Source organism: Salmo trutta, chromosome 18 (genome assembly GCF_901001165.1).
Source record: "Salmo trutta chromosome 18, fSalTru1.1, whole genome shotgun sequence".
In the NCBI taxonomy this organism is placed as follows: Eukaryota; Metazoa; Chordata; class Actinopteri; order Salmoniformes; family Salmonidae; genus Salmo; species Salmo trutta.
Window position 1 is genome coordinate 38,260,556 of NC_042974.1, and position 121,896 is coordinate 38,382,451.

Genomic DNA, 121,896 nt, shown 5'->3' on the forward strand with positions numbered 1-121,896 from the left:
TTTTACTTATGAGACCGGGATGGTGTTTTCTGATTTTCAGCTTTGTTTCAGGCTCTGCTAGGGTATAAATGGGCTCTCCAATCTGCCTGGTTATGCATCGGATAGATATTTTTAAAATATTTTATTAGGATCCCCATTTCCTGATGCAAAAGCAGCAGCTACTCTTCCTGGGGTCCACACAAAACATGAAACATGACATAATACAAGATATTAATAGACAAGAACAGAACCACATGCTTTTTTTAAGGCACACGTTGCCTACATATCAATACATACATACACACTATCTAGGTCACATAAGGGGGAGGTGTTGCTTAGTCTGTTTTTTGAAACCAGGTTTGCTGTTTATTTGAGCAATATGAGATGGAACAGAGTTCCATGCAATAATGGCTGTACGTTATACTGTACGCTATCTTGAATTTGTTCTGGATTTGGGGGCTGTGAAAAGACCCCTGGTGGCATGTCTGGTAAGTGTGTGTGTCAGAGCTGGGTGTAAGTTGACTATGCAAACAATTTGGGATTTTCGACACATTAATGTTTCTTATCAAAAGAAGTGATGCAGTCAGTCTTTCTTCAACTCTTAGCCCAGAGATACTGGTATGCATAGTATTTATATCAGTCCTCTGATTAAAATGAAGAGCAAGATGTGCCACTATGTTCTGGGCCAGCTGCAACTTAACTAGGTCTTTCCTTGCTGCACTGGACAACACGACTAGGCAATAATAGAGATTAGACAAAACTAGAGCCTGCAGAACTTGTTTTTTGGAGTGTGTTGTCAAAAAGCATCTCTTTATTCCAGACAGACCTCTCCCCATCGTTGCAACCATTGAATCTATAGTACCAGTCAAAGGTTTGGACACACCTACTCATTCAAGGATTTTTCTTTATTTGTACTATTTTCTACATTGTAGAATAATAGAGAAGACATCAAAACTATAAAATGACACATACGGAATCATGTAGTAAACAAAAAAGTGTTAACCTGTTGGGGCTAGGGGGCAGTATTTGCACGGCCGGATAAAAAACGTACCCGAGAATATGCATATAATTAGTAGATTTGGATAGAAAACACTCAACAGTTTCTAAAACTGTTTGAATGGTGTCTGTAACATAACTCATATAGCAGGCCAAAACCTGAGAAGATTCCATACAGGAAGTGCCCTGTCTGACAATTTGTTCTCCTTCTGTGGCATCTCTATCAAAAATACAGCATCTCTGCTGTAACGTGACATTTTCTAAGGCTTCCATTGGCTCTCAGAAGGCGCCAGAAAGTGGAATGACGTCTCTGCAATCTCTGGGTGAAAAACAGCAGGAGTTTTTGTGAGTGGTCAGGCAGGGAACAATGACACTGGAGATGCGCGTTCATGTGAATTCTCCATGTTTTTCTTTCTCTCTTTGAATGAATACAACGTCGCCTGGTTGGAATATTATCGCTATTTTACGAGAAAAATCGCATACAAATTTATTTTAAACAGCGTTTGACATGCTTCGAAGTACGGTAATGGAATATTTAGAATTTTTTTGGGCACGAAACGCGCTTGCGCGTCACCCTTCGGATACTGACCTGAACGCACGAACAAAACGGAGCTATTTCAATATAACTATGGATTATTTGGAACCAAAACAACATTTGTTGTTGAAGTAGAAGTCCTGGGAGTGCATTCTGACGAAGAACAGCAAAGGTAATCCAATTTTTCTAATAGTAATTCTGAGTTTAGGTTGTCCCAAACTTGGTGGGTGTCAAATTAGCTAGCCGTGATGGCCGGGCTATCTACTCAGAATATTGCAAAATGTGCTTTCGCCGAAAAGCTATTTTAAAATCTGACACCGCGATTGCATAAAGGAGTTCTGTATCTATAATTCTTAAAATAATTGTAATGTATATTGTCAACGTTAATCGTGAGTAATTTAGTAAATTCACCGGAAGTTTGCGGTGGGTATGCTAGTTCTGAACATCACATGCTAATGTAAAAAGCTGGTTTTTGATATAAATATGAACTTGATTGAACAAAACATGCATGTATTGTATAACATAATGTCCTAGGAATGTCATCTGATGAAGATCATCAAAGGTTAGTGCTGCATTTAGCTGTGGTTTTGGTTTTTGTGACATATATGCTTGCATTGAAAATGGCTGTGTGATTATTTTTGGGAGGTTACTCTCCTGACATAATCTAATGTTTTGCTTTCGTTGTAAAGCCGTTTTGAAATCAGACAATGTGGTTAGATAAAGGAGAGTCTTGTCTTTAAAATGGTGTAAAATAGTCATATGTTTGAAAAATTTAAGTTTTTGCATTTTTGAGGTATTTGTAATTCGCGCCACTCTATACCATTGGATATTGGTGAGCCATTCCGCTAGCGGAACGTCTGTCCCTGTTGGGGATAGGGGGCAGTAGTTGCACGGCCGGATAAAAAACGTACCCGATTTAATCTGGTTACTACTCCTGCCCAGTAACTAGAATATGCATATAATTCTTTGATTTGGATAGAAAACACCCTAAATTTTCTAAAACTGTTTGAATAGTGTCTGTGAGTATAACAGAACTCATTTGGCAGACCAAAGCCTGAGAAGATTCCAAACAGGAAGCGCTCTCTCTGACCATTTCATGGCCTTCTTGATCATCTCTAACCAAAACAGGGGATCTCTGGCATGACGTGACATTTTCTAACGCTCCCATAGGCTCTCAGAAGGCGCCAGAAAGATGAATGGTGGCTTTGCAGGCCCTGGCTGAAAAACAGTAGCGCATTATGTAAGTGGTCGATCTGAGGACAATGAGACTGGAGGCGCGTGCACGAGCCGACACCATGTTTACTTTCTCTCTCTTTGAACGAAAACAACGACTCCCGGTCGGAATATTATCGCTTTTTTACGAGAAAAATAGCATAAAAATTGATTTTAAACAGCGGTTGACATGCTTCGAAGTACGGTAATGGAATATTTTGAATTTTTTTGTCACGAAACGCGTCGGGCGCGTCACCCTTCTTTACCCATCGGATAGTGTCTTGAACGCACAAACAAAACGCCGCTATTTGGATATAACTATGGATTCATTGAAACCAAACCAACATTTGTTATTGAAGTAGAAGTCCTGGGAGTGCATTCTGACGAAGACAGCAAAGGTAATCAAACTTTTCTAATAGTAAATCGGAGTTTGGTGAATACCACACTTGGTGGGTGTCAAAATAGCTAGCCTGTGATGGCCGGGCTATCTACTCAGAATATTGCAAAATGTGCTTTCACCGAAAAGCTATTTTAAAATCGGACATAGCGAGTGCATAAAGGAGTTCTGTATCTATAATTCTTAAAATAATTGTTATGTTTTTTGTGAACGTTTATCGTGAGTAATTTAGTAAATTCACCGGAAGTGTTCGGTGGGAATGCTAGTCACATGCTAGTCACATGCTAATCACATGCTAATGTAAAAAGCTGTTTTTTGATATAAAGATGAACTTGATTGAACAAAACATGCATGTATTGTATAACATAATGTCCTAGGATTGTCATGCTGCATTTAGCTGTGGTTTGGGTTTATGTGACATTATATGCTAGCTTGAAAAATGGGTGTCTGGCTGGGTACTCTGCTGACATAATCTAATGTTTTGCTTTCATTGTAAAGCCTTTTTGAAATCAGACAGTGTGGTTAGATTAACGAGAGTCTTGTCTTTAAAATGGTGTAAAATAGTCATATGTTTGAGAAATTGAAGTAATAGCATTTCTAAGGTATTTGAATATCGCGCCACGGGATTACACTGGCTGTTGAGTAGGCGTCCCACTGGCCCAGAGAGGTTAAAGGTCTTACTCACATCGGCTGTGGAGACCGTGATCACTGGAAATGGCAGATTTTTTTATGGAATATCTACATAGGCGTACAGAGACCCATTATCAGCAACCATCACTCCTGTGTTCCAATGGCACGTTGTGTTAGCTAATCCAAGTTTATCATTTTAAAAGGCTAACTGATCATTAGAAAACCCTTTTTCAATGATGTTAGCACAGCTGAAAACTGTTATGCTGATTTTAAAGAAGCAATACATCTGGCCTTTAGACTAGTTGAGTATCTGAAGCATCAGCAGTTGTGTGTTTGATTACAGTATTTTTAACATAAAATTGCAATAATATTCCAACCGGATAATAGCGTATTCATTCATGGAGAAAATGAAGGAACGGCGTGCTCGCGTGACTGCGCATATCCAATCCCTTTGTCCACAGGCAGTCCACTCAGAAACTGAGCTCCTATTATCTACCCAGTAACAGGAGAAGGCTGAAACAACTTTCTGAAGGCTTTTGACAGCCAATGGAAGCCTTAGGAAGTGCAACGTAACCCCACAGATACTGTAGTTTCGAAAGGGACTAGAAAGAACAACTACAATTCTCAGATCCTCCACTTCCTGGTTGACTTTTTCTCAGGTTTTTGCCTGCCATATGAGTTCTGTTATACTCAGACACCATTCAACAGTTTTAGAAACTTTAGAGTGTTTTCTATCCAAATCTACTAATAATATGCATATTCTAGTTTCTGGGCCAGAGTACTAACCTGTTTAAATTGGGGACGTTTTTCATCCGGCCATGAAAATACTGCCCCCTAGCCCAGACAGGTTAAGAACAAACTTTTTTTAACCTCTTACATCTAGATGTTCCGCTAGCGGAACACCGCTCCAATATCCAATGATAGGGCGTGGCGCGAATTAGAAACACGTCAGAAATCCAAAAACTTCAATTTTTCAAACATTTTACACCATTTCAAAGACAAAACTCTCCTTTATCTAACCACATTGTCCGATTTCAAAAAGGCTTTACAACGAAAGCAAAACATTAGATTATGTCAGGAGAGTACCCAGCCAGAAATAATCACACACCCATTTTTCAAGCTAACATATAATGTCACAAAAACCAAAACCACAGCTAAATGCAACACTAACCTTTGATGATCTTCACCAGATGACTCTCCTATGACATTGTTATACAATACATGCATGTTTTGTTCAATCAAGTTCATATTTATATCAAAAAACAGCTCTTTACATTAGCATGTGACGTTCAGAAATAGCATACCCACCGAACACTTCCGGTGAATTTACTAAATTACTCACGATAAACGTTCACAAAAAACATAACAATTAGTTTAAGAATTATAGATACAGAACTCCTTTATGCAATCGCGGTGTCAGATTTTCAAATAGCTTTTCGGTGAAAGCACATTTTGCAATTTTCTGAGTAGATAGCCCGGCCATCATGGCTAGCTATTTTGACACCCACCAAGTTTGGCACTCACCAAACTCAGATTTACTATAAGAAAAATTGGATTACCTTTGCTGTTCTTCGTCAGAATGCACTCCTAGTATTTCTAGTTTACACCTAATGTTGTTTTGGTTCCAAATAATCCATAGTTATATCCAAATAGCGGCGTTTTGTTCTTGCGTTCAAGACACTATCCGAAGGGTGACGCGCCGGCGCATATCGTGACAAAATATTTCAAAATATTCCATTACCGTACTTCGAAGCATGTCAAACGCTGTTTAAAATCAATTTTTATGCGATTTTTCTCGTTAAATAGCGATAATATTCCGACCGGGAGATGTCGTTTTCGTTCAAAGACTGAAAATGTAAAATGGACTCTTCATGTGCACGCGCACGCCCGTTTCATTGTTCTCAGATGGACCACTATCCAAATGCGCTACTGTTTTTCAGCCAGGGACTGCAGAGTCATCATTCCCCGTTCTGGCGCCTTCTGAGAGCCTATGGGAGCCTTAGAAAATGTCACGTTACAGCAGAGATCCTCTATTTTCCATAAAGAGGCTATAGAAGTCCAAGAAATGGTCAGAGAGGGCACTTCCTGTATGCAATCTTCTCAGGTTTTGGCCTGCCATATGAGTTCTGTTTTACTCACAGACACCATTCAAACAGTTTTAGAAACTTTAGGGCGTTTCTATCAATTATATGCATATTCTAGTTTCTGGGCAGGAGTAATAACCAGATTAAATCGGGTACGTTTTTTTATCCGGCCCTGAAAATACTGCCCCCTATCCTAAACAGGTTAACAATGACAGCCTAGGAACAGTGGGTTAACTGCCTGGTTTGGGGGAAGAACGACAGATTTTTACCTTCTCAGCGCAGAGATTTGAACTATCAACCTTTCGATTACTGGCCCAATGCCCTAACCACTAGGCTACCTGAAACGGTGGTAGCAAGATTCACCAAGTGATGTTAAACTTTTTATGTAATTTTATTTTGGTGATTGTCCAGAATAATGCCTGGGGTCCACTCAGTGTTTGGATCTCAAGTGTCTCCCATTAACGGCTCTTGGGAAAGATTGCGTATACAGTATCTTGTATTTGTTAAGGCTGTTTTATACCATCTTTTTTCATAGAAACAGAATAAACCATGTTTATTATATAACTGTTGTGTTCTTTGCTGGGTTGTTGGTCACTTTTCTCTAAGTCTGTGCTTTTAGTATTGAGATGCAGGATTCAAAAGCATTAATTTGCAACTCTTGAATATTTATTATGCTGCCTAAAGTAGATTTTGTTTGAATTAAGCTTTCCATTTTTTTACACCAATAAGTATGCAATGATGTGTGACAGGGAGCATTATTTCGAAACAACATCACACCCCTGGTGGTGTGGAAAGCCACAAGCCTGTAGAAAGATTTTTTTGTAATGTTTTATGTACTGCATTATAAGTCACTGTTAAAATTGCAGGAAATGTCTGTTTATATCTTTAAAAACATCACCTCCTTTTCAAACGAACACTTAGTCATCCATCCTGCTGTGATAGCTAACACCACCTACAGTACTGTCAGCTATTTACCATTTGAATGTTCTATGCTTAAAAGTATTAGGTCATTAGCCATTTTGAGAAATATTTTAATTAGGATTTTGTTATTGATATAATATTGACTCTGCATAACATGAAGTTCTGACTCAGTGTCTGGGGTCCTACAGATCTGAGATCAGTTTGTCTCATGTAAGGAATATTCAGATGGAGCTGTGGGAGAGAGATATTCAGACCCCTTGACTTTTTCCACATTTTCTTATGTTACAGCCTATTCAAAAACGTATACAATTATTTTTTCTCATAAATATACACACAATACCCCAATGACAAAGCAAAAACAGGTTTTCAGAAATATTTACAAATTGATTAAAAATACAAAGCTAAAATATCACATTGACATACACTACCGGTCAAACGTTTTAGAACACCTAACTCCTTCAAGGATTTTTCTTTATTTTGACTATATTCTACTTTGTAGAATAATAGTGAAGACATCAAAACTATGAAATAACACATGGAATCATGTAGTAACCAAAAAAGTGTTAAACAAATAAAAATATATTTTATATTTGAGATTCTTCAAATAGCCACCCTTTGCCTTGATGACAGCTTTGCACATGCTTGGCATTCTCTCAACCAGCTTCATGAGGTAGTCACCTGGAATGCATTTAAATTAACAGGTGTGCCTTGTTAAATGTTCATTTGTGGAATTTCTTTCCTTCTTAACCCCTGTGCGGCCATCCAGCGAAAAATCCTATCGCTATTAGCATAACAAAATGTAATAATTATTTTTTTTTCATATTTTTTTTCAAATTATGTCGTTTTATAGATACACCTCTCCTGAATCGAACCATGTCGTCCGATTTCAAAAAGGCTTTACAGCAAAAGCAAAACATTAGATTATGTTAGAGGAGTATATCGTAAAAGTAGCCACATAGCCATTTTCCGACCAACCACATGCATCACAAATAACCAAAAAACAGCTAAATGCAGCACTAACCTTTTACAAACTTCATCAGATGACACACCTAGGACATCATGTTACACAATGCATGCATTCTTTTGTTCGATAAAGTTCATATTTATATATAAAAACAGCATTTTACATCGGCACGTAACGTTGACTAACTATTTTCCCTCAAATGCATCCGGTGAAACAGTGCTACAATTTACTAAATTACTATTCAAAAACATTTTTAAAATGTAATATTGTCATTCTAAGATTTATAGATGAATATCTCTTGAAAGCACCTGTAATGCCAGATTTAAAAATAACTTTACTGGGTAATCACACTTTGCGATAAAAGGGGATGCGATACTCAGAAAATTACCTAGTAAATATAGGTCTGCGCCATCTTGGAACAATCGCATATCACATCTAGTCTTGTATACTATTGTCAATAATCCCTTACCTTTGGTTGACTTCATCAGAAAGCACTTCCAGGTATCCCAGGTCCACAACAAATGTATTTTCGTTCGAAAAAATTACTCCTTTATGTTCCAACAGCTTGTTCTTGTTAGAGCGTCTGAAGGCTGATCCAAATGCTCCGTCGGCCGCGGGACAGCTATTTCGAGAAAATGCATTTTTTTTCCATTTAGGTTCGTTCAAACGTTGTATAACATAAATCTTCAGGGCCTTTTTCAACAAGAGAGCCAATAAGATTTGAGGGGGACGATTGCATTGTGTTTCAAAACGTTTCGAAAGGGGAGGGAAGCCAGGGCCGCCGGCGTCATAATGGTGATGGCCCTCCTCATGTGACCAATTTCAACAGCGTCTCATTCATTCAGTTTTAACAGTAGGAGACTCAAACCACTTTGTAAAGACTGGGGACATCTATTGGAAGCAATAGGAAGTGCTCAATGAACCATTGCTCACTGTGTGAATTACAGGCAAAGATGTGAAGTTGAGTCCACAATTCAGAATTCCACATCCTGTTACGATCGGTCTCGGGGTTTTGACTGCCATATGAGTTCTGTTATACTCACAGACACCATTCAAACAGTTTTAGAAACTTTAGGGTGTTTTCTATCCACAGGTATTAATTATATGCATATCCTAGCTTCTGAGTTTGAGTAGGAGGCCGTTTAAAATGGGCACGAATTTTTTTCAAAAATCGCTGTAGCGCCCCCTATCCTAGGGGAACGCCAAGAGGTTAATGCATTTGAGTTGTGTTGTGACAAGGTAGGGGGGGGGTATACAGAAGATAGCCCTATTTGGTAAAAGACCAAGTCCATATTATGGCAAGAACAGCTCAAATAAGCAAAGAGAAATGACAGTCCATCATCACTTTAAGACATGAAGGTCAGTCAAACTGGAAAATTTCAAGAATTTCAAGAACTTTGAACGTTTCCTCAAAATCCGTAAAGCGCTATGATGAAACTGGCTCTAAGGACCGCCACAGGAATGGAAGACCCAGAGTTACTTCTGCTTCAGTGGATAAGTTCATTAGAGTTAACTGCACATCAGAAATTGCAGCCCAAATGAATGCTTCACAAAGTTCAAGTAACAGATACGTCTCAACATCAACTGTTCAGAGGAGACTGTGTGAATCAGGCCTTCATAGTCAAATTGCTGCAAAGAAACCACTACTAAAGGACACCAATAATAAGAAGAGACTAACTTGGGCCAAGAAACACAAGCAATGGACATTAGACCAGTGAAAATGTGTCCTTTGGTCTGGAGTCCAAATCTGAGATTTTTGGTTCCAACCGCCGTGTCTTTGTGAGACGCAGTGTGGGTGAACGGATGATCTCCGCATGTGTATTTCCGACAATCAACCATGGAGGAGGAGGTGTTATGGTGTGGGGGTGCTTTTCTGGTGACACTGTCTGTGATTTATTTAGAATTCAAGGCACACTTAACCAGCATGGCTACCACAGAATTCTGCAGTGATATGCCATCCCATCTGGTTTGGGCTTAGTGGGACTGTAATTTGTTTTTCAAGAGGATAATGACCCAAACCACACCTCCAGGCTGTGTAATGGCTATTTTACCAAGAAGGAGAGTGATTGAGTGCTGCATCAAATGACCTACAATCCCCCGACCTCAACCAAATTGAGATGGTTTGGGATGAGTCGAACCACAGAGTGAAGGAAAAGCAGCCAACAAGTGCTCAGCATATGTGGGAACTCCTTCAAGACTTTTTGAAATGATAAAAAAACTTGGCCAGGTAGGCTAGTTGAGAACAAGTTCTCATTTGCAACTGCGACCTGGCCAAGATAAAGCATAGCAATTCGACACATTCAACAACACAGAGTTACACATGGAATAAAAAAACATACAGTCAATAATACAGTAGAAAAAAGAAAACAAAAAGTATATATACAGTGAGTGAAAATGAGGTAAGATAAGGGAGTTAAGGCAATAAATAGGCCATGGTGGCGAAGTAATTACAATATAGCAATTGAACACTGGAATGTTAGATGTGCAGAAGATGAATGTGCAAGTAGAGATCATTTGACATGAAGCTGGTTGAGAGAATGCCAAGAGGGTGCAAAGCTGTCAAGGCAAAGGTTGGCTATTTGAGGGATCTCAAAAACAAAAAATATATTTTGATTTGTTTACCACTTTTTTTGGTTACTACATGATCCCATCTGTGTTATTTCATAGTTTTGATGTCTTCACTGTAATTCTACAATGTAGAAAAGTGTAAAAATAAAGAAAAACCATTGGGTAGGTGTTCTAAAACTTTTGATTGGTAATGTAAGTATTCAGACCCTTTACTCAGTACTTTGTTGAAGGACCTTTTGCAGTGATTACAGTCTTGAGGTTTCTTGGGTATGACACTTCACCTTTTTGCACACCTGAATTTGGGAGTTTCTCAAATTCTTTTCTGCAGATCCTTTCAAGCTCTCAGTTCGGATGGGGAGTGTCGCTGCACATGTACTTTCAGGTATTTCCAGATGTGTTTGATCGGGTTCAATTCTGGGCTCTGGCTGGGCCATTCAAGGACATTTAGAGACTAGTCCCGAAGCCTCTCCTGTGTTGTCTTGGCTGTCTGCTTTGGGTCATCGTCCTGTTGGAAGGTGAACCTTCACCCCAGTCTGAAGTCATATGATGTCTGGAGCAGGTTTTCATCAAGGATCTCTCTGTACTTTGCTTCGTTCATATTTCCTTCGATCCTGATTAGTCTCCCAATCCCTGCCGCTGAAAACACAGCATGATTCTGCCACCACTATGCTTCACCTTAGGGATAGTGCCAGGTTTCCTCCAGATGTGACGCTTGGCATTCAGGCCAAAGAGTTCAATATTGGTTTCATCAGACCAGATAATCTGGTTTCTCATATTCTGACAGTCTTAATGTGCCTTTTGGCAAACTCCGAGCGGGCTGTCGTGCCTTTTACTGAGGAGTGCTTCTGTCTGGCCACTCTACCATAAAGGCCTGATTGGTAGAGTGCTGCAGAGATGGTTGGGCTTCTGGAAGGTTCTCCCATCTCCACAGAGGAACTCTGGAGCTCTGTCAGAGTGACCATTGGTTTTTGGTAACCAAAAAGGCCCTTTTCCCTTGATTTCTCAGTGGCCAGGCGACTAGCTCTAGGAAGAGTCTTGGTGGTTCCAAACTTCTTCCATTTAAGAATGATGGCCACTGTGTTCTTGGGGACCTTCAATGCTACAGAAATGTTTTGGTACCCTTCTCCAGTTATGTGCCTCAACACACTCCTGTCTCGGAGCTTTACGGACAATTTCTTTGACCTTATGGCTTGGTTTTTGCTCTGACATGCACTGTCAACTGTGGGACCTTATATAGATAGATGTGTACCTTTCCAAATCATATCCAGTCAATTGAATTTACCAGAGGTGGACTCCAATCAAGTTGTTGAAACATCTCAAGGATGATCAATGGAAACAGGAAGCACCTGAGCTGAATTGTGAGTCTCATAGCAAAGGGTCTGAATACTTATGTAAATCAGCTTTTTCTGTTTTATTTTATATATACATTTGCAAAAATGTCTAAACTTTTATAGGGTATTGTGTGTAGATTGATGAAAAAAATGTAGTTCAATAAATTTTTGAATAAGGATGTAACATAACAAAAAGGTGGAACAGTTAAAGGGGTCTGAATACTTTCTGAAGGCTCTTTATGAAACAGCTTTTGTCCTCGCAAGCCAGAGGGTTTATTATTCCATGGGTATGACAATACTGCAAAAGTACTCAAGTTGAAGACTATTGCCACCCTCTTGGTAAAATCTTAAGGTGGCTATAGTTCTTATTGAGGCACCAATGGAAACGTAGCATTAATGTTCACAATTAAACCATGTTTTCTATTCCAAGCTTCCTGGTCTCTCTTCCCTTCCGGGAATCTATGGACTCTGTGTAATGACTGCTTTTAATAATTAACACCCGTGGGAAGAGGATGGCAGCACATTACTGTACAATGAGAAAAATGGTATAGAGGAGAATGGTGCCGCAGTAAGGGAGCCAGAAACCAGCCAGAAACTCAATCTGGGACCTTTTAACAAGTCAGATAGTGGAGCTATAATTTCCACTCAGCTGTTCAGTGCATCTTCCTAATCAAATGTGGAAGACGAAAATACTATATTAGCCTTACTGCCATGACTTATGTTCCTCAGGAATGAAAACCTTTCATTGGACTTGGTTGGACATTTCGATATAGATACTGGATATCGCCCAGCCCAGAGTGAAAGACAATAACATGTACGGTATCCTTATTAGGACAGCCTTTTGTAACCTAAACATTAACAGCACTAAAGTTTTATTTGCCTGGCTTTGTGCACAGTTGACCAAAACTTATCCAAAGTCATTGTGATGTATACTCATAGTAATCTTGACTAGAAATGTGTCCGCTAATAGAGCATGCTTTAATTTCTCTGGATTGTCTCTACTTGTTCTACCCAATATTCAAAAATGGTAACATTTGCATATAAATCCCAGGCACAACAGTTTCGAGATGTAACTTTTTTAATATTCAGGGCAGCCACTTTCTGTTTTCTGTGTTCCATTTCAGTAGTTGCATATCTTTTTTTCTTATACTGCATCTGCAAGAACGCACACTTCCTTTCCTGCTTGAGACAGTGTCCAAAGTTATGTGTCTACTGTAACGTTTCTCTATTAATGTTTTTTTTTTGTTAGGTCCTTTTATATTCACAAACCACATCCAGCAAAAGTACCACCAAGGAATGCCTCACTGGATATTGCATCATAGTGAGACCACTTCATGCCTGAAATATGAACTTTTCTAGCACATCTTTCAGGACTACTCCTAGTATTTTAATGGAAGCCCATGTCACGTCCTGACCCTAGTAAGATGTCATTTTCTATAGTAGAGTAGGGCAGGGCGTGACAACCCAAAACACCCCCTGTCACGTCCTGACCCTAGTAAGATGTCATTTTCTATGGTAGAGTAGGGCAGGGCGTGACAAGGGGTGTTTTGGGTTGTTCTATATTTTCTATTTCTATGTTTAAGTTCTAGTTTGTCTATTTCTATGTTGGGACTGTTTGGGGTTGATCTCTAATTGGAGGCAGCTGATCCTCATTGCCTCTGATTAGAGATCATATTTAAGTAGGGGTTTTTCTCATTGTTTGTGGGTTATTATCTTTTGAGTAGTGTGTTTTCCTCTGCGTCATGGTTTGTTGTTTTTGTGTTTTCAAGTATTTAAGTGTATTGCATTCAGTTTCACGTTTAATAAATATGTGGAACTATGAACACGCCGCATTTTGGTCCGATCCTTCGAACAGCCGTGACAGCCCACATTAACCTTTTCTGGCATTATGCATTTGCTGACCAGAACTTTAAAATATGTTATCTTATTTTCCCAATTCACATGAAGAAGTTTTGAATTTACTGCTTATCTTTATTTACCTGTTCTAAATCAGTGAGTAAAGCCTACTAGAACTTGGTCCACCAGTGGTGTGTGTGTGTGCATGCGTGTGCATATGCGTACATTGATGAGGATTATTGTAAAGCCTCCTGTGATCTAATATTTATGGCATGTGCATTATGCATCTGCAAGGCGACTGATCCGACACAATTCCATGACTGACATGGTAAGGTCATTCCCAGAGGATCAACAGACTACTTTGACTAAAACACAACCACATTGTGGTAGCTTACAAGAAATTGGGTCTACAGTCATCACGTGTCACAAATGTAGTCCTACCTGCTCGATGTCTTACTTTGAAGAACATGATATTGCAAACAATTGAGAGAAAGCGTCATTCTCTGTGACAGGTCATCAATTTACGGTCTCATGCGTTTCAAAGGAAAACAAAAAGAGCTAACGTGTCACACATAATGGAAATCTTGATTGGCCCTCAAACTTAAATAATCCCCCAGTGTTCTTTGAAGAATTACTTGAAAGGACTGAATCTATTTCAGAAGATCAGCTTCCTATACTATCTTCTCTGTGTCATCTTGAGTGTCCTTTTAGGGCAGTCATTTTCTTAAGTGATAATGCCCAAGAAGCTGATGTTTGAAGCATATATTGGCATGGGTGTTGTTAGGTCCGAGATGAAGTCGAGTGCCTGCAAATCATGCGGGCATTATTATTTTAATACAATGGGTTACCGACATAATCAAATAATTACATATTTTTATAAAAATCATTTTTATGAATTTATTATTGACTCGGTTTTCTGTTTACATTTCTATATCCATAAAAATAATGCTGAATCATGATTTCAACTGGCTGAGAAAAGATGTCTGTCTAATCTTCACACGTTAATCCTCAATGGGTCAGTGGAGATCGAATTTTAATATTGAAACAATGTTGCAAAGGTCAGAGAGACAGACAGCAAAGTTTATACAAATCTCCGCTGTTAGCTGTTGAAAACCAAATGCTAGTCTAAAAAAAGGGGAGATAATGTCTAAATGCTTTTTTACAGTGGAGATCAAGTTTAATATATTGCCTGGTTGGGCTGGTGAGATGGAACAGTAAATAGGCATGTCGACGTCATAGCCTTAGCCAGTGGTAATTTGTGGAATAGACAGTCTGGAACGCGGCTTTAACCAATGAGCATCCAGGATTAGACCCACCCGTTGTATAAAGCCCAAATGAGTATCCATAGGAAAACCTTCCAGTAGATTGATCTTGATGTATGATGAAAGATTCCATTTATAAGCCCATGGACTGTAAATGGATTTATGATCAAATCAAAAGGGTTTTCTCGAGTGCCATAAACTATTTAGGCTTGATTCTTTTAAAGCATGTTTTATTCCAAAAGCCACACGGTCAGACATGCTGAACAATTTTGAAGCACTATGAAAATGTTGAGTCATATCCCTTTGTTAGTTAATACTTTAAACCTTGTGGTTTCATATCAGAGCTGTATGATTTCTCCTGGTTCATTTGTCTGGTTCTGTTGCGTGTTTGGCAGTGTGAATAATATAGGGAACTTTATGTTTCTGCTCTTGGCTTCAGTTGGGCAGCATTCTCGTAAATTGTACTACTCCTCTCCTGAGGCCGTTCTTAATTCCATCTCTTTGGTCATATCTTTCTCTCTCTCTGTCTCTCTCTCTCCCTTTCAATCAATCTCTCCCCCCTTGTGTAGTATGTCATTGAGGAGACAAAGGCTGCAGCTGGTATGTGATACATTCTGTGTGGTATAATTCACTTATGTTGCAGTAAGATGAAGACTGTTTAAGGAGTGGACAGAAACAGAACAGGACATTTTCTCCTCCTGACTACTGAGTCTATACTGTACTCAGCTGAACAGTATGTCTCAGTCATTTGCTATGGAGAAAATTATGATTAAGATACAAAAGCAAGATACAGGAAGTTCCATGGTGAATATGAATATTATTTATCCAACTGTATCATACTCTAGATAGGCGTGTGGACTTACTATACTATCAGCAGATAACCTGTCCTCTGATCTTGTAGTTTAACGTCAGTCATCTATTAACATCCAACCATCCTATGATAACTGATGCCACATTTTTAATTTTGCAGTCTCTGTCCAAGTGGAAGTTCTTCCATTTAGGGCTGAAATCTGAAGATCTGAATTGATGATTCTGGCTTTAATTAGTATAGCCTGTTTAAGTGATCTCAATAATTCTTTACAGGCTATGCTAATCTGGGCCAGAATTAGCAATGCTTTGGGATGGACAAATTCACCTGACTCTTTACGATGTACCTGCAATGTTTTCATTTCATAAATGCTGTGATGCCTGAATGCTCAATTATGAATGACAGTATAGATAAAGGACACCTTCATACCTTTTACTATTGGTTTTGTACGGTAAAGATATCACCTAGACATCCATTGTATCCAGTGTTGTAGTGGTAAAGAAAAGGGGTTTAAGTTTTATTATGTGCATGTATGGGATCCACATGCTATAACTGTCCTACAAAATGCTTACTTGCAGGTTCCTTCTCGACAATGCAACAACAATAAGACATAATAAAATAAGAATACAAACAAAGTAAATGGCTCAGTAGAATAGAATAAACATTTTAGCATAAGTATAATACAAGAAGGCAAAATGTTATAGTCCAATATTTGACATGTGTTTTGGGGAAGGGGAAATTGGGGGGCAAGTGTTTAAATTGGGCACATGGGTAAACTCTGATCGTCGCGGTGAACAAAGTAATTCTCCCTATATTTTTTTATGCATTTGCCGCGATACGTGTGTAATAGCTTGCACAAAGTAAAAGGAAGTTTGTTAATGGCATCTCCGTGTGTTTACCCTCGTTATTGATTTGTTACAGATGGCACCATGTTATTTGTACCTATCAGTGTGTTCACATGGTCAGTGTATATGTCAGTATCCTCATCACTATCTTCCTTGCCTAGCAGTTGAGGCAGCAGTAATTTTTTCCCCTAGCTTTCTTATTTCACTTCTGTCTTTGTGAGGGCAACAATGGTGAGTAAAAGTATTGATGACTCAATCTAGGCTCACCACTATAGTGCATTCTTAACCTAACATGTCAAAGGTCACAGAGCTGTGTGGAACCTTTGGGCAGGTCATTTCAAAGTATGCACCCCCTTTAATTAACAAAGTCTTTATCTCCCATAGAACTAGAATACTAGAATGGACATGAACCTTCTTATGGTGGGATAGAGGTCAGCCATTTTGATCAGGGAGTTGGTGAACTATGGTTTGCCTGTGCTGTGATAAGCTATTGTGTAAAATAATGAATTTGAAGAATATATCTGCACTGTATGTTTGTTAGCTAGCCAGCCAGCCAGTTTTATATGAATGATTCCATTTAATTGTTTTAATTAACTGCCAATATGCCAACATTCCATTCAAACAGTGCAGTCAATCCACAGCCATAGACTATTGGTCGGAGTCGAAGGAGTCGACCTGACTCTTTATGCATTCTGCACCAGGATCAGGGAACTCCTGTTGTATACAGGACACCACACAGGAAGGTATGACCACTCTGACATGTTTGCCAAGGCAGGCCCATTACCACCAGACAAAATGCCAAGAGGCACAGTACTGTATGTGTATCGGCTGGGAATTATAATGAAAGGTGCACATTGTTATTTATATTAGCAGATCACTGCTCCTATGGTATTATGTAAAGGCTTGTTTATTCTACATGGACCTGTTACTACATTTGAAAGTTATCAAAAACTCTTAGTTTAGAATACCTACATAGATTCAGCAATTGCATTCTCATATTACTCTGTAGGCTACTGACCTATTCTTCTGGCATTACACCATCATCTGCTTGTAGGTTTGCTTGTTTGTTTTGATTGAGTGGAGAAACGGCTGCGGGCAAGGTTCTGACAGGTGGGTGTGTCTTCGTGGTGGCAAGGACAGACCCAAGAAACAGCCACGTTAAACCACACCCCCAAACCAACTCACTTTTGGCTTCTGTCATGGCCGCCAGCATTTCTTGAGGAGCAAGCCAAAAAACAGAGAAGGGTGTAATTGCAGCATTTCTTGATGTCAAGTTACACCAACTGATACTCGCCATTGGTCCATGGAAATGTCTTTCTTGTCAGGGACAACAGTTGTTGACAACTGTAGCATTGTAGCTAACCCTAACCCTTTTCCTAACCTTAACCTCATTCACCTAACCTGCCACGCTAATTAAACTAACCTCCCACGTTAATTATCCTAACCTGCAATGTAAACAAATTATCTCTTTGAGAAACCATCGGTCTCATAACACCGGAACTGACCAACGGCAGGGACAAATGGGCATTTCCTGATATCAAGGAATGACCACATGGAGAAACGCAATTACACCATATTGAAAAAATGAGGCCAAATCAGCAGGTGCCATTCCCCTTTAAATAGCCTAAAACCAGAGAGGAAGAGGCAAATAAAAAAAATGTTATTTTTATAATTAACATTGTACATTTTTCACAAAAAACAAAGAAAACATAAACCTGTTAACAAGAATAAATACATTTGCCTAATTCAATCCCTGCGACAAGCCTGTGACAAAATTAACGGTAGACTTACAAAAACTGTGCAGCAATTAAATGCAATTAAACAGAAGCACCAATTAAACATTTACAACAATTGCAGGGTTAAGTCATGTCTGTTCACAGGCACGGCGGAACAGTGTTTTCACGGGTGTGTGGATAAAAATATAAGCCCAATTGAGATGAATAGCTGTAGGAAAATTTCCGAAATTTGGTAGGATGTTTGTTTGTCAACTTGTCAAATAAAATAAAAAAAACTTTCAAAAGGCACTGAATTGGTGGAACGACCCACATACTGTTTGTTGCATCTTTAACAGTATCCTTTATTGTGTGAACTTTAGCCAAGGTGTGTTTTTGTCAATCCATGATCCTATTGCTATATCCATGCACGCTACTATCCATGCAGTGCGGGTCCTCTGATAATCCTGAACTTCAAACTTTAAAGTTAACTGATAATGAGTTAATGTAGCAGTGTAGCTCCTGTGGTGTTGCAGCTGTATCGCCTTATCTGTATTCATGATGCACAGTGTATTCAGTCACCTGGGGACCACCATTCTGGCATGGCCCTTGAGTGGCAGGGGAGTAAATGGCAGGGGTGTCTGCAGGCATTTTGCTCTCAACCCCACGCCCCTCCCCCCTGCATGGTTCCTTCGGCTAGATTTAACCGATGAATAAAGGAAGGGGGCTATTTACATAATCGCTACTGCCGGTCAAATACTGTAATGATAGTGCTATTATAAAACGCGTTGTTTGGATCCTGGATGCTGAATGGTGGGACAACAACACCTGCAAAATACCATTACTTGTTAATGTCATAATTCCACTGACCTACAGCCCAGACAGGAAATTCATAAACTTTATCTCCCTTGGGGAAAAAAGCGTCTATACATTATTTTTCCATGTTACTATTTGGTTTGCAACAGTTGGGGGTTGTATAAACCTACCTGTCTGCTTCTACGACCTGACCCAGGTAGCACAAACATCTGGCCCACATCTAGTCTTATTCTGGCATGCCAGATCTAAAACTGCTGGCCCGGGTCAAGCAGCCAGATCCGGCCCGAGTGAATGTCGGTACAGACTAGGCCCGAGTCATTCGGCCAAGATCTGGCAGCCCAAACTGAGCCAAAGTTGCCATTTTAGGGCCAGAATCAGCCCAACAATGGTCCAAATCCACTCGATTCTAGTCCCCCGCCCCCCCACTAAAAAAATATTTATATTAAATGTAGGTAGTAATATTATATTGCAGCTATCAACAACATGAACATAAAAAATACATGACATTTTCTAATTTTAAAACTTTTATTTAAGTAGATGAAATGTACTTTGTGTTGGTGTCATCTGTATGCACAGTAGCATGGATGCATTCAAATGAATGTCACTAGAAAACAGCTTAAACAAACACAAATTCAGCTACTTTGATGTTATTCTATCTGCAGAGTTGGCGTGACTGTGTTAGCCATAGTTGGCTAGCTAGCAAGCAAGGAATAAGAACATTGCCAGTATGCATAGCAATCAAACAAATAGAATGAACAACAAGTCCGCTTCTCTAGCAACCTAACTGATAGAACTAACAACCAGGTTTAGTGGAGGGATGAAATAGTATAAATGCACTTATCAAAATGTTAATCTCAATGAAAATCAGTAAATGGGTGCTTGTTTTCTTTGGCAAACGGGATAAATGCCTCTGCTCTATACATTATCTGGAACTAATAAACTTGGGCAGACCAAGTCATCCATTATTTCCAGATAATGAACAAAGCATCAGTGTTTATATCTGACGATGGTTCTTCCTTTAAAAGTTGTGTCGTACTGCAACACAACTTGCGGGCTGCAGCAGAATTCTATGGCACGTTAGTGTCAGCCATTGTTGCCATTAATGCTAGTTAGTGCTAGTTTGACCACCACAGTTTTTAATATTGGCTGTACTAGAGAATTTAAAACCTTTTTTTGTAAGAACATAATATATGGGATTGATTTTAAGAAATTTAGCTTAATTAATTTGATTTAATATTATGGTGTTTCTATTCCAAGAAAAACGAAACCCTCAGGGTTTCCATTAGGAAAATATGGGTGACATAAACCTAAATAGAAACTGATAATTGTGCACGACTTCAGTATTACTTACTAAAACTGTTGTTACACTAAGGTTTTTATTCTAAGAGAAACTTAGACTACAATTAGGGTGTGGAAATGTTAGGATTATTTTGCTCTTACTGTAGTCCTGTAGCTTACTCCCGACCTGTCATGTTATACAGCGCCTGAGTGGCACAGCGGTCTAAGACATTGCATCGCAGTGCAAGCTGTGTTGCTACTTATGCTGGTTCAATACCTGTGCCGGCCTCGACTGGGAGACCCATGAGATGACTGTAGGTTTTTGGTTTCTCTTCCTCTAAAAACAGAAATAAATCATTCTAAATAACAAACTGGCTTTATTTACAAATTAGTAACAATGTGTCACCCCATGTTCAAGAATGGCCTTTTTCTCGCTCATTTTGCGTTATTTGAATAACAAAATAATCTCCAAAATATTGTTATTTTTTTAAGCAAAGTGATTATTATTCATTTAGAATTATATAAAAGCCTGTTGGATATTCTCCCAGGTATATTATTAACTTCTATGGGCTAGGGGGCAGTATTTTCACGACCGGATGAAAAACATACCCAATTTAAACAGGTTAGTACTCTGGCCCAGAAACTAGAATATGCATATTATTAGTCGATTTAGATAGAACACTCTCTGAAGTTTCTAAAACTGTTTGAATGGTGTCTGTGAGTATAACAGAACTCATATGGCAGGCAAAAACCTGAGAAAAAGTCAACCAGGAAGTGGAGGATCTGAGAATTGTAGTTCTTCTTACTCGTCCCTTTCGAAACTACAGTATCTGTGGGGTTACGTTGCACTTCCTAAGCCTTCCATTGGCTGTCTAAAGCCTTCAGAAAGTGGTTTGAGCATTCTCCTGTCACTGGGCAGATAATAGGAGCTCAGTTTCTGAGTGGACTGCCTGGCAACAAAGGGATTGGATATGCGCTGTCACACGAGCACGCTGTTCAGGCTTCCATTGGCTGTCTAAAGCCTTCAGAAAGTGGTTTGAGCATTCTCCTGTCACTGGGCAGATATTAGGAGCTCAGTTTCTGAGTGGACTGCCTGGCAACAAAGGGATTGGATATGCGCTGTCACGCGAGCACGCTGTTCCTTCTTTTTCTCCTTGAATGAATACGCTATTGTCCGGTTGGAATATTATTGCAATTTTACGTTAAAAATACCATAAAGATTGATTTTAAACAGCGTTTTACATGCTTCTTAGTATGGTAATGGAACATTTTGACTTTTTGTCTCTGGTGCCACGCTCGCGCGTTATGCCTTTGGATAAGTGATCTGTACGCACGAACAAAACGGAGGTATTTGGACATAAATATGGATTATTTGGAACAAAAACAACATTTCTTGTGGAAGTAGCAGTCCTGGGAGTGCATTCTGACGAAGATTAGCAAAGGTAAGAGAATATTTCTAATACTAATTCTGAGTTTAGGTTGCCCCAAACGTGATGGCTGAGCTATGTACTCAGAATATTGAAAAATGTGCTTTCTCCGTAAAGCTATTTTAAAATCTGACACAGCGGTTGCATCCAGGGGTAGTCTATCTATAATTCTTTAAATAATTGTTATATATTTTGTCAACGTTTATGATGCGTATTTTTGTAAATTGATGTGCACATTCACCGGCATTTTGGTGGGAATACATTTTCTGAACATCACGCGCCAATGTAAAATGCTGTTTTTGGATATAAATATGAACTTTATCGAACAAAACATACATGTATTGAGGTATTGTGTAATGTCCTAGGAGTGTCATCTGATGAAGATCGTCAAAGGTTAGTGCTTCATTTAGCTGGGTTTTGGGTTTTATTGACACATGTCCTTGCTTGGAAAATGGCTGTGTGATTAGTTTTGTCTGTGTGCTCTCCTAACATAATCTAATGTTTTGCTTTCGCTGTAAAGACTTTTTGAAATCAGACAATGTGGTTACATCAAGGAGAAGTGTATGTTTGAGAAAGTTGAATTATGACATTTTGTTGTTTTTGAATTTGCCGCCCTGATTTTTCACTGGCTGTGTCCCGCTAGCGTCCCACCTAGCCCATAGAAGTTAAAAAGGCCCTAAAGATTGATGCTATACATCGTTTGACATGTTTCTACAAACATAAATATAACTTTTTTTGACTTTTTGACGTGAAGTTTTTGGCGTGCTTCCTACATTTTGAGTATCTGACTTTTTGAAATTGAACAATGTGGTTGGATTAAGGTGAAGTGTATCTTTAAAATTGTGTAAAATAGTTGTATGTTTGAGAAATTTGAATTATGAGATTTTGTTGTTTTGAAGTTGCCGCCCTGATATGTCACTGGCTGTTAACCTCTCTGGGCTATGTGGGACGATTTCGTCCCACCTACGTAACAGCTATTATAATTCCAGTGGCGCGATTTTTGAATCGTTAGAAATACTATTACTTCAATTTCTCAAACATATGACTATTTCACAGCTATTTAAAGACAAGAATCTCGTTAATCTAACCCCACTGTCCGATTTCAAAAAGGCTTTACAACGAAAGCAAAACATTAGATTATGTCAGCAGAGTGCCCAGCCAGAAAAAATCTGACACCCATTTTTCAAGCTAGCATATGTCACATAAACCCAAACCACAGCTAAATGCAGCACTAACCTTTGATGATCTTCATCAGATGACACACCTAGGACATTGTGTTATACAATACATGCATGTCTGTTCAATCAAGTTCATATTTATATCAAAAACCAGCTTTTTACATTAGCATGTGACGTTCAGAAAAAAACCACCGCAAACTTCCGGTGAATTTACTAACAGTTTGCTAAATTACTCACGATAAACGTTCACAAAAAGCATAACAATTATTTTAAGAATTATAGATACATTACTCCTCTATGCACTCGATATGTCCGATTTTAAAATAGCTTTTCGGATGAAGCACATTTTGCAATAATCTAAGTACATAGCCCGGCATTACAGGGCTAGCTATTTAGATACCCACCCAGTTCAGCCTCCACCAAAATCACATTTCCTATAAGAAAAATGTTCTTACCTTGCTTGTTCTTCATCAGAATACACTGCCAGGACTTCTACTTCAATAACAAATGTTGGTTTGGTCCCAAATAATCCATCGTTATGTTCCAAAAGCGACGTTTTGTTCGTGAGTTCTAGACAGTATCAGAATGCTTTTTCACGGTCCCACGCATGGCGCGTTGGCTTGTCAAAAATGTCTAAATATTCCATTACCGTACTTCGAAGCATGTCAACCGCTGTTTAAAACCAATTTTTATGCCATTTATGTCGTAGAGAAGTGATAATATTCCGACCGGGAGTATGCATTGAGCCTAAACAGCCGAATAAAATTTCTCCTCAGAAGCGACTCATGCACGCGCATCATTCAAAGGTCCTCTCAGCATCCACTTACAAAAGGTGATAATATGTTTCAACCTGAGGCTCCCTCGTAAACCTTCAGGGTTTTCGCGGGCTCTGAGAGCCTATTGGAGCCCTGGGAATTGTCACGTTACAGCTAAGATCCTTACTTTTCAATAAAAAGAGGTAAGACGCACGACTCCTTGTCAGACAGGGTACTTCCTGCTTGAAACCTTGTCAGGTTTTTGCCTGCCATAGGAGTTCTGTTATACTCACAGACACCATTCAAACAGTTTTAGAAAATTCAGAGTGTTTTCTATCAAAACCTGAACAATAATATGCATATTCTAGCTTCTGAGTTGGTGTAGGAGGCAGTTAAAAATGGGAACATATTTTTCCAAAATTCTCAATACTGCCCCCTATACCAAACAGGTTAATAGTGTGTACCGCGGGTGGGACGCTAGCGTCCCACGTAGCCCAGAGAAGTTAAATGACTAAATAATACACATTGGTTATCAAATGCTATATGGAAACATAATTGTCATACAAGGATTACCCTGTCTGGGAACGTGGGACGCAAGCGTCCCACCCCTGGTACACCCTATCAACAGCAGGTGAAATATAAAGGGCGCCAAATTTGAAAACAATTAAATGTCATAATTAAAATTTCTCAAACATACAACTAATCCAAAACGTATTGGAACGAGAGTACCCAAACATGCACTCGCGCGCCAGAGTTGTATCGGCCATCCGCTTATGACCAACGTTCCAAGTCTCTTGTTCGGTCAGTTTTCACAGTAGAAGACTCAAACCACTTTGTAAAGACTGGTGTGTTTCAATGATTAATACGTCCCTGTGTGTTTCAATGGCATAGGCTTAATTAAAAGTAATTCAACACATTAGATACACACTTCCTGTTAGAAATTGTCTCAGGGTTTTGACTGCCATATGAGTTCTGTTATACTTAGACACCATTCAAACAGTTTTTGAAAATTCAGAGTGTTTTCTATCCAAATCTGTTAATAATATTCATATCCTAGCTTCTGAGTTGGTGTAGGAGGCAGTTAAAAATGGGCACATTTTTTTCAAATTTTCAATACTGCCCCCTATACCCAACAGGATAGGGGGCAGTTATGGCTAGGAGTTCCGCTAGCGGAACGCTTCGACAACAATGCAGAACGTGAAACACAAATTGAATTATTTTAACTATTCTAACTTTCATAAAATCACAAGTTCAATACACCAAATTAAAGCTAAACCTCTTGGTAATCTAGCCACAGTGTCATATTTAAAAAATGCTTTACTGCGAAAGCAAACCATTCGATTATCGCTCAGTAGACAAAACATTACGTACAGTTACTAACGAAGTATATTAGTCACAAAAGTCACAAGTACCAATGAAATTCATGAATTACCTTTGAAAATCTTCTTCTTTGGCAATACAGAAGGTCATGACGAAACAATAAATGGTTGTTTTGTTCGATAACATCTATTTTTATAGCCTAACATGAAACATTTTGTAAACGGATTCTGTCGTGAATTCAGTGTCCTTCAACTTTTTGACGTAATTACTCACTCTAAACGTAGGTTTATCGAGTCATGGTTGGTGTCATTGCAATCCTCTGTGTGTTTGTAGCACAGCCAAACATGATTGTTCTTTTCCCGGGACATATTGACCGAAAGGAACTGATTTGAACACACCAACCTCTGACCTCATTGCGCACCAATGATATGGCCAGTGCTTCGTTGATTGACTATATTTCGGCCCAATGACCACTGATCGTCTTGAAATCTAGCTTGGTAGATAGCCAATGAGCTGACGTAAACGACAATGTGTGATGATTCTAACCAGGAAGATGATCCTATGTCTAAAACTCACGCGTAAAAACAACCATTCGCCATTGAAATTTCAACCAGAGCGGACACGTTTATTACGCGCAGCAGTTTTGTTTGTGAGTATTGTTTTTACCTGAATTATGGCACCCATATCAGGAAAATCAAAGGCTAAGTTGAATTATAGAGATGTTAGTGAGATTCTAGAAGAAATTGATAGGGATAGTGATAGCGAGTTACTTGTATTTGATTCAGATTGCGACCATTCTTTTGATTCTAAGACGGAGGACATGTTCATTCACGGAGAAGACGCTGTTTTGTACTGGTAAGCACCGTTGTTTGAAATTAATAATAGGAAATATTATTCATTTGAGTTGAATATGTTTTTATTAGATACTTTTTACATTGTATTTTATCTAAACATGGAATGGAACAGCATCTGACCATAGTGAAATGGTTCCCTACCCCTATATGGAATCTGTGTCTGTGTGTCTGTAATTGTTAGATACTTTTTATTTACATTGTATTTTATCTAAACATGGAATGGAACAGCATCTGACCATAGGGAAATGGTTCCCTACTCCTATATAGAATCTGTCTGTGTGTCTGTAATTGTTAGATACTTTTTATTTACATTGTATTTTATCTAAACATGGAATGGAACAGCATCTGACCATAGGGAAATGGTTCCCTACTCCTATATAGAATCTGTCTGTGTGTCTGTAATTGTTAGATACTTTTTATTTACATTGTATTTTATCTAAACATGGAATGGAACAGCATCTGACCTTAGTGAAATGGTTCCCTACCCCTATATAGAATCTGTGTCTGTGTGTCTGTAATTGTTAGATACTTTTTATTTACATTGTATTTTATCTAAACATGGAATGGAACTGCATCTGAACATAGTGAATGGTTCTGTGTGTGTCATTATTTCACAGTGATAGCGACTCCGACTGGGAGCCCCCAGTGCCAAGGTGCCCATCCCCCACTGAAGCTGGTTCTTCCAGGAGGACCCCTGCTGTCTCTGGCACCACACCTACCCCCGCCCGGCCATCTGGAGGTGTGAAGTCCGGGACAAAGAAGCGGAGGAAGAGAGATGTGGAACCTGCTGGCAGAGAGGAGGAGGGGCGATGGCACTCTGTGCTGGAGGAGAATGTGGCCCCACCTCCTCCATTGTTCAGACCAAAAAGGCTACCAGGACCTCAGCTGGACATGACCTCAAAGTACAGCCCCATGCAACTTTTCCAGCTTTTTTTCACCACCGCAGTTGTTGATTCCCTGATCTTGAACACAAATCGGTATGGTGCAAAGAAGTAGGACGGCAAGAAAGAGCCATGGAAGCCCATTTCCGTGGCAGATATTTTCAGCTACCTTTCTATGGTAATTTACATGGGTATTGTAAAGCTGAAAACCCTCAAAGACTACTGGAAAACTGCACCCCTCTATAACCTGCCTTTCCCCACCATGGTAATGTCATGCAAAAGGTTTCTGACCATCTCACGGGCGCTTCACATCAGTGACCCTAAAGTTGATGAGGAGAACGAGAAGAAGCGAGGCACAGCAGGGTTTGATAGGCTCTGCAAAATAAAACCTCTCTACCACAGTATGGTTGAGGTCTGCAAGACCTATTTTCAGCCCGCCCAGAACCTGTCCATCGATGAGAGGATGGTAGCCTCAAAGGCCAGAATTGGACTAAAGCAATACATGCGTAACAAGCCGACAAAATGGGGTTACAAACTGTTTGTTTTAGCCGATTCTGCGTGCGCATACACGTGCAATTTTTTGGTCTATGAGGGGAAGGGCAGTTGTGCGACCGGTAAGGGGCTTAGCTATGACTCTGTCATGGAGTTGTTAGATTTTCAGCTCCTGGGGAAGGGCTACAAATTGTTTGTGGACAATTTTTATACAAGCCCTACCCTATTTGCAGACCTTAGGAAGCTGGAGGTGTGGGCCTGTGGCACCATCCGGTCCAATCCAGTGGGATTCCCCAAGACAAAGTTCAATGACATGCCTAAGCGGGCTGATCGGGGTACCATGAGATGGATTCGCCAGGATGGACTACTATTTGTGAACTGGATGGACACCAGGGAGGTGGTCATGTGCTCCAATATCCACAAGTCCTTCAGCGGTGATCACGTCGTCCGGCGTGTGAAGGGCGCTACTGGGGCATGGACCACCAAGAATTTCCCCATTCCTGCAGCAATAAAGGACGATAATAAGAGCATGGGGGGTGTAGACCTATCAGACGTACTGATAGGGTACTACAATGTTCTCCATAAGACCATGAAATGGTATAAGACATTGTTTTACCATTTCATAGACATTGCTGTAGTGAATGCATTCATCCTCCACAAGGAAATGGCCAAGAGCTGTGGACAGCCCCCCATCTCACAGCTGGCTTTCAGAGAGCTGCTCATCAGCGAGCTTGCTAGCTACAGGAAGTCCACTGTAGCAGCTTCTGTCCCCTCTACCTCTTTACCTTCTGCTCCTTCAACCAGTGGTGTTCACATGCCAAAGTTCATAATTGAAGGCAGGGATGTGCCTCAGGGCAAGAAGGGCTCAGTAGGGAGGCTTCGTTGTGCTCTTTGCCACAAGAAGTCCCCTGTGAACTGTGCAACTTGCTCGGTGACACTGTTTCACACCAGAAAGAGACTGCTATGGGCTTTGGCATCAGCAGCAGGATATTGTGTAGAGGACTGAGGGTCTGCACAACATTGTATATTGAAACTGTAAATAGTTCCCATGTTATTTGAAATGTTTAGAAATGTTCAACAACAAAAAAAGAATTATAAAAAATATATTTTTTTGGGGGGGGGGTGTTAGAATTGATTTTTTGTATTTTGTATGTAGTTATTTGCATCAATGCATCACTGTACCAATTCGGCCACTCTTTAACCTCTATGGGCTAGGTGGGACGCTTGCTATTACTTCAATTTCTCAAACATATGACTATTTTACACCATTTTAAAGACAAGACTCTCGTTAACTTGTTAGGGCTAGGGGGCAGTATTGACACGGCCGGATAAAAAAACGTACCCGATTTAATCTGGTTACTACTCCTGCCCAGTAACTAGAATATGCATATAATTATGGGCTTTGGATAGAAAACACCCTAAAGTTTCTAAAACTGTTTGAATGGTGTCTGTGAGTATAACAGAACTCATTTGGCAGGCAAAAACCTGAGAAGGTTTCATGCAGGAAGTGGCCTGTCTGACAAGGTGTTGTTGTTCTTGCTTCTGTTTATTGAAGAGTCAGGATCTTAGCTGTAACGTGACACTTCCTACGGCTCCAATAGGCTCTCAGAGCCCGGGAAAAACCTGAACGATGACGAGGCAGCCTCTGGCTGAAACACATTATCGTCTTTTCCAAGTGGCCCATCAGAGGACAAAGGGCTTAGAAGCGTGCCCGATTCGACCCTGTGCAGTATTTTCCTTCTTCTGTTTACCTAATTGTAGATTCCCGGTTGGAATATTATCGCTTTTTTACGAGAAAAATGGCATAAAAATTGATTTTAAACAGCGGTTGACATGCTTCGAAGTACGGTAATGAAATATTTAGAAATCTTTTGTCACGAAATGTGCCGTGCCCGCGACCGTTATTTACCATTGGGATAGTGTCTAGAACGCACGAACAAAACGTCGCTGTTGGAACATAACTATGGATTATTTTGGACCAAACCTACATTTGTTATTGAAGTAGAAGTCCTGGGAGTGCATTCTGACGAAGAACAGGAAAGGTAATCAAACTTTTCTAATAGTAAATGTGATTTTGGTGAAGGCTAAACTTGGTGGGTGTCTAAATAGCTAGCCCTGTGATGCCGGGCTATCTACTCAGAATATTGCAAAATGTGCTTCATCCGAAAAGCTATTTTAAAATCGGACATATCGAGTGGATAGAGGAGTAATGTATCTATAATTCTTAAAATAATTGTTATGCTTTTTGTGAACGTTTATTCTTGTTCTGAGAAATGAAGGCTATTCCATGTGAGAAATTTCCAAGAAACTGAAGATCTCGTACAATGCTGTGTACTACTCCCTTCACAGAACAGCGCAAACTGGCTCTAACCAGAATAGAAAGAGGAGTGGGAGGGCCCGGTGCACAACTGAGCAAAAGGACAAGTACATTAGAGTGTCTAGTTTGAGAAACAGATGCCTCACAAGTCCTCAACTGGCAGCTTCATTAAATAGTACCCACAAAACACCAGCCTTAATGTCAACAGTGAAGAGGCGACTCTGGGATGCTGGGCTTCTAGGCAGAGTTGCAAAGAAAAAGCCATACCTCAGACAGGCCAATAAAAAGAAAGGATTAAGATGGGCAAAAGAACACAGACACTGGACAGAGATATTGCTTTTTCTTTGCAACTCTGCCTAGAAGGCCAGCATCCCGAAGTTGTCTCTTCACTGTTGATGTTGAAACTGGTGTTTTGCAGGTACTATTTAATGAAGCCATTTCATTTTGTATTTTTTTCTCCAAAATATTTACCATGTGTGGTCGCTTGTTTTGTGCTGTTCTGTAGTTTTGACCCAATGATTCGTCTGACAAACAAAGAACAGGCCCAGGCATGGATGAAAGCTGGTGAGACATTCAATGACATCATCAAGAGATATGCTGTTGTTAGGACCACATCGTGTCTATTATCCTGCTAATAGCCCTTGTGAAAAACAAGTGTTTGAAAACATGTTATCTAATATCTAAGGGGCTTTTATATAATTATAATGCAGGGTTAATAATAATAATTGTTGGATAACAGATCGGCTCTCGGAACTCATTAATAGGCGGCTTCTATCTTCAATATTATCCAGCCTGCAGTAGGTTATATTAAACATAAAATTGCGTGTCAATTCATAAACCATGTGCCATGGAATCGGTACATCGAAAATCTCTTCCCAACTATTTTGCAATCTATATGGCTCAGCTGTCAATTTTGTTTGTCCTTAAATGAAACTGGTATATATTTTTTTTAATCACAATTTATCACAAGTTCCTTACTTTTTCCCCCTTCCACTTGATAAAGGTTCCAATTGATAAAGTTTTTTAATCAATTAGTATATTTGAGTTTTACCAAATATTTGTTGTAATATTTGTTCTGTCTTTTCTGGTGGATTAAACTGAAATTCCAACAAACTTTCTGTGGCTTGTTAAAAGAATAATGATATTTGGTGATTATTTCATTTTCAAATTACCAAAAGTGAGCGGTTGTAATCTGAATAAAGGTGAAAAGGCCATTCTTGAACATGGGGTGAGACATTCTTAGTAATTTGTAACTAAAGTCAGTTTGTTATTTAGAATAATTGATGAATGTTTTTTGAAAATCGTCAGTCCACATCTCAAATGTAATTCCCCCATTCTATTTACCCAAGTTCTCTCTTAACTCCAGGACCACTGACAGTTTTTTGTTGTTGTTGCCTGATGCAGGACTCTAGTGCCAGAGAAGAGAGACTCTCAGACTGAAAATGCCTCCATTCATTTACGGAAAGGGAGTCAATTTGTGCCACAATTTAGATGACCGATAGATCAGCATTTTAACTCCCCCATGTGATTGTGTGGTGCAATGACAGAATGCCACCATCTACCACTAACGGTCGCAGCATAAGCTCATAACTTTTAAAGGAAGAACCACTGTACCTGTGTGTGTATGTAAATGTATCTACTGTATGTCTCTCTCCATCTGCCCATTCCTTGCTTTGTTCTGTCCTCTCCCTTTTGCCTCTGTCTCTGTCTGTTGCAAACTGTAGCCAATTTATGACAACTTCTGTCTCTCCGTCTGTAGTCTTGGATGGGAAAGGGTTTCTCCTGACAGCACCTTTGAATAGAAGAAAAAAGAGCAAAAGAAGTAGTTACAACAGTTAGTCAGATTTTGACACCACACAAAAATCCAGACCTCAAATGGTAAGCGCATCAACACAACACAATAACCACAAAGGTTTTCAATTTCAACACGGACCACCGTATGGTCAATCTGAATGTGCATGCATATGTTGAGTCTTGACAGGGTTTGGAACATGTGTAACAAGTTTGGTTACAATACAAATATCTGTGTCTGATTTATATGCATTTATGTGCCAGACCATGCCCACTTGAATGTCTATTGGTCAGTTGTTTGACATACTAGTCTGGAAAATATTGAGTTGAAAGGCCTTGGTCCATAGATGCCATATCAAGTTTCATCCAGATCAGCCCTGTGATTCCAGAGGAGATGTTATTTAAGTGTTAGTCAAAAAATTCAAAATGGCAGACCTTGTGGGTCCTTGAGGAAAATGTGTTTCTTGTGAGAAGAAGGAACTATGCACAGAATTTCAGGACTAGGTCAGGGCTGGGCAACTGGCGGCCCGCGGGCCAAAAAAGCCTTGGATCAATTTTCCTCTGAAAATAAAGAATTTCTGTTAGCTATTGTCAGGCTATGTCATAATAGTATTCTAGGTCAGGCCACTGTCTGTCTCTCACACCAGTCTCTTATCTTATTCCTTTGGACGTCCCTACCCCATTGAAGTTGACATTTAAAATGGTTAAAGTTAGGTAAGGGATTTGGTTATGTGTAAGGTAAGGTTTAAGGTTAGGGTAGGGATGCCCCAGGGTTCCCAGTTAGCACTGACCATAAACATATAGGAGCTATGAATGCAAGGACTGGCTATCCATTAACTAAAAATGATAGTTTTCAAAATCAAACAAATACAATAGGGGTAGTGTCACAATCGTCAAAAGGAGTGGACCAAATCGCAGCGTGGTAAGTGTTCATCGTATTTTATTACCTCAGAACACTACAAACAAAAAGGAATAAACAATGAATACGACCGTAACGTCTTGTATGCTAAACAAGCAGTACAAAATTAAGAACCCACAACTACAGGTGGGGAAAGGCTGGCTAAGTATGATTCCTAATCAGAGACAATGATAGACAGCTGCCTCTGATTAGGAACCATACTCGGCTCAAAACAAAGAAATAGACATCATAGAATGCCCAACCCATACCCTGACCTAACCACATATAGAAACAAACCCTCTCTCTCAGGTCAGGGCTTGACAGTACCCCCCCCCAAAGGTGTGGACTCCCGGCCGCAAACCTGAACCTATAGGGGAGGGTCCGGGTGGGCATCTATACTTGGCGGCGGCTCTGGTTTGGGGCGTAGCCCCCACACCGCCCGCTGATCCCCCCGCTTCTGTGTCGCCGGAGGAACCAGACCGTGGATCATCGCCGGAGGCTCTGAACTGCCGACCGCCTCTGAAAACTCTGGGCTGCAGGCCGCCGCTGAGGACTCGGGGCTGCAGACCGCCGCTGAGGACTCGGGGCTGCAGACCGCCGCTGAGGACTCGGGGCTGCAGACCGCCGCTGAGGACTCGGGGCTGCAGACTGCCGCTGAGGACTCGGGGCTGCAGACCGCCGCTGAGGACTCGGGGCTGCAGACCGCCGCTGAGGACTCGGGGCTGCAGACCGCCGCTGAGGACTCGGGGCTGCAGACCGCCGCTGAGGACTCGGGCCTGCAGTCCGCCGCTGAGGACTCGGGGCTGCAGTCCGCCGCTGAGGACACGGGGCTGCAGTCCGCCGCTGAAGACTCGGGGCTGCAGACCGTCGCTGAAGACTCGGGGCTGCAGACCGTCGCTGAAGACTCGGGGCTGCAGACCGTCGCTGAAGACTCGGGGCTGCAGACCGTCGCTGAAGACTCGGGGCTGCAGACCGTCGCTGAAGACTCGGGGCTGCAGACCGTGGCTGAAGACTCGGGGCTGCAGACTCGGGGCTGCGGACCGTTGCTGGAGGCTCCGGACTGGGGAGCGTCGCTGGAAGCTCCGGACTGGGGAGCGTCGCTGGAGCCTCCGGGACTGGGGAGCGTCGCTGGAGGCTCCGGGACTGGGGAGCGTCGCTGGAGGCTCCGGGACTGAGGAGCGTCGCTGGAGGCTCCGGGACTGAGGAGCGTCGCTGGAGGCTCCGGGACTGAGGAGCGTCGCTGGAGGCTCCGGGACTGAGGAGCGTCGCTGGAGGCTCCGGGACTGAGGAGCGTCGCTGGAGGCTCCGGGACTGAGGAGCGTCGCTGGAGGATCCGGACTGAGGAGCGCCGCTGGAGGCTCCGGACTGAGGAGTTTCCCTTTTGGAGTACGTAATAGTTTGTAAGCCCTGTCACATCCGACGAGCATCAGAGCCGGTGTAGTAGGAGCCGGAGCCGGTGTAGTAGGATTCAATCTTAGTTCTGTATTGAAGCTTTGCCTGTTTGATGGTTCGTCTGAGGGCATAGCAGGATTTCTTTTAATCCAGCCACTTTGTCAGATTTCTGAAGTCAAACATCGGTTTCTGGTGGTAAATAGACGGCTACGAAAAATATAGATAAACTCTCTTGGTAGATAGTGTGGTCTCCAGCTTTACATGAGGTACTCTATCTCAGGCGAGCAATACCTTGAGACTTCCTTAATATTAGACATTGTGCACCAGCTGTTATAGACAAATAGACACACACCACCACCCCTCGTCTTACCGGACGTAGCTGTTGTGTCCTAGCCAACTGTATATTATCCTTGTTGTCATTCAGCCACAACTCGGTGAAACATAATATGATAGTTTTTAATGTCCCGTTAGTAGGATAGTCTCGAACGGCACTCATCCAGTTTATTCTCCAGTGATTGCATGTTGGCCAATAGAATGGATGGTAGAGGTGGGTTACCCACTGCACCCCCTGTATCTCTGTCTTTTCTACATGCGAATGATGGGGATTTGGGCCTAGTCCGGGAGAAACAGTTTATCCTTTGTGTCAGGAAAATCTTTGTCCATTTCGAGGTGATTAATGACTGTTCTGATATCCAGAAACTATTTTCGGTAGCAGCAACATTATTGTTGTTTAAAGGCACAGTCAACTTAGTGTATGTAAACTTCTGACACACTGGAATTGTGATACAGTGAATTATAAATGAAATAACCAAATTATTTGTGTCATGCACAAAGTAGATGTCCTAACCGAATTGCCAAAACTATAATTTGTTGACAAGACATTTGTGGAGTGGTTGAAAAATGAGTTTTTATGACTCCAACCTAAGTGTATGTAAACTTCCGACTTTAACTGTATAACGTATCTTCTTAAATAATCAATGAGTGCCTAGTGAACGTCTACACACCCTTGAACAATTCAAACATTTGAGATTGACTCCTTTACTGTCCAGCCACACCAGCTCAGGCTCAGGGTGCCAGCCTTCAGATTCACATTTTGAGTATTTGACACACGGTGGTGGAAGGTGGAGACAGTCCATCAGAGAGGCTGAGGGTGGAGTGACAACGCCTGCTGGTAGGGACATAAACAAGAATACATGTATTGTAGAGCACTTTACATGGGGTTCAAGTGGGGAATGGGGTCAGCTGAAAACACTAATCATTCAACCTATAGAATGTTGTTTTATATTAAACTTAGTTTTTTATAGCTTGCTTTTCATTTAAAGAAGACACCAGCTGATTGACCCGTTGACTGTATAGGGTCAACCATGAATAGTTTCTTAAAATGATTTGTTTTGTGGTCGAGTACCAACTAGATCCAAGTAAATCGGGTAGCTAATGTTACGCAGAACCACCAGGACCATATATAAAGAATATATCTTGTATGTGTTACTGTGTTTCAGCGTTTAACTTCCATAGTACACATGAAACAAAATAAACCATTATCACCATAGAATTTTGGAGCGCTTTTTGCCATCTCCGTTCGAGACCAGTTGGGGTCACGCGTGTCCTTTGTGACTCACTGGACATAGCAAACTAGCTAAAAATAAAAACGGAAATATCACAATTACATAAGCATTCAGACTCTTTGCAATGAGACTCTAAATTTAGCTCAGGTGCATTCTGTTTCCATTGATCATCCTTGAGATGTTTCTACATTTTTTCCTACTGATCTGTCGATAGCGTCTGCTATTTCAGGGCATCAATCTAGTTAAGAAAAGTAGGAAAACCTTTGTCATTCTCGATGGCTAATGTTATATCTTTCAAAAACAGTGCGGTAAAAAGGACAAATACTGAACAGCTCACATTAAATACAGAAGTGTGCTACATGGTAGACCAATCCAAACTCATCTCCCGGCATGTCTAGCACATACATTATCTCAGCCAATCATGGCTAGTGGGTAGGTTCCTGCCCTTTTCCCTGGCTTAACCAACTAGGCTCATCGTCTAACAATGTCATTCGTATTTATGGATGGAATACAACTTTGTTAATAAGGCACATGAAGGTTCACATGTTCCAGAAGACATTCCTGCCCCAAAAAAAACACATTATGATAAAAAGTAAATGTGTACGTTCAAATGCTGCTCCTGTGAAGTAGTGAAGTGCAACATATGCCTAGTTTCCTGAAACAAGTCACATACATATTTTATTTGTTATTTAACTAGGCAAGTCAGTTAAGAACAAATTCTTATTTACAATGATAGGCTAGGAACGGTGGCTTTAACTGCCTTGTTCAGGGGCAGAACGACGATTTTTACCTTGTCAGCTAGGGTATTCAATCTAGCAACCTTTCGGTTGCTAGATTGCTAGGTTACCACTAGGTTACCTGCCACCGCAAGGTCCCATAGTTGACAGTGCATGTCAGAGAAAAAAATCAAGCCATGAGTTTGAAGGATTTGTCCGTAGAGCTTCGAGACAGGATTGTGTCGAGGCACAGATCTGGGGAATGGCACCAAAAAATGTCTGCAGCGTTGAAGGTCCCCAAGAACACAGTGGCCTCCATCATTCTCAAATGGAAGACATTTGGAACCACCAAGACTCTTCCTAGAGCTGGCTTCTTGGCCAAACTGAGCAATCGGGGGAGAAGGGCCATGGTCAGGGAGGTGACCAAGAACCCCATGGCTCTGACAGAGCTCCAGAGTTCCTCTGTGGAGATGCCAGAACCTTCCAGAAGGAGAACAATCTCTGAGTGGCCAGACGGAAGCCACTCAGTAAAAGGCACCTAAAGGACTCTCAGACCATGACGAACAAGATTCTCTGGTCTGATAAAAACAAGATTGAACTACCCAATAAGACTCAAGGCTATAATCGCTGCCAAAGGTGCTTCAACAAAGTACTTAGTAAAGGGTCTGAATACTTATGTAAATGTAATATTTCATTTTTTTTATTTTTAATACATTTGACAGAAATTTCAAAAAAACTGTTTTTGCTTTGTCATTATGAGGTATTGTGTGAAGATTGATGTGGGGTGGAAAAAAACAATTTAATCAATTTCAGAATAAGGCTGTAATGTAACAAAATGTGGAAAAAGTTAAGGGTTCTGAATACTTTCCAAATGCACTGTATCATCCAGAAACATGCATGTCTTTTCCAGAAAATATATGTTAGAATTTTAAAACGACTTTTCATTGGGAAGGCAGATAAAGTGCCTTCATTAAAAGCAATCACTTTTTCATGTGAAAATACAGAATCCTACTTATTACTCCACATGCTTAATAATTACGTCACTTTTGTTTTGAGCCGACTTCGCCGTCGGCCAGAACAGGGTATCTGGCTCATGCCCGGGAGGCAGCCGGTTCCAAAACAAATGTAATCATTTTTCACCATTGGGCTAACCCAGGCCAGATAAACGAACCCCCTCAGTGTCTCAATGAAGAGTTCGGTGTTCGACTTCCCATGTGTGACAGTTACAAGCCTGCTAGAGTTAGCAGCAGGCGGATGAGCAATATCCACTGTCATAGAATGGATGAAGCCGGAGCTGGAATGTGAAGCTAACTGAAGCTGTAAACCCTGAGTAGATTTAGTTTGCTTCGTAGGATACCGCTCTGCTAAACTAACCGTTGGTGTGATTTGTGAGGTGCAATAACACTTAAGGCCCTTTCCTCTATGAACTATTGAAGGCAAGAATACTACCCTGTGCTGTAATTAATGACAGTCCATTGATTTGGCTCTTTTTTTGTTTGGAGAAATAAATTATTCAGTGTTTTTTCCCCCATGGGATCGTTGTTTCAATTGAATGCCATTTGTTGCTGCACACTTTTAAAAATGTGTGTCTCTGAGGCTTAGACCTAAACCTCCCAGACACTAGTCAAGACCAGCTCCCCAGTGACAATACCATTCCTTTAGATATGTACATACTGCACCCTGATGGCCTTCCTTGCTGCATTTAATGATGTGCTAAACAGTGATTATGTGCATCGTCAAACATGTCTCCTATTTAACATAGAAGAGATATTTATCAAATCTAAGCAATGTCATTGGGACTAAATATAACCATACTTTTTACCCTTGAATTTTAGCTCACACAGTCAAAGAATGCATAGATTTAGAAAATGCTATTTACATAGTTGGATTATTTCTTATCACATCGGATTTCATGAGGGTGGCTGAAAACTGTCTTTCAGACATCTTTAATGGAGCGTCTATAGTGAGCTGTTTTTTCTCTTTCCATTTCCTTGAGGGAGTTAAGAAAAGGAAGGATCATTATCACACACACCTCTCCCTCTCCTTCACCCTCTCCCTCTCCCCCTCGCTCTCTCCTATCATGGTATGTTTAATAGGGGGAAAAATAACCCCTCCACACAGTTGGCAGACGTAATAGAAAGCCTATCCCTCAGCATTATGGTGGAGGTGTTTTGCTATTGGTCAGCATATAATCATGTGGAGTCCAGTGTCCTGCTGTATGTCATTGGTCTTTTGAGAGTAACAGTTAACTTTTATAGATTTTCACTTTAATAAAATGGCTTTCAAGGCAAAGGGTTTTGTATTAGATCCTAGACAACATTAATCTAATTATTTAAGTCTGGTGCCCAGAAATGGTGTGTTGTCTAGAATTTAAAAAGAGACTATTGAGAATTATCTACATTTTTTAAATGGTCTCGCATTGCTAGAATAATGTGTGTTGAAGGTGTCATACAGTAGCATCACGATGAGAGCCACTGAACTTGGAATCTTTTCACAATAGGTGTCGACATTGTGAAACTCCCTTCGATAGATTCGTAGTTTCTCAGAATACCTAGAATCGATTGAGATCTGAGATTGTTACTACCGCGCTGTTACATTGATCTGATTACAGCATTGCATGTTGAAAGGCATGAACACTGGGGTGTTAATGAGTTCAACATTGCACCCAAGTTGATCTACAAAACATGGTGGTGTGCTTGTCCTTTGAAGATAAACAATGTGATATGCATGACTAACATATTTGCATTAATTTGATTGAAATCTACAATATTCACAGTTGGTACTCATTCTAATGGTTGGAACAACTTCTGAAATACTTTTCCTCTAACCAGCTTCAGGTTACCCATGCAGTAAATTATTACTATAGTAAATGCAAAATTATGTTGACGTAAGTGTGAAATTAACAGGCCAGAACCTATTCCTTTGTTCCATGGACTACCAAAACGATGCAGGCGTGAAATTGAGGCAAAGAGAAAACCGAACGGTGCTTCCCTCCGTTTTATTGGCAAATGTCCAATCATAAGATGGATATGCTTCGTTCGAGAGTCTCCTATCAGAGAGACTTGAAAAGTTGCATTATTATATGTCTTACTGAAACTTGGCTGGATGATGACACCATGCATGTAGTACTCAGTGGATTCTCCATGCAGTGGCAGGATCAGACGGCGGCTTCGGGAAGTCGAGGAGTGTGTTTCTTTCAAGAATAACAACTGATCTGCTGCTTCCAGTGTGAATGAAATCTCTAGCTTTTTTTCACCACATATAGAATACCTCATGGTACCCTCCAGACCCTTTTATCTACCAAGAGATTTCTCATCCATAATTATCATGGCTGTTTACATCCCTCCACATTCCAAGAGCACTCTGGCACATAACTAACTGTATGGGGCTATTAACAAACATGAAACCGCTCATCCAGAGGTAGTGTTTGTGGTGGGTGGAGACTTTAACGCGAGGAGACATAAATCCATCCTACCTCACTTCTACCAACATGTATGCTGTGCCACTAGGGGCGCTAAAATTCTAGATCACTTTTATTCTATCCACAGAAATGCATACAAGGCCCTCCGTCGTCCTCCCTTTGGTCAATTTGACAATGACTCCATTCGCCTGCATCCTGTTTACAATCAAAAGCTCAAACAAGAAGAACTAGTGATGCGCTCAATACAGAAGTGGACGGATGAAGCAGATGCGAGGCTACAAAACTGTTTTGCTATTACAGACTGGGATATGTTCCGGGATTCATCCGATAGCATTGAGGAATTTACCACAATAGTCACAGGCTTCATCAATAAGTGCATAGACTATCTTGCCCCCACAGTGACTATAAGAACCAATCCAATCCAAAAACCATGGATTACAGGCAATATTCACGGTGGGCTAAAGGATAGAGCTACTGCTTTCAAGGAACGGACAATGAAGCATATAAGAATGCCCGCTACGACCTCTGACGAGACATCAAACGTGCAAAAGGACAATATAGGAGCAAGGTGGAATCCTATTACACCGGTTCCGGCGCTCGTCGAATATGGTAAGGCTTGCAGACAATAACGGATTACAAAGGGAAACCCAGCCGTGACTTTCCCAGCAATGCAGGACTCCCAATCGAGCTAAATGCCTTTTTTCCTCACTTCGAGGAATATAACACTGTGCCTTGCGTGAAAGCCAGTGTTTTTCCCGAATGACTGTGTAATCTTACTCTTCATGGCCGATGTTAGCAAAACTTTTAAACAGGTTAACAACAGGTTTCTCAAAGCATGCGCAGACCAGCTGGCAAATGTCTTCAAGGATATTTTCACAACATGTTTCAAACTGACCATCATTGCCCCTGTTCCCAAGAGCTCCAAGGTGACCTGCCGAAATGATCTGTAATTATGAAGTGCTTTGAAAGGCTGGTTATGACACACATCAACACCATCATCCAAGACACCCTAGACCCAGTCTAATTTGCACACCGCCCCAATAGATCCACAGAGGAGGCAATCTCAATTGCACTTCACACTGCCCTCTCCCACCTGGACAAGAGGGGAAATAACTATGTGAGAATGCTGTTCATTATAGCTCAGCATTCAACACCATAGTCCCCTCCAAGCTCATCACCAAGCTAGGGACCCTGGGACTGAACCCCTCCCTCTGCAACTGGATCCTGGATCCTGACGGGCCAGCCACATGTGGTTAGGGTAGGCAACAACACCTCTGCAACGCTGATCCTCAACACTGGGGCTCCTCGGCGGTGGTAGGACTGATCACTGACAGCGAAAATATAGCCTATAGGGAGGAGATCAGAGATTTAGCAGTGTGGTGCCAGGACAACAACCTCTCCCTCAACATCAGTAAAACCAAGAAGCTGATTGTGGACTATAGGAGAAAGAGGGGAGAGCACACCCCCATCAACATCGACAGGGTTGTTGTGGAGCGGGTCAAGAACTTAAAGTTCCTTGGCGTCCACATCACTAAGGACTTAACATGGTCCACACACACCTGTTCAGACATGAAGAGGGCACGGCATCACCTCTTGCCCCTCAGGGGGCTGAATAGATTTTGCATAGGCCCTCGGATCCTCAAAAAATTCTACAGCTGCACTATCGAGAGCATCTTGACTGGCTGCATCAATCCATTCTTCAAGCTCTGTTAAGTTGGTTGTTGATCATTGCTAGACAGACAAGCTGATTTAAGTCAACTGTAACTAAGCCACTCAGTAACATTACATTTTGTCTTGGTAAGCAACTCCAGTGTATATTTGGGCTTGTGTTTTAGGTAATTGTCCTGCTGCATTTGTCTCCCAGTGTCTGTTGGAAAGAAGAATGAACCAAGTTTTCCTCTAGGATTTTGCCTGTGTTTTGCTCTATTCTGTTTCTTTTTGTCCTAAAAAACTCACTAGTCCTTGCCGGTGACAAGCATACCCTTAACATGATCCAGTCACCACCATGCTTGAAAATATGAAGAGTTGTCACGTCCTGACCATAGAAAGATGTTATTTTCTATGGTAAAGTAGATCAGGGCATGATAGGGGGGGTTTCTATGTTTTCTATTTCTATGTTGTCAGGGTCTAGTTTTGTATTTCTATGTTGGGGTTTTGTTTGGGATGATCTCCAATTAGAGGCAGCTGGTCCTCGTTGTCTCTAATTGGAGATCATACTTAAGTAGACTTTTTTCCACCTGGGTTTGTGGGAGATTGCTTTTGAGTAGTGTATGTTTCACCTCTGCGTCACAGTTTGTTGTTTTGTCCTTTAGTTTATGTTTTGCATAGTTTCACAGTGTAAATAAAATGTAGAACGACACACATGCTTTGGTCCGCTTCTCCTTACGATAACCGTGACAGAATCTCCCACCACCAAAGGACCAAGCAGCGTGGTATGGACCAGTGGACTATTGAGGAGATAAGGAGGAGTATATCCAGGGCTTTGGAGGATTTAGGGGCAGGAGAAAAGTGCCTCCCATGGGAACAGGTGGAGGCAACGAGAACGCGGCAACAAGGGAAGCACGAGAGGCAGCCCACCCAAAAATCTGGGGGGGGGGGCACACGGGGAGATTGGCAGAGTCAGGTTGGAGACCTGAGCCAACTCCTCATGCTTACCGTGAGGTGCGTGTCACCAGTCTGGTGCCACCTGTGCCAGCCCCATGCATCAGGTCTCTAGTGCGCCTGCCCAGTCCGGTGTGTCCTGTTCCTGCTCCTCGCCCTCGCCCTCGCCCTGAGGGCATGTTACCAGTCTGGCGCCACCTGTGCCAGCTCCACGCATCAGGCCTCCAGCGTGTCTTCCCAGTCCAGAGCTTCCGGCGACGTCCCCCCAGTCCGGAGCCTCCAGCTACGTTCCACAGTCCGGTGAGACCTGTTCCGGCTCCACGTAAGAAGCCTCTAGTAATGATCCATGGTCCGAAGCCTCCAGTGATGATCTATGGCACGAAGCCTGTCGGGAAGATCCATGGCCCAGAGCCTGTAGGGATAATCCATGGCAAGAAGCCTGTAGGAATGATCCATGGCCCGGAGCCTGTGGGGATGATCCATGGCACAAAGCCTCCAGTGGTGATCCATGGCACAGAGCCTGCAGTGATGATCCATGGCATGGAGTCTGCAGCAACGGTCCCCAGTCCGGAACCTCCTGAGACGGCCCGCAGTCCGGAACCTCCTGACACGGTCCGCAGTCCGGAACCACCTGAGACGTTCCCCAGTCCAGAGTCTTCAGCGGCGGTCCGCAGTACAGAGTCTTCAGCGGCGGCCCGCAGTCCAGAGTCTTCAGCGACGGTTCCTCCGACGACGATCCACGGTCTGGCAATACAAAGCAGAGGGATCAGCGGGCGGAGTGGGGGCTACGCCCCGAACCGGAGCCGCCACCAAGGGTAGATTCCCATCTGAACCCTCCCTTATAGGTTCAGGTTTGCGGCCGGGAGTCCGCACCTTTGGGGGGGCTACTGTCATGCCCTGACCTGAGAAAGTCGTTTCTCTGTTTAGTTAGGTCAGGGTGTGATATGGGGTGGGCATTCTATGTATTGTATTTCTTTGTTTTGGCCGAGTATCGTTCCTAATCAAAGGCAGCTGTCTATCGTTGTCTCTGATTGTGAATCATACTTAGGCAGCAATTTTCCAACCTGTGTTTGTGGGTAGTTGTTTTGTTTTCAGTGACCTGACAGAACTGTTGGCTTTCGTTGTGTTTCTTTGTTTAAGTGTTTCGTTATATACACTGCTCAAAAAAATAAAGGGAACACTTAAACAACACAATGCAACTCCAAGTCAATCACACTTCTGTGAAATCGAACTGACCACTTAGGAAGCAACACTGATTGACAATAAATTTCACATGCTGTTGTGCAAATGGAATAGACAACAGGTGGAAATTATAGGCAATTAGCAAGACACCCCCAATAAAGGAGTGGTTCTGCAGGTGGTGACCACAGACCACTTCTCAGTTCCTATGCTTCCTGGCTGATGTTTTGGTCACTTTTGAATGCTGGCGGTGCTTTCACTCTAGTGGTAGCATGAGACGGAGTCTACAACCCACACAAGTGGCTCAGGTAGTGCAGCTCATCCAGGATGGCACATCAATGCGAGCTGTGGCAAGAAGGTTTGCTGTGTCTGTCAGCGTAGTGTCCAGAGCATGGAGGCGCTACCAGGAGACAGGCCAGTCCATCAGGAGACGTGGAGGAGGCCGTAGGAGGGCAACAACCCAGCAGCAGGACCGCTAACTCCGCCTTTGTGCAAGGAGAAGCAGGAGAAGCACTGCCAGAGCCCTACAAAATGACCTCCAGCAGGCCACAAATGTGCATGTGTCTGCTCAAACTGTCAGAAAAAGACTCCACGAGGGTGGTATGAGGGCCCGACGTCCACAGGTGGGGGTTGTGCTTACAGCCCAACACCGTGCAGGACGTTTGGCATTTGCCAGAGAACACCAAGATTGGCAAATTTGCCACTGGCGCCCTGTGCTCTTCACAGATGAAAGCAGGTTCACACTGAGCACATGTGACAGACGTGACAGAGTCTGGAGACGCCATGGAGAACGTTCTGCTGCCTGCAACATCCTCCAGCATGACCGGTTTGGCGGTGGGTCAGTCATGGTGTGGGGTGGCATTTCTTTGGGGGGCCGCACAGCCCTCCATGTGCTCGCCAGAGGTAGCCTGACTGCCATTAGGTACCGAGATGAGATCCTCAGACCCCTTGTGAGACCATATGCTGGTGCGGTTGGCCCTGGGTTCCTCCTAATGCAAGACAATGCTAGACCTCATGTGGCTGGAGTGTGTCAGCAGTTCCTGCAAGAGGAAGGCATTGATGCTATGGACTGGCCCGCCAGTTCCCCAGACCTGAATCCAATTGAGCACATCTGGGACATCATGTCTCGCTCCATCCACCAACGTCACGTTGCACCACAGACTGTCCAGGAGTTGGCGGATGCTTTAGTCCAGGTCTTGGAGGAGATCCCTCAGGAGACCATCCCCCACCTCATCAGGAGCATGCCCAGGCATTGTAGGGAGGTCATACAGGCACGTGGAGGCCACACACACTACTGAGCCTCATTTTGACTTGTTTTAAAGACATTACATCAAAGTTGGATCAGCCTGTAGTGTGGTTTTCCACTTTAATTTTCAGTTTGACTCCAAATCCAGACCTCCATGGGTTGATAAATTGGATTTCCATTGATTTTTTTAGTGATTTTCTTGTCAGCACATTCAACTATGTCAAGAAAAAAGTATTTAATAAGATTATTTCATTCATTCAGATCTAGGATGTGTTATTTTAGTGTTCCCTTTATTTTTTTGAGCAGTGTGTAAAAAATATATATATGAAATATCACATTTACATAAGTTTTCAGACCTTTTACTCAGTACTTTGTTGAAGCACCTTTGGCAGGGATTACAGCCTTGTTTCCGCTTGGGTATGACGCTACACGCCTGGGACACCTGTTTTTGGGGAGATTCTCCCATTTTTCTCTGCAGATCCTCTCAAGCTATGTCAGGTTGGGTGGGGAGCGTTGCTGCAAAACTATTTTCAGGTCTCTCCAAAGATGTTTGATCACGTTCAAGTTCGGGCTCTGGCTGGGCCGCTCAAGAACATTCAGAGACTTGTCCCGAAGCCAATCTTGCATTGTCTTGGCTGGTCATTGTCATGTTGGAAGGTGAACCGTAGCACTCTGGAGCAGGTTTTCATCAAGGATCTTTCTGTACTTTGCTTCATTCATCTTTCCCTCGATCCTGACTAGTTTAGAATGTAACAAAATGTGGAAAAAGGGAAGTGGTCTGAAATCTTTCCCAATGCACTGTCAATGGTAGTAGGAGAGTCTGTCAACAGACTGTGGGATGGGACGACTAACGAGGAACTTTGGTCCGGTACGCATATTTTTTTGTCAGTGATCATCTGGACAAATACTGATTTCACAGGTGCTCGAATCTTTAGAATTTCAGAAGGGGAGGGGACATTTGGCCCTTAGACTTGCTTGAAACTTGCAGAGAGTTTCAGTTTAGAGTGGGTGGAGACTTCGCAAGTCGTGTTAGTAGCTTTCTCTTATCATCTCGCCCCAGAACTGAATTGAGCATCTGACACAATTACGCACAATTTTACTTCTGGATTTATGAGAAACTATGAATCTGTCAATGGGAGTTTCACAAAGTTGACAACTATTGTGAATGATCCTTTATTCAGCTGCTGTCATTGTGTCACTATGACACCTTCAACACACATATTATTCTAGAAATGTGAGACCATGCATAAGAATGTAGATAAAACTCAATAGTCTCATTTAAATTCTAGACAACACACCCTTTCTGGGCACCAGTTCTAATACAAAAAGCTCTAATACAGAACTCACATTACCTTTGAAAGCTATTTTATTGAAGCGAAAATCTATAAAAAGGTAGCTATTACTCTCAAAACAGATCAGCCATATCTCTATTGATGAAAAACAAATTAAACAACAACGTACTAACTACTTTATGTTACTGTATACCATGACTCTTCTCCATGTGTTGCGTGAATCACGGTGAACTGAACATGCATTTAGGCTGTTGATGAGAGCTTCAGATAGTGTTTCATGTCAGGGTGAAATACGGCTCAAATGTGGGAGGTGAGGCAACAGAATCAAGTAAGTGTTTTATCACACCGCTCCTAATGAAATATGGTCGTGTTAGACATTTACTGCTGCGGAAAAAAATGTAATCAATTTTAGAATAAGGCTGTAACCTAACAAAATGTGGAAAAAGTCAAGTGGTCTGAATTCTTTCCAAAGGCACTGTACATCCAAGAATGGGTAAAGTGTAACTCTGATTACCACAAATACATTAGATGTCTGGTGATGTCGGCCTGAGCTGTATTTCTCTTACATTCTAGTTTGACTTGTCTTCCACAGCCATGCCTGGTATAGCAGATTTATGTGCAGTATCAAATCCTCTGTAACATCAAATTCTCTCGTAATTCTACATTTCACAAAGAGGAAGTGAACATGTCATAAGTTAAAGTCAGAGGGAGAATCTCAATTGCATACTCCTCGAGTCCTCTGTCCTCTTTCCTCGCCTGCTTCTCAAAACCAATTGGAGGAGAAGGCCAGAGGGGAGGGACCTCTGGCTTTTTCATCCAATGGGTTTTGAGAAGGAGGCAAGGAGAGAGGATGCAAGGAGTATGCAATTGAGATTCTCCCAGATTGTTTTCCTGGTCAGGAAAAAACCCTTACCCTAGGTATGAGGCTTCATTACTTTCTAACATAGATCATGGTAAACTTTCATCTCTCAAAGCTATAAATTCTAGTATGTTTGCATTGTCTGAATCTGTCTGATTTACATATTCGCTCCACTGGGTCCAGGTGTTAAGTGTTCTCCCTGCTGTCTGTGAAGTGAGGAGCTGCCGTAGCCCTGTGATGGAGTGTCGGCCTGGCTACCCGCTGTGCTACAGAACCCTACAACGAAGTATGTATATTCATCAGTCTACTTTAAAACCAGGAAGTCTGAGAAACAGCAGCTGCATTTAATTTGCCTATGTCTTATCCTTCACTCGTTGGTGTTAAAAACGTACTATTGCAGCACGTTGTTGTTTCTTCTTCACAGATGCTGAGACAGGAGTTTTTCTGTCTCCTCATTCAACCAGATAAATATGAACGATAATCAAATTGTATTTGTCAGATGCACCGAATACAACTGGCATAGACTTTACCGTGAAATACTTCCTTAGGAGCCCTTTCCAACGATGCAGAGTATAACAATAGTAACACGAGAAATAAAATAAAATACACAAGAATGGAGCTGTATATAGGGAGTACCAGTATTAGATCAATGTGCAGAGGTACAAGATATTTGAGGTAGATATGTACATGAAGGCAGAGTAAAGTGACTAGGCATCAGGGCAGATAATAATAAGAGCAAAATAAAGAACAGAGTAACATCAGCAAATGATGAATGTAAAAGTGTGTGAGTGTGTAACGTGTGTGTGAGTGTGTAATGTGTATATATGTGTGTTTGTGTGTGTGCGTTATGTGTGTGTGTGCGAATGTAGTGTATGTGAATGTGTCTGGGTTTTGTGTGGGAAGGTCAATGTAGTGTGTGTGAGTGTGTATAGGGTGTGCGTATATAGTCTAGTGAGTGTGTGTAGGGTCAGTCCAAGAGAGTGGTTAGAGCGTTGAGACAGTAACCGAAAGGTTGCTAGATCGAATCCCTGAGCTGACAAGGTAAAAAAATCAAGGTACAAAATCTGTCGTTCTGCCCCTGAGCAAGCCAGTTAACTCGTTGTGTCATTTCTTTCATCACATTCCCAGTGAGTCAGAAGTTTACATACACTCAATTAGTATTTGGTAGCATTGCTTTTAAATTGTTTAACTTGGGACAAACGTTTCGGGTAGACTTCCAGAAGCATCCCACAATAAGTTGGGTGAATTTTGGCCCATTCCCCCTGAGAGAGCTGGTGTAACTGAGTCAGGTTTGTAGGCCTCCTTGCTCGCACTCTCTTTTTCTGTTCTGCCCAAAATAATTCTATAGGACTGAGGTCAGGGCTTTGTGATGGCCACTCCAATACGTTGACTTTGTTGTCCTTAAGCCATTTTGCCATTTGGAAGACCCATTTGCGACCAAGCTTTAACTTCCTGACTGATGTCTTGAGATGTTGCTTCAATATATCAACATACTTTTCATTCCTCATGATGCCATCTATTTTGTGAAGTGCACCAGTCCCTCCTGCAGCAAAGCACCCCCACAACATGATGCTGCCACCCCCGTGCTTCACGGTTGGGATGAGGTTCTTCGGCTTGCAAGCCTCCCCCTTTTTCCTCCAATCATAACGATAGTCATTATGGCCAAACAGTTCTATTTTTTGTTTCATCAGACCAGGGGACATTTCTCCAAAAAGTATGATCTTTGTCCCCATGTGCAGTTGCAAACCGTAGGCTGCCTTTTCTATGGTGGTTTTGGAGCAGTGGCTTCTTCCTTGCTGAGCGGCCTTTCAGGTTATGTCAATACAGGGCTCATTTTACTATGGAAATAGATACTTTTGTACCTGTTTCCTCCAGCATGTTCACAAGGTCCTTTGCTGTTGTTCTGGGATTGATTTGCACTTTTCATCTTTAGGAGACAGAAAGTGTCTCCTTCCTGAGAGGTTTGATGGCTGTGTGATCCCATGGTGTTTATACTTGCGTACTATTGTTTGTTCAGATGAACATGGTACCATCAAGCATTTGTAAATTCCTCCCAAGGACCAACCAGACTTGTGAAGGTCTACAATTTTGTTTCTGGGGTCTTGGCTGATTTCTTTTGATTTTCCCATGATGGCAAGCAAAGAGGCACTGAGTTTGAAGGTAGGCCTTGAAATACAACCACAGGTACACCTCCAATTGACTCAAATTATGTCAATTAGCCTATCAGAAGCTTCTAAAGCCATGACATAATTTTCTGAAATGTTCCAAGCTGTTTAAAGGCACAGTCAAGTTAGTGTATGTAAACTTCTGACCAACTGGAATTGTGATAAGTTAAATAATCTGTCCGTAAACAATTGTTGGAAAAATGACAATGTTGCGTTCTATATTCAAAAACACATTCCTGTAAAGCTTAGAGACGATCTCATGTTAAATACTTTGAAGCAATATGGCTACAGGTTCATCTGCCTCACCTTAATCCCATTATTGTGGGAAGCTGCTAACAGTCATTATCTGGATAATGTGCGGGAAATGCTTGATAATATATGTGATATCAACAGAGTTATTTTCTGGGTGATTTAAATATTTACTGGCTCTAATCAAGCTGCCCACTCAAGAAAGAAGTTCAAACTGTAACCAGTGCCTGCAACCTGGTTCAGGTTGTCAGTCAACCTACCAGGGTATTTACAAACAGCACAGGAATGATATTGCCACATCTTCAATTTAAGCCCGCTAGAAAGTGTGTGCCCTCAGGCCTGGAGGGAAGCTAAAGTCATTCCGCTACCCAAGAATAGTAAAACCCCCTTTACTGGCTCAAATAGCCAACAAATCAGCCTGTTACCAACCTTCAGTAAACTTCTGGAAAAAATTGTGTTTGACCACATACAATGATATTTTACAGTCAACAAATTGACAACAGACTTTCAGCTCACTTATAGGGGAAGGATACTCAACAAGCACAACAACACAAATGACTGATGATTGGCTGAGAGAAATTGATGATACAATTATAGTGTGGGCTGTCTTGTTAGACATCAGTGCAGCTTTTGACATTATCGTTCATAGTTTGCTGCTGGAAAAACATATGAGATATGACTTTAAACCCCCTGCTATAATGTGGATAAAGAGTTACTTGTCAAACAGAACACAGAGGGTGTTATTTAATGGAAGCCTTTCAAACATAATCCAGGTAGAATCAGGAATTCCCCAGGGTAGCTGATTAGGCCCCTTACTTTTTTTAATCTTTACTAATGCCATGCCACTGGCTTTGAGTAAGGCCAGTGTGTTACGGCAGTCATCAGAAGGAGTGGACCAAAGCGCAGCGTGGTAAGTGTTAATAATTTTTTATACACTGCTCAAAAAAATAAAGGGAACACTAAAATAACACATCCTAGATCTGAATGAATGAAATAATCTCATTAAATACTTTTTTCTTGACATAGTTCAATGTGCTGACAACAAAATCACACAAAAGTAATCAATGGAAATTCAATTTATCAACCCATAGAGGTCTGGATTTGGAGTCACACTCAAAATTAAAGTGGAAAACCACACTACAGGCGGATCCAACTTTGATGTAATGTCCTTTAAACAAGTCAAAAATGAGGCTCAGTAGTGTGTGTGGCCTCCACGTGCCTGTATGACCTCCCTACAACGCCTGGGCATGCTCCTGATGAGGTGGCGGATGGTCTCCTGAGGGATCTCCTCCCAGACCTGGACTAAAGCATCCACCAACTCCTGGACAGTCTGTGGTGCAATGTGGCGTTGGTGGATGGAGAGAGACATGATGTCCCAGATGTGCTCAATTGGATTCAGGTCTGGGGAACTGGCGGGCCAGTCCATAGCATCAATGCCTTCCTCTTGCAGGAACTGCTGACACACTCCAGCCACATGAGGTCTAGCATTGTCTTGCATTAGGAGGAACCCAGGGCCAACCGCACCAGCATATGGTCTCACAAGGGGTCTGAGGATCTCATCTCGGTACCTAATGGCAGTCAGGCTACCTCTGGCGAGCACATGGAGGGCTGTGCGGCCCCCCAAAGAAATGCCACCCCACACCATGACTGACCCACCGCCAAACCGGTCATGCTGGAGGATGTTGCAGGCAGCAGAACGTTCTCCACGGCGTCTCCAGACTCTGTCACGTCTGTCACATGTGCTCAGTGTGAACCTGCTTTCATACGTGAAGAGCACAGGGTGCCAGTGGCGAATTTGCCAATCTTGGTGTTCTCTGGCAAATGCCAAACGTCCTGCACGGTTTTGGGCTGTAAGCACAACCCCCACCTGTGGACGTCAGGCCCTCATACCACCCTCATGGAGTCTTTTTCTGACCATTTGAGCAGACACATGCACATTTGTGGCCTGCTGGAGGTCATTTTGCAGGGCTCTGGCAGTGCTTCTCCTTCTCCTCCTTGCACAAAGGCGGAGGTAGCGGTCCTGCTGCTGGGTTGTTGCCCTCCTACGGCCTCCTCCACGTCTCCTGATGGACTGGCCTGTCTCCTGGTAGCGCCTCCATGCTCTGGACACTACGCTGACAGACACAGCAAACCTTCATGCCACAGCTCGCATTGATGTGCCATCCTGGATGAGCTGCACTACCTGAGCCACTTGTGTGGGTTGTAGACTCAGTCTCATGCTACCACTAGAGTGAAAGCACCGCCAGCATTCAAAAGTGACCAAAACATCAGCCAGGAAGCATAGGAACTGAGAAGTGGTCTGTGGTCACCACCTGCAGAACCACTCCTTTATTGGGGGTGTCTTGCTAATTGCCTATAATTTCCACCTGTTGTCTATTCCATTTGCACAACAGCATGTGACATTTATTGTCAATCAGTGTTGCTTCCTAAGTGGACAGTTTGATTTCACAGAAATGTGATTGACTTGGAGTTACATTGTGTTGTTTAAGTGTTCCCTTTATTTTTTTGAGCAGTGTATATTCATTTGCAAAAAAATTCTAAACCTGTTTTTGCTTTGTCATTATGGGGTATTGATGTGGGGAAAAACATTTTATAGTAAGGCTGTAATGTAACTAAATGTGGAAAAAGTCTAGAGAGATTTTATTTTCATATTGTCAAAGGGGTGTGACTACTGCCGGCAATGGCTGTTACTCAGTTCTAAGACAGTCATACTGCTTAATCATAAGGGAAGCCATGTGCAACCCCAGCATGACTAGAACAGTAGTGTTGTTATTGGCATGAATCTTCTCATAGATTGCTGTAGTAATTACAACTGAAAGGCTTCGGTCCCACTGATGTCACACCGGTCACCCTGCATTTATATCCTCTCTTACCCACCCCATCAGATATCCCTTAAAGTAGATCAATATTTATCTTATTTGTAACTTCTGATGATAATCTGATTTCTAAAATAATGGTGTTAAGTACACACTCTTATCGTGCTGTCAGCTCCCTCATTTAATTGCATGTCATGCTTGTCGTTGCTCCAAAATAAGTTGATTATCATTTTTAAGGGTAAATGTACAAGGTCTCATATCTTTTCCAACAGCGAACCATCGTCTGGCATTTTTATAACCAACGTCAGTCTGTAGCGCCAATGAGATGACCAAGGCTTCAACACCATCATCTAATCAGACCACAGGTCACCACCACGGGTCAACATCACAGACGTGGTCAGCTCCTAACAGTTTGGCTGGTTGTTTGGTCATTTGCCTTCTTGCATTATCTGGCTGAAAGTCCAAAACAATGATCTAACTGGATATTTTTTACACAATGGGTTGCACAGTTTGGCTATTATTTACACAAATGAGTCACTGGACTGTGTTCTCTTCTTTTGAGGAATTCAAGTATCAGTGATGGTCTACCTATGTCTACCTATGCATGCTGCTTTATCTACCTCATTGCTGATTTAAAAAAATAACACAAAGTTGTCAAAAACAGTTGTACATTAGAATGGACTAATGTATTGCAATGGTATTGATTAATAGACATGGCGGTGTAGGGGGTTCAATCAATGATATAAAGTAGTTGTATGATGACCAAGTATCACTGTTGTATAATTCAAACCATGTTCATTCAATTGTATTAGGCCATGTAGAGAAAAGGCACAATTGTTTTCATTATGTTGTGAAGGGAAGGTTTTTACATTAATCTCCAGGGTTTTTACATTAATCTCTCAAAGTTTTGATGGGTCCCTGTGTTTGCATAAGGTTATGCATATCCAGCCACCTCCACACAGCTACACCAAAAGCACCAAAAACTCAAAAGTGTAATAAAAGAGAAGTGCAGAAAAATTATGGAGGAAATTAGAATTTACTTTTATTTTATTCAAGAGATTCAAGTCACTGACTTTAATCAAAACACTTGTTTTACAATAATATAAAATAGGATTGAGGAAAGAACCATAGATTGTGTTGTTTATGGTTGAGTGGTTTTCTTTACCCTGACATAGAAAACATTAGGAAGCCTTCCTAATATTGAATTGCAGCCCCCCCCCCCCCTCATAACAGCCTCAGTTTGTTGGAGCATGGACTCTACAAGGTGTCAAACAGACACAAACATAAGGGATCATATCTTTCACCTGGTCAGTCTGTTTCATGGAAAGAGCAGATGTCCTGAATGTTTTGTAGACTTAGTGTATATGTACAGTTGAAGTAGGAAGTTTACATACACCTTAGCCAAATACATTTAAACTCAGTTATTCACAATTCCCGACAATTAATCCAAGTAAAAATTCCCTGTCTTAGGTCAGTTAGGACCACCACTTTATTTTAAGAATGTGAAATGTCAGAATAATAGTAGAGAGAATGATTTACTTCAGCTTTTATTTCTTTCATCACATTCCCAGTGGGTCAGAAGTTTACATACACTCAATTAGTATTTGGTAGCATTGCCTTTATATTGTTTAACTTGGTCAAATGTTTCGAGTAGCCTTCCACAAGCTTCCCACAATAAGTTGGGTGAATTTTGGCCCATTCCTCCTTACAGAGCTGGTGTAACTGAGTCAGGTTTGTGGGCTTTCTTGTTCACATGTACTTTTTCAGTCCTGCTCAAAAAATGTCTAAAAGATTGAGGTCAGGGATTCGTGATTTCCACTCCAATACCTTGAATGTGTTGTCCTTAAGCCATTTTGCCACAACTTTGTAAGTATTCTTGGGGTCATTGTCCATTTGGAAGACCCATTTGCGACCAAGCTTTAACTTCCTGACTGATGTCTTGAAATGTTGCTTCAATATATCACATAATTGTCATGCCTCATGATGCCATCTATTCTGTGAAGTGCACCAGTCCCTCCGAAGCAAAGCACCCCCACAACATGATGCTGCCACCCCCGTGCTTCACGGTTGGGATGGTGTTCTTTGGCTTGCAAGCCTCCCCTTTTTTCCTCCAAACATAATGATGGTCATTATTGCCAAACAGTTCTATATTTGTTTCATCAGACCAGAGGACATTTCTCCAAAAAGTACGATCTTTGTCCCCATGTGCAGTTGCAAACCGTAGTCTGCCTTTTTTATGGTGGTTTTGGAGCAGTGGCTTCTTCCTTGCTGAGCGGCCTTTCAGGTTTTGTCAATATAGGACTCGTTTTTACTGTGGATATAGATACTTTTGTACCTGTTTCCTCCAGCATCTTCACAAGGTCATTCGCAGTTGTTCTGGGATTGATTTTCACTTTTCGCACAAAAGTACGTTCATCTCTAGGAGACAGAATGCGTCTCCTTCCTGAGAGGTATGATGGCTGTGTGGTCCCATGGTGTTTATACTTGCATACTATTGTTTGTACAGATGAACGTGGTACCTTCAGGCGTTTGGAAATTTCTCCCAAGGATGAACAGGATTTGTGGAGGTCTACAATTTTGTTTCTGAGGTCTTGGCGGATTTCTTTTGATTTTCCCATGATGTCAAGCAATGAGGCACTGAGTTTGAAGGTAGGCCTTGAAATACATCCACAGGTACACCTCCAATTGACTCAAATGATGTCAATTCGCCTATCAGAAGCTTCTAAAGCCATGACATCATTTTCTGGAATTTTCCAAGTTGTTGAAAGGCACAGTCAACTTAGTGTATGTAAACTTCTGACCCACTGGAATTGTGATACAGTGAATTATAAGTGAAATAATCTGTCTGTAAACAATTGTTGGAAAAATTATTTGTGTCATGCACAAAGTAGATGTCCTGACCGACTTGCCAAAACTATAGTTTGTTAACAAGAAATTTGTGGAGTGGTTGAAAAACGAGTTTTAATGACTCCGACCTATGTGTATGTATCCTTCCGACTTCAACTGTATATACTGTACATAGACCGAGAGAGAGAGTAACAACACCAACAAAAGCCATTATTGAACTTATCAGCATGTACACTTAATTTTGTGTAATAGAGAGATGGATTATGGTAGAAAACACTTCCTGGTATGTGTGTTTTTTTTAGAGGGAGGTGATTTAAATCACAAGCAATCTTCATAGATATGAAACATTATAGACACATGGCACATCCTTTGGAAACTTCCCATGAATTCTGTAAGTTGCATAGGCAGTACAGTCCACCTCTTTATACATACCACCTCATACAGTACACTGCTCTTAAAACATACCAGCCATTCCTTACTTTAAAAGTCACTTACAATGGAGAAAGGAAAAATAGACACTGAAAATATTAATTAACTCAAACACTTTAACTTATCATTTGTTGCTCACTGGAATCATATGTTAGCATCATTTTAGACTGTGGGGAACCGTGGATTCATTCAGGTGGAACTTCCTGTAATTAGATCATTGAGAGAAATGATAGACAAGCACAACAGGCGGCCAGGCAGTCCCAGCCAATTAAACAAGGATTTAACCAGAACCCAGGCTGCATTTTCCGGGTTCCTCTTCCTCACTATCCTACACCACTCCCTTACTCTATATTCTGTACTTTTAATTTCTGCACTTTGACTATGACTTCACCCCTTATCTCCCTCTTTTTCTACAACTTGCCTCTAAATACCGACTCTACTTTCTACTCCTTCCTTCTGCCTCTCTCCCTCTCGCATGCCTTACTTGATGTGTTTGTACTCATTTCCTATTTCCCTCTCAACCTCACCTATCCAGCTGTAGAACACAAGGGAAGTCACATTCTTTCTATATGTTTTGCTACAGTACGTCTCTTCCTAAAATAGTATCAGCCTACAGTACGAACAATGTTGCTCAGGGCCTCCAAATTCCTTTTACAAAGTCTGTTTGGAGAATATGGAAGTTTGGTCCTGTGGGAGGTTTAGAGAACACAGGACTGAATGGAAGTGATGATCTGGGCTGTGTAACTGTCATTTGGTATGCCTCCACAGATTGTCAATGACAGATACTTCTGTTTGCCCATTGAGATTCACAAAACTGACTCAGTTTGGAGTGCCAGGGTGAGACTCATAGTAGAGTTATGTAGGTCGGCTGTGTATGATACCTCTCTAAGTAACAGCACATGGAACATAAGTGCAATGTCAAGCTGTTGAAGATGTTGTAGCAATGGTTTTGTGTCACAGTAATGTACCGTCCATGTCATAATTTATGTGACGCGTGATGATCAACTTTAGCTTCATAACTGCAATGAGGTCTTTGGCGTTTATCTGCATTGCATCATTGCATTTCTCCAAAATACTATTTTTCATATTTTAACTAACTGCCTCGCTATCCATCACACGTGGTTCCAAGGTAGAAATTATTATCACTCTCTGGAAATTACCTTACTGATTTTGTAGTTGTTTGATTGAAAAATCCTACCTCCAACTCTGAAAATCTGTGCACATAAAGGAACAGGAAGCCATCATTTTATACGACAGTCTAGCCGAATTAGGAGTCCGAGTTAATTAATGAGGCCTGCGTAATTGAGATCGGCCTCCTGAATGTTAAAAGGAGATACTCTGCCACAGACAATTTTGGCTAATTTCATATTTTTACCATTTGTTAGTTTTTGTCTACTGTGCACTGTTCAGGATATTGCATCATGTTTCATCATTTGAGAGCATAATGTTGCTTCTGATCAGTATAGAGACTCTTTTGATCGGTCATCATTACAATAAACAAATCTGAAGCACTGGCATTTCTGTACGATCTATCTGAGATCCGTCTCCGCCCTAAACCCTAACCTTAACCATAACCCTTACCTGGCCCTAACCTTAGCACGGACCCATACTGAAATGTCAAGATTTTTTCAAAGCCCGTGTGAAATCTAATCAAGCCGCATGAGCACTCTTTTTCACAGACCTAAAATCAGTCAGAAACTCACAAAAGAGAGACATGGGGAGAAAGACTTATTGGATTGCAAAGAGAAGTCAATTTCACAATATACTGGGGTAGCTTTTAATGAGCATTGAGCGGGCAGCTATACAAAAGTTATTAAATTGAGTCCAGAGTTGAGTAGAATTGAGATCCAACTCCTTAAGGATGCTTATGGTTCAATTTCAGATTGTACTGGAGCTTTAGATATGAAGCGGATATGGATTGTTCTGCTTTATTTCAGCCAAGTGTTCAGCAACGCTATTGATTGTTTTATAAAACATAATTTTAATGGGCTGACTGATGGTTGAGGTTTTCTTTCTCTCTGGATACTTATGTGATTTAAGCATAAAATGAAAACTTTGCACCGCTTCTCTGACAGATCATCATTTGAAATTGATTGAAGGTGAACATACACAGACTAATGGGTGTTATGCAATGTCCAAGGCTGTAATAGCACGAGGGACAATTAGGGAAAATACAGGACAAGTCCTAAATAAGAAAACTTGTCAGCTCAGTAAATTGCTTTTATTGCATGCGAAGGACTGTTCACAGGATGACAGTTATATAAGATCAATGAAAGGGAATCTTTTAACTGGTACTTCCAGCTCTCTCTTTACAGCACTAATTTTCTGAATGGATGAAAGCACAAATTGTATCTATTACAGAGTTCTCATTCATTGTGTAACCAGCTTGGTCAGAGCTAGGATTGCAAAGGCAGGGTATATTATCTTTAACTTTCGAAGTTTACCTGTAAACTACCAGAGTTTTGGTAACTTTCAAGGATTTTATGGAATGTTATCACATGACATCTAGTGGCCATTTTGGGTACTTCAGATTATCATAGGTGACTAATTATATCTGGCCCTCTTTGTGGACTTATCACATGCAATGTAGTGTAATATATACAGTACAGTACCAGTCAAAGGTTTGGACACACCTACTCATTACAGGGTTTTCCTTTATTTTAGCTATTTTCTACATTGTAGAATAATAGTGAAGACACCAACACTGTGAAATAACACATATGGAATCATGTAGTAACCAAAAAAGTGTTAAACAAATCAAAATATATTTAATTTTTGAGATTCTTCAAAGTAGCCACCCTTTGCCTTGATGACAGCTTTGCACACTCTTGGCATTCTCTCAACCAGCTACATGAGGTAGTTACCTGGAATGCATTTCAATTAACAGGTGTGCCATTCAGAAAGTATTCAGACACCTTCCCTTTTTCTACATTTTGTTACATTACAGCCTTATTCTAAAATGTATTAAATTAATTGTTTTCCTCATCAATCTACACACAATGCCCCATAATGATAAAGCAAAAACTGTTTTTTAGAAATGTTGGCAAATTTATTAAAAATAAAGAACATTTATGCAGCATTGAAGGTCCTTAACCAGTTAGGGCTAGGGGGCAGTATTTACACGGCCGGATAAAAAACGTACCCGATTTAATCTGGTTACTACTCCTGCCCAGTAACTAGAATATGCACCCTAAAGAAAACACCCTAAAGTTTCTAAAACTGTTTGAATGGTGTCTGTGAGTATAACAGAACTCATATGGCAGGCAAAAACCTGAGATTATTCTGAACAGGAAGTGACCTGTCTGACAAGTTCTTGTTCATCTTGGCTCTTTTTATTGAAGACTGAGGATCTTTGCTGTAACGTGACACTTCCTACGGCTCCCATAGGCTCTCAGAACCCGGGAAAAAGCTAAATGATATCGAGGCAGCCCCAGGCTGAAACACATTATCGCGTTTGGATATTGGCCGATCAGAGGGCCGTCAGACTAAGGCTCGTGCACGAGGGGATCCCATGCTTTTACTTTCTCTCTCGTTGAATGTAAACAGGCTTTGCCGGTCGGAATATTATCGCTTTTTTACGAGAAAAGTGGCATAAAAATAGATTTTAAACAGCAGGTTGACATGCTTCGAAGTACGGTAATGGAATATTTAGAATTTTTTTGTCGCGAAATGCGCCGTGCTCGTAACCCTTATTTACCCTTTCGGATAGTGTCTTGAACGCACGAACAAAACGGCGCTATTTGGAGATAACAATGGATTATTTGGGACCAAACCAACATTTGTTATTGAAGTAGAAGTCCTGGGAGTGCATTCTGACGAAGACAGCAAAGGTAAGAACATTTTTCTTATAGTAAATCTGACTTTGGTGAATGCTAAACTTGCTGGGTGTCTAAATAGCTAGCCCTGTGATGCCGGGCTATCTACTTAGAATATTGCAAAATGTGCTTTCACCGAAAAGCTATTTTAAAATCGGACATAGCGAATGCTTAGAGGAGTTCTGTATCTATAATTCTTAAAATAGTTGTTATGCTTTTTGTGAACGTTTATCGTGAGTAATTTAGTAAATTCACCGGAAGTGTTCGGTGGGAATGCTAGTCACATGCTAGTCACCTGCTAATGTAAAAAGCTGTTTTTTGATATAAATATGAACTTGATTGAACAGACATGCATGTATTGTATAACACAATGTCCTAGGTGTGTCATCTGATGAAGATCATAAAAGGTTAGTGCTGCATTTAGCTGTGGTTTGGGTTTATGTGACATGATATGCTAGCTTGAAAAATGGGTGTCTGATTATTTCTGGCTGGGCACTCTGCTGACATAATCTAATGTTTTGCTTTCGTTGTAAAGCCTTTTTGAAATCGGACAGTGGGGTTAGATTAACGAGATTCTTGTCTTTAAATAGCTGTAAAATAGTCATATGTTTGAGAAATTGAAGTAATAGTATTTCTAACGATTCAAAAATCGCGCCACTGGATTTCAGTGGCTGTTACGTAGGTGGGACGAGTTCGTCCCAAATGCGCCAGAGAGGTTAAGTCCTTTCAGATGACTCGTTTGTCGTGTCTTTGGCATCATTAAAACGGAAGACATGTTTGTCAAATAACTCTCTGTAATTATTATTACGAGATTAAACTGAATAATCGTGTAACTGTAATTAACTAGGAGGTCGGGGCACCAAGGGAAATATTCAGATTACAAAGTTATAATTTTCCTAATATAACATTCAGATATCATAATATCTGATCTATGAGTCTTCTGATTTAATGATGTATTCTTTACCTCGTCAGTCTCATTCCAAACGTCGTAAATTGTTGGTTATCTGCACGAACCCAGTCTTCACTATGAGTCATCCATACATCAATTGTCTTAAAATAATTTATTTACTAACTAAATAATTCACAGAAATGCATAACACAGATATGGTTACAAGGAAATGATAGAAGAATGTGCCCTAGTGGGCTAAACCGGCATGGTGGCTTGTTAGACAAAAGGGGGGTGGGGGCAGCGGAGAAGACACTACAGAGTTGATAAATATTAACAATTGAAATGCTAATCCTTTGCACATGAACACTCACTCATTCGGGAACAATTGCAATCAATATATATATTTACGCTCAGTGTGTCGTCGGGATCTTTGTTGAAAAGGTAGTTTCTGTTGGAGAGTTTTCCGCGCTCTCTCTCTCTCTCGTGGTTAGGATGGATAGTTCAGAGTGACATTCATTCATTCATGTCGTTATAGAATGGATATTTTGTCGGTCTTCGTGTTCAATGATACCGAATTCCTAGCTGCAGACTAGTAATTAATATCAAAGACTTGTTATTATTCTGTTGGTATCAGTAGTCTAAGAGTTTAACCATGTGGTATGGTTAAAGTTCAGAATAAGGAATGAATGGTCAAACCTTGGCCCTCTCGTTCTCGAGGTAAGCTGGTCTGGTGATAGAAACCCTGGGTGGGGTTTATATTCGGAATACAGAAAAAGGCTGTCTCATGACGCCAGGTCCTGTCTGTGTCCCTGGGGGCATGCCGATGACTTGGTAAAACTTTAAACAGAAAATACAATTCTCTCACATTAACATCTTACAAGCATACCAACATATTCCAAATAGCTTTATCCTTATTCATTAATTTTATACAACCATTAGATGTAAGTCTCACACTTGAGACTATTATAGAAAAGGAGCCATGGTAATGTGGCCATATTGTCTCTCATGAGTTTCACAAAATTGTACCAAACGGACCAGTTCGTTGCTGGATTCTTCACCGATCTTTTATACCTTCTGCAGAACATAAATGTTGTTCGGTTCCCCAGTCCTGTGAGGTGGAAGAATTCCTTTGTCTCACTATGAAAACACTTTGTCTCTTTATACTGTGGCTATGAGGCGGGACATTTTCTTAGGAATTTACAACCACTCAAACAGGGCCTGAGTAGGGGGAGGTAGGAGGATGGTACATAGAAAACCCAAAGAGGGCAACATCATGACACATTGTTAACCACAATGAATATTGTGTACAGTAGCAGGAAGTCAAATCAAAGGCTTGAGCAACTTTTCTAAAGACATTTTTGCTCTATTTTTCCTCATGAGATTCTTTCCCATCTTAATCTAGTTATCACTGCTTAGGGTCGAATGATACAGGAAGTTAAGGCTGAATTATACATGTTATGCCATGAATCAACAATAACACTGCCATTGAAAAAGACAGCAGCAAACTATTTTTACTTGCTAAGTAGTCTTCTCGCCATCTCTGTCTCATCATCTCACCCGCTCTCAAGGTCTCACTTTCTACCTCGCCCCCTTGGCGTTTTTCTCTTCATCACTTTCCATTTTCCTTTGACATTACCAAAAAGACTGAATATAGGTTTCAAACCTCTCTGATATTACCGTAGTGATTCGGCCAGCATGCTGTCTGCTGGAGGAAAGAAGAGCTGGCTGTGTAAAGTAGCATTGATCAGATGTGACTGACCAGTAATTGCTTTGATCAGGCCTCTGATCCAGCTGTAGGCTATGCCCAGTTCAATCCGTCCCCTCGTTGTACCACATTCTTTATTTGTTTACGATACCGCCTATTGCCTCCTCAGTACAATATTGTTATGACTGTCCTCCGTACCCCTCCCTTTAGTCGGTGGGGCAGGTTCCATCTGAGGGATGAGCAATGAGTCTGAATGCTATTGAGTGTAAATTACAGGGAGGGTAAGGTCACCTTCATTATGCTACCCTCAGCAGACACACTTTATCTGCCTAGCTAGGTGATAGGATGATAAAACATATGGATTCTTGAGTCAACTCGACCCTATGCTGTTGATATTGTGCAGCTGCAGAGTATAAGAGAAGCTTGATACATATCTAATCTATGGTGTGCTTTCAGTATTTCTAAGCACAAAATATGCAGTCCTAATTATGACCTTAGAGATTTGATGATCACCTAGCTGATGCTGTCAGCAGGAGGTGATGTCTCTGAGCAGCCAAACTAGCATCATATTTCTCAAGAGGACAAAGATCAACTATGCTCATAATGCTATGAAAAAATCCTTGTTTTACCTAGCCATTTTCATCATTTAGGGTGGGTATTGGACAGCCCTGATATAATAGGGGATTGGGTATGGGAGATGGGAATCTGAAATATGGAATATGACTGGTAAATGGGGAAGAAATGTCCATGCTAACTGTGAAATGGAAAACCACTTGAATCTAGGCCTAACATTTCCTTCCACCAACCATTATGGTGGAAATGGTGTCGATTGGAGTTGATTGTGGACATTACATAAAAAACACAATGACTGAGTGCATTCGGAAAGTATTCAGATCCCTTGACTTATTTCACATTTTGTTACGTTACAGCCTTATTCTAAAATTTATTAAATAGCTTTTTCCCTCATCAATCTACACGCAATACCCCATAATGACAAATCCAAAACAGTTTTTTTTTTTTGCACATAAAAGAAAAAATTCAATATTACATTTACATAAGTATTCAGACCCTTTACTCAGTACTTTGTTGAAGCACCTTTGGCAGCGATTACAGCCTCAAGTCTTCTTGGGTATGACGCTACAAGCTTGGCACACCTATATTTGGGGAGTTTCTCCCATTCTTCTCTGCAGATCTTCTCAAGCTCTGTCAGGTTGGATCAGGAGCATCGCTGCACAGCTATTTTCAGGTCTTAGAGATGTTCAAGTCCGAGCTCTGGCTGGGACACTCAAGTACATTCAGAGACTTGTCCCGAAGCCACTAGTGCGTTGACTTGGCTGTGTGCTTAGGGTAGTTGTCCTGTTGGAAGGTGAACCTTCTCCCCAGTCTGAGGTCCTGATCACTCTGGAGCAGGTTTTTATCAAGGATCTCTCTGTACTTTGCTCCGTTCATCTTTCCCTCAACCCTGGCTAGTCTCCCAGTCCCTGCCGCTGAAAAACATCCCCACAGGATGATGCTGCCACCACCATTCTTCACCGTAGAGATGGTGCCAGGTTTCCTCCAGACGTGACGCTTGGCATTCAGGCCAAATAGTTCAATCTTGGTTTCATCAGACCAGAGAATCTTGTTTCTGTCAACTGTGGGACCTTATATAGACAGGTGTGTGCCTTTCCAAATCATGTCCATTCAATTGAATTTACCACATGTGAACTCCAAGTTGTGGAAACATCTAATGGATGATCAATGGAAACAGGATGCACATAAGCTCAATTTTGAGTCTCATAGCAAAGGGTTTGAATACTTATGTAAATAAGGTATTTCTGTTTTTGATTTGTCATTATGGGGTATTGTGTCTTGATTGATGAGAAAAAATGATTTAATTGATTTTAGAATAAGGATGTAATGTAACAAAATGTGGAAAAATGGAAGGAGTCTGAATTCTTTCCGAATGCACTGTATTTATAGTCTTATTTCTCAAGGGATTCATTGGCAATTCCATCTAGTCCCTCCCAGGAAATTAAAAGAGAAAGTTGGAGAAAATGATTCAGAGAAGCACATGTCCAATGTTTGCTCTGTGTTCACTCACTAGTCTTAGCGCTGGCTTGTTTATTTGACAGATTGATACAGACTCCTGGTTTTTACGGAGGACCCTGTCATGGTCGACAGGACCTTTTCAAATGACCTGCCCCTCATCCACTAATAGAGGAGCCACAGGTTCCTCCCAATTAATTCTGGGGACAGCTGCAATGGAAGTGTGTCAGATTCTCTCTGAAATGTCAAGGTTTGATTTTGACATAAGGTAAAATATATATCCCAAATACTTAAAACACAGAAGGTCTAGTGAATAGCCATGTCTTCTCTAAGAGACTAAGAGTGTTAAGTGTTTCAATGAGGTTACTGATCAGTTTGCAAACCAGTAGTTTGCAAACCACTAAACCCTGATCTATGTTTAGAATAATGTAACAACACTAGCGTTGTGCAAATCAAGCTAAACATATGCTGGCTGCTCATTTAGTATATATGTCAGTTCCATGGTAATACTGTGAATGTTATTTGTCAAGTTTGTTTCCCGTACTGACAGTGCTGGATTAAATGTGACTTCTACCTCTGTCTACCTGGATGTTTAGTTTCAGCACTTTGATGTCAGTTGTGTAAGAAACAGAAGGTAGTAGACATGACAAATGACATTGAAATAAGGGCAGTATTGATGAAGGTGAGTGGTGACATTATGTGAAAGCACTGATGTCACTTAATTAACCTAGTAATGATAATGTGCTACTTAGAAATTAAAAAATGACTGAAATGTTGAATTATACAAAATGTACAACCTCATTACTGAAGCAATCTCGGGAACAAGTTTGCACATAAAAATACCTAGGATCTTTGAATTGAACTGCCATCTAAGAAAAGGTACTCTGTGTTCAGGAAGAAACTAATGATGTTTGCCCATGTATTCGGCTTCGTGCTCCGTGATTCAGATTGGTTACTTGCATGTCTTGGTGGTATTGATCAGATCTCTACAAAATTGGTTTCTCGCCACCCCAGCTTTTTGGTCCAAACTAGGGCAAACTAACTGACTTGTTAAGACTCAGATGTTAAATGTTTTTCAGTCTGTGTACCCTTAGGATAGACCTCAGGAGAGAAGTAGAATTTTTGATGAAATTTTCAGTGACTTTGAAAGCAGCATTTTAAGCAACAGTGTGTGGGTGGTGATGAACATCAAAACACATTAAAGGGTCAGTGTGGTCAAATATGTGATTTTTCGTTTTTGTTTAATTATCTTTCCACACTATGAGGTCATAATAATACTCTGAAATTGTGAAAATTATATAATTCCCTTTTAGTGTAAGAGCTTTTTGAAATAAAACTCGTGGAATTTCAGCCTGTTCAGGTGGGATGGAGTTTTTGGCCCACAGCATTACATCAGAATCTGATCTGATTATTCTGACCAATGACCAGTCATTTTTTATTTGCATATGTATCCTCCTACTTTGAAGGGGTAAGCAGGGTAGGCTCTAGAGTCTAGATCAGGGGTGGGTAATTCCAGTCCTCGGAGGCCTGATTGGTGTCACAGTTTTTCCCCAGCCTCAGCTAACACACCTGACTCCAATAATCACCAAATCATGATCTTCAGTTTAGAATGCAATTTGATTAATCAGCTGTGTTTGCTCGGGATGGAGAAAAAGTGTGACACCAATCAGGCCCCCGAGGACTGGAGTAGATGATCCTATCAGCCAATCAGGGCTGTGTATGTAAATATATTCAAAGTTATATTAACACGCCCACGCAATTAGACTGAGCATTTCAATGGCAAAAGGAGGCTCTGGGTTTTAGTTGATTTTAGTTGCTGTGTTTACACTTCAGCAATTGCAACCTCAACGCAACACTTGATATGCCCTAATCATTTCATGTCCTACTGTTGTGTGAGAAATTATTCATCACGTGATTCACTGAAATCTTGGAGTTTTAGACACCACTGTTGACATTGGAACCACACTGAACAAAAATATAAACGCAAAATGCAACAATTTCAAAGATTTTACTGAGTTACAGTTCATATAAGGAAATCAGTCAATTGAAATAATTGAATTAGGCCCTAGTCTATGGATTTCACATTACTGGGTATACAGATATGAATCTGTTGGTCAAAGATACCTTAAAAAAAGGTAGGGGCGTGGATTAGAAAACCAGTCAGTATCAGGTGTGACCACCATTTGCCTCATGCAGAGCGACACATCTCCTTCGCATAGAGTTGATCAGGCTGTTGATTGTGGCCTGTGGAATGTTCTCCCACTCCTCTTCAATGTCTGTGCGAAGTTGCTGGATATTGGTGGGAACTGGAACACACTGTCGTACACATCGAATCAGAGCATCCCAAATATGTTCAATGGGTGACATGTCTGGTGAGTATGCAGGCCATTGAAGAACTGTGACATTTTCAGCTTCCAGGAATTGTGTGAAGATCCTTGCAACATGGGGCTGTGCATTATCAAGCTGAAACATGAGGTAATGGCGGCGGATGAATGGCACAACAATTGGACTTAGGATCTCGTCACGGTATCTCTGTGTATTCAAATTGCCATCGATAAAATGCAATTGTGTTCATTGTCTGTAGCTTATGCCTGCCCATACCATAAGCATTGACATCATCAAACCACTCGCCCACACGACTCCATACAGATGGTCTGCCATCTGCCTGGTGCAATTGAAACAGGGATTCATCCGTAAAGAGCACATGTCTCCAGCATGCCAGTGGTCATCGAAAGTGACCATTTTCCCACTGAAGTCTGTTACGACACCAAACTGCAGTCAGGTCAAGAACCTGGTGAGGACGATGATCACGCAGATGAGCTTCCCTGAGACAGTTTCTGACAGTTTGTGCAGAAGTTCTTCGGTTGTGCAAACCTACAGTTTCATCAGCTGTCCAGATGGCTGGTCTCAGACGATCCTGCAGGTGTAGAAGCTGGATGTGGAGGTCCTGTGCTGGCGTGGTTATACAGAGTCTGCAGTTGTGAGGCAGGTTGGACATACTGCCAAATTCAAAATAAAGAAAAGTTGAAGGCGGCTTATGGTAGAGAAATTAACATGCAATTATTTGGCAACAGCTCTAGTGAACATTCCTGCAGTCGGCATGCCAATTGTACGCTCCCTCAAAACTTTAGACATCTGTAGCATTGTGTGTGTCAAATCTGCATATTAGAGTGCCATTTTATTGTCCTAATCACAAGGTGCTCCTGTGTAATGATCATGCTGTTTATTCAGCTTCTTGATATGCCACACGTGTCAGGTAATTATCTTGGCAATGGATAAATGCTCACTAACAGGGATGTAAACAATTTTGTGCACGACATTTAAGAACTTTTTGTGCGTATGTAACATTTCTGGCATCTTTTATTTCAGCTCATGAAACATAGGACTAACACTTTACATGTTGCGTTTATATTTTTGTTAAGTGTAGATTAGAAGATATACAATGAACTGTTGATTCCTTGACGTATCTGTCTATACCTGTTTCAATTACAAAAGGAGGCCCAGGGAAATAAATGACACAAAATATATTAGTTATTTTAATGAAATAAACACACAAAGAAATACAAATAAAAATACCTCATGGGGGCATTCATTTTCTACAAAATTATCACAATTAAATCTTGAACACTGTTACTATTTTTTTTTCCCTAGATAACCTTATTTTATCTGAAAATATCCCAAATAACTGGAAGCAATCTACTGTCTTGGTTGTCTGACCAAAGATCCTGGCGGTTGAATCAATTTTGCACAACACCAATTTATTCGATTATTTTTGTCTTGAAACACTTCTGTTTGATTTGGTATGATGATTTTCATCAAAGCTAAATCATAGGGACTTTGAGTAATTGTTGGAGTTATTACCAAAATGCTGTTTGTTTGTTGCTGATTTTAGTTGCTGGGTTTATACTACAGCAATTACGACCTCCAAGCAAGACATGATATGCCCTCATCATGTTTCATGTCCTCCTGTTTGAGTGAGAAATTATTCATTGCATTTAATTCACTGAAATCTTGGAGCTTTAGACACCACTGTTGACATTGGAACTAGATTAGAAAATATACAATGAACTGTTGCCCTCAGTACATCATAGTGCTGGATCTTGGGCATGTCCAATATCTGTATAAACACATCACAAGACAAGCATTTGGAATAAATGAATCCAATACAAATACTCTGGAGTAGAGCTCATCTTAAGCACTCATATTTCAGTCAGCAAATCCGCTAGGAGATGATATACGTGTGGTCATGGATGACAAATTTGTGCACTTTCATTCCAGGTGGAGAACACTCTGGGACATGGGGAAGTAGAGTATAACTCTATATATAATAGTAGTATATAGTATATAATGGCTTTGGTCTCCCCGCCAGGGGATTTAGCGTTTCTCATACATACTCCAGACACTTATCAGTACATAATGCACGAGATGAAGGCATTAGCCTGTAGCTATAACTGTGACATAGGCAGAGGGACAGAGATAAAACATAGAGAAGTAAAAGAGAAGCCATATTCAGACTCAGGCTTTTTTGTACATTTTCACAGTACACAATGACTACTGTCTCATCTCCTTGGGACTACCAAACTGCCTGAGCACATACAGTCTACCATGTGTATCTACTGACCTCATCAAAATCAAATAAATTGTTATTGGTCACATACACATGGTTAACAGATGTTAATGCGAGTGTAGCGAAATGCTTGTGCTTCTTGTTCCGACAGTGCAGTAATATGTAACAAGTAATCAAACTATTTCCCAACAACTACCTAATACACACAAATCTAAAAGGGTGAATGAGAATATGTACATATAAATATATGGATGAGCGATGGCAAAGCGGCATAGGCAAGGTGCAATAGATGGTATAAAATACAGTATATACATACTATGAGTAATGTAAGATATGTTAACATTATTAAAGTGACATTATTTAAAGTGGCATTGTTTAAAGTGACTAGTGATCCATTTATTAAAGTGGCCAGTGATTGGGTCTCAATGTAGGCAGCAGCCTCTCTGAGTTAGTGATAGCTGTTTAGCCGTCTGATGGCCTTGAGATAGAAGCTGTTTTTCAGTTTCTCGGTCCCAGCTTTGATGCAGCTGTACTGACCTCGCCTTCTGGATGGTAGCGGTGTGAACAGGCAGTGGCTCGGGTGGTTGTTGTCCTTGGTGATCTTTTGGCCTTCCTGTGACATCGGGTGCTGTAGGGGTCATAGAGGGCAGGTAGTTTGCCCCCGGTGATGCGTTGTGCAGACCGCAACACCCTCTGGAAAGCCTTGCGGTTGAGGGCGGTGCAGTTGCCGTACCAGGCTGTGATAGAGCCCGACAGGATTCTCTCGATTGTGCATCTGTAAAAGTTTGTCAGGGTTTTGGGTGACAAGCCAAATTTCTTCAGCCTCCTGAGGTTGAAGAGGCGCTGTTGCACCTTCTTCACCACACTGTCTGTGTGGTGGACCATTTCAGTTTGTCCGTGATGTGTACGCCGAGGAACTTACCTTTCCACCTTCTCCACTGCTGTCCCATCGATGTGGATAGGGGGGTGATACCTTTGCTGTTTCCTGAAGTCCACGATCATCTCCTTTGTTTTGTTGACATTGAGTGAGAGGTTGTTTTCCTGACACCACACTCCGAGTGCCCTCCCCTCTTCCCTGTAGGCTGTCTCGTCGTTATTGGTAATCAAGCCCAATACTGTTGTGTCGTCTGCAAACTTGATGATTGAGTTGGAGGCGTGCATGGCCACGCAGTCGTGGGTGAACAAGGAGTACAGGAGGGGGCTGAGCATGCACCCTTGTGGGGCCCCAGTATTGAGGGTCAGCGAAGTGGAGATGATGTTTCTTACCTTAACCACCTGGGGGCTGCCCGTCAGAAAGTCCAGGACCCAATTGCACAGGGCGGGGTTGAGACCCAGGGCCTCCAGCTTGATGATGAGCTTGGGGTGTATTATGGTGTTGAATGCTGAGCTGTAGTTAATGAACAGCATTCTTACATAGGTATTCCTCTTGTCCAGATGGGATAGGGCAGTGTGAATGCGCCTGCATCGTCCTGTTGGGGCGGTATGCAAACTGAAGGGGGTCTAGGGTGGCCGGTAAGGTGGAGGTTATATGATCCTTGACTAGTCTGTCAAAGCACTTCGTGATGACAGAAGTGAGTTCTACGGGTGGTAGTCATTTAGTTCACTTATCTTTGCCTTCTTGGGTACAGGAACAATGGTGGCCATCTTGAAGCATGTGGGAGCAGACTGGGATAGGAGGCGATTTAATATGTCGTCTAGGCCAGCAGCATTGCGCGGGTTATCACGTTTAAATGTTTTTCTCACTTCGGCCACGGAGAAGGGCATTGTATTCTCCTCAAAGCGGGCAAAGAAGGTGTTTAGTTTGTCAGGAAGCGTGACATCGGTGTCCGTGACATGGCTGGTTTTCTTTTTGTAGTCCGTGATTTCCTGTAGACCCTACCACACACGTTTTGTGTCTGAGCCATTGAATTGCGACTCCACTTTTTCCCTGTACCGACATTTCGCTAGTTTGATTGATTTGCAGAGGGAATAACTACACTGTTTATATTCAGTCATATTCCCAGACCTCTTTCCATGGTTGTGGTGGTTCACACTTTCAGTTTTACACGAATACTGCCATACATCCATGGTTTCTGGTTAAGGTAGGTTGTAATAGTCATAGTGGGTACAACATCTCCAATGCACTTCTTTATAAACTCACTCACAGAGTCAGCGTATAGGTCAATGTTATCTGTGGCTGCCCGGAACATTTCTCAGTCTGCGTGATCAAAACAATCTTGAAGCGTCGATTCTGATTGGTCAGACCAGCGTTGAATGTTTCTAGTCACTGGTACGTCCTGTCTGAGTTTCTGCCTATAAGACGGTAGGAGCAAGATGGAGTCGTGGTCGGATTTGCCAAAGGGAGGGCGGGGGAGGGCTATGAATGCATCGCGTAAGTTAGAGCAGCAGTTACACCCACGCATAGTGCAATAATTATGCTTATAGAATTTAGGTAGCCTTGTTCCCAAATTTGCTTTGTTAAAATCCACAGCTACAATAAATGCAGCCTCAAGATATATATATGGTTTCCAGTTTACATAGAGTCCAGTGAAGTTCCTTGAGGGCCATCTTGGTGTCTGCTTGATGGGGAATGTACACAGCTGTGATGAGAATTCTCTTGGGAGGTAATATGGCCGGCATTTGATTGTAAGGAATTCTAGGTCGGATGAGCAGAAGGACTTGAGTTCCTGTATGTTGTTATGATTACACCATGAGTCGTTAATCATGAAGCATACACCTCTCTGTCGGCGCGATGCGTGCAGAAACCCGGAGGCTGATCCAATTCCGACAACATATCCCAAGAGAGCCATGTTTCCATGAAACAGAGAATGTTTCAATCTCTGATGTCTCTCTGGAAGGCAACATTTGCTTGAATTTCAGCTACCTTTTTGTCAATAGACTGGACATTGGCGAGTAGTATACTTGGGAGCGTTGGGCAATGTGCACGTCTACGGAGCCTGACCAGGAGGCTGCTCTGTCTGCCCCTTCTGCGGCGCCATTGTTTTGGGTCGGCTTCTGGGAATAGGTCCATTTGTCCTGGGTGGTGGTCCAAACAGAGTATTTGCTTTGGGAAAGCCGTATTCTTGGTCGTAATGTTGGCAAGTTGAAGTCTGTCACGTCCTGACCAGCAGAGGGAGTAAGTGTATAAGTTTTGGTCAGGGCGTGGCAGAGGGAGTTGTGTTTTGTATGTTCTGTCTAGGTTGGGTTGTTCTATGTATAGTTAATTGGGGGGGGACTCCCAATTGAAGGCAGGTGTGTTGTGTTGCCTTTGATTGGGAGTCCTATATTAGTAGGGTGTGTTTGTCTGTGTGTTTGTGGGTAATTGTTTGTGAGCACTGCTTGTTTAGCCTGCCACACTGTTTGGTCGTGAGTATCATTTATTGTTTGTTTTTTCCTGTGGATGCTTGCCGTTTTTTCCATTAAAAGAATGAGTATCCACATACCCGCTGCATTTTGGTCTTCTCTCCACTACGACAATCGTGACAGAATTACCCACCAAACTTGGACCAAGCAGCGGAAGAATTCTGGCGAGGACTGGGGAACACGACTGGTAAGGGAGCCCGAGAGGCAGCCCCAAGAATGTTTTTGGGGGGGCACAAAGGCTGTTTGACGGGGCGAGACTGGAGACCCAGGCCAGCTCCCCGTACCCTTTTTAGAGGTAAACAGACTGGACAGGTCCCGTGCTTTGGGGTAGGTGCTATGGTAATGCCTGGTATTTTCAGGCCAGTATGCTCAGTACCAGTACCCCGCATGTGCCAGGGGAAAGTGGGCATCGAGCCAGCAGGGGTGATGCCAACCCTGCGCTCGAGACCGCCAGTACGCCTCTACGGTCCAGTGTTTCCCATTACACGCACTAGCCTTGATGTGCGTGTCTCCGGGCTGGCACGTCCAGTACCAGCCCCACGCACAAGGCTTCTAGTGCGTCAGTCCAGCCCCGCCAGTCAAGAGTCGTCAGTCCAGCCCCGCCAGTCAAGAGTCGCCAGAGCCGCCCGTCAGTCAAGAGTCGCCAGAGCCGCCCGTCAGTCAGGAGCCGCCAGAGCCGCCCGCCAGTCAGGAGCCGCCAGAGCTGCCCGCCAGTCAGGACCCGCCAGTGCCGCCCGCCAGTCAGGAGCCGCCAGAGCCGCCCGCCAGTCAGGAGCCGCCAGAGCCGCCCGCCAGTCAGGAGCCGCCAGAGCCGCCCGCCAGTCAGGAGCCGCCAGAGCCGCCCGCCAGTGAGGAGCCGCCAGAGCCGCCCGCCAGTCAGGAGCCGCCAGAGCCGCCCGCCAGTCAGGAGCCGCCAGAGCCGCCCGCCAGTCAGGAGCCGCCAGAGCGGCCCGACTGCCCGGAGATGCCAGAGCGGCCCGACTGCCCGGAGATGCCAGAGCGGCCCGACTGCCCGGAGATGCCAGAGCGGCCCGACTGCCCGGAGATGCCAGAGCGGCCCGACTGCCCGGAGATGCCAGAGCGGCCCGACTGCCCGGAGATGCCAGAGCGGCCCGACTGCCCGGAGATGCCAGAGCGGCCCGACTGCCCGGATCAGCCAGAGCGGCCCGCCGGCCCGGATCAGCCAGAGCGGCCCGCCGGCCCGGATCAGCCAGAGCGGCCCGCCGGCCCGGATCAGCCAGAGCGGCCCGCCGGTCCGGATCAGCCAGAGCGGCCCGCCGGCAGGATCAGCCAGAGCGGCCCGCCGGCCGGCCGCGGCCAGAGACACCCGCCGGCCGGTCACGGCCAGAGTCGCCTGCCAGTCGGGCGAAGTCACGTGCGCCTACTAGTCTTTCGGAGCAGCCAGGGGCGCTACCGAAGTGGGCGACGACGAGGGTGGAGCGGGGTCCAAGTCCCGCACCTGAGCTGCCTCCAACATAGGTGGGTTGGGGAGGGGGGGTGTAGCACAGTGCCGTCATTGACGGCAGCCACCCTCCCTTCCCTCCCTGTAGTTAGGGGGATTTTTCGGTTTGTTTTGGGTTTTTCTGTGTTTTTCTTTTGAAGGTGCATTCAGGGTCTGCACCTTTAGGGGGGGGTAATGTCACGTCCTGACCAGCAGAGGGAGTAAGTGTATAAGTTTTGGTCAGGGCGTGGCAGAGGGAGTTGTGTTTTGTATGTGTGTCTATGTCCTGTCTAGGTTGGGTTGTTCTATGTATAGTTGATTGGCTCCCAATTGAAGGCAGGTGTGTTGTGTTGCCTTTGATTGGGAGTCCTATATTAGTAGGGTGTGTTTGTCTGTGTGTTTGTGGGTAATTGTTTGTGAGCACTGCTTGTTTAGCCTGCCACACTGTTTGGTCGTGAGTATCATTTATTGTTTGTTTTTTCCTGTGGATGCTTGCCGTTTTTTCCATTAAAAGAATGAGTATCCACATACCCGCTGCATTTTGGTCTTCTCTCCACTACGACAATCGTGACAACGTCGCTCTTATATCCAATAGTTCTTCCCGGCTGTATGTAATAAGACTTAAGATTTCCTTGGCTAACAATGTAAGAAATACATTTAAAAAATGGTATGTTTCCTAAGGGCTCGAAGCGAGGCAACCATCTGTCGGCGCCATCTTGAATTGAGTATAACACCAACCCTGAAGGCTGTAAGTTAAGTTTAAGGGCCACCGAGTCTTCCTTTGATCAGTTTTGACGTGTAAAAAGAGTGACTCAAGAGGGCCTCAAGTAGAAAATGTTTCTGTGATAAAGAGGGAAGAAGTACAGGGCAGACTTCCAGAGAACCATCAACCCGAGCGAGACTGCTGGGGGCATACAAGTAATTTATTTTGCTTGGGTTGGATACTCAAACTTTTACACTTTTCGATCAGCTACCGTGAAGGGAAAAAACATATTGGGTATCATCAGTCTGGTGGGCCACTGGCTATCTGGTTGTGGTGTTGTAGCCTACAGCAATTCTGAAATGTGTTTAACCATTATCAAAATTGTCACAGAGATGAGATGAGTGTGGCATACCTGACACAGTGTCATATAAATCAGGAGTGTTAAAAAGTAGGTATGAATACAAGCTCAACCTGCTGGCTTCCTGGCTATAAGGTATGTTTTACGGATGGTGTGTAGAGCCGCCTCCTTTTACATACTGTACCTCTGACTATATAGCACTTACTGTAAACACTGAGAAGAAATGACAGATTTTACTCTTTGAATACAGAACATGTATCTGGAGCCTGGTCTGCTTTGTGGTTCTCCTCACAGTATTTGGGTATATAATAGGCTACGGCTCATATATTAGCAGTGCCCCAATGTCCAATGCCAATAAAGTTGAAGACTATTTCTCCTTATCATGGCGCCATGCTTTGACAAAAGTCAAGAGGAGTCATTACTCTCATCCTCATAATGTGCTTATAGCAGGACTGTACCTGCTCTACGCCACCACTTATACAACCAGCATGCCAAGGCACCAATCAACCCTGATTGTTCTGTGTGTAAGTGAAAAGAGAGTTGCTAAATGGAAAATGAGCTCAGGGCTTGTTTCTGATACTAACTGGCTATTCCCCTATCAATGTTGGGAACACTGACAGACAGACCAAGCAACACTGGTCCTGGCAGCTCGGGCCAGGTAGGAATCGGTGTAAGCATGTTTAATCTATCACTCGCCTATTCCATTAGCATTCAAGGTCCATTAGCTTATGAGCACCCAGTGAAATATACAGTTGTAGGCTATAAAACAACTTGCTGTGCTGCTGGAATGCCAAGCAATTGGACGTGTATCAATTTCACCGCTTTTGTTCGGTTTTCAACTACAGGTTTGGAGAAAGGCATGAAATTGAAACAGGGATTTGGGAATAAGTCTTTTACCTGGGTGGTAATCAATCTGACATGTGCTCTCTCACCCACATACATTTCTCTCTGGTTTCTTTTGTGCTGTTTCTTTCAAATAGCCTCTTAGAAATCTGGGACCTCAGTGTGAACTCATGGTATCTCTGCATGCATTCATAAATCATTTGTTTTGAACATTAAACAGATACAATGAATAAAATCACACCCATATCAAAACATCTAAAGAGCAGATATTGTTGTAAGAGGTAAACAAACAAATAACACTCTGCAAAAGTGCAAGCAGCAGTATTGACTATGAACATTTAATCAAAGTAAGAGAGATACAGATATTTCAAGGACACTAAGCCATCTCGCCTGTGATTCACAGTACACTTGCAAGCCAAGGCTCTGTCAATACAGAGACGACTTTCTCCTGGGGGGTTGTTCTACGATGAGGCCTTACTGAGTGTATGTGGCCAGAGAGCTCGGCTTTCATGTTATCTGACCATAGCACAGGTTCCAATGCTGTATGTGTGCCAATGCTGTTTAGCAAACTCCAGGCGTTTACATTTGTTGGATGACATGAAAATAGAGCTCTTTGGCCACGCACACCAGTGGTGGGTTTGGCATTGAGATAAAGATGCATAAGCAGAAAAGAACCCATACTGTAAAATATGTTTGATCTTTAATGTTATGGGTCTATTTTGCTTTCACTGGTCCTGGGGCCCTTGCTACATAGTAACAGGTTCATCCCATTGTCTTATGTCAGACCACATCACTCCTACACGACACGCTATCTGCCAAAATACAATGGGTTTAACCTGCCCAAAAGCTCCACAGAGCGGTTCAGATGGTCATTTTTACAGAGTGTAAATGACTCATTTATGAAGCCTTATTAATGAGTGTTGTTGAAAAATTGCAACAAAATTGCAAAATCTTGTTGGAAAATTGCAAGATGGCGCCGACAGAGATGGTCGCCTCGCTTCTAGTCCTTAGGAAACTATGCAGTATTTGTTTTTTTACATGGTTAGCCCAGAAAATCTTAAGTGTTATTACATACAACCGGGAAGAACTATTGGATATCAGAGTGACGTCAACTTAAAAACATTACGACCAGGAATATGACTTTCCTGAGCGGATCCTTTGTTCGCACCACCATCCAGGACATTGGATCTGATTCCAGAGGCCGACCCAAAACAACATCGCCGCAGAAGAGGTAGACGGTGCTGCCTCCTGGTCAGACTTCGAAGGCGTGCACACCACCCACCACTTCCGAGTATGTTACTCGCCAATGTCCAGTCTCTAGATAACAAGCTGGACGAAATTAGGGAAAAGGGTTGCATTCCAGAGAGACATCCGGGATTGTAATATTGTCTGTTTCATAATCAAATGCCAATCTTATTATCTCCCAAGATAATTATTATCGCCTGAGTCAGTTATTACACAGCCGTGTATATCCCTCCTCAAGCCGATGCCACGACGGCCCTCAAGGAAATTCACTGGACTCTATGCAAAATGGAAACCATATGTCCTGAATCTGCATTGATTGTAGCTGGGGATTTTAACTAAGTAATTTTGAGAACAAATTCTATCAGCATAGCACTCATGCAGTAGCTGTAGCACTCATGCAGGCAATACACTGGATCACTGCTACTCTAATTTCCGTGATGCATACAAGGCCCTCCCCCGCCCTCCCTTTTGCAAATCCAACCACGACTCCATTTTGCTCCTACCACCCTATAGGCACAAACTCAAACACGATGTACCCATTACTAGAACTATTCAATACTGGTCTGACCAATCGGAATCCACGCTTCAACATTGTGTTGATCACGCGCATTGGGAAATGTTCCAGGCAGCCTCAGAGAATACCATCGATTTATACGCTGATTCCGTGAGTGAGTTTATAAGGAAGTGCATTGCAGATGTTGTACCCACTGTCGTGTCTTTGGCTATGCCGGATTAAGTGATATGACATGCTAACGTATAAAATTCTTTCTCTGTAATTGATATTACCTGATTAAGCTAATCATGTAAATGTAATTAACTAGAAAGTCGGGGCACCACGGAAGAACGTTTATAGAGCCGTTATCTTCTGAATAAACTCTTAAAATACTTAGTAATATTTTACATCGATAGCAGTCAATATTAACCCTTATCTTATTTTCAGTCTCATAATGAAAGTTGTAAATTCTTGGCTATCTTCACGAACCCTGGCTAACAAGTTGAATCAGCAATACAAAATTGGGTTTAATTATTTATTTACTAAATACCTAAACTAATCACACAGAATTACAAATACACAGAATACAAATGATGTCATACAGAAAACGTCCCGGTGGACGGAACAGATATGACGGCTGGTTACACAAAGGAAAGGGGGTTGGGCTTGAATGAAAGAGCGGGAAGACTTAGGAACAGAGAAACAGCAGCTATGCTATCGTAAATACAGTATCTTATGCATTCTAAATTACCGCCCATTTGGAAAAGGAAAATGCAATAAATATTTACTCTGAGCTGCGCTTCGGTAGATTGGTCATAGATGCTGGCCGGGTTGGCCAACAGATCTTCCTGTCCTCGGAAGAATGTCTCTGGTGGTAAATTGGATACGTGGTGGTATCTTCATCTGTTTGTTAGACTGGATCCGTCCTTTCCTAGCCCACGTCTACAGTGGCCGCTGCTAACTCAACGGCTAGGAAGTATCACTTCTGTAGTGAATAAGCTCATACCATTCGCCACCAAAGCTCACGCCGAGGTTGGCTTAGTTCTGTACTTGACGTGTGTCCTTCTAACGTAGAGGCTGCAGACCTCACGTACTGGAACATGTGGTTATCTTTTCGTCAAAGGCTTATATAGTGGAGAGGGGGAAGGATGTGTTTCATCGTTTATAACCCCTGTCTCTTCACAGGGGTGGGCCACTGATGAAGCAGGGCACTTTCCTTATGAAAACCCAATTCTCTCATTTGGAAGCTAAAATTACATTTAATCTCCTAACAAACAATTTCAATATCAAACATTTCAATTGCATAACAATTCCATGTGACTCTGATAACTAGAGGGTGTATACTTTCCCAGGTACAGTTTATGTCGTCCTGTCATCAGTCATAATGTCTCAGATGACAACCGAACTGACATCCATACTCATTACGTTCCAAAGCATATTTCCAACTGGTTTTATTACCAAAATATGGTTGCTTTCCCCATTTGTTTGATGTTCCCAGACTCTCTATATTTAACAGGACAGCAGTCCTTCAGGACAGCAGTCCTTCAGTAGGGTCAGAAAGAGAGGGGAAGGGAGAAAGGTATTTATGGGGGGGTCATAAACCTTACCCACAGGCCAACGTCATGACACCACTGTGACTATTAAAACCTACCCGAACCAGAAACCGTAGATAGATCGCGGTATTCGCAAAATTGTTTATTGTTTATGGTTCATTTTACGAATTATCTTTGAAAGACAGGGTCCTGAAAAGGTTTTTGTGACAGGGTCTACAGGCAATTACGGACTACAAAAAGAATACCAGCCACGTCACAGACACCGTCACGGACACTTTCCAGACAAACTAAACACCTTCTTTGCCCGCTTTGAGGAAAATACAGTGCCACGGATGCGGCCCGCTACCAAGGACTGCGGGCCACCCCTCGCCTTCTCCGTGGCCGACGTGAGTAAGACATTTAAACGTTTTAACCCTCGCAAGGCTGCCAGCCCAGACGGCATCCCTAGCCGCGTCCTCAGATTATGCGCAGACCAGCTGGTTGATATGTTTACGGACATATTCAATCTCTCCCCATCCCAGTCTGCTGTCCCCACAAGATGGCCACCATTGTTCCTGTACCCAGAAGGCAAAGATAACTGAACTAAATGACTATCACCCGTAGCACTCACTTCTGTCATCATGAAGTGCTCTGAGAGACTCGTCAAAGATCATATCACCTCCACCTTACCTGCCACCCTAGACCCACTTCAATTTGCATACCGCCCCAATAGGTCCACAGACGATGCAATCACCATCACATGGCACACTGCTCTATCCCATCTGGACATGAGGAATACCTATGTAAGAATGCTTTTCATCGACTACAGCTCAGCATTCAACACCATCGTACCCTCCAAGGTCATTATTAAGCTTGAGGTCCTGTGTCTCAAACCTGCCCTGTGCAATTGCGTCCTGGACTTTCTGTCGGGCCACCACCCAGGTGGTGAAGGTATGAAACAACATCTCCACTTCGCTGATCCTCAGCACTGGGGCCCCACAAGTTTGCTCAGCACCTTCCTGTACTCCCTGTTCACCCATGACTGCGCGGCCTTGCACGCCTCCAACTCAATCATCAAGTTTGCTCTGGAGCAATTTAACCCGATCAAACATCTCTGGAGAGATCTGAAAATATCTGTGCAGCGACATTCCCCATCCAACCTGACAGAGCTTGAGAGGATCTGCATAGAAGAATGGAAGAAACTCCCCAAATACTGGTGTGTCATACCAAGAAGAATCGAGGCTGTAATCGATGTCAAAGATACTTCAACAAAGTACTGAGTAAAGGGTCTGAATACTTATGTAAACATGATATTTCAGTTTTTTGTTTTTTTTTATAAATTTGCACACATTTCTAAAAACCTGTTTTTGCTTTGTCATTATGGGGTATGTGTGTAGATTGAGGGGGGGCGGGGTACTTTAATTCATTTTAGAATAAGGCTGTAACGTAACAGAATGCAGAACAAGTCAAGGGGTCTGAATAGTTTCCGAATGCACTCTAACTAAAATGTTGTTGATCCATCCTCAGTTTTCTCCAATCACAGCCATTAAACTCTGTAACTGTTCTAAAGTCAACATTGGCTTCATGATGAAATCCCTTAGCTGGTTATTAATAACTTTACCATGTGTATATTCAATGTGCCGTTCTCTTTGAGGCATTGGAAAACCTCCCTGGTCTTTGTGGTTGAATCTGTGTTCCAAATTCACTGCTCGACAGTTAATTGTATGTCTGAGGTACAGAGAAGAGGTAATCATTCAAAATCATGTTAAATACTATTATTGCACACAGGGTGAATCCATGCTACTTATTATGGAACTTGTTAAGCACATTTTTACTCCTGAACTTATTTAGGCTTACCATAACAAAGGGTTGATTACTTATTGACTTAAGACATTTCAGAATTTCACTTTTCATTAATTTGTAAAAATGTCTTAATGTATTTCAACTTCGACATGATGGGGTATTGTGTGTAGGCCAGTGACACAATCTCAATGTAATTCATTTTAAATTCAGGCTTTAAAAAAAGTCAAGGGGTGTGTCACGTATACGCCGGGAGTCAGAGAACAGGTGCAGAAGATGAATTTAACAAAGAACCAATACAGATGAACAAACATGAGAAGCATGCTGAACATGAGAAAACAATAACGCCAAGTGACTGAAGACAACTGAGGGCTAAATAAAGTGGGAGTAATCAAGGAGGGAATGACGACCAGGTGTGCGTAATAAAGGGGAACAGGTGTGCATAATAATGAAGCCAGGACCGGTGGTAGTAGACCAGCAACGTTGAGCACCGGAGGGAGGGAGCAGGAGTAGGCGTGACAGGGTGTGAATACTTTCTGAAGGCACATCCAATGAAAAGAAGAAAAGGGGAACGTCTGTTGATGGTTTTTCTGCTCCCAAAGGTGATATTTTATTAAACATTGGTGATAGGCTACGGAGTACCTCTGTTGGCAAAATTGATGCGATAACCACCTGCCTTAGGCCTACCGCTAACACCAGCTTTTGGTGGGTCTTAAATAAATCCAGAAATTGGCACTTTGGCTCACACTTTTCAGGACACACCTCAAATATTTCCACCCCTCCCACCTCAGAGCAATCAAGCTGATGTTAGACAGTTTAATTACTAACCGTGGTGCAAGTGTTGAATAATAGCAGAGCGCTGGCTTTTACAAATCGAAATTACCAATGAGAGTGCGTTTGACAATGCTAGACAAAAATAGAGCCCCATAAGTCCTAAAAACATCAACAACATTGCTATTGTAATCCAATAGCCATCTCTTAACATTCTGTACAAGCCTTACTTAAAACCTTTAGAAATATTTGTATTCCAGCCAAGTTTCCACGGACAACACACTCTGTTCAATGGAGCTTTTATATATAGATTATTTTCACCAGGACGTCCTAGTATTTGGTCTGTTGACTCTGTGTCCTCTGCTGTGTTTAAGCTGGGGTGAACAATTGTGTGTGTATAGAGAGGGGGGAGAGAGAGAGAGCAAGACATAGTATACAGTAAAGCTCTTGTAGTCATGGTCTCCACCACTTCACAGAGAAATGGGCTGCCTGTTCTAGACCCTGAAGAGGGATCCATACCTCTTTTCTCACATAAACACAATAACGTGTTGTTGAGAAGAGTTACGCTCTCTGTACATGGGGTGTGATCACTCATACGTTTCTTGAGCAGATTCCAAGCTCACATTTAAAGAAATCTTTCCTCGCGCTAAAAGGCGTGTTTACATTTGACTGTGTTTTTTCTCTCCCTTGAGTGTCTGTTCAATAGGCAACTGGCCACACTGCCTTTTAAGGATGGGTCGTGATAGTGTATCGTTGAAACGGAAATGTGTAGAGAATCTCACACTTTATTGTGAGAGGGGTTGAATGTACATTTTGAGAAAACATCTTAACAAGGGATTATGTAATTTAGAGTGTACTGAGAGCTTTTTAGAATGGACAGATACGATACACAGTACAGCTAGAGGTAGTCTATAAATCTACAAGCTAGATCACATTTTATTCTGTACACTTTACACCCCATAGGTCCTGACTTTATTGTTCATAATAATTAATTGATAACATTTTTTTCCTCCCCTTCATACGTAGATAGCAGGCTTAATATCTAGTACACTGTGTGTGCTGTAGTGTCAGTGAAGTGCCTAGCCTTGAATTTGATAGATCCCTGACTGAGCCTGGCGCGGGAGGCTTTGTGGATTCCACCAGGCTTATTAGAGAGGCTGTCAGAAACTGAGACCCTCCACGGAGGTCAGGATGTGTGAAATCACATGTTCCTTTGGCAGCTGTCAAAAACGGAACAACATCCTTTTCCCCCTCTTGGATTCCCCCCCTTGAAGACTGACTGGGGGGCCAGCACAGAAAAAAATGTATGAAATGTATGCATTCACTACTGTAAGTCGCTCTGGATAAGAGCGTCTGCTAAATGACTAAAATGTAAATGTAAAATGTAGTATCTTGTTATTGATAAGAGACACCTTTCTTGGTTGTTTAGGGAAAGTCAAAATGTGAATAAAAAAAGGTTTGCAATATGGTAAAAATACATTTTAAAAAAGAGCAAGGTGCATGAGAGAACACTTTGACACAATTGTCCTTGCTGTGTGTCTGAGTATTGAAAGTGAACTAACCAATTATCTCTCTTAGGAAATTGATACTTTTAACTTGTATGGCCTCCTATCAGAAGCCTCCAGAAGCCTCTTCTCCCCCTCTGATATATAACAGTACCCTGGCTTACAGAATGATCTGGTATACAGCTAATCCCTGGCATAGAGGATAGACAAGCACATATGAATTCCTTTCCTGATATCGTTATTGTATCTCATTGAGCTCTAGTTGACTTCAATGTTCCTGTTTATAAGTAATGATGCCAATGTAAGCATTCCAGAGAGAGACTTTGTACTTTTACTTGTAGTACTTTGAGTCGCTACTAAAGATGCCTCAATAAAAAGTGCTCTCCTCACTGCCTATCATAATAAAAGAGCACAAACAAGGTTAGCCAGATTAATTATAGTGTACTGAAAAATAAAAAAAATACTCAAATACAAACAAAAAAGTATTTTAAGTACCAGATACTCAAATACATACACATGTATTTGAACCCAGGTCTGGTATATGTCAGTCTGGCCATTGGTTATGTATACAGCCACGGATGGGCTAACAGTACAAAATAAAATTACCAAATACCATAAAGATCAATGTATCAAAATTGAAATATCATTTGCAAGTAGCCAGCCCGAACAGAAACAACATTATCAGTAACGGTTACTTGCTATGACTGTGATATGTTGTTGTTTATCTAGTTGAATGCACTAGTTGACTGTAAATCACTCTGGATCAAAGTGTCTGCTTAATGACAAATGTATTATTATTGGCCTTATTTCGGGCACATATCTACAGTAGATGGGATACAGCTTAACCGAATTCTCCTAACCTGCTACGTTAATTCTCCTAAGCTGCTACGTTAATTCTCCTAAGCTGCTACGTTAAAATAATACTCTGCATGCTTTGCAATTTTTACATACACATTTATATTTAGTTCCAGTACCTTCAATACATTTGCAAAGATTTATAAAAACATGTTTTCCCTTTATCATTATGGGGTATAGTGTGGAGAAGGATGAGAGACAAAAATCTATTTAATTCACTTTGAATTCAGGCTAACACAACAAAAAATGTGAAGTAAGTCAAGGGGTTTGAATACTTTCTGACGGCACTGTAATTGAGCAGATGCTCTTATCATACCATAGTGCCATCAGACTTCAGATACCAATGCAGGGTGAAAGGGGACCACCAAAATCGTGAACCGCTGTAAAAAATATTATAAAAAATGTTTTGCATTTTGAAAATACAAATTACAGCTCTCAAAAGTATCTTGTTACAAAATACATTGGAGTGTAGTTCAGCCCTGTGTAATACAAATGACAAAATACTCAAGTATTTCAAATCCATGTTTCAAATACATGTAACAGAAATACTGCCCATTTCTGTGTACAGCTAAGCGCTCTGATCAATACCATGATTGTACATGCACTACTTTTCAAAAGTTTGCCTAGAAGGCCAGCATCCCGGAGTCGCCTCTTCACTGTTGATGTTGAGACTGGTGTTTTGAGAGTACTATTTAATGAAGCTGCCAGTTGAGGACTTGTGAGGCTTCTGTTTCTCAAATTAGACACTCTAACGTACTTGTCCTCTTGCTCAGTTGTGCACCGGAGCCTCACACTCCTCTTTCTATTCTGGTTAGAGACAGTTTGCGCTGTTCTGTGAAGGGAGTAGTACACAGTGTTGTACGAGATCTACAGTTTCTTGGCAATTTCTCATATGGAATAGCCTTCATTTCTCAGAACAAGAAAAGACTGACAAGTTTCAGAAGAAAGGTCTTTGTTTCTGGCCATTTTGAGCCTGTAATCAAACCCACAGATGCTGATGCTCCAGATACACAACTAGTCTAAAGAAGGCCAGTTTTATTGCTTCTTATAGCTCCTAAAGGATAGGGGGCGCTACACCGAATTTGGAAAAAATATGTGCCCATTTTAAACGGCCTCCTACTCAAACTCAGAAGCTAGGATATGCATATAATTAGTAGATTTGGATAGAAAACACTCTAAAGTTTCTAAAATGGTTTGAATGGTGTCTGTGAGTATAACAGAACTCATATGGCAGTCAAAACCCCGAGACAGATCCTAACAGGAAGTGGAAATCTGATTTGTGGAATCACCTTCAACACTTTGCCTATGAAACACACCGTGAGGATTCATTGAGCACTTCCTAAGGCTCCACTAGATGTCAACAGTCTTTACAAAGTGGTTTGAGTCTTCTCCGGTAGAAACTGACCGAAAGAGAGGCTTGGAAAGTTGGTCATAGGGGGAGGGCCATTACTACTATGACGCGGGCGCCCATGGGAAGCCTCATCTTCCGAAACGTTTAGTAAGACAATGCAATCGTCCCCCTTGAATATTATTGTCTACACTGTATTTCTGATCAATTTGATGTTATTTTAATGGACAAAAAATTGTATTTTCTTTTTAAAAAACTGACATTTCTTTGTGTCCACAAACTTTTGAACGGTAGTGTATCTATGACATGCTCCAGAATTCATTAGTAGTAGAGGACTGATTAGTGCTTATTCACACTGGCAGGATTAGTTGTACTGCCCACTCAGCTCATGTCTCACTCTGTCAAGACCAGCTCGTATTTAGTACTGTATGTGGAAACGTGCGCCTTGGGCTGGTATAGTCATAGTTGGAATTCAAGGCAATTTCAATCAAGGTTTATTATTATAATCTGCTATGTAGTTTAGTGCAATTTGTATGTCATATCTGGTTCATGGTTTGAAATGGTGCCATCATTTCTCCCTGCAGCATCTGTAATGTTCTACGCTTTGAAGTACAAAAAACCTGCTGCACATCACCCATGTAGGCAGGTGTTATGCTTTGGTGGTGCAAGGTAAATTCCCCCATAAACATGATTTAGTCATTATCATATTTTAATTTTTTTCATTTTTCTGCAGTGTCTTTAAAAAAAATAATAATTCAAGTAATGTTTTGTGTCCTATGTTGTGGTGTTCAATCTCCGGTCTGGATGCTTTTCTGATGATAAAAACAGAAATGGGCCAGATTCATCCATTGGGCAGTCAAAAAAAAGGTTATTGGATTTTTGACTTAATGCTTCAAAATGTCAAATAACAGGTTGTGTAAGGATGTGGAAAAAAATTGACATTTGTTTGATAAAAACAGTAGGATAAATACACATGTAGGTAGAGTCCATTCTCATTTTTCTTTCTCCAAAAATACATACCTGGAGACAGTTCATAGCCGCAGCTATTTAAAAGAGCATTCTGCGATTGGTACATCCATTTAGGATTGTTTTATGAATAACCATTGATTCTTGAATAATGTAACTACAAATGCCTCATAAGATTAGTTCAACTGTCATTCTCCATCAGAACCCAAAATATGAGCTTGTTTTACTTAATTGTTCGTAAACAACGTAACTGTAAACACAGGTACAATGGCTAAAACTTTGAGTTTGATGTCATGGATGGTCAGTCCTTGCATCCATTGCTCTATCTATGGATTTGACAGTGGTTACATTTCTCCAGCCCCATCCCTTAGCTGTTCACCAAACAGGAGGGATGCATTTTGTTGTTGTTTGAACTGCAGATTTCCCCTTTAAAAATAGCCACCCCGCTTGAGCACTTCACCATACCTGAGTTATAGCAGAGTTCTAACTGACCATGACAGAAAAACAAGTTATCGTTTTCCTCCAGTGCTCCTTGTCTACCAAATGCTTGATAGAAGTACATTTCAGTGGAAAATACCATATTCTCCTCTCCTCAGCTCTTTTGTTGAGTAAAGATTTGTTGTGTGACAAAAATACAACAGTTTTCTCATCACTGTTATTAAGTGTCCCTGTGTTGTATCACACTTTCAAATTCTGACATTTGGGGGTCTGTATCTCTGACCCCATGGGGTAATTGTTTGGTGTGGTGGTTGTCACTTGTCAGGTTAAAGTAGGAATAATTCCCTTGGGACTCTGGCTTAGATCAACCACCTCCTGTGAGCATGGTACAGTAGCCCCAGGGAGTCACAATCCCCAGGGAGATTGTGACTCTCTCTCTTTGTATCCCTCTCTCTTCCACTTCTCCTCTCTCTCTCTTTGTATCACTCTCTCTTCCACTTCTCCTCTCTCTCTCTTTGTATCCCTCTCTCTTCCACTTCTCCTCTCTCTCTCTTTGTATCCCTCTCTCTTCCACTTCTCCTCTCCTATCTTTCTCCTTCTCGTTGTTTGTGTTTTGACTTTTTAATGAGAAGTTTAAGATGAAAGCTAATTTCCTAATGCTCAATCTGTAATCTTCACAGAGACACATTTTCTCTCTCAGGACTTTTGCCAATTTAAAGATGTTTAGCCATCATTAGTGACAGCTTATCTTTTCACATATTCAGCGGAATTCACTTTGTGAACAATTACGTGCGTTGTTTGAGGTAAAGACTTTCTTCTTTGTTTTTATCTTGATGTGTGTGTTTGAGAGCTAGTGGGGCAGGTATGGTGTGTGTGTGTGTGTGTGTGTGTGTGTCGTATGTGTGTGTGTGTGAGCGCATGTTACTCTCCTTTCCCTTGTGCAGCTCAGGCCATTGGGGTATAGCAGCAGTGTACTGTGGGATGTTTGGAGTTCTGACAAGTGCGAGGCCTGGGATAAAAGGAGGACCTCCAGGGGGTGCTGCTGAGGGGGACAGGTGTTCCCACTGGTGCCAATTCACCTCTAGTGCCCCTCACCTAGTCTGGCTCAGGGTAGCAGCTGAGATAACCTGGTCTCAGAGCATTTTGTATTATTCTGTACATAAATCCGAGACTAGTATGGTGACCTTATTACCGCCACACCGGCGTTCACGAGTCATGACAGCAGTCAAATTCCATGTGACCTTTTAGTCATGGTAATTAGACTTCTCCAAGCTCTGATGCTGCTGATGGTCATTAGTAGCCTACCAAACTTGCTAACTGTCTGGTACTCAGGACTATTGTCCCTCTAATCACTCTGATATTAATGCAAATGTAATCAAAAATCGAATCAAAATAATTTGTGAGAACCCATGAGTTCATGTTGCGCAACAATTCTATAGGCTTTGCAAATACGTGAAAAACAGAGTGATGGACTCTATTAAAAAGAGGGGGATCCCATCAGCTTTCTGTAGGCTAGGCCTACTATATTTATTTCTCAACTTTCCTAATATTAAGCATATTGCTTATATTTACAACAGGAGTATAGCCTACCTGGCTGGCATGAAAATGAACCATGGGAAAAGCATCCTGCATTCGCTATTTAAATGCATAGATGACATGTGTTTTTTAGAGACAGGTGCAGGATAATGGTCGATTCCAAAAAAGAAATGGCATACATAATTTATTTTGTATATCTAAAGAAATGATTATATAAATAGTGTGATGGGTGACAATATTAGCCTATCACTCACTGAATGATATATTACCACTTGTAATATACTTTTTCAAATCAGTCACACACCTCATGTAGCCTAGACCATAGGCCTATATGTTTTGATAATGATATTTTTATTATTTAACTAGGCAAGTCAGTTAGGAACAAATTCTTATTTTCAATGACGGCCTAGGAACAGTGGGTTAACTGCCTTGTTCAGGGGCAGAACGACTGATTTTTACCTTGGGGATTTGATCTTGCAACCTTTCGGTTATTAGTCCAACGCTCTAACCACTAGGCTACCTGCCGCCCCAAGGTGGTTTGTATCACAACTAAAGTGGACAAATCATTTCTTAAAATGAAGGAAGTTAATCTCCTTTAAAATGGGTGTAAAGCCTAGCTGTCATACATAGGCATCATGTGAGTTTCAAGTTTGGGGAAGATCATTTTCACCATAAAATGTGCACCTTTTATAAAAAAAAATAATTCGCTGCATAATCGCATTTGTGGTCACTTTTGAGAATGGTGTTTTCCTGCTATAAAGATTTTACAATAGCATTCTCATCTGTTGCGTCAGGATCATTGCTTAAAACTATTTTTTATGCTAGTGGTTGTATTCATTTGGGATCTATCGCATCCCACAAATGTCCCAGACTATGTTTGGAATATTTATTTCTCGCAGAGAATAGAATAGGTAAACTTTTGTACTATGGGGAACAGTAGATTGACATAGGCTAGTACTTTTTCTGTTCTTTAGACCAACTTATCTTGTTGGCTGAAAAGTAAATGTGCACAGTTCTTCCAATATCTTCAATATGTGCCTTGGAATTGGATAGACACGTGCAGTTGCCTCCCCGATGTGTCTGTCTTCACTTGTAGCCTATGAGAAAGACGTGATCACGTGACGGAGAGCCATGTGAGTGAGAGGTGCTTCGGCACACAGCCGGGAGAAGGGAATTATAATTATTATATTCAGGCCAACGGCACATCGGCCACTGGCCGCAAAAGACAAGATTTTTTTTAGGGGGCATTACGGCCACACGAAGGGGATGCAGCCGGGAAATTCGAGGCATTATCAAGTGCTTGTCAAATTGTGAATGAGAGACTGATGAAGTGTGTACAGCCTGCACAAAAAAAACAAAGCAGAGCTCATGCCTTTCATGTGACTTTTTTCAAATCATCATTAGTCGCATCATGCAGCCTTAGAATGTATTAAAAATCAAAACATATAGCCCAACATTTGTATCACAACTACTTAAATAACTCTAAATTAAGCATATAGGAGTACCTGTTTCTTTGTTAACCACTCAACACAGAATAGCCGCATGTGTGCACACTCCCTCAAATCGTTTGGAGAAAATATCCTTTCTATTTTATTCAGCTTTGTTCAATTGTATTCTTCATACTATAAAACAATATAAAATAACGCCATGCAATTCTAAGCAAATATTGTCTGCTAAATGAACTAGTTTAGCCCAGAGACATTATGGCATAGCCAGATAAGAGCCTAACATAAGGACAACTCAGAGTATGCTATTCTGTTCTTCTAAAATAGACTACATTTTCTTAATTTCATTAGACCTGTCTAAAATAAATAATGGATTTATTGTGATGGTGTAGGCTATATTCAAAGGATTTATTACAGTATTATACTAAAATGTAGATGTTCCAAAGGTCTGCATCAGTGGCCTGTAGGCTATGCTTGGAAGCCAGGAGATAGTAAATGTGTTTATGTTCATTTATGGTCAATTACTGTGAGACTGGTTATTTGCTTAACAATCACTGGCTAACAACATTTCATGGCCGCCACAACCCTATCCGAGACACTCCATTTAGTGATATGTAACATTTTGCATGGTATGCATTAGTTTGTGGATGTCCATCACCCATTTTGTATGATATGTTATGAATTACAATTCCTATTATATGTTACGAATTAGCAAAACATACAATATGTTACAAATTTGCTAAATTTATGATAGGTTACAAATTCTGGCTAGGTGGCTAACATTAACTAGCTCGCTAACGTTAGCTAGGCCAGGGGTTAGGGGAAGGGTTAGCTAAAAGGGTTACATTATGTGTAGGTTTAGGGGAAGGATTAGCTAATAGGCTAAGTAGATGCAAAGTAGCTAAAAAGTAGTAAGTAGTTAATTAGCTAAAATGCTAACGCTGTATGTGATGAGATTCGAACTCGCAACCATTGAGTTGCTAGATGTTCTCGTTGCTTTAAGTAACCATCTGTCTTTTGTAACCATACCAAACATAACATACAGTATCATTCTAAATGGAGTGTCTCGGATTTACGTCCAGAATAATAGGAAATGCTCTGAGACCAGGTTGGCTGAAAGGCCAACATACAAAGCTTTGAACACAGACAACAGAGAAAGTTCTATACAGAGTTAAACAACTCATAGTGAGATTTTGAATTGTAATGGGTACCATTTTAGTATGGCATGAAAATAGTTCACATTTAAACGTTAAACTATTTCCATCACTCCCCCAGCCTATATAATTTGGCAATTTCTTATAGAAATGGTATTTATAGTTACACCATCAGGATGTCTGCCTGCCAAACGAAGAACTCTCCTCAATGGTTTCATATCCAGTGGGCCATCACAGCAGTAGAATCCAATTAGCAAACATCCTGGGGAAAAGAAAGAGCTCTGTGTTTTCAGACACAGAGACAGGGATATTCAGACGCTCTCTTCAAGCCCGTACTTGGTTTGCCCAAGAGACCCAGATGTAGACATTGTTGTGAGAGTGTGAGCACATAATGTGATGGAGAGCAGAGTGCTCTAGCTAGCTAATAACTTCATTCTCACTTAGATTCAGTCCTTGGCATTGTAAGGCGATTTTAGCCTCTCGTCTCCTCCTCTCTCCACTTCAGCCTCCTTGTCTCTGCTCATTTCTTTCCAAAAGTTACATCAAGCAGAAAGTTTGTTGTAGTAAACTTTAGTTTGGAGGCTGTTTGCTTGCCTCACTCTTTGACTATAATTGTAACTTTTTTATTAGGCTTGTGAAGGTCAAATTCGCATTATCTTTTAATATCTCTTGAAATAGAATTGAAATGTTTCTCTGTATTTCCCTGTATTATGTATGCATGTATGTGTGGGCTTGTATTATTCTGTCTGGGCCGGATAGGTATCTCTTCTAACACTCGCTGGCCACGACTGTCCTTGGGCAAGAGCCAGTAATGTTCTATTCTGTAACCTATCAGTGAGATTAACAGACAGGCCATGAATTCAGGTCGGATGGGACTGTGATTTATTTCACTGAGACACAGGAGCTGAATTTACATAATCGCCACCACCTGCATGCTAAGTCACACCAGTAGTCTGACAGGAGACGTTTCCAAGCCTTGGTGTTGTTTACAGCATTAGTGTAATTGTGTTTTTAAATATGCTCCTTACAATCAGATTGAGGCTCCGGATGCATCACAGAATGACATGTTGTGCTGCGCTGCTGTCTTGGCAATTTGCAAGATGTCATCACAGGAATATGTTTTTGTAATGGACCCTCCAACAAAAAATTGTCAAGATGAATGTGTCAAAATGGATTATTGCTTGTATAGTGTAACTGGGAAAAATGTTCATTTCAATGCATTTACCTGCAAAGGTTAAACACAAATTGTTTACAAACAAGATAGTTTGACTAGAAAAGTGGGTAAACTGTAAACACCTTAACTGCCAGTCTACTTGCAGTAAACTTAATTTTTCTATTTTAAACTGAGCAAAAATGTGCTGTTAGCATCACCTACTGGAGCGACTCTTCTCAGTACAATAGAGTGTAGTAATCTCTCTATCTGTGTTCTCCTCAGAATATGCCAGGACTTCATAATGAGCTCCAACAGCACAGACCCTGGCTTCTACCTGACCGTCAGCTCCCCAGGAATGGGCATTGACGACCCAGACACCAACGTTCTCCACAAGGACATCTGGCAAGAGCTAACCAGCCCCGATGACAATGACTCCATCAGTGGCCTCTTAAATTTTACAGGCTCGCACAACGAGACAGTGACCTCTCTGACCTATGACCCTCTTGGGGGTCACACAGTGTGGCAGGTGGTCCTCATTGTCTTTTTCACCGGCCTCCTGTCCCTGGTCACCATAATCGGCAACATCCTGGTAGTGGTATCCTTCAAGGTAAACCGACAGCTCAAGACTGTCAACAACTACTTCCTGCTCAGCCTGGCCGTGGCTGATCTCATCATCGGGGTCATCTCCATGAACCTTTACACCACCTATATCATCATGGGCCAATGGGCGCTAGGCAACTGGGCCTGTGATCTGTGGCTGGCTATTGACTATGTGGCCAGCAACGCATCCGTCATGAACCTGCTGGTCATCAGCTTTGATCGCTACTTCTCCATCACCCGGCCCCTCACCTACAGGGCCAAGCGGACCACACGGCGAGCTGGCTTGATGATCGGCCTGGCCTGGTTCGTGTCCCTGGTCCTGTGGGCCCCAGCCATTCTATTCTGGCAGTACTTTGTGGGGGAGCGCACAGTGCCCCTTGATAAGTGCTACATCCAGTTCCTCTCAGAGCCCATCATTACATTCTGCACGGCTATTGCTGCCTTTTATTTGCCTGTCACTATTATGAGTGTGCTCTACTGGCGTATCTACAGGGAGACGCAGAACCGCGCACGGGAACTGGCGGGCCTGCAGGGCTCAGGGAGCCGAGGCAGGGATGGAGAAAGGGCTCACTTCGTCCACCACCAGGCTGGGAGCGCCAGGAGCTGCAGCCGCTATGAGCTAAGCCAAGTTTCCCAGAAGAAGAGCCCCAGCCAGGCGCTGGCTGCACGCTTCCGCTGTTGGCCCATGATGCGCTTCTGGAGGCCTGGCAGCGCCCGGCCCGTAGATGGGGATGCCGACCACAGCAGCAGTGACAGCTGGAACAACAACAACGCTGGACTGTCAGTGGACCACTCGGGCTCGTCTGAGGATGAAGAGAGAAATGGTAGAAGGATGATGCCCCAGGACCACGCCATCTTCTCCATAGTGCTCAACCTGCCGGGGTTGAAGGCAGCCGTCAATTCCCACCTCACCTCCTGCGAGGACCTGGACATAGCCTCAGAAGAGGACCCCCTAAGGGGGGAGGAGGACAGTCGGGACAGCCTCTCTACCATCACTACCACCACCATTACTACCACCCCTGATGGGGCCAACACAGACACCAACAGCTACCAACAACGCTTTCCCTCCCGGATCTCCAGAGTCCAGTCCATGCCTGCCATCCAGACCACCAGAGTGGGGCCGCTCTCTGGCTCCCCTGCCACCACCACCAAATCACCCTCGATGCCGATCTCCTTCAGAGAGGCAGCTCTAGCCAAGAGATTTGCGTCCAGGGCACGGACGCAGATCACCAAGCGCAAGCGCATGTCTCTGGTAAAGGAGAAGAAGGCGGCACAGACCCTCAGCGCCATTCTGTTTGCCTTCATCATCACATGGACACCCTACAACATCATGGTGCTGGTCAACACCTTCTGTAATGGCTGCATTCCCGAGGCTCTGTGGGCACTGGGATACTGGCTATGCTACGTCAACAGTACCGTCAACCCCATGTGCTATGCCCTGTGCAACAAAACCTTCCGTACCACCTTCAAGATGATACTGCTCTGCCACTGGGACCAGCGCAAGCGACGGCGGAAGCAACAGTTCCAGGCACGGCAGTCCGTAGTGTTCCACAGGAGAATTCCTAAAAACTCAACGTAGTGAGATATAGAGCCAGTGGGAATCTGGTGATGAAGATGAGTCTAGAATCTGACAGCTCAGTGGATGGATGAGGCATCCTAAAGGTTCTGTCTGTGGTTTTTAACTGCACAGAGATTCACAAGGAGGCAGCCATGTTGTTGCTGTGATGTCTGATGTTCTCTGTGTAGCCATAATCTTCCCAGTGATATATTCCTCTGTTTCTTCAGGAGAGCTCCTGTCGTGAAAGGTTCCTCTAGATTGATCATTGCAGAGAAGTGCAGCTAAAAAGACTGACAGTGAAAACCAATAGAGCAAGGGCTTTAAATGCATTGGGGGGACAATTCAAAGTGCAATTGATACCTATGGAGATTATATGATGTAACATTTGTTATGGATTTGGGGTTTTCCATTTCTTACCATTTATTTTGTGGTAGTCAGATCTGTAATGTACAGAGCAGTTTGGGTTTTCAAAGTCAACTGCATCCGTACTGTAATATAGTATATAAAGTGAAGGCCAAAACATTTTGTGTCAATAACTGAATTTGATTTCTTTGTTATATATATGGGTTTTTTTTTACTCTGACTTCTGTACATTGCCTTCCACTTGGATATAGCTTTCTTGTGTCTTATAAAATGAGAGGATTTAAAACAAAACAGTGTCCTATTTGTGACGACCAGTTTTTCAACGTTTTTGGTTGTTTTTGTATAATAAATTGGTCTATAGTTTTTCCTCTATAGATTCTGAGCCAGTCTGAAAATAATTAATTTTGACTATTCTACGGCACTTCAATGAGCTGCTCGTGTTCAATGTGAGTTGTTGTTTACATGGTGGAGACAATAAGTGAATCAACTTATTCAATTGTTGTTTATGTTGAGAGTAATGGTATATCGCTATTTCTAACTTGATACCTAATGATTGATTGTACACTAAATAGATCAGTCACTATGAACTGTAATGTTTTGATTTATTAGATTATATTTGAAAAGGCTTCTCCATTTCTTCTCACTGGCTGTCCAAATGTAATTCCCTAACTAAGATATTGGTCTGTGGTCCCTCGATGAACCCTCTTTCTCCTTGAGGATTTAGCAGTGCCACAGCAGCATCTGCTGGATGAATAGAATTCTACACTAGTAACTTCCAGCTTACCTCCATCAGGGAAATGCTGTTGTGGGGCAATAAGTGGGAGATTGGGTGGGTCAATGTCTGTACTCTCCTCAACTCCTCTGTGCGCCTCGCCTCCGTTACCTGGAAACCGAAAAGTGTTAGTCATACAGTGCATCCAGAAAGTATTCAGACCCCTTCACTTTTTCCACATTTTGTTACATTACATACTTATTCTAAAACTGATTAAATAGTTTTTTCCATCATCAATCTACATGTAATATCCCATAATGACAAAAACAGGTTTTTAGACATTTATGCAAATGTGAAAAAAATAAACGTAAATATTACATGTACATAAGTATTCAGACCCTTTACTCAGTACTTTGTTGAAGCACCTTTGACAGCGATTACAGCCTCGAGCCTTCTTGGGTATGACGTTACAAGCTTGGTGTCACTACTTCCACCGAAGTTGTTTCCTCTCCTTGTTCGGGCGGCGTTCGGCGTCAACGGTCTTTTAGCCATAGTCGATCCACTTTTCGTTTTCCATTTGTTTTGTCTTGTTTTCCTACACACCTGGTTTCCATTTCCCTCTTTATTTGTTGTGTATTTAACCCTCTGTTCCCCCCATGTCTTTGTGTGGGATTGTTTGTTGTAAGTGCTTTTGCACTTGTTTACTGGTGCGCATTGGGATTTTCTACCCAAAGTCTGCTGTAATTTTATGCCGTTGGTTTTTGGATTAAACTGCTCCGGCTACTACCTAGTTCTGCTCTCCTGCGTTTGACTTCCCTGCCACCAGTTACGCACCCCTTTACACTTGGCACACCTGTATTTGGGGAGTTTCTCCCATTCTTCTCTGCAGATCCTCTCAAGCTCTGTCAGGTTGGATGGGGAGCATCGCTGCACAGCTATTTTCAGGTCTTAGAGATGTTCAAGTCCGGGCTCTGGCTGGGACACTCAAATACATTCAGAGACTTGTCCCGAAGCAACTCCTGCGTTGTCTTGGCTGTGTGCTTAGGGTAGTTGTCCTGTTGGAAGGGGAACCGTCCCCCCAGTCTGAGGTCCTGAGCACTCTGGAGCAGGTTTTTTATCAAGGATCTCTCTGTACTTTGCTCCGTTCATCTTTCCCTCGATCCTTTCTAGTCTCCCAGTCCCTGCCACTGAAAAACATCCCCACAGGATGATGCTGCCACCACCATGATTCACCGTAGGGATATTTTCAGGTTTCCTTCAGACGTGACACTTGGCATTCAAGCCAAAGAGTTCAATCTTGGTTTCATCAGACCAGAGAATCTTGTTTCTTTAGGTGCTTTTTGGCAAACTCCAAGCGGGCTGTCATGTGCCTTTTACTGAGGAGTGGCTTTCGTCTGGCCACTCTACCATAAATGCCTGATTGGTAGAGTGCTGCAGAGATCGTTGTCCTTCTGGAAGGTTCTGCCATCTCCACAGAGGAGCTCTGGAGCGCTTTTAGAGTGACCATCAGGTTCTTGGTCACCTCCCTGACCAATGCCCTTCTGCCTGGATTGTTCAGTTTGGCCGGGCGGCCAGCTCTAGGAAGAGTCTAGGTGGTTCCAAACTTCTTCCATTTAAGAATGATGTAGGCCACTTTGTTCTTGGGGACCTTCAGTGCTGCAGAATGCTTTTGGTACCTTTCCCCAGATATGTGCCTCGACATAATCCTGTCTCTGAGCTCTACAGACAAGTTCTTCAAACTCATGTCTTGGTTTTTGCTCTGACATGCACTGTCAACTGTGGGACCTTACATAGACACGTGTGTGCCTTTCCAAATCATGTCCAATCATTTGAATTTACCACAGGTGGACTCCAAGTTGTAGAAACATCTCAAGGATGACCAATGGAAACAGGATGCACCTGGGCTCAATTTCGAGTCTCATAGCAAAGGGTCTGAATTCTTATGTAAATAAGATATTACTGTTTAAATTTGAAATACTTTAGCAAAAATGTCTAAAAACCTGTTTTTGCTTTGTCATTGTGGGGTATTGTGTGTAGATTGAGGATTTAAAAAAATATATATTTTAGAATAAGGCTGTAACTTAAACAAAATGTGGAAAAAGTCAGTGTCTGAACACTTTCCGAATGCACTGTATGTAGGAGAGTTTCAATTTGTTAATAGGCAAACGGAGGAATTTGCTCCTCTCGTCTGGCCAGAAATCAAATTTGAGATTCTCCCATAAAATCCCATAGCTGAGAACAGATACAAAACTCAAAAGAGTCTGGTTAGACTAGCTTAGACCTGCTACATATGACATATGGAGCTGAATAGTGGTGCTTTTCATTTCAGTGATTTCCAAAATGGAACATTTCTATCAATTGTACATAAAGTTATTTGGCTGTGCAAACAGTGTGATTTAAGGTGATTTCTCTAAATGTTTTAATATCACACAGTGCTAAAATAATGTAATAGTTACATTTTAATATATTGTTATTATGTGATGTACAATGGTTCAGGCCTGAATGTGATGAATACTGTTCGACATTTTTTTGCTGTTTAAGTGTATGTATTACACTTAGGTTTGTAAAGGGATAGTGAAAGCAAATACCATACATGTACCACAGGCATGTTGAGTATGTGACATCGAGTAGAATAGCAGAATTCTACCATGTGGGGTAACACTTTATAATAACAATCAGACAGGCACGTTATTATAAAGTGCTACCCAATGGGGTATGTAAGCCAGATAATGATGAAAGATGAGAGAAATTATTCAGTGTCTGAATTGCCAATGGATATTTCAGCTGCTTTCAACACCATGTGCTACGGTGTTATTATACTCCTGATCAAGGGAGGTTTTTATGTTTGAGATGTGAACTACCTGAAGATCAAATGAATAACAAAATATTACTTTTATTGTTTTTTGTTACATTTCAAGTATGCTAATCGTATCCATGTTATGTCAATAAACACATATTTTTATTGACAGAAGATGGTCTGTATCATGTTTACCGGCCAAAAAACATTTATTTGAATGTTTATTAAATTGTATTCCTCCAGTGTCTGAGTGATATTTGTAATCATAGAAAATTGAAGATGACGACAGTGCAGTACAGTCCCGTAGGTCTACAGTACAATTTGTACAGATGATGATCGAATTGTTCGGGAAAAAGCATCTGTTTTAGCATATTAGAGCATTTCAGTTACCACCCCTTCCTCGTGGGTCTAAAAGCAAAGAAAGTAACAAAATCCTAAATAAATATATATAATTGGTTTGTATGTGTGGGGCGTTAGCTAAGATTGTTCTAAACAGAGTCAAGTATATATGTCCAGGCGGCCAGTCCTCAATTCTTTCTTGACTAGCACCATTGATTCTCACTGTCGATACAGTGAGGGAAAAAGGAATTTGATCCCCTGCTGATTTTGTACGTTTGCCCACTGACAAAGAAATGATCAGTCTATAATTTTAATGGTAGGTTTATTTGAATAGTGAGAGACAGAATAACAACAAAAAAATCCAGAAAAATGCATGTCAAAAATGTTATAAATTGATTTGCATTTTAATGAGGGAAATAAGTATTTGACCCCCTCTCAATCAGAAAGATTTCTGGCTCCCAGGTGTCTTTTATACAGGTAACGAGCTGAGATTAGGAGCACGAGTGTGCTCTGTATAAAAGACACCTGTCTACAGAAGCAATCAATCAATTTCCAAACTCTCCACCATGGCCAAGACCAAAGAGCTCTCCAAGGATGTCAGGGACAAGATTGTAGACCTACACAAGGCTGGAATGGGCTACAAGACCATCGCCAAGCAGCTTGGTGAGAAGGTGACAACAGTTGGTGAGATTAATCGCAAATGGAAGAAACACAAATTAACTGTCAATCTCCCTCGACCTGGGGCTCCATGCAAGATCTCACCTCGTGGAGTTGCAATGTTCATGAGAACGGTGAGGAATCAGCCCAGAACTACACGGGAGGATCTTGTCAATGATCTCAAGGCAGCTGGGACCATAGTCACCAAGAAAACAATTGGTAACACACTACGCTGTGAAGGACTGAAATCCTACAGCGCCCGCAAGGTCCCCCTGCTCAAGAAAGCACATATACATGCCCAACTGAAGTTTTCCAATGACCATCTGAATGATTCAGAGGACAACTGGGTGAAAGTGTTGTGGTCAGATGAGACCAAAATGGAGCTCTTTGGCATCAACTCAACTCGCCGTGTTTGGAGGAGGAGAAATGCTGCCTATGACCCCAAGAACACCATCCCCACCGTCAAACATGGAAGTGGAAACATTATGCTTTGGGGGTGTTTTTCTGCTAAGGGGACAGGACAACTTCACCGCATCAAAGGGACGATGGACGGGGCCATGTACCGTCAAATCTTGGGTGAGAACCTCCTTCCCTCAGCCAGGGCATTGAAAATGCGTCATGGATGGGTATTTCAGTATGACAATGACCCAAAACACACGGCCAAGGCAACAAAGGAGTGTCTCAAGAAGAAGCACATTAAGGTCCTGGAGTGGCCTAGCCAGTCTCCAGACCTTAATCCCATAGAAAATCTGTGGAGGGAGCTGAAGGTTCGAGTTGCCAAACGTCAGCCTTGAAACCTTAATGACTTGGAGATGATCTGCAAAGAGGAGTGGGACAAAATCCCTCCTGAGATGTGTGCAAACCTGGTGGCCAACTACAAGAAACGTCTGACCTCTGTGATTGCCAACAAGGGTTTTGCCACCAAGTACTAAGTCATGTTTTGCAGAGGGGTCAAATACTTACTTCCCTCATGTCACGACTCCTACCGATGGTGGCTCCCCTTCCTGCTCGGGTGGCGCTCGGCAGTCGTAGTCACCGGCCTACTAGCTGCCACTGATTTCCTTTTGTTTTCCCCCCTTTCCGTTATTGTTTGCACCTGTTCTGTGTTGGGCTGATTAGTGGGGCTATATTAGCCAGTAGGCCCACCTGCTCTTTGTGCGGGATTGTTACTCTGTATGTTTTGCTTGTGTACACGCTGATTGTGTTTTTGCGCTAGTGCGTGGTTTTGCGCCGACTGTGTTTGTCCCCTGTGTTTGGGGCACTTTGTTTTGTGTGCGCTCTGATCGCTGTTTGGGGTGGCTTGTGTTTTCGCCGTTGGGCTCATTAAAAGCCACTACCCTGTATCGCTGCTTCCTGCGTTTGATTCCTCACCCATTACGCCCAAGCCTTACAGAATCCCGCACCATTATGGAGTCAGCAGGAGCAGCTGCCAACCCCCTTCCCTCAATGGAGGAACGCGTTCTCCATCACACCTCAGTCCTCCATCGGATCGGATCCGCGAAAGGACCAAATGATGGAGAGGATGGACCGATGGGAGAGGAGTGGTCTCTCTCCACCTCCGGCTCCTCCGACTCAGCCACCTCTTCCTCCCACTGCGTCCGGCTCTGACGCGCTTCGTCTTGCGCTCCAGAGGGAGTATGATGGAGTGGCGGCTGGGTGCCAGGGATTTCTGCTCCAGCTCGAGCTGTACCTGGCTACCGTAAGACCTGCTCCCTCGAGGGAGGAGAGTGTGAGTGTCCTCGTATCCTGCCTGACGGGCCGAGCTCTGGAGTGGGCCAACGCAGTCTGGAATGGTCCGGACTCGGCGAGGGATCACTATCCGGAGTTCACCCTCCGCTTTCGGGCCGTGTTCAACCACCCTCCGGAGGGATGAGTGGCGGGTGAGCGGCTGTTCTACCTCAGGCAAGAGACGAGGAGCGCGCAGAACTTCGAGCTGGAGTTCCGGACCTTGGCCGCTGGGGCGGGGTGGAACGACAGGGCCCTGATAGACCATTACAGGTGTAGTCTCCGGGTGGACGTCCGCAGGGAGCTAGCTTGTCGGGACACCGCTCTCTCGACGAGATTATCGACATGTCTATCCGACTGGACAATCTGCTGGCTGCCTTCGCGCGGGCGTTCGGAAAGGGTCCTGTCCGTTCCACCACCGTGCACTCCCGACCCTACTCCTATGGAGTTAGGGGGGGCCGTACCGAGCGGTACCGGAGGAGGTGGCTCCTCCTGCACCAGCTGTGGTCGGAGAGGACACATGGCCGACCGGTGCTGGAGGAGTCAGTCTGGGAGTCGAGAGGGCAGGCAGAACACTTCTCGGTCACCCCAGGTGAGTCAGCACCAAACTCACCCAGAACCCCCTGTTAGTCACATGTTCGTATTAATTTTGTTTTCTGATTTTTCTACCTCTTCCCAGCATAAGGCGCTAGTCGATTCAGGCGCAGCTGGGAACTTTATGGATCGCGGACTCGCCATCAAGCTGGGCATTCCGCTAGTGCCGATAGATTCCCCGTGCACTCCCTAGATAGCCAACCATTAGGGTCAGGGTTGGTCAGGGAGGCCACGGTTCCACTGGACATGGTAACGCAGGGGAATCATAAGGAACGGATTAGTTTCTTCCTTATCGATTCGCCTGCGTTTCCGGTGGTGCAGGGGTTCCTTGGCTGGCTGATCACAATCCCCGGATTTCGTGGAAACGGGGTTCTCCAGGGGTAGTCAGAGGAGTGTTCAGGGAGGTGTATAGGAGTTTCCATAGGTGCCAAGTCGGTGGAGAGTCCAGACCAGGTTTCCACCGTGCGCATTCCCCCTGAATACGCCGATTTGGCGATCGCTTTCTGTAAGAAGAGGGCGACCAAATTACCACTTCATCGACAGGGGGATTGTGCGATAGATCTCCAGTTTAACGCTGCGCTTCCCAAGAGTCACGTGTACCCATTGTCACAGAAGGAGACGGTGGCTATGGATACATATGTCACGGAATCTCTGGTACAGGGGTACATTCGGCCCTCCATTTCACCCATCTCCTCGAGTTTCTTTTTTGTGAAGAAAAAGGAGGGAGGTCTGCATCCATGCATTGATTACAGAGGTCTAAATGCTATCACGGTGGGGTTTAGTTACCCGCTACCTCTCATCGCTACGGCGGTGGAATCATTTCACAGAGCAAGATTCTTCACAAAACTGGACCTCAGGAGCGCGTATAACCTGGTGCGTATTAAGGATGGAGACGGGTGGAAAACCGCATTTATTACCACATCGGGCCATTATGAGTACCTCGTCATGCCGTATGGGTTAAAGAATGCTCCAGCCATCTTTCAATCCTTTGTGGACGAGATTCTCAGGGACCTGCACGGGCAAGGCGTGGTTGTTTATATCGATGATATTCTGATATATTCCGCCACCTGCGCCGCGCATGTGTCCCTAGTGCGCAAGGTGCTTGGGAGACTGCTGGAGCATGACCTATACGTCAAGGCTGAGAAGTGTGTGTGATCCAAACGAGCCGTCTCCTTCCTTTGTTATCGCATTTCCACCACGGGGGTGGGGATGGAGTGTGACCGCGTTAAGGCCGTGCGTAATTGGCCGACTCAACCACGGTGAAGGAGGTGCAGCGGTTCTTAGGGTTTGCCAATTACTACCGGAGGTTTATCCGGGGTTTTGGCCAGGTAGCGGCTCCCATTACCTCACTGCTGAAGCGTGGGCCGGTGCGTTTGCGGGGGTCGACTGAGGCAAACAGAGCCTTCAAAAGGTTGAAGGTGCTGTTCACCGAGGCACCCGTGTTGGCGCACCCGGACCCCTCTCTAGCATTCATAGTGGAGGTGGACGCATCCGAGGCTGGGGTGGGTGCCGTGCTATCACAGCGCTCGGGTACGCCACCGAAACTCCGCCTCTGTGCTTTCTTTTCGAAGAAGCTCAGTTCGGCGGAGCACAACTAGGATGTGGGGGACAGGGAGTTGTTAACGGTGGTAAAAGCCTTGAGGGTGTGGAGACACTGGCTTGAGGGGGCTAAGCACCCCTTCCTCATCTGGACCGACCAGCAGAATCTGGAGTATATCCGGGCAGCTAGGAGACTGAATCCGTGTCAGGCAAGGTTGGCCATGTTCTTCACCCGTTTCAGGTTCACTATTTCCTATAGACCAGGATCCCTGAACACGAGGGCCGACGCGCTGTCCCTTCTCTATGACACTGAGGACCGGCCCATCGATCCTACTCCCATCATTCCAGCTTCTAGGCTGGTGGCACCGGTGGTATGGGAAGTGGACTCGGACATCGAGCGGGCGTTAAGGGTGGAACCTGCGCAGGTACGTGCCGCTTGGTGTCCGTGATCAATTGATTCGGTGGGCCCACACACTACCCTCTTCGGGTCATCCTGGTGTGGCGAGGACAGTGCGGGGTCTCGGGGGAAGTACTGGTGGCCCACCTTGGCTAAGGACATGAGGTTCTACGTCTCTTCCTGTTCGGTGTGCGCCCAGAGTAAGGCTCCTAGGCATCTCCCGAGAGGGAAGTTACAGCCCCTCCCCGTTCCACAATGGCCATGGTCTCACCTGTCAGTAGACTTCCTGACCGATCTCCCCCTGTCTCAGGGGAGCACTACGGTCCTGGTTGTTGTGGATCGGTTTTTTAAGTCCTGCCGTCTCCTCCCATTGCCCGGTCCCTCTACGGCCCTGCAGACTGCGGAGGCCCTATTTACCCACGTCTTCTGGCACTACGGGGTGCCGGAGGACATTGTCTCTGATCGAGGTTCCCAGTTCACATCCAGGGTATGGAAGGCAGTTATGGAGCGTCTGGGGGTCTCGGTCAGCTTGACCTCCAGTTATCACCCCAAGACTAATGGGCAGGCGGAGAGGGTGAACCAGGAGGTGGGCAGGTTTCTGCGGTCGTATTGCCAGGACCGGCCAGGGGAGTGGGCGAGTTGGCCCAGAACTCACTTCGTCACTCCTCCACTAACCTGTCACCCTTTCAGTGTGTTTTGGGTTACCAGCCGGTCCTGGCAACATGGCACTAGAGCCAGACCGAGGTTCCTGCGGTGGAGGAGTGGGTGCAGCGCTCCAAGGAGACCTGGAGAGCCATCCAGGAATCCCTGAAGCAAGCCAGTGGACGGCAGAAGAGAGGTGCTGACCACCACCGCAGTGAGGCCCCCGTGTTCATACCGGGGGACAGGGTCTGGCTCTCAACCCGGAACCTGCCCCTCCGTTTGCCCTGCCGGAAGCTGGGGCCGCAGTGTGTGGGGCCCTTCAAAGTCCTGAGGAGGATAAACGAGGTGTGTTATAGGTTACAACCCCCTTCCTATTACCGTATTAACCCCTCGTTTCATGTGTCTCTCCTCAGGCCGGTGGTAGCTGGTCCCCTGCAGGAAGCTGGTCCCCTCTGGACATCGGGGGGTCCCCGGCGTACAGCATACAGGCCATTCTGGACTCGAGGCACCGGGTGAGGGGCCTGCAGTACCTCGTGGACTGGGAGGGGTACGGCCCAGAGGAGAGGTGCTGGGTACCGGTGGAGGACGTCTTGGACCCGTCCCTGTTGAGGGATTTCCATCGCCTCCACCCGGATCGCCCTGCGCCTCGCCCTCCGGGTGGCCTTCGAGGCCGGTGTCAGCGCGCTGCGGGAGACGCGCGTCGGGGGGGGGGGGGTACTGTCACGACTCCTACCAAAGGTGGCTCCCCCTCCTGCTCGGGTGGCGCTTGGCGGTCGTCGTCGCCGGCCTACTAGCTGCCACTGAATCCTTTTTGTTTTCCCCCTTTTCCGTTATTGTTTGCACCTGTTCTGTGTTGGGCTGATTAGCGGGGCTATATTAGCCAGTAGGCCCGCCTGCTCTTTGTGCAGGATTGTTACTCTGTATGTTTTGCTTGTGTACACGCTGATTGTGTTTTTGCGCTAGTGCGTGGTTTTGCGCCGACTGTGTTTGGGGCACTTTGTTTTGTGTGCGCTCTGATCACTGTTTGGGGTGGCTTGTGTTTTCGCCGTTGGGCTCATTAAAAGCCACTACCCTATATCGCTGCTTCCTGCGTTTGATTCCTCACGCACTACGCACAAGCCTTACAGCTCATTAAAATACAAATCAATTTATAACATTTTTGACATGCGTTTTTCTGGATTTTTTTGTTGTTATTCTGTCTCTTACTGTTCAAATAAACCTACCATTAAAATTATAGGACTGATCATTTCTTTGTCAGTGGGCAAACGTACAAAATCAGCAGGGGATCAAATACTCTTTTCCCTCACTGTAGTTCTAATGTTATAACTCCTTATAGTAATAGTATCCACTGGTTAAATTGGAGAGAGTGAGGTGGTTGCCATCTTAGAGACAACAATGTTTACCCTTCCAGCAGTAATCATCTCTGATTGATTGAGAAATTCAAGGGGCTATCATCATTAAAAAACATAATAGATGCAAAGCATTGACTATTTCAATCCACCCACTTAAAAAAATAAACATTTGGGAGTCGGGGCCAATTTCCTTGTAAAATGTTTCCTTGGTGTTAAATACAGTCTGTGAACAAACTTAATGTATACGTTGATGGTTCCGATTACGGGATGCCAAGGTCATATAATGTTCTTGCATTTGTTCATGTTTTTGTTTAGATTTTTAAAGAGATGAGTATCCAGCATCCTGATAACAATGTTGTACATACTCTGCTGTTCTATTGTGCGTGCAATGACGTCAGAGGGACCAAAAAATGTGTTTGTTGTTTGAAGGAACGTCTTTGTTGTTGTAATATCGCAAACGGGCGTGGCAGTTTCACCACTAAGGATTCCAGCTTTAATGGGGACAGCAGCTATCCAAATCACAACCACATTCACTTTCAGACAGGAACACTCTTCAATTTCCACGTGCTTTGTCAAATGTAACACTTTCCGTAGGACTAACACTCAACAAACACTTCGTTGTAGTATAAAAAGTATGCCTAATGCGTTTTGTTTCTAAAGATCCCTGCATTGAATTTTGTTATGCAGAAATTATTCATCGGTTTTAATGGGAACCATGCACTCTCCTCTGTAGTGCAGTCCCATAGCGGGACATTTTCCTGCAAACACTTCCGCTGCAGCGCACTCAAACTCAGTAAACGTCTGCAGGACATAAGCTTCTGCAGGAAGCTTAGGAGACCATCGAGGCAGTGAATGCAAAGTGTGCCTCTGGGGAAGACCAAGTAGAGGCTTAAGGGAGAGGTAGAGGACCTCATGGTTGACGTGGAGAGGGACAATGCCTTGGCTGCCAAGCTCGACAAGAAACAGAGGAGCTTTGAAAGGGTCCTGACAGAGTGTAATTAGAAGTCTGAGGAGGGCCAGCCTGAGCTGGAAGCAGCTCAGAAGGACTCTCGCTCTCTCAGCACTGAGCTTTCAAAATGAAGAACTAGATTGAGGAGGATCTGGATCTGCTGGAGACCCAGAAAAGGGAGAACAAGAAAGTAAATCGTGAGCAAGTAGTAGTGTGTAGGAAGGAGGTTCCTAGGTGTGAGATGTGTGCAGAAGTGCATGAGACAAAGGAATGTGTAACATTGGGGAAAGTAATGGTATGTGTTAACCTGTCTGGGCTAGGGGGCAGTATTTTCACGGCCGGATAAAAAAACGTACCCGATTTAAACTGGTTACTACTCTTGCCCAGAAACGAGAATATGCATATAATTAGTAGATTTGGATAGACAACACTCTAAAGTTTCTAAAACTGTTTGAGTGGTGTCAGAATAAAAGCCTGAAACAATGTCTAAAGACTGTTCACAAATAATGGAAGCCATAGGGAACAGAATCTGGGTCCTATCCCTTTAAATGGTGGATAGGCTTTCATTGGAAAAACAGCCATTTCAATGTAATGGCACTTCCTGGATGGATTTTCCTCAGGTTTTCGCCTGCCATTTCAGTTCTGTTATACTCACAGACATTATTTTAACAGTTTTAGAAACTTGAGTGTTTTCTATCCAAATCTACTAATTATATGCATATCCTAGCTTCTGGGCCTGAGTAGCAGGCAGTTTACTTTGGGCACGCTTTTCATCCGGAGGTGAAAATAGTGCCCCCTACCCTAGTGAGCTTAACAGTAATATTACTCAGCCCACGGTAGTCTAGGCATGGCCTCAGTGACCCATCCTTCTTCACAAAGAAAAACCCACCACCCACCAGGGAAGAAGATGGCTTGATAAGTCCTGCAGCCAGAGAATCCTGGATGTACCTCTCCATAGCCTCTTGCTCGGGACGAGAGAGGTTATGGAGAGAGGAGCTCCAGGTTGGAGGTCAATGGCGCAGTCGTACGGCCAATGAGGCAGCAGCGACAGGGCGTGGTGCTTGCTGAACACAGGAGCTTCAGTAGATCGTGATACTCGGGAGGAACAGATGACAGGTCCGGAGGTATTGGAAGGAACTGGGGCACAGACAAGGCAGGGAGAATGGCAGAATGTAAACAATTAGAGTGACAAATTGAACTCCAAGTGGTTACCTTTCCAGCAGTCCAGTCAATCTGTGGGTTGTGTAGTTTTAACCAAGGATGGACAAGAACCAGGGGAGAGTAAGGACAGTTGATTATGTGGAAACTGATCTTTTCTACTTGATTTCCAGAGAGACGGAGGGAGGGAGAAGGAGGACAAGGAACGAGTCGTTTAGCAGCATCCTTACCATAGACCGGGTGGTTGAAGACTTTCTTCATCTCCTCCGTGAATCTGGAGTGGGAGACGCAGATGGGGGACTGTCTCTCCCACACCGCCGTGGCTGAGGAAAGCACTGCTCCACGGAGGCAGCCAATCAGACAGGAAATCCTGGCCCGTTCGCTAGCATAAGAGTAGGGCTGTTGCTCAAATACTAGTGAACATTGTACCAAAAAGGCTCTGTAAGCTCCGAGGTTGCCATCGTAATGCTCGGGAGTCGGAACAAACGGCTCCCGGAGAGGAGAAGAAAGACTTGGGACTGGTTGTGAGCTCTGGGCGAAGGTTCGGCCCTGTAGGTCAGACAGGCTCCGTGAAAACTCCTTGATGTGCTCCAGCAGTGTTTTCAGAGCTTGGTTATGTTGCTCGGGCGCCTTGGCCAGCGAAGGTTTGGTAGAGAGTATTTCAGTCTGCTGGGTTCATCTCTTTGGCCAGATCGTACTTTTATGCAGAGTGGAACAGGGGAACCCAAGAGCAGACAGATGAAGAGACTATGTTGAAGTAACCAAGGTATTTATTGAAAACACGTTGGGAAGATGGCATGCAGGCCATGGGAAGCTTGTGTGGTTTACAGGAAACCAGGTGTGGAGGCTGAGGCGAGAGGGTTTGGGACAGGGTAAGCAGGTCCAGAGGGGAATCCAAGGGAGTAGTAGAGTGGGGAATCCAGGGTGACGAGACGTGGGACTGGAGACAGGGACCAGAGTCAGAGCGGGCAGAACTGTAGCGGAGAGGAAAACAGCGTCAGGCAAGGGAAAACAGGCACAACAGGACAACAGGATCTAAACAGGAACAAACGGCTAGAAACATAGACTGACTGAGCAGAGATTACGATCTGGCAGCGTGGAAGTGGCAGGGCTGAGTATTTGTTAGAGGTCTTGATTATGGAACAGGTTGCAGCTGGTAGGGATCTGCTCTGACTCCAGCACACCTGTCTCCGCCCACACAATCACACACACACACAGAGAGAGGGAGAGAGTACTGGGGGAGTGGAGGTCAAGGAGACACAGGATGAGCAGTAGAGGGGCGTTGCAAGAGCAGATGTGACATAGTCACCTCATAAAACTCTTGAACGTGCCGTCCTTGGCCAGCTCTCCTGCTATCTCTCTCAGAATGACCTTCTTGATCCTAATCAGTCAGGTTTCAAGACTGGGCATTCAACTGAGACTGCTCTTCTCTGTGTCACGGAGGCTCTCCGCACTGCTAAAGCTAACTCTCTCTCCTCTGCTCTCATCCTTCTAGACCTATCTGCTGCCTTTGATACTGTGAACCATCAGATCCTCCTCTCCACCCTCTCCGAGTTGGGCATCTCCGGCGCGGCCCACGCTTGGATTGCGTCCTACCTGACAGGTCGCTCCTACCAGGTGGCGTGGCGAGAATCTGTCTCCGCACCACGCGCTCTCACCACTGGTGTCCCCCAGGGCTCTGTTCTAGGCCCTCTCCTATTCTCGCTATACACCAAGTCACTTGGCTCTGTCATATCCTCACATGGTCTCTCCTATCATTGCTATGCAGACGACACACAATTAATCTTCTCCTTTCCCCCTTCTGATAACCAGGCGGCGAATCGCATCTCTGCATGTCTGGCAGACATATCAGTGTGGATGACAGATCACCACCTCAAGCTGAACCTTGGCAAGACGGAGCTGCTCTTCCTCCCGGGGAAGGACTGCCCGTTCCATGATCTCGCCATCACGGTTGACAACTCCCTTGTGTCCTCCACCCAGAGTGCTAAGAACCTTGGCGTGATCCTGGACAACACCCTGTCGTTCTCCACTAACATCAAGGCGGTGACCCGATCCTGTAGGTTCATGCTCTACAACATTCGCAGAGTACGACCCTGCCTCACACAGGAAGCGACGCAGGTCCTAATCCAGGCACTTGTCATCTCCCGTCTGGATTACTGCAACTCGCTGTTGGCTGGGCTCCCTGCCTGTGCCATTAAACCCCTACAACTCATCCAGAACGCCGCAGCCCGTCTGGTGTTCAACCTTCCCAAGTTCTCTCACGTCACCCCGCTCCTCCGCTCTCTCCACTGGCTTCCAGTTGAAGCTCGCATCCGCTACAAGACCATGGTGATTGCTTACGGAGCTGTGAAGGGAACGGCACCTCCATACCTTCAGGCTCTGATCAGGCCCTACACCCAAACAAGGGCACTGCGTTCATCCACCTCTGGCCTGCTGGCCCCCCTACCTCTGAGGAAGCACGGTTCCCGCTCAGCCCAGTCCAAACTGTTCGCTGCTCTGGCACCCCAATGGTGGAACAAGCTCCCTCACGACGCCAGGACAGCGGAGTCAATCACCACCTTCTGGAGACACCTGAAACCCCACCTCTTTAAGGAATACCTGGGATAGGATAAAGTAATCCTTCTAACCCCCCCCCCTTAAAAGATTTAGATGCACTATTGTAAAGTGGTTGTTCCACTGGATATCATAAGGTGAATGCACCAATTTGTATACTCTTCTGTTAACTGGTCATCTCTGTATACCCATCGCAAGACGCACTGGTTGATGCTTATTTATAAAACCCTCTTAGGCCTCACTCCCCCCTATCTGAGATATCTACTGCAGCCCTCATCCTCCACATACAACACCCGTTCTGCCAGTCACATTCTGTTAAAGGTCCCCATAGCGCACACATCCCTGGGTTGCTCGTCTTTTCAGTTCGCTGCAGCTAGCGACCGGAACGAGCTGCAACAAACACTCAAACTGGACAGTTTTATCTCAATCTCTTCATTCAAAGACTCAATGATGGACACTCTTACTGACAGCTGTGGCTGCTTGGCGTGATGTATTGTTATCTCTACCTTCTCCTTTGAGCTGTTGTCTGTGCCCAATAATGTTTTTTCCCTGTTTTGTACTTCTACCATGTTGTGCTGTTCCCAGCCCCCATCCCTGCAGGAGGCCTTTTAATATGCCGTCATTGTAAATAAGAATGTGTTCTTAACTGACTTGCCTAGTTAAATAAAGGTTAAATAAAAAATAAAAAAAATACCGGCTGACATTTGTGCATTTGGAAAGTATTCAGACCCCTTTACTTTTTCCACATTTTGCTATGTTACAGCCTTATTCTAAAAATAATTCCCTCATCAATATACACACAAGAACCCATAATTACAAAGTGAAAACAGGTTTAAATACATTTTGCACATTTCTTATTTAGATAAGTATTCAGACCCTTTGCTATGAGACTCGAAATTGAGCTCAGGTGCACCCTGCTTCTACAACTTGATTGTAGTCCACCTGTGGTATATTCAATTGATTGGACATGATTTGGAAAGGCACACATCTGTCTATTTAAGGTCCCACAGTTGACAATGCATGTCAGAGCAAAAACCAAGCCATGAGGTAAAATGAATTGTCCGTAGAGCTTCGAGACAGGATTGTGTCGAGGCACAGATCTGGGAAAAGGTACCAAAACATGTCTGCAGCATTGAAAGTCCCCAAAAACACAGTGGCCTCCATCATTCTTAAATGGAAGAAGTTTTGAACCAGCAAGACTCTTCCTAGAGCTGGCCGCCCAGGCAAACTGAGCAATCGGTGGAGAAGGGCCTTGGTCAGGGAGGTGACCAAGAACCCGATGGTCACTGACAAAGCTTGATTTCCTCTGTGGAGATGGAAGAACCTTCCAGAAGGACAACGATTTCTGCAGCAGTCCACCAATCAGGCCTTTATGGTAGAGCGGCCAGACGAAAGCCACTCCTCAGTAAAAGGCATATGGAGTTTGCCAAAATGCACCTAAAGACTCTCAGACCATGAGAAACAAGATTCTCTGGTCTGATGAAACCAAGATTGAACTCTTTGTCCTGAATGCCAAACTTCATGTCTGGAGGAACCCTGGCACCATCCCTACGGTGAAACATGGTGTTGGCAGCATCATGCTGTGGGGATGTTTTTCAGCAGCAGGGACTGGGAGACTAGTTGGGATTGAGGGAAAGATGAACGGAGCAAAGTACAGAAAGATCCTTGATGAAAACCTACACCTTATCGCTCAGGATCTCAGACTGGGGTGAAGATTCACCTTCCAACAGGACAACGACCCTAAGCACACAGTCAAGGCAACACAGGAATGGCTTCAGGACATGTCTCTTGGCAGGATTTGCAGAGAATAATGGGAGAAACTTCCCAAATACAGGTGTGCCAAGCTTGTAGCGTCATACAAAAGAAGACTTGAGGCTGTAATCACTGCCAAAGGTGCTTCAACAAAGTACTGAGTGAAGGGTCTGAATACTTATGTAAATGTGATATTTCTGTAGTTGTAACAGTCTTCGTCGTCCGAAGAGGAGGAATCATCGGACCAAAACGCAGCGTGGTAAGTGTTCATGCTTTATTAAACTGAACACTAAAGCAAAAATAACAAAGAGAAGAACCGAAACATTACCGTAAGGTGCAAAACACTAAACAGAAATTATCTAACCACAAAAACCCTGTGGGAAAAGACTACCTAAGTATGGTTCCCAATCAGAGACAACGAAGGACAGCTGTCCCTGATTGAGAACCATACCCGGCCAAAACAAAGAAATACACAAAACATAGAAAAGGGCACATAGAATGCCCACCCTAGTCACACCCTGGCCTAACCAAAATAGAGAACAAAAACCCTCTCCATGGCCAGGGCGTGACAGTAGTTTTTTTTACAACATTTGCAAAAGTTTCTAAAAACCTGTTTTTGCTTTGTCATTATAGGGTATTGTCTGTAGATTGATGAGGATAAAAACTATATGTTTTTGAAGAAGGCTGTAAATAACAAAATGTGGAAAAAGCAAATGGGTCTGAATTCTTTCCGAATGCACTGTACGTAGCATTTCTTGTAGTTTTTTTTCCTTTTTAATACAGTGCATAGAAAAAGTCTGCACACCCCTTGCACAATCTTCAAAATTTGCTATCTTGAAATGTAATCTAAAAAGGGATACAACCTACAGTGCATTCAGTAATTATTCATACCCCTCGACTTAATCCACATTTGGTTGTATTACAACCTGAATTCAAAATTGATTAAATAGATGTTTTTCTCTCACCCATCTACACATTCGTTTCCCTCAAATGTATTGAAAATGAAATACAGAAATATCTAATTTACGTAAGTATTCACACCCCTGAGTCAATACATGTTAGAATTACCTTTAGCAGCAATTATAGCTGTGAGACTCTCTGGGTAAGTCTCTAAGAGCTTTGCACACCTGGATTGTACAATATTTGCACATAATCGTTTTTAAATTCTTCAACCTCTGTCAAGTTGATTGCTGATTATTGACAGCCTAAACAGCCATTTTCAAGTCTTGCCACAGATTGTCAAGCCAATATTAGTCAAAACTGTAACCAGACCACTCAGGAACATTCAATGTCATCTTGGTAAGCAACTCCAGTGTATATTTGGCCTTATGGTTCACCTTATTGCCCTGCTGAAAGGTGAATTTGTCTCCCAGTGTCTGCTGGAAAGTAAACTGAAATAGGTTTTCCTCTAGAATTTTGCCTGTGCTTACCTCTATTCCGTTTCTTTTTATCCCCAAAAACTCCCTAGTCCTTGACAAGCATACCCATAACATGATGCAGGCACAACCATGCTTGAAAAAATGTTACTCAGTGGTGTGTTGTGTTGGCTTTGCCCCAAACATAAAACTTTGTATTCAGGAAAAAAGGTTAATTGCTTTGCAACCTTTTTTGCAGTTTTACTTTAGTGCGATATTGCAAAAAGGATGCATGTTTTGGAATATTTGTATTCTGTACAGGTTTGTCATTTAGGTTAGTATTTCGGAGTAACTACAATGTTGTTGATCCATCCTCAGTTTTATCCTATCACAGCCATTAAACTCGGTAACTGTTTTAAAGTCACCTTTGGCCTCATGGTGAAATCCCTGAGCAGTTTCCTTCCTCTCTGGCAACTGAGTTAGTAAGGATGCCTGTATCTTTGTAGTGACTGGATGTTTTGATACACCATCCAAAGTGTAATTGATAACTTCAGCATGCTCAAAGGGATATTCAATGTCTGCTTTTTTTTATTTACCCATCTGGCAATAGGTGCCGTTCTTTGTGAGGCATTGGAAAACCTCCCTGGTCTTTGTGGTTGAGTCTGTGTTTGAAATTCACTGCACGATTGAGGGACCTTCCAGATAATTGTATGTGTGGTGCACAGAAATGAGGTAGTCAGTCAAAAATCATGTTAAACTATTATTGAGCCCATGCAACTTATGTGAATTGTTAAGCACATTTTTACTCCTGAACTTATTTTGACTTGCCCTAACAAATGGGTTGAATACTTAATGACTCAAGACATTTCAGCTTTTCATTTTTAATTAATTTGCTAACATTTAGAAAAACATATTTCCACTTTGACATTATGGGGTATTGTGAGTAGGCCAGTGATAAAAACATCAATTTTAAATGCAGGCTGTAACACAACAAAATGTGGGAAAAGTCAATTGTGTGAATACCTTCTGAAGGCACAGTATATTGCCCTAAAAGTTGTGCAAGGTTAGTAGAATCTTAATCAAAATTACTCACAGCTGTAATGGCTGCTAAAGGTGCTTCCATCAAATATTAACTCTGAGGTGTGACGACATACGGAATCAATACATCCTCATTTAGTATTTTTTTGTCATTTGGAACATTTTCTATAATTTTCTTTCACTTTGATTCAGAATCAGAACATGTGATGATGAACATCACTTCTTCATGTGACCAAGGAAAAGGAGCAGCCCAGTGGAGATCACAAACACTTGATTGTGTTCCACTCAATGCTGGAGAGAAACCGCTAAGGCAATGACTTTCTTTCTCTTCTCTCCTCTGTGTGTAGCGGGACTTCTACTATATATTGAAGGTATGTATATCTAGTATATTATTCATGAAAACTGTGTTGTAGATTTTTATTTTGGCCCATTGTGATAATTGTGGCGTACAGCAGGTCAGCCACCAGGGGGAGACTTGTCGAGACCTGGTGACAGACGGCGTATACATCACGAGGCGATTGCTCCATCTGCTGGACGTGCCAGGTCTCGACAGGTGCCAGAACTAATTGGGGCTGATTGGGAGTTCGTGAGTAATCAAAGGCTGATTGCTCACCAGCTGTGCAAGGCCCATAAAGCTGCCAGAAGTGCAGCACACAGGGAGAGAGTGGGTTGAAGAAAGGACTCCCATATAGTTGAGGGATGGTTACAGCGGTAACAGGAGTGAGTGCAGTTTTGATCCCGACAGGAAACAGCAAGACCTGGAGCCCAGAACACAGTATCCCGGAGAAGGTCTCGTGGGGGAGACCTATCCTTTTCTTTTGGATTTATTATTTAAATAAACACCCTTGAAACCAAGCTAATCATACTCTGTCTGATTTGTGTAAACGTCTTGACCAAACCCCCTGGTCTGCCACATAATGTATACAGATAAACAGTAGCCTACTGAAGACAGTTGCTTGGTGATATTTACTGGGAAAGTATTTTATTGGTTGGACTATACTGTATGCATAGGATACAGTACACCTAATGTAGTTTTTGGTTTATTACTATGTAGAGAACAATTAATATTCATGATCAGAAAAGTGAAACTTCAAGTAATTATTTTCATAATCAAAAGTGATCATTCTCAGGTAATTGAATGAGCATTTTACATCTGAGCGCAATGCTAAACATTGATAGTTGTATCATAGTGGGCATTCTCTGGCGAAGCGATCTTCATCAATGATCTACCAATGAGCCACACCCAAAGTTCAATTAGTTATCATTGTTTGAATTAACTAATATATTGATAACAGTGAACCTACAGTGTATGACAAGAGTCAACAGAATGCCCGTGTATAAATATCTTGCAGGTGTAAATGGTAACAACTTAGATAAAACACAAATGTTTCCTCCCAGTTCAATCTACTCTACTGAAGATGGCACTTTGGTATGTGTTAGTTCAGGATCAAAGTAATATCAAGCTCACTGGGTTTGTACTAGAGCAACGACAGACAGGCTGGACTAAACACCACAGCTATTAATAGATATGCAGGCTGTAGAAATTGAATTACATGAATCATATTCTCACTCAGACTATAGGCATGACACAAACATCTGCTGACATATTTGTAACAGTACAGGGAATACGCAGGAGAATAAAACGTGAGAACGAACAAGGCAGGGTTAATAACCATAATGGATATTTGAAATGTTTATAATAGCAGACACTTTGAAAGCGTACATTATGGTCCGTCTATATTATGTGACAAAAGGTGATAGGGAGTTTGAACAGGAATTTTCCATGGAGGTTTGTTTGTTTAGTGTCTTAGCTATAGGCTCCATTGAAAACAAAATGCATCTCATTTGATTGTAAAGATTATGTTTAAATATAAACTGAATGAATGGCTACTGAATACTTCCACTCTCTCTGTTGTTAATTTAGACTGTCCAGCTTGTCCTGCAGACAGAATGCAGACCATACAGACTGTAGAGACCCAGGTGCTTTTCCTGATGGAGAACTTCTTCACCAGAGCCTTTAAAGACAGGGTGAAGATTAGTGTGACCAACATGTTCCGCAGACAGCAGCAACAACAACATCATCCTCACCGGACGCTTACGCCTTCTTTCGTGGGGGAGGAGCCTCGCATTGAACATGCTTGGGTGGGTTGCTCATCCAGCAGTCATTATGCAACAGAGCAGATAGGAGGAGGGAGTGGGAGGGAGAGAGTGAGCCTGTCAGCCTCCTCTCAGCAACAGCATCCTCAAAGCTGCAACACCGCTGAGCAGGCAGGGATTAGTGCTGAGCTCCCAAAAAGCCAGTTCAACAACCCAGGAGCAGCAACCCCAGCCCCAGCAGCATGGCCTGATTGTCAAGGGGGTCCGCCTGTTTAGGAAGATGGGGGAACCAGGAGGCCAAGCAGAGGAAGGCAGCAAGGGAAGATGCCCCCTGTGATAGGGGTTGAGGACAGGGAGGACAGGGAACCTGAGAGATCCAAAAAGGGCAAGTCCAAAGGGGGAGATGGTGGCAAGAAAAAATCTCAATCGGAAGCCAAAACCTCTGTGTTTTTGGGCACGTGAATCAGGAAGAGTCTGTCAAAGGCAAAGGGGCTGTCCAAGGAGGATATCCTGGATGGCAAGGGGTTCCAGCTGGAGGGAGCTGGTGGGGTCAACAGGAGCCTCTCTGCAGATGAGCTGGGAATGATGTCGGATGGTGACCCAGAGCATGGCCACTTGACAACGTCGGAGGCGGAGGACGAGGGCCAGAGAACGAGTTCAGAATCAGACGGGGACCTCTACAGCTTCCACTCTGCTATGGATGAGCATGAGGATCTGCTCTATGACATCCAGCAAGGTATCAGGGAGAATCATGGGAACACTGATGTGGTCCTGGATAGAGTCACTGTCCCTTTGGCTGAGGGGGTCACCTCCCCCACCACAGATGGGGATTTTAAACCCCTAGCCCTTGACCCCTCTGACCCACAGGAGGTAGGCTCCACTCTGGGGCCAGACCTGGACAAGGGACAGGTTGATGAGACACCTGTTGGTACTGATACTGCAGGACCAGACCAAAGTGCTGATCATAGACAATCAGAGGCAGAGGGAAGGGTTGCATCTGGGGGGGAGTCAGATTTAGGTTCACCAAGAGACAGTGGCCCCTCCTCGGCGGACACGGAGGGGAGCAGCGACAGCCCCCTGCCCAAAACCACCAGCACCTACAGCTTCCCAGACACCAACTCCACCACCACGTCCTATGAGAGCACTGAGGAGACCCAGGACGACCTGGAGAACTCGGTGCTGACCTCCCAGCTGACTCAGAGCCAGAGCTTTGATGTGGCAGGTAGCGCCATCAAGGGGTTCAGGTGCATCAGGGTTGGGACCGGACTCAGGTTCATCCAGAAGTGTGAGTAACATGGAACTGACTGTGGAAAGGGAGGAGGAGTGGGACATGGGGAGAATCTTCCGGTCTCTGAGCAGAAGGAAGAGTAGCTATTCTGTCTCTCTGCTGAAGAGTTACAGTTCCAAAATATCTCTTTCCAGAAGGACGTCCTCCACTAGCTCCACTGTCAAGCCCTGTCCTCCCATCCACCCTACCTACGTGAAGACCACCACCAGGCAGCTGACCTCATTCATAGGCTCGCCAAGCCAGAGCCCTCATAGGACGGAGCCAGGCTCTGGGGCAGGATTTGGGGGCCACAAGCCCCAGAGATGGAGAACCCCCAGGCAGAGGTCCTGCAGTATCTCCGGGCCTTTCAGTCATTCTGCAGAACGGACCAAGGATCTGGAAGGCCTCAGATTGAGGCATGAGGCCGCCACTGACCTCCAGGAGCGTGGGGGGTCAGAGAGAGGCTTTCCAGGGGCAAGTCTGACCCTATGCGCCAGACAATGCCTCTCAGGTGTCCAGACCACTACCACAGGGCCCTATCAAGATGTCTTCTCTGGTAAGTGACTGCGCATAGAGGTGCTTCATGAGTTATAGAGTAACATTTGTGGAAAGGAGGTAAATATTGCGGCTAGATGCATTTTTGCACAACAGGGATTATGGGATTGTGTAATGATAATTATCATCACGTAAAATTACAATAGCCATTAATAAATGTTTAGATTTAAATATTAAACATCACGTCATGTAATGTAATGATACAGTATATCTCTTTGTCTGTACAATGTAGAACACCTTGCACTGTGGACATTCCAATCTATAGATGACATGAGTGGTTTTGCAGTTAATGAAATGCTTGACGTAATACTCCATTTTGAAAGCTGTGTCAACAAAATACTTCTTCTGTGCAATATTTCTGCAATGGTTGCAATGTAAAACAGCCATCAGAGAGAGTGTATTTTGTTACAAAATACAGCACTGAAGCAGAGAACATTAAAGAATCATTCAAAATAATTGGGGAATCATACAAAGTGATACGCTACTACGCCAAGTCTTTCCTGAGCCACCAGTAATGAGCTTTAATTAAGAGATGTCCTACCCTAATTGACAAATTAGTCCACAGTTATCTTCCGAGTGACTCTCAAAAAACTTGGCTTGACCACAAACCCAAGGGCTCTTTTAAATGTTACCATTGCAACCATTGCAGAAATATTGCACAGAAGACGTATTTTGTTGACACAGCTTCCAAAATGGAGTATTATTGGAGTATTATTGCTAGAATCCTGACTAGAACCAAAAAATTTGATCATATTACTCCAGTGCTAGCCTCCCTACACTGGCTTCCTGTTAAGTCAAGGGCTGATTTCAAGGTTTTACTGCTAACCTACAAAGCATTACATGGACTTGCTCCTACCTATCTTTCCGATTTGGTCCTGCCGTACATACCTACACGTACGCTACGGTCACAAGACGCGGGCCTCCTAATTGTTCCTAGAATTTCTAAGCAAACAGCTGGAGGCAGGGCTTTCTCCTATAGAGCTCAATTTTTATGGAATAGTCTGCCTACCCATGTGAGAGACGCATACTCAGTCTCAACCTTTAAGTCTTTACTGAAGACACATCTCTTCAGTAGGTCCTATGATTAAGTGTAGTCTGGCCCAGGGGTGTGAAGGTGAACGGAAAGGCTGGAGCAACGAACCGCCCTTGCTGTCTCTGCCTGGCCGGTTTCCCCTCTCTCTCTCTCCACTGGGATTCTCTGCCTCTACCCCTATTACAGGGGCTGAGTCACTGGCTTACTGGTGTTCTTCCATGCCGTCCCTGGGAGGGGTGCGTCACTTGAGTGGGTTGAGTCACTGACGTGGTCTTCCTGTCTGGGTTGGCACCCCCCCCTTGGGTTGTGCCGTGGCGGAGATCTTTGTGGGCTATACTCGGCCTTGTCTCGGGATAGTATGTTGGTGGTTGGAGATATCCCTCCAGTGGTGTGGGGGCTGTGCTTTGGCAAAGTGGGTGGGGTTATATCCTACCTGTTTGGCCCTGTCCGGGGGTTTCTTCGGATGGGGCCACAGTGTCTCCTGACCCCTCCTGTCTCAGCCTCCAGTATTTATGCTGCAGTAGTTTATGTGTCGGGGGGCTAGGGTCAGTCTGTCACATCTGGAGTATTTCTCTTGTCTTTTCCGGTGTCCTGTGTGAATTTAAATATGCTCTCTCTAATTCTCTCTTTATTTCGCTCTCTCGGAGGACCTGAGCCCTAGGACCATGCCTCAGGACTACCTGGCTTGATGACTCCTTGCTGTCCCCAGTACACCTGGCCGTGCTGCTGCTCCAGTTCCAACTGTTCTGCCTGCGGCTATGGAACCCTGACCTGTTCACCGGACATGCTACCTGTCCCAGACCTGCTGTTTTCAACTCTCTAGAGACAGCAGGAGCGGTAGAGATACTCTCAATTATCGGCTATGAAAAAGCCAACTGACACTTACTCTTGTGTTACTAACTTGTTGCACCCTCGACAACTACTATGATTATTATTATTTGACCATGCTGGTCATTTATGAACATTTGAGCATCTTGGCCATGTGCTGTTATAATCTCCACCCGGCACAGCCAGAAGAGGACTGGCCACCCCTCATAGCCTGGTTCCTCTCTAGGTTTCTTCCTAGGTTTTGGCCTTTCTAGGGAGTTTTTCCTAGCCACCGTGCTTCTACACCTGCATTGCTTGCTATTTGGGGTTTTAGGCTGGGTTTCTGTACAGCACTTTGAGATATCAGCTGATGTAAGAAGGGCTATATAAATAAATGTGATTTGATTTGATGGTCTGAGGCTCAGCTGTTTTCGACTCTCTGCTCCTGCAGCAGAGCAGGGAGTGTGAAAATGATTACTCATCCATGGCAATGCCATTCTTTGCCTGACTGTCTGGGAGGGATACACACACCCACAATCACACTCCTTCACATTTGCAACGCACAACTATAGCTAGCTATTCAGATCATTCCTTGATACAGTGGTAGGTTGCTATGTTTTGCCCAAGATTTGAGCTGTCAAGCTTGATGATTCGTTTATCACTCTATCCGGTCACACAGACCATCTTGTTATCCAGTCTGGCCCTGGTTTACCTCAGCTATTGGAGTAATCAGTCATGTGACATGGATCTGTTTCAGAGGACATCAATAGCAGAGTTTAAATTGGACAGAGGTCACTAGCCTGTAAACTGTTTTGCTGGTGCTGTTCTTTGTTCATGTGTGTCATTTTTATTCCTTTGGATAAGGTTGTTCATCAAAATACTGTACGTGTATCTAAGAGAGTGGTGGCTTGTAAGGGGTGCGTAACTGGTGGCAGGGATGTCAGACGCAGGAGAGCAGAGCTGGGTAATAACCGGAGCAGTTTAATTCTCAAATCCAACGGCATCCAGAAATACTAAATATGGGTACAAAACCCGTCGCGCACCAGTCAAAGTGTGCACAAGCACTTACAACAAACTATTTCACACACAGACATGGGGGGAACAGAGGGTTAAATACACGACAAGTAATGAGACAAATGTAAACCAGGTGTGTGGGAAAACAAGACAAAACAAATGGAAAATGAAAGGTGGATCGTCGATGGCTAGAAGACCAGTGACGTCGACCGCCGAACGCCGCCCGAACAAGGAGAGGAACCGACTTCGGCGGAAGTCGTGACATGGCTATTGCATGAAATAGGAGCAACATCGCATTTTAGCAATCATTTTGATTTCTTCATGTTCTTTTAATCACACTGCTAGATAGCTAAAATAGCTTTTAATTATTACCTGATCATAATCCAACAAACATCCGCTGCAAGGACCAGAATTAGTTTTATATTTAAACATTTAAACCTCATTTTTTTCTGTGGCTCACATGTTTTAGTGCTAATTCAAGTTATAACATGTTTATAATAGCATTATAGAGGATTTATAGTATGACTGTTTTAAATTAATCACCTGCTTGTAGAACATGAATCAGTAGGGGAGTACTTTTCCTCACCAAAGGCTCCTCGGGTCACAATGGCATGACTTGTGAACTCTCTGGATTACAAAATCAGGCCTTCCCTGTCTCTGTCTAGGCCTGTTCACAGATTTTCAGATTATCACAGTGATTTCTATAATAACTCCAACATCTACGACTCTATAATAATCCCATCATCTACAACTTTCTCCATCACTTTCATACCACAAACAGCTGAGCAATGTGGTATGACTATTCCTCCCCTCCTCCTAAGGCGGATTGACCAGGATGGTCCTGATAAATACTGTTATTTTGATGGTTTGTACAGTACTGTTTAAATGCCAGCTGTTGATGTGAAGGTTAAAAACCGTGGCATTTGCAGAAAGATATTTTCATTATGTGATTTCTAAGAAGGTGCCCTCTTTTGGCCTCCTCAGGACCAATGCATGTTGTACAGAGCAGTTGAAAACACAGTATATATAAAATAATAGTACCAACACAATACTGTTTTACAATACTATATTTAAGTGTTAATGCCAGAGAAGCTGGCGTTTGGAGGATATATTGCCACGGGTGTTGTTAGGCACGAGACGAAATAACACACAGTGATACATTAGCTACTTAGTGGGAGCTAAAACTATCCATACAAATTGTATCTGGTTTTGTTTCAGCATTTTGTAGGATAATCAGCACATATCCTCCTCTCCCCCCATGTAATGATGCAGATCAAAAGCTCAAGGCTGAATCTGAATCTGATATATCACCCTAAAAAAAGCCCTCTGCTCTATCATCAATATTCATGTCTTTATCTGCAGTATATATATCTTCATAACAGTGCGTGTAATCCCTGGATATCTGTTGTCTGAATCTCTCTCTCTCTCTCTCTCCCTCCCTCCCCCAGATCTCGCCCTGTTGGAGCGTCTATGTCTGCAGGAGGGGGAGGGAGCGACCGATGAGGCGGAGAGATTGTGCTGTCGTGTGACTTTTTCAGAGAGCAGCATGAAGACATTGTCAGTCCAGTCACAGCCACCTTTAATGTGAGAACCAACTCTTTACTTAAGCACATTGTTTCACTGCTGCCATTTTAACAAATATCACACTGATCATAGTTAGGTTTGTTCACTGAATGAGACTACATGAAAAAAGTAATTCTAACAAATGTATTCTGGGTTATGTATCAACTACAGTATCGACCATCTACCTCCCTATCTACTCTACCTTTTAATCTTTTAGCATTCCATTATGTTGAGAACTGTTCTTATGGACAGCCTTACCATATGAAAGCTGATTTCATAAATGTAAAAATTATTTTCCAAGTAACACTTCACAGATGTAATCTCATGTGTCTGATTATAATATATCCTGCATAGTTCGTCAGGCACGCACGCTGTCAGTGCCATTTTTATCACATGCCCGTGGTAGCTGAATCCACTCAGATGTAAGGTTCTTAGGCTGAGGATTCAAATATAGATTTCGCGACTTAGTATTTTTTCATGACTAGAAATAGATGTAATATATTTTCTGTTAGCATGCATGTGTGCATGTATGCATGCGTGTACGGGTGTGCGTGTGCTCCCTGTTGTAGTATCTTCATAGGGACTGAACATTGTGTCATGCGGCAATGGGATGTCATGTTTCCTTCATTGGTGTGCCATGATATCAGAACTGCTTTTCTTTTGCTCAGCCACCAAAGCAGAATT

General features: G+C 43.0%; 2 protein-coding genes across 3 annotated transcripts; both read left to right on the forward strand.

Annotated features, from left to right (window-relative positions):
• The first annotated feature begins 26,296 nt into the window (after window positions 1–26,296).
• Window positions 26,297–93,082, forward strand: LOC115152673 (muscarinic acetylcholine receptor M3-like). The gene is made up of 4 exons (XM_029697414.1): window positions 26,297–26,610; window positions 26,872–27,095; window positions 27,315–27,645; window positions 91,079–93,082. The coding sequence occupies exons 1-4, from the start codon at window positions 26,297–26,299 to the stop codon at window positions 92,973–92,975; spliced, it is 2,766 nt and encodes a 921-aa protein (XP_029553274.1). The 3' UTR covers window positions 92,976–93,082.
• Window positions 93,083–115,069: 21,987 nt separating this feature from the next.
• On the forward strand, window positions 115,070–121,579 carry LOC115153269 (formin-2-like). Of its 2 annotated transcripts, none has more exons than XM_029698533.1 (2): window positions 115,070–116,796; window positions 121,098–121,579. In XM_029698533.1, exon 1 carries the CDS (start codon window positions 115,556–115,558, stop codon window positions 116,264–116,266), a length of 711 nt encoding a protein of 236 aa, XP_029554393.1. In that variant the 5' UTR covers window positions 115,070–115,555; the 3' UTR covers window positions 116,267–116,796; window positions 121,098–121,579. The 2 variants fall into 2 exon arrangements, with proteins under 2 accessions (XP_029554393.1, XP_029554394.1); XM_029698534.1 differs by lacking the exon at window positions 121,098–121,579 and adding an exon at window positions 118,476–118,514.
• The last annotated feature ends 317 nt before the right edge of the window (window positions 121,580–121,896 follow it).

Excerpts from the sequence above, each read along its gene's own strand:
- LOC115152673 (XM_029697414.1), top strand. The coding sequence starts at position 26,297 with ATGGTTCTGTGTGTGTCATTATTTCACAGTGATAGCGACTCCGACTGG. Across the intron at positions 27,096-27,314 it reads TGGACTAAAGCAATACATGC|ACCTTAGGAAGCTGGAGGTG; the intron begins GTAACAAGCCGA and ends CCCTATTTGCAG. Across the intron at positions 27,646-91,078 it reads CTATCAGACGTACTGATAGG|AATATGCCAGGACTTCATAA; the intron begins GTACTACAATGT and ends TGTTCTCCTCAG.
- LOC115153269 (XM_029698533.1), top strand. The coding sequence starts at position 115,556 with ATGATGTCGGATGGTGACCCAGAGCATGGCCACTTGACAACGTCGGAG.